Raw genomic sequence first — 114,243 nt, 5'->3', positions numbered from 1 at the left:
ACAGGACTAGGCTATTATAGCAATCTGCACGTATGAACGGCGTGCGCGAGCGAGGAGGTCAGTCAGCAGCGACGCACGCTGCAAAAACATCTGTTGTTGGTTTGAATCCCTCCGGCGGTGCGTGGAGGATGAAGCAGCAGCGCGCAGGGTGCATGCATGGATAGATAGCAGATAGCCTACCGTAGGACATGTATCCTACTTGTTTGATCCAGCAGCGTGCCGTACGTGCAGTAGGCTAATAGATCCAGCATCCATCCATCCCTCATAGAAGCTCTCCTCTCCTCTCGGTCACCGCATCCTCTCCTCCTCTCTCCTCTCAGATGTCTCTCCTCTCATCCAATGGGTTCTTTGCATATGACGTTCGGTTCGTTTCAAGGTTCCAAACCTCTCTCTCTCCCCCTCCTCAGATGGGGGGGGGGGGGGGGGGGGGGGGGCTCAGGGGCAGACATTCAGACAGAGGCAGGCAGGCAGCTGAACTGAACGTCCAGACCACCCAACCCAAATGCTGCCTGCCTGCAGACATGCGATAGGCCTATTATAGGTCAGGTTTTAGCCTTGCTTGGATCAAGACTAGATGTATTTAATTTGATTGAGTCTGACTTTTGCTGTCGTAAGCAAAAGTCAGACTCGATTGAATACCTATGATAGCTCTAGTAGGCTATTACTATTTTTTTTTATCCAGAAGTGCTGTTTTTTTTTTTTTTTAATTTATTTGTTTTTGAAATGGTAAATTTTTAAAACAATAATAATATTTTGTATTAGGATTTTTTTTTAATACTCTGTTTACATTAAATGCCTATAAATGCCAAATAAGCTATATTGAAGAAAACATTTTGTTTTTCTAAATTGTATTGTATTGCTGTGTTGTTGTTGTTGTTGTTGTTTAAATGAATGATTGAATCAATTAGTTCAGTTAAAAGTGGCACCCCTAGTATCTTATCTCCACCAGGCCAGGTTGTCTAACCAGGAGGTATAGAGGTGAGAGGAGGTGCGGTGCAAGGAAACTGCTGGGTCAGGTGGAGTCTACTTTGACAGGCATAGTGCAGCTATGCAAGTTTGTGGCACCCCCCAATGGTCAAAAGTGAAAGGGCTTTTGGAGGTGCATTCTAGCCCTAAGGACCAGGGGGGGATTTTTGAGGCAAAGCCTTTAAAGTGGCCAGATCTGGTATTGCAAGTTTGGGTCGGTTGGGGTCCACTATGCATGAACGAGCAAAAAGGGTATCAAACAATGGGCTCAATTAACTCACGTCGTTTTTTCTTTTCTTTTTTTTGATAGCAGCGCCAGCTTTTATAACAAGCTCACAACATGCGACAGGTGTGACAGGTTGTGAGCTACTTTACTTGTTATGCCAATAAACTCCCCACACACATTTCTGTGTTGTCACTGCTGTTGTACCCTAGCTCACCTACCAGTGAGGAGCCTCCACCGTGAGGATGTGCAGCCTTTGTCCTACGCCTCCAGCCCAACATTCCGTGCTGACATGAAGAAATCTGACCGATATGTCTTGATCACAATAATACTCCAGCGATAATATGTACTGAGCTTTGGACAAAATATGTAGGAGTAGCAAAAAAATCATGTTTTGAAGAAAACACAAAATGGTGGAAACATCTAGCTTGGGGAGTTGCACCATTTTGCAGATAGTTATGAAGATTAAAAATGAAGCCCTTCTGTGATTATTAGGACAGTTTATTATTTATTGGTCTTCGCAGCACTGGTTCATAACAGGTTTTGCTCTTGGAATGGAGGGGAAAAACAACTTGGTACAAAGTACACCAAAACAACTTGGTACAAAGTACACCAAAACAACTTGGTACGAGTACTGTATACACTTCACCCACACACATTATCGCCTCTGTCAGGATGAAACATTGTATGCCCCAAACCGTTACTTTTCAAGAAAAAAAAAAAAAAAAAAAGGAAAGAAAACCTGAGTTCCAATGGATCCAATGTAGTTATTAAAGGTAGGGTAAGTGATTTAATTTAATTCAAATAACAACAAATGTGTCTGTGTTCTGATAGTACTAGTTACAATAGAGTCCATATTTGGACTTCAGCCTTATCCCCTGGGAGGGGAAAAAAAGCAGTTTCAGTTTTGGTGAAGGATAGAGTGGGGCCTTCCTCCAATCATGGTTGAGTGGGGCGGGCCTTATATGCACCAAGGCCCGCCCCTACTTGATCATGATTGGAGGGAGGCCCCCACCTGTCACCTACATGAAAACAAATACATAAGTTACTATTCTACAAGCTACTGTACTATTCTGTGACACAGTTTGTACCACTATAGGTAGTCTCGGGAGTCGGTTCCCAGGCTTTTAGGGTAGCGGCCATGGGGCGGGTGAACTGATCGGTGAACCAATAGGATCCACCGGCTGTTTTCAGCGGCGGACTTGCCCGCCCCTCTAGACCAGTGTCAGCCTGTGTTAGGACAGGCTAGACTATAGGTAAAACGTTGAAATAGAGAGACGCAAGGTTGTTTGACCGACAGAGACGATATTCGACAACTACAACATTTAATAATTGTATCCGTGCACATTCTCAGTATTGAACACATTCTCAGGATTCAAGGTTTGATACCAGTGTTGTCAGTTGGAATTTCACTGTTATTCTTTCCTCTGAGAGTGCAAACATCGTGGGTTATTGTGATACAGACTGACTCATGGCAGTGATGCTGCCATGGGTTTTTCTAGTTCATGATGGCAGTTTTAAACTCTGCCACACAATTCAAATGTCTCTAGACTACATGAACAGGCCTACATTAAATAATACAAACCCACTGGCACAATTGCAACTGAAGACAGTGGCATAATAACCACCCCACAAACAAAGGAATACTTTCATTGTGTTATACGTATAACAACACAGTCTATGCGTATACAAAGCGTCCAGTTAAGACAGTGGTTCTCAACCTTTTCAGGCCGCGACCCCCCGACCTGGGGGTCCTGACTAGGAATGGAACAACATTAACATTTCATGTCACGATCATTGTGACCAAAAGAAATGTAATCAAAATATCCCCAACATCTATTATCCTGGGGCAGAACATTTGCCAAAAAACGATCTACAAGCTCACAATGTGCCGCAGCGCAACGTGTTGTGAGCTTGTACTGTAGATCTGCATCTTTTTGATTTGGTAGAAAGTAAAAAAACAAAGGCTGTATGAATTCAAGTATGTTATTTCCAGATCCGTTTTACCAATTATAGATGGTTTGAGTGATATGCAGCTCGGCAAATAAAAGGTGAAATGATCCCAGTGCATTACGGAGGATAATTTCACGATAAATGTAAATCTCCACGATATGATTATCGGGAGTGTTTTTTTATCACGATAATACCGATTATCGTCCCATCGCTAGTCCTGACCCACAGGTTGAGAACCACTGAGACCGCTTTTAAAAGTGAAATTGACAAACATAAAACTGACACTTCAGAGGATTGATGTGGTCCTTATAGATACAGATACAGTACACTGTGGAGCCACACAGCATTCGGCTCAAATATGTCTGCTAAATGTCTTTAACCACTTAAAGTAGAGGCAAAGTTCACCCCCAAAACTGATTCCTCACCCCATGGAGACTTGAATTCATGGATATTTTGTAGTTATCGTCGCATTCATAAGACAATAATTTGAGGAGACTCTTTGTGTGTCCATCGGTAACAAAGTAGGCCCTTTGTGTCTCCATAGGGAACCGCTGCTGGTCATCAAATTATTGGCTTAGGAATGCAACAAAAACTGAAAATAATATCACAGTGAAGTGAGCGGTGCTATTTATGAGTTAATTTCATTACGCGTCCCGCTGGCCAATCACAGCGCGTCCTGTGAAACTTGGCCAATGGGACCCTGGGCGTACAACAAACTTTGAGACATTTGTGCCAAGATGTAGGCCATATCTAGCCAGATATAGGCCATATCTAGGCCAGATGAAGGCTATATCTAGGCCAGATATAGGCCATATCTAGGCCAGATGAAGGCTATATCTAGGCCAGATATAGGTCATATCTAGGCCAGATGTAGGCCATATCTAGACGCTTCAGTTTACTATGGGGCCCGGACATTTTTTAGGAACCAGACAAAGCCAGATGTTGGAGCTTAGCTCCTTCCAGGAGCACCGCACAAAAATATCCATGAATTCAAGTCTTTGTGGGGTGAGTAATCGATAGAAAAAAGTCATTTTGGGGGGGTGGACTATCCCTTTAAGCCGCAGTTCAGTGGTTCTCAAACTTTTTATGTATTTATTTATTTCCAAGGAGCCCCCATAACTCTAAGTGTTACAGGTTCCATGTGTACCCTCTCAGAGTTACACACACCTTTTTGGAACCCCCTCCACGATGAACCTAAGGGTCTCCCGTTTCCACTTTGAGAACCACTCAACCTGGCCTAGAAGGGTTTAAAACTCCACCAATAATGACACGTCCAGAACAGGGATAATGTGGTTAATAAAAGAACGAAGCTCTGATTAATACAGAAGACCAAAGAAAACACTGGTATTGCCTTTCATGATAAAAACAAAACAAAACAAAACAATAAAATCAAATAATCAATTACGGTAACGCTAAACGTTCAAAAAAGTAAAAACGGAGCCTTTCAGTCCATTCTTCCTTTTTCATATTCCTTTTTTGTTTGATATATCCCAGACATCAAATCAATCAAGGAATGCATTTTGGGTGCAACGGTTATATTATATATATAACGACAAATATTCCACAGCCACGAACAACCTCAGGGTCGTTGAATCCTTGAAAGGCCATAATGCCACTGAATGAATGAATGAATGAATGACTGAATGAATGAATGAATGAATGAATGAATGAATGAATGAATGAATGTAGTCGTGTTTAAAAACACACATTCTTCCACGTTTTACGTTCCCTGGCGGTTCAGCCGTTGCTCTGAGTCACTGTGTCTTCGTCCTTGAAATAAGGGTGTTCTAGAGAGTTGATGGCAGAGATCCTTCTCAAAGGGTCAAACGTCAACATTTCCTGTGGGAAAAAAATGTATTACCGGTAGTTTAGAAGAGGTGTTTTGTTCTCTCTCTCTCTCTATGCTAAAAACCTCCAATAACATTTTTTGAATATTTGTTATTTTTAAGCCTATGACACACGATTAATTTCCCCTAGCGGCCGAGCCTTTCGGGGACAAAGATATCATCATCAATATGAACTTCGAGTTTAACTCATTTACTACCAATGAGATAATGACAGATTTATGTTTTATTTCATTTAATCCAACATTATACTGTAAGTGACGATTCTTGTTTTGACCAGAAACAGATGAAAATATAGCTGCAAGCAGCGATAAAGTGGCCAAGCCAGGAAAAAGTAGGAAAGCAAAAAAGCAGCATGGGAAAAAAAAAACAGGAAAAGCAAGAAACGTGGGAAAAGAAATGTTCTTCTGAGAACAGGTCTCCGGCAGGTCAGGTAGGTTTTTTTTTGGCCTCCTGATTGGATCTGTACGGCGACATGCACAGACATGCACATTAATACGTAAGAAAAACGTAAAAAAGAACCGGGATATGGCGGTTAAATGGTTAAATATTCCCGTAGTAAATGAGTTAATTCTTCCAATGCTTTTCAATGGGAACTGAGTGGTTTGTTGCCTATTGCGGATATCTGAATAAATAAAAATTGAAAAGCATTGTCAGAATCCGCCCTCATACGGTAGGTAGAATTAATCTTTGATGCGATCGTACCTAATGTGTATCATTATTTTATGCTTAAACTATTGAAAAATAGCAGATATACAAGCTCACAGCGCGGCACCGAGTGCCGCGCTGCGAGCTTGTAGATCTGCTATTTTTGAAAAATTGTGAAAATTAGAATTTTGACCCGATTCTATAAGTGTCTTTTGAATCCTTCAAAGGTTTTTTTGAAAAACCTATGTTTCTATGTCATCAATCTGGCCGGCCATCGTCAAAGAAAAGGTCCTTTTCATTTAACTGGAGCTCAGTTAGTCTGTTCTTGAGAGACTACTATGTCAGTGGTTCTCAAACCTTTTCATGTGAAGGACCCCCAAAATGATATTTATTTGGCCACGGACCCCCATCTCAAAATATTTAGTTCCAGGGACCCCCCAGAGGCAAAATTTGAGTTACAAACGTTCGCTTTGAAAATACATATATTCAAAGATTTGCACAGATTTTTCAAAAATAGCAGATCTACAAGCTCGCAGCGCGGCACTCGGTGCCGCGCTGTGAGCTTGTATATCTGCTATTTTTCACTGGTTAAAGCATTCAATAATTCTAGGCCTAAATGGGCTAACCGTTAAACCACTTTCAACCCGATGCCTGATTTGTGGGCGACTGCGCTACCGACTGCGCCACCGTGCCCCAACCCATGCAGTTTCTAATGGTTAATAAATGAACGAATCCTCACCCGCAGTAGTTGAGCCCCCTGTTCGTTTATCTCTGGAACAAAGTCTGTGATTGGTCGAGGGAAATAAGGGGGGAAGTTTTTTCTTTTCAGCGTGACGTCGGTTGGCCACTCCTCTTCTAGGGGTAATCCAATAAGTCTATGAGGACAAAGAACATGTTACATTTACATGGTATATACAGTGAATTACTGTTCATCGCAGACAATTCAACCATTCTTTGTTTTGTTTAGATTTTTCAATTGTGTTTGTCATACTCACTCAAATATCTTTCCCATCTGGTCTACTTCTGATTCTCCACAAAACAACGGTCTGAACACAAGAGATTGTAAATGTTAACAAAATATAATAAAAAACAGTAATATGCCCTAACGGGGCGAGAAGCATCTGAAACATCAGAGCTTATTAACAGAAGCAGGAGTTCGACTATTAATCTGGCTGGTCGAGTCATCATTGTGATGTCAGAACAGGTCAGCTATATCCATATCTGGAGTCCGTGAGGCCAGATGTAGAGGTATTGGCCAGCTCCATATATAGAGACGTCTTGGCCATATATGGAGCGTGACATGAGGCGTCCGTGAGGACAGATGTAGAGGTATTGGCCAGCTCCATATATAGAGACGTCTTGGCCATATATGGAGCGTGACATGAGGCGTCCGTGAGGACAGATGTAGAGGTATTGGCCAGCTCCATATATGGAGATGTCTTGGGGCGTGACGCAAGGACGGACACGTCGGACAGACATGATCTGCAGGTTTTCATACTAAATGCGATGGTGCAGTGATGCTGATACAGTACATGTGGTCCACGAGTACGTGTGTGTGTGTGTGTGTGTGTGTGTGTGTGTGTGTGTGTGTGTGTGTGTGTGTGTGTGTGTGTGTGTGCTGTGTAGAGCAGGGGTCTTCAACAGGGGATCTGGGACCCCTAGGGTCACAAGTTGGGGGTCCTCCAAATCTTTGTGTGATAGAATATTTTGTTTCTCCTTTTTTTATATTGACCACTAGAACCCTAGTGTCCTTATTCTGAGAAGTTTAGCCAAAAATAGCAGATCTACAAGCTCACAACGCCTCGCGCTGCGAGGCGTTGTGAGCTTGTAGATCGGCTATTTTCGGCAAAGAGGTTTGGTGTAGAGAGGAAAAAGAGCACACTAAGTACAGAGTGAAAGGTCAAGTTTACTAAGTATTGACGGTTCAAGTGGTTAAATATCTGAAAACACAAATTGACATGAATCCAAAATACACTGGTGATTGTGCCGTTGAACGATGAAACTATATGTATCTATGGGTTGTGGGGGTCCCTGCTTTATCTCTCTCTCTCTCAACTAAGGGGTCCTTGGCCTGGAAACGTTGAAGACCCCTGGTGTAGAGCACTGTTTCCCAAACAGTGGGTTGGGACCCATTTGTGGTTTTGCCGTTCCTAAACAGTAAGATGGCTGTATAGCCATATATTGAGTAAATGTACTTAGTTACTTCAGTTCACACCACTGGAAACCGAAGCGAGATACTTCTGTGAAAGGGCGGAGCTTCACACTGGACATTGGACACGGCCCTACAGTCCTTGGCAGAGAGGCATTGATTTTCATCATTCAAAATGTGTCTTAACCTAAGTGCCTTTTTGATACACACAGATTGAAAGACCTGCAAAAAAGGGAGTCACAGAGTTGTGGATTGTTCTAGACGGAGGCGAATCGCTGCTCACAGTGCTCAGCTATGCAAAATAAACACAGTGACAGTACAGTACTGTAGGGGTGCCATGGCATTGGTGCGAAGGTTCATTAGTCCGAAGGTTCATTAGTCCGAATTTGTTAAGAATACTATGCCTAACTCTAACCCTAACCCTAACCTCAGTAACCCTAACTAAATTCGGACTAATGAACCTTCGGACTAATGAACCTTCGGACTTGGGTAACACAGCATTAATTCGCTTTTTTCAAACTACAACAACAAGTTACCAGCTCAGCGTTTGTCCTGTGTTTGCTGCCTGTACCAGCACGAGTGAGCACACATCATAGTGGTGTGCTCTGAGCTGCCCAGTCTGTGCGCTGCACATCAAAGAATGGACACATCAGAGATAAATTACATTAATTCGGTGTCGGACCTTGTCGTCGTGCTTTAGGAGGACCGGGCTGTGGACTGTTTGCCCCGTGCAAGGCTCTAATGAGTGAGATACATTCTAGAATTACCCTAATTAAAGTGAAAATCGACTTGACGATTTTCTTATTTTTAAATCGCCCAAAAGAAAAAAATCGGATTTTGATTTAAATCGATTTATCGAACAGCCCTAATGTCAGTAATTTCTTTGTATATTTAGGTTATGTGTCAATTCTGCCATGAGCAACTTCAAAGCCAAAAAGCCAAACAGAAATGTAATTGTCAACGACAAAAACTCAACTGAATCGTTAATCGCAATTATTTGAGAGACAATTAATCTTCATGTAAAATGTCATAATGGTGACAGCCCTCCACATCCTCCTACTGCATGAGCATCACCATCCTCAGATGTGCAGCTTCCCCGCCCACGTTGTGCGACCCTTGTTTACTGACGTCCTTCACAGAGATTGGAATGCAGATGTCATTTAGTCACCGTTCCTATGGAAACACTAGTGTAGCCAGTTGAGCAGTCATTCAATCTGAAGCTACTGCCGTCTGTGCCACAACAACAACCAACACTCCTCTGTAGTCACTTAAATCTTTTTGAGCGGTGGTAAACCGCTCCATAGAGTGGCTGTGCGTGTGTCTGTAGCCTTTTTCCTCAGCGTTTTGCCATAGCAAAACGTGTGTGTGTAGCATAGCCGCTCCATAGAGTGGCTGTGCGTGTGTCTGTAGCCTTTTTCCTCCGCGTTTTGCCATAGCAAAACGTGTGTGTGTAGCATAGCCTGTACATCCTAGACTCAAATCCTAGTCTGAAGACGTTATGCAAGCACGACCACCGCTCACTTCACATTGGGTGTGATTTTTATTATTATTATAATTCTTTTTGCCATCTTGATCCGAAGATTTGTGAAGCCTGGAACCGGAGCCTGCTCAGCATTTTCATACGTGCCACCAGAGCATCATGATCGAGCCGTTCAAAATGTGTCTTTGAGCTTGTAGATCTGATACTTTTGGATTTGAGTTGTGAAATGTGACAGTTTTGGACATACAAGGTTTCCACCTCCACAGATCCACAGATTGACGGCCGGACTACACCAGAAAACGCGCGCGTGTGTGAAAAGCCCCTGGCTACACCAAGGAGGGGGTATATGTGCTGGAGACCAGATAGTTTGTGTACAAAACGCATACGCGTATGAAAAAAATAGAACCGATCCTATTTTTACAGTATGCGTATCCGTGGTTCGCGCTATATCCGTGAGCCTGGTGTAGCCGGCTGAATTGATATACATTGGATCTATCCAAAACGCGCATACGTGCGCACGCCCCGCATACGCACTGACGCGCGCAAAACGGCTTGGTGTAGCCTGGCCGTGATGTGTATTTGTCTGCAGACCCCCAGCATCTGGAAGGCTTTTGTGCCAGAGACCCCCAGAAGAGAAAGGTCTTCATCTTTTCCAGATAAATTATTTAAAGATGGGGTGCTGTGGTTTTTCCCCCCCACAAAACATTATCATAAAGGTATTATGATTATACTAGGAGGAAGATTGTTTCCTCCAAAAGCCACACCCACCTGTTCATGAACACACTGAGTGCCGTTGATTAAACAATGTTTTAATCGCCTAGTGCCACGCTATTTTATTGATTTTTCCAGATTTTGGAGGCTCAGGGTAAAAGTAATCTGAGTAAATGTAATCCTCAGTATTTCCAGATTTTCTTTTTGCGAAAGTATTTTCTTTCACTCAGAACAGAAAAATGACAATGGCGGCCATCATTGCTTTTTTTCTTCTTTTTTTTTTATCACACGATTTTGAAACCCATTTTTCACCCAGTGCCAATTGCCTATGTAATCCTGGGTTCTGCTCTCCCTCTGCCGTGCCTGGGGAGACAACGGACAGACCTCATGCTTCCTTCTATGCATGAGGAGCCCAAGTTGCTTCTTTTCACCTGACAGTGGAGATTTCCCTGGTTTGGACGTAGCGCGTGGAAGGAACACGTTATTCCAACCAGTTCCTTTCCCTTCCATCAGGCGCTCCGGCTGGCCAGGGGGAGGCATTATTGAGACCAGGATTACTGCATGTTTTTGTGAGGGTATCAACCCTAGGAGACAGTGCTTTTGTAACGGCCGGTAGAGAAGGGCTCGTTTTAAACATGAACGTGATCTGGAGTTTGATTAGGAGATAATCTCCTGAGACTGGCCTGTATAGGGGAACCGGGCTTCCTGGTCACGTGATCTCCCGTTGCATTTCGGGAATTGGAGTGTTTCTCTTCAGCCACGGCTGCCTCGTACAGTAAGCAACAGTTTGATATAAAACAATAACCCATGTGTCAAACGCGTCGGCGGCACCGGGAGACACCGTTTTCACCACCCACCTGAAGTTAGCCACACCCACAGCTATGGTAAAAAGGGGAGGGGATGATTTTAGTGTGTCACTAAAGCGGTGTATTTCAATGGGACCTCTTGACTCAGAGGCTTTCATCTTTCAGGAAGAAACCGAAAATGCACAGGGAAGACATATTTGCATATATGAAACCACACCTGCGGGGTTAAGACTACAGAAAAGGTACAAAACTATGGCACCATCTCTTTAAAAATAATATCCCGTATATAAGCTGACAACGCGTCAGTTTTTAAGTGCACTGTGATGCTATATGAACAGGGGCCCCCTGGAACCTCCTTAAAGGACCACTGGGGGTCCCCAGACCTCACTTTGACTACTACTGATGTAGACCAACATGACTCACATGTGTGTGAGGGTTAGAGTGCTTCCTGACATTAAAGATGAAAAAAATAAAATGGCTTTGTTTTCCATTTGCCCAGCTGGCCTGTTAAAAACAGTGGTCCACTGGAGTATGTTTAGTGTTTCACTCTGTGCACTTATTATCGAGAGTGGAAATGACTCAGACAGTCACCTAACGCCTGCCATTGTCTTCTCTGGCAAAGTGTTTAGTTCTGCTTGTTATGGAAATACATGACAGAAATAAAAGAACATATCCTTTTTAAAATGAAGAAAATGTGGCACAGAAGTTAAGCAGAAGTTGCAGCTGCATTATAGACATTAATAAAGACTCTTTTGCGTTAAATAATGTATTCAAGAGTTAATGGGGGATTTATACACCTTAGAACAAATTGTGTGAGTTTGCTGCCATCTACAGGCCTTAGGCTGACATGGGTATGGTTGTGTGAGCAACAGGTATTGTTCTCCAACATGATCTTGGCACAGATGCCAACAGTACAGCTCAATACTTGTACAATGACACACCTAAACCCAACTCACCCAGCGATTATGTATCAACTGCAGCTGTGTGTTGCATCACAGTGTTCCCCAGCTCAGCCTATCCCTTTAGAAGATGTTTAACATTTACATGCCATAACTCGGCATCTACATTAGCACAGAAGTAGCAAAGGTTGGAGTCCCCCCTACTATAATGCTTTTAAACATTTGTAACCCTTTTTTCATGTGATATACAGTATTAAATGTGACATGGTATGATTTAGATCTGCATATTTCAAGGCTTTTTGTTAAATGAATGCCCAACATTACATACAGTACAGTACAAAAGCGACACACAAAAGTAGCATAGCAAAAATAGCAGATCCACAACCTCAGGTCACGTTGTGAGGTTGTACATTTGCATTTCTTAGGTGAAAGTGTTTGTGTCTGTGTGTTTTATAAATATTTAACCAATGAAAAGTATTAAAGTGATCCCTGACTAATACGACAAATATGTCTTAAAACATTATAATTGTCCTCTATAACTACAATGTAAAATTAAAAACACCTTAAATATTTTATTTCTTCTAGAAATAGCTAATCTTTCACTCAGTAGGGGAAATGCCTGTCACAAGTTGATGATGTCATAAATGTCATGTGTCATTTTTATGGCATGCATGTGCAAAAAAACAAAACACAAACACATTTGAAATATTGATTTGATGCTCATATTAACCATAGGAAGTATTAAGTTTGTTTTTATTTTCACATGCATGCCATTAATTCCATAGGGATAGATCACACTTGACATTTATGACATCATCAACTTGCGACGGGCATTTCCCCTATTGAGTGAAAGATTAGCTATTTCTTGAAGAAATAAAATATTTAAGGTGTTTTTAATTTTACATTGTAGTTATAGAGGACAATTATAATGTATTAAGGCATATTTGTCGTATTAGTCAGGGATAACTTTAACAAGAGCTTGTGACTAAAATAATTACAAAACTGTAACCTTATTTTTTGGTCATAAGTAAGTAAGCCTTGCAGAGCCATGAGGCCCATAGGACAGGAGCCTATCTCCTGTTTCTGTGGCGTGATGCAGCTTGATGTACAAGTTTACGTACACCCCCTAGACATGACGCTAGAAAACTTCTATGCGCAATGCCTAAAGACAGGTAGTTTATGCCAGTGGTTCTCAACCTTTTCATGCTGTGACCCCCAAAATAATCATATTTGAACTGGGGACCCCCAACCCTGACGAACACTAAGAATTGTCTTGAGAAAATAGCCGATCTACATGCTCACAACGCCTCACAACGCGAGGCGTTGTGAGCATGTAGATCTGCTTGTAGATCTGCTACAATTTCTGCCTCTAATATTTGACAATTTGGCCAATGTTTAATTTGTCATTTCAGAGGTATTAACAAAATCAATAACCAAAGAAAATGCATAGTTATTTTTTCCAGGACCTTCCAGGACACTTGATCAATTCCAAAACTTTTCCAGTACTGGAAAAATATTTTTCTAATTTCAAAATATTTCCAGGAATTTCATGACCGTGGGAACCCTGTGTAGCCTAAAAGGTTTCCACCCGATAGCTATGGTATTAGTTTCATTTATTTAGATCCTCATAAACATTACCACAAAACATTTCATACTGTAATCCAACATTTCTTCTGGTAGATCGAAAAGCCATCTAGGCTGAAGCTCAAAGCTTGGTTGTGCCTTTCCTTGCTATGTCAATTTAACAGTTTCAGTTAAAACGTTCATAGTGAATGAACACTAATCCATATTTACATTCAAGACTAAATACACTGTTTGTAATAAACAAACACCCGAAAAATAGTCAATATTAACATTCAAGACTTCATACTTGTACACCCAAGCACACAGAAACCTAGATTGTATATACCCAGCGGTGTGCTGTGGACTTTTTAGCTAGTGGAACTCTATTTTAGTGATGTCACGTGCGCGGCCTGCCACTCAGTGCTACTGTAGTTGAAATACTGTCAACACACGTAATGGAAAGCATTTTTTATAATTATATTTCTTAGTTTTTTAGTGACATGGTTAAGCAGCCATATAGGGGGACTGAAGTGTTGACCACGCCGTCAACACATCTTGATGGCGTGCGTGCACGCATGTGCATGTGGGGCGCGCGTGTGTGCGCTCCACACAGTTCCACCGACATCTCGCCCCAGTATATCCCCTTATACACACTATCAAATATACTGTACATACTGTATAACATCGTCGTCGGGTGAAAACCCTGTATGTCCAAAACCGTTTGTTTTGCATTTATCGTTTTAAAAACGATTTAAACTAGTGTGCGAGGTGTTGTGTGCTTGTAGATCTGCTGTTTTCACTACTTTGTGCGACCGCCTTGTATGATGAAGCATGGCTTTACTTTACGAAAGAACGTACACATTTGAAACTTGGAGATACAAGGTTTCCGCTCGACAACGACGATATACTGTATACGAGCACAAACACTGCCACATCATACCATACCCCTCTATCCAGAAATTAACTAGTTATGTGGACATTGTTATTTTGTTCTCTTCACTCACTTGCGTCTGAACATCTCTGCGAAGATGCAGCCGGTGCTCCACATGTCTACAGGCGTGGCGTAGGACGACTGGAGCAGGACCTCTGGAGGCCGGTACCACAGAGTCACCACCTAGTGGACAACACAAGAGTCTGAAAAAAAATCTGTTCTAGTTCTCCCAGTCCTTTGGTTGTGCAAACAAATATAAACAATATATATAAAAAAACATGGATTCTGACAAAGTTAAACCTATTAACTCTTTTACTGCTTCGGACGTTCCCGTTCGCCCCAATTTACAACCCAGCTCGTTGCCAATACGGCTCGTTCTTTTTACCTTGTCTGATGACTGTAAGCTGATGGGGGGTCGCGCCGCCGTGTACAGTAAAAACATCTCCCGTAATGCTGCTCTCAAAAATCCACCGCACGTTAGCAATAATGGAGTCCCAAATCACTACTTGGCTGTTTTCTGTGGATCTGATCTAGAAAATGCATTTCTATGCTCTGAATGTATGGCAAGCGGAGCGGCCCAATTCACATTCATTCTTGCATAAGGCTGCCCTCTGCCGCCAGTTTGGCCAAAGTACACATTTGAGCGTTCATTGTAAAATGAATTAGTTTAGAAAGAATCGATAGATAATTTTCTATAACATCGCAAAGGTAAGCTGCTTTTTGCTGGCACCAGCCTCTGGCAGTAGAACTGTTAAGAGCGAGTTAAAAGCTTCAATCTTCAAGTTTTGTTTCACTGGGGGATGTAAAAAAAACCTGCACCACATGATGTAACTTCCCTTAAACGTAGCACAAATTCTAGCACTTCCGTTAAGACAAGGCACAGCGCAGGGTGTATAGTGTGTGTGTCGTTTCCACATGTACAAATCATTGTTTCCCAACCTGTGGCACGGGGCCTACTGGCAGGGCCGCCGATAGGGGGGGGGCAAAGGGTACTGTTGTCCCCCCTCCCGGAAAGGGGGGCCCTGCGGTGGGGGGGGGGGGGGGGGGGGGGGCACGTTGAACGGGACTCGGGAGCAGTCTAGTTTGTGTAGGAAAGATTTGAGTGACTAAGAACTTTCTCCCAAGGTAAGATTAAGACATCATGCTTTATATAAACCCTATTATATTAAGCCTAAACGGTTCTGCCACCGTGTAAAACGGTTTTAGACAGTTTGTTTTACTTTAAAAATGAATAATTTCCGGGGGCACAGTGGCGCAGTGGTTAGCGCTTCGCCTCACAGCTAAAAGGTCCTGGGTTCGATTCACGCCGGGGGACGCTGTGGGTGCTGGGGGTGTGTTCCTCACTTCCGCGTTATCAGCGCCCACACCCTAGGTGGGGTTGGCGATAGGGCCTTTCTGTGTGGAGTTTGCATGTTCTCCCCGTGTCTCCTAGGGTTGATACCCTCACAAAAACATGCAGTAATCCTGGTCTCAATAATGCCTCATCCCCTGGCCAGCCGGGGCGCCTGATGGAGGGGAAAGGAACTGGTTGGAATAACGTGTTCCTTCCACGTGCTACGTCCATCCCAGGGAAATCCCCCCTATCAGGTGAAATGAAACAACTTGGACAACCCATACATTGAAGGAAGCATGAGGTCAGTCCGTTGTCTCCCCAGGCGTGGCAGAGGGAGAGCAGAGCCCAGGATTACATAGGCAATTGGCACTGGGTGAAAAATGGGTTACAAAATCGTGGGATAAAAATGATAAAGAAAATGAATAATTTCCAGTGAAAAAACTTAATTTTTCGGCCCGTGCGAAAAATTGAGGGGGGGCCACGCGGAGGGGGGGCCCAGGTCTTTGATCTTGACCCCCCCTCCCAAAGATCTGTACGATGGGCCTGCCTACTGGTGGACCCGACCCACAGGTTGAGAACCACTGGAGTATAGAACCCAGTGAACTGATGACTCAGACATTAAAATGACATTGACACTGTAAAGCTCTGGCCTACCACAGGAGTCAGGGCCATGTGGCAGCTGTAGATCCTGGCCAGGCCAAAGTCAGCCAGTTTCACCTGGCCCTGGCTGGTCACCAGGATGTTCTCTGGCTTCAGGTCTCTGTGCATCACACGGTTAGAATGCAGGAAGGCCAGACCACACAGCAACTGGCGCATCAGGTCCTGGCGGAGCGCACGCACACGCACACACACACACGCACACACACACAGACGCACGCACACACACACACACACTAGGGCATTCACCAAATATTCGAATATTCGAATATCAAAGTCACTATTCGACGTTGTTCACCGAAATCGAATATTTGCTTCTTTTTTTTTAAATGTATTGTTTTTTTCTTTAAAAATACTGTATATATAATTATATATGTTTCTTCATGGTTTATAAAGCTTGGCTAGATAGGAAGTCATAAGAACCCTGACAAGCACTTGTAGGTATTACATTTAATGTGACTCGGTTCCACAGATACATATTGTGAAAACAGCAGATCTACATGCTCACAACGCCGTTGTGAGCATGTAAGGTATTTTCACAATGTTCGCCTCTTGCTTACTTAATATTTGACAGTTTGGCCAGTCCTGTTGAATATTTGACTATTCGAATACTTTGAGGTTGAATAATTCGAATAATAAAAATCACTATTCGTGAATGCCCTAACGCACACACACACGGATTAGAGCTAAATAAAATCTCACAACTGAGAAAATGTGTATGACCAAGTCCTATTATGCGATTTGATCCAAGAAAAATAGAAGTAGGCCTATAAATCACTGTTATGTTTAATGATGACACTTGGAGAAATGTGTTGTGAGCCTGATAGTTGCTAACCCAAATTATGGTACCAGGCAACTGGGATGTGTTTGAATGATGTTTGAATGTAAGTCATTGACATGAAAACTGGACTGAAATGTTATGGCCACAGTGTTGAAAATAAATGTGTTCAGGAGGCACCGTTTGAAACTCTTACTCCCTTTATTATTTGTGATGGTTTTATGGTTTTAATTTGCAGTTTTATAATGAAAACATTTTTGTTGGGAAAAGGGGGTACTTGGATTTAAAAATCTGGGAAAGGGGGTACTCAAGCCAAAAAAGATTGAGAAACACTGAGTTAGGGGTTCAGAGTCTTGCTCAAGGACTCTTCCGACACTAACTCTGAGGAGCCCTGGATCGAACTGGGAACCTTCCGTTTCCCGGGCGGGCGCTCTACCTCCTGAGCCACTACCGTCTATAGCCTATCTAAGAGGCGCATTGAGAGCTTGTGAGAAACAGTGAGAATAGCCTATCTAGGCTATTCTCGCTGTTTCTATAGAAAACATGCTGGCTTCAATGGAATCCAAAAGAATGAAATCAGTTGTGGCGACTGAGAACTTTGATCTATGCACACACACAAACATGCTAATTTGAGCAGCTCTTCTGTCTATACAGTTTAGTTATATCAATTAATTCAGGGTTTCCTGCAGGAAGAAAACTACACAATAGGTGTTACTGGAAGGGAGGGGGGTGCACTACACATGCCTGTGGGTATGGTCAAAATGTCATACCTCAATGTATGTATGGCAAATATCTCAATAACGATAACATGGTTCAGCCTCAGAGCAGCCGTGCAAGCTCTCCTGTGAGGGCGAGGGGCTGGCGTCACCACCACGGGAATTACAGGGGGAGAAAAAATACTATTATTTCATTCCATTGGGGTATATTGCTGCTGACCAATTCAGTCTCTGTGAAGTGGTCTCTTACGGAATCCTTGCATTTAGCTGGGGACCGCCTGAAACCCCCTCAAGGACCCCTAACGGACCCCCAGACCCCTCACTGAGGTGAGTTGTTCTTACTTTAACGCGTCCAGGTGCTAGTCCTGACGCCGGGGCCTTGTCCAGGTAGGTCTTCAGGTCTTGGTCCACATGTTCAAAAACTAAAGTGACTTTGGTCTCCTGGTCCGTCCTTCTGATTGCACACACGTCCATGAGCCTGGAGGAGTGGACGAAAGAAAAAACACATGTACAGCACAGCAATGTCTCTCAGACCTTCTACCAACGCCACGGAGCAAGCTGGACTATATTCAGTCTGATTCAGTCGTGATTTGTTTGTGACTTTCTCCTCAGGCCTTCCTTTAAGCCTGTTCAGAGTATGGGATCGCATTGCAGACTCCCCATCTGCAATGCCATCCCATACTCTGAACAGGAGTAAGAGAGAGCTCCGGTCACCAAAGTCAGTGCAACATTCCCCTCCCCTGATTTCTCCATTCTGCATTTAGCGTCGGCCACCAAAGTCAGTGCAACGATCCACTCGTCCTAGACTCTTCTCCTTCCTGGCCCCCTAACTGTGGAATGAACTCGTCATTGCAGTAAGAACTCCAGACTGCCGTAGTCTGAAGACTCACCTCTTCAGACTCCACCTCTAGCCCATGGTCTTACTTGACTACGTTGGGATGGTCTTACTTGACTACGTTGGGATGGTCTTACGTGACTACGTTGGGATGGTCTTACTTGACTACGTTGGGATGGTCTTACTTGACTACGTTGGGATGATGGTCTTACTTGACTACGTTGGGATGTTCTTACGTGACTATGTTGGGATGGTCTTACTTGACTACGTTGGGATGGTCTTACTTGACTACGTTGGGATGGTCTTACTTGACTACGTTGGGATGGTCTTACGTGACTATGTTGGGATGGTCTTACTTGACTACGTTGGGATGGTCTTACTAGACTACGTTGGGATGGTCTTACTTGACTACGTTGGGATGGTCTTACTTGACTACGTTGGGATGGTCTTACTTGACTACGTTGGGATGGTCTTACTTGACTATGTTGGGATGGTCTTATTTGACTACGTTGGGATGGTCTTACTTGACTACGTTGGGATGGTCTTACTTGACTACGTTGGGATGGTCTTACTTGACTACGTTGGGATGATGGTCTTACGTGACTACGCTGGGATGGTCTTATTTGACTACGTTGGGATGGTCTTACTTGACTACGTTGGGATGGTCTTACTTGACTACGTTGGGATGGTCTTACTTGACTACGTTGGGATGGTCTTACTTGACTACGTTGGGATGGTCTTATTTGACTACGTTGGGATGGTCTTACTTGACTACGTTGGGATGATGGTCTTACGTGACTACGCTGGGATGGTCTTACTTGACTACGTTGGGATGGTCTTACTTGATTACGTTGGGATGGTCTTACTTGACTACGCTGGGATGGTCTTACTTGACTACGTTGGGATGGTCTTACTTGACTACGCTGGGATGGTCTTACTTGACTACGTTGGGGTGGTCGAACTGCTCCAGCCTCCTGAGCAGGGCCACCTCTCTGACGGTGGAGATGGGGAGGCCGTCCTGGTCCGTCTGGACGCGGACGCTCTTCAGCGCCACGAACTGGCCGCTCTCCATGTCCCGCGCCTTGTACACCGTCCCGTACGCCCCGCCCCCGATCTCCGCCACCGGCTCGTACTGGAGACCAGCGCTGCTCTGGGCCATGGCCAGACTCATCGCCACACCACTGGGGGAAGAGATGAGGAGGAGAGGGAAACTATGGAGGGGAAATCAGACAGAATCACAATCAGCTTTATTGTCACATCATAGGTTTGAAGAAGTAAGTCAGTGGGTGAAATTTGTTTTTTCCCATCGTATTGTTATGAGATAGAAGAAGAAGGGGTGGAGGGGGGGGGCAAGGGGGGAAAAGGAGATCAAACAAGGAAAAACAAATAACAGAAAGATGCAATTGGAAATTGCAAGTGTGGTTGCCATTGACTCTAATGGGGAGCCAATCAGATCGGGGGAAAAGGATGACATCACGATATCAAGTAATGGTGATGTCTGATTGGGTGAAGAGTAACATCAGATGATCAGAAAAATAGACAAGAACTATAGTCTGTGGTCCTCAGTTAAAATAGTATTATTTTGGGGGTCGCGTCCTGAAACGGTTGAGAACCACTGCTCTATAATACAACAGTCTTGCTTGACCACGTTGGGATGGTGGAACTACTCCAGCCTTCCTTCCTACCGGCAGGGACTCTGACCCTATGTTTTAACAGCGGGCAACAGCCAGCGAGTCAGCGACTCTGGGCGATGTTGTCCAAAAGTGACATTATTTTCATGTTTTTAGACGACGTTTTCCACTATCGCCTGCTATCGCCAGTAGTTGCCGGGTCCCTTTGACAAATAACGCACTTCCGGAAAATACGGAACCGTCACCCGCTGTTAAAGGACAACTCCGCCCTAAATAACATCTAGGCTCATTGTCCTACTTATATTGATCCACAATTACTGTCCATGGGGTCTATTAGGCAGAAAGCCCCTGTTGTCCAGTTTCCCCAGCAGAACCCAGCAGCTCTCATAGCATAGAGTGGAGCCTATAAGCCTATCGCTTTTACACTATTTGCTGTGGTCAATGTGGCGATTTATTTTTTCATGAATGTGTTGTCATTACAAACACATCCATGGCTTGGTTGTCCCACAAAAGCTGCCACACTCGGCTAAACAGATGTTATGCTGTTATGTGTATTGCCAAGTCCCGGAAAAGACACACTGTGATGGGCCAGTGCAGTCACTTTAATTGGCGGTTGTGCCGAATGCTCACCTCAAAACATGATTTATGAGATTGCGGTACTTGTGTGGGACAACCAAGGCATGGATTTGTTTGTAATGACAACTAGTAATACATTCATGAAGAAAAAAAAAGCACTTTTGACAGCAACAAATAGTGTAAAAGCGATAGGACTTTTACACTATAAGCCTATCGCTTTTACACTATTTGTTGCGGTCAAAAGTGTTTTTTTTTCCCTTTATGAATGTGTTATTAGCCTAAGCTCCAACCTATGCTATGAGAGCTGCTGAGTTCTGCTGGGGAAACTGGACAACAGGGGCATTTCTGCCTAATAGACCCCATGGACAGTAATATTGTATCAATATAAGTAGGAAAATGAGACTAGATGTTATTTAGGGCGGAGTTGTCCTTTAAAACGAACTGTAATTGTCACAAAAACAAAAGAAAATCTCCATGAATTCAAGGCTTCATGGGGTGTTTTGTAGTTGAGAGGAAACAAGTAATTTTGTTGGTGTGAACTACTCCTTTAAAATGACTAAGGTATCCAGTAAGATATTCCTGCTATTTGTTGCCCCCCTCCCTCCCTCCCTCCCTTTAGAACTCACATCAAAGCCCTGTTCAAAACCTCTTCAGACTCACATTCCCCTCCTAATTCCTATCGCCCTCGTTTTGCCTTTTAGTTTTCTTTGAACTAGATCTCTTAAGTTAAAGGAGTTGTTCACCCCCAAAATGACTTTTTTTCTATTGATGGAGCGCCAGGTCGCAGTTACTATCAAAAAGCTGTCTGTCTGTCTGTCTGTCTGTCTGTCTGTCTGTCTGTCTGTCTGTCTGTCTGTCTGTCTGTCTGTCTGTCTGTCTGTCTGTCAGTCTGTCCGTCACGTCACACTTTTCTCCTACTCATATCTCCGGCACCTTTGCCCCTATCCATGCCAAACTTTGCACACACGCTCCTTGGCTGCCGAACCACAACCTCCACTCCTCATTTCTCACATGGCCCTCTTCTAGCGCCACCATGAGGCAGATCTTTGCAAAACACATATTTGGACACTGCTCCTACAGATTTTGCCCTAAAATCACGCAAAGCGGTACACAGTATCTCTAAAGTCATGTCATCAACATGGATGTGGATGTGGCATGTGATTGTCTGTTATGCCTTAACTTAAAGGCCTGTCCATACTGTCTCCGACCACCAAACTTTTCGTCCAAGAGTTCCGACTTTCTGATGTGCAGCTTTCTGAACTCTAATTCGGGGTAATGCTTTTCAGAAGATGCGAGTGACGAAATTCCGGTGGTCGGATACAGTATAGACAGGCCTAGGTTACGGCATAAGAGCTGGTACTTAAGACAATCAAAATAGAGCCCCAATCATAGACAGAACCATAACTTCTACATCTACCTCAAGAATAGCCTCGCGTAGCCAGGCTTACTCATCTGCAAAGAGAAAAGCCTGGTGACAATATCAGGCAGAGACTGTTCAACTTCCGCCGTGAGAATATCAACGGAAGACTACAACGCATGACGTAACTTCCATTAAACACAGCACTTCCGCCACTTCCGCTAGAACCAACAGGAAGTCATATTGTGGCCAGGGTGCCTCAAGAAAGACAAGCTAGTGCAGCTTTAGGATGCAGGGCCACATACTGTAAGTGTTTAGAGATGTTACCGATCAATCGGCAATGGATCGGATCGGGCCAATCAAAGCATGATCGGCGATAATCGGTGGTTTAGATCAAAAGGTAAATTCACCGATCCGATCGGATCGGTGCATCTGATCAACCAGCCGTTCAGTATGCCCACTTGAGAACATTTTGGGGTATTGATTTCCACAGTGCTGAAGGAATAATTAGTTACTGCTATGATAATAAATACATAGTAATGCTGGTAAATAACTATAAGGCAAATATATAAATGAATTCATGAGTGAATGAATGAATTAAAGTTAAAACATTAACATTTAAAAAATATAAATAATAACTTGATCAGATCGGTGATTGATCGGGATCGGGTGATCAAACTTTTGTGATCGGTGCTCGGTGATCGGTTCCAAAAAACCTGATCGGACCATCCCTAGTTGTCACATAGGCCTATTAACATTGCCACTAGGGCTGTCACGATTATGACATTTTACATGACGATTAATTGTTGTCACTCAAATAATTGGGATTAACGATTTGATTGTGTTTTGGTCATTGACACACATGTTTTTGGCATGTAGGCTTGTAGGCAGATATGACCTAAATCTGACACATTGATAGTGGAAATATCCAATCTACAAGCTCGTGGCGCGTTTTATTTTAATTTTATGTCCACTATTTTTGAACATTTTAGAAAATATATGAACATTATTCAACAGGGAAACGATTATGACAATTATGACAAAATAATTGTGATTGTGTCAAATAATTGCAATTAGACGATTATTATGTAATAATTGTGACAGACCTAATTGCCACATGAGAGAATTGTATGGCATTATTATGCATCAGTGACAGTGTGCTTTAGCAGTGCCAATAAACATGTAGCTACTTGGTGGCAGGCAGTTATAGTTAAATAGACCCTGTCAACAGATCGATAAAGGCCGGTATTGCAAGCTTGTCGTGCAGAAAAAAGGAAGTTATTAATTATGTATTTTCCACTGAACACCTATTGGACAGTTGCAGCTGCCCTGCCAAGCATATCATACAGCAGTGGTTCTCAAAGCTTTTCGTGTCAAGGACCCCCAAATTGACACTTATTAGCCCGCGGACCCCCATTTCAAAAGATATGACAGGGACTCCCATTAGAGAAGATTTTTACGGCTCTATACTATAGAGCCGTAAAAAAAAAAGCAGTGATTCTCAACCATTTTAATTTCAAGGACCCCCAGTTTGACATGCACTAGGGCTATGGACCCCCATTTAATGGCATTTCTATCTCTGAGACCCCGATTTAGAATCAACAAGAGGTTTGCGCCCGTGATGTCATCACCCCGTTGATGATGTCACTCTGTGTTATTTCAAGGGTTTTCCCATTGGATGACGTCACCCTGTGTTTTTTCAAGGGTTTTCTCATTGGATGACATAAGCGCGGACTCACAGATGGAAGTAGATTTGCCTAATGTATAGTTAGATATAGGACTAATCAATGTTAATTTAACTCAGAGAGTGTACAAATGGAACCAAATAGACCCGTAATAGTTGTTCCTTACTATCATTTAGCTGGGGACCCCCTGGAACTCCCTCAAGGACTCCCTGGGGGTCCCCGGACCCCACTTTGGAAAACCAATGATATACAGTTTAGGCCAATATGAAACGAGGCTAATGGGGCAGGACGTAATGACACCCCCCCCCCCCCCTCTCTCTCTCTCTCTCTCTCTCTCTCTCTCTCTCTCTCTTCTCTCTCTCTCGACACGTGGTGCTCTCTCTCTCTCTCTTCCGTAGCAGTTCTTTGTGTTAATGAATCGGAGCATAAATGAGTAACAACAAGACGACAACATGAGCTCTGCTCTCCTCTCCAACAGTCACTGACGTGGCAGCAGAGAAGAGAGAGTAAAGGAGAAATGTGTCCACTCACTTGTTGCATTGCATGATGTGGCAGCGGACACACACAAAACACACAAACATTGTACTGGCCGATCATAAAACTTAGCAGCAACATTCCCACATTGTTTTTTCTCTCTCCTGCACTTCCACAAGCCTATAATAAACGCTCTGTTGAACAACACAACAGGACAGTGTTAATAAGGTCCCTCTACTCACCACGGCTCTGTGTTGTTTTCGGACACTTCTTTCTACAAGTTCCAACACAATGATTTTGTTGGGTTAAAAATGCACAGCAGTTCACTGTTCAGTTCTGTTGCGTCTTCCTGTTGCTTCAAGCAACTCTCTGTCAGAGGCGGAGCTACAGAACACAGCTCTCTGACCAAAGCATACATAATAACCACAAGTTTATGAATGAGTGAGAAAATACTGTGAGTCTGTTGTTAAGGTTGTATCTGCCTACAAATAACAGAACAAAAAATAATAATTATCAATAGATGTGTTTTTTTATATCTTCTTTTTAATATCTAATATCTTGGGCCAATTTTATATAGTATCAATAAGATTGATTGATTGATTGATTGATTGATTGATTGATTGATTGATTGATTGATTGATTCAGTGATTGGTTGATTGATTCAGTGATTGATTGATTGATTGATTGATTGATTGATTGATTGATCGAATACTTCAGTTTGCAAAAGATATAGTGATACGATTTAGAGATGCTATAGTCCTGAGGGGCTTGTGGTTCTTTGTATTCACATTTAAAGCCATACAACAACATACACTAAATCATCAACATAATAACTACATAATAACCACTTTTACACATTAACTGAGCTATGGGGGGCATCTTTCTCTTTCTCTTGTCCTGCTCAGGAAGCATGGACTGAAGCCAGCTTTGTGGATTTGTTTCTTATACATTATAAGAAACAAACTAGCTTTTAGACGTAGGCCTATAACCGTAGCCTATATTAGACGTCTAATAGCCTGAAAATATATCGAATATCTCGATTCATCGAAGATTGATCGCTAATGTTAGGCTATTTATCATAAAGTGCTAGTTTGTGTCATTCACAAAATCACAACTAAATCCACACATTTGGAATTCAGTCGACTCATATCATGACACATTTATAGCGTTCCATTATGATTCTCATGATCCAATGGAAAACCCTAAAGTGGCAATAATCCTAGTCCTGTAGTGAGACTAGTGATCCTATGCTGGACATTGAAGTGGTCAGTGGTCTTTACTTGGAGATTGGAATGAGGATACAACTCATGCTTAGTCATAGTAGACCAACAGACAGTCTTAAGGGGAGGGGCAAATGTCTAAATAAGGGCAACACTTCCCTTTGCATGCAAATGCAGTAGTTCTGCAAACATTGTTCATGTCAATTCAATTCAAAGCAGCTTTATTGGCATGAGAAAACATACAGTTTACTATACATTGCCAAAGCAAGTGTCAAAACACAATACAAACAATTTAAGAACAAAATGGGAAAAGTATGTACAGCTGGAGGGGGTAGATTACAGCATTATGTAAACAGGGCTACGTTGTATTGTGACATTATATACATTATGTATTATATATACAGGGTAAAACCTTTTCGGAAACAAATAGCAGCAATCTTTTGCAGTCACGTTGGGTGCAATTAGCAGCATTTTCCCCATTTAAATATTGCACAAAAAGCCTCATTTGAAACGTGTTTAAAATCAGCAGCTCTGTGTATGTGCATGTCAAAGACCGCCAAATTACTGGTATTTGGCTTCAGACCCCCATTTTAAAATAGTTTGTGACAGAGACACCCCCATTAAAGATTTGTCAACACTGCTTGTCAAACATTTTTCGAAAATAGCTGATCTACAAGCTCACGACGTGTCACACCACATTGTTGATCAGCTATTTCTTGTGAGACACAGTTCAAATGCTCAGAATGACTTGCAAAACGTCATAGGAAGGAAAAGGAAGATTGCTGTGAATGAGTAACATCCAGCCTTACCAAATAACAACTAAAAGACAACAATAAAATGAAGTCATTTCAGTCCAGAATGAACAGGTTTTATCAAAAACAAAATGTGTGTCCCATGTCCATATATGGTCATTTCAGTCCAGAATGAACAGGTTTCATCAAAAACAAAATGTGTGTCACCTCATGTCCATATATGGTCACTTCAGTCCAGAATGAACAGGTTTTATCTGTCCCGTACGTCCAAAATATGTGTGTAGTGTCCGTCCCGGTCTGATGATTGGATACTTTGAGGATTGGTCAGGCTTCACATGACAAGTCGGCCCTCCAGATAAAAGCATTCATTCATTCATTCAGAATAAAGAATGTATCTATGTGTTCCAGAGTTCATAACTCTGGAACGCATAGAATAAAAAGTTCACCGCTTCACTTCGAACCGAGGTTTGATTTATTTTTATTAAAGGTTTAAAAGGTTATGTTTCTCAACATCTAGTCTGGGGATCACCAGGGGTCCAAATGGACAGGGACAATACAAGGGTCTCTAAAACTCTGAGAATTTGTACACTCTCAGTGATATAAACTTACCGAATTACAAAATCTACATTATGTGATTTGTAGACACAGATTTGGTTCAACATGGTGATCTAGATTTGTGTTTGTAAACCTGTGATGTGACAATAATGGTCTAAACCAGTCTGCATCTTCGGCATTTTATTGTTTTTAATTATGTATCCCTGTCATCTAATTTAAAGGCTTTTAAAAAATAAGTCCTTGCTTGATCGAGCGTGCTTGAAGTTTTCCCTTTCTTCAAACTTACACAGTGTGTGGATTAAAACGACATCCACCTCTGTGACTGTGATTTAAGTTCTGCTTTGCCTGTCGTTTGCAGTGAGTTACCTAATGGGTTTTAAAGAATGTCCTAACATGTTCTAACACGCAATATGGCTCAAAATGTACACAATTCCATCCAAGACTGTTGTAGAACATGTTTGTCAACTCAGATCAAAGAGTCAAAAGGGATTGAGTTATTATTAGAGCTATTGGATCTAGACTGAATGTAACCATGGATTAAATTCATCATGTTAACATACTAGGCCAGGCATAGATTTGTGGGGTTAGATTTGGGGTCTGAGAATCCCCCAATGTTGAGATAAGCTTGATCCATCCTACCCATTAACTAGCCTGGGATCACTTCCAGAAGTGATCCCAGGTTTCTGATCGGTCGGGAGCGGAAACAGCCTATGTCATTTTGTAGTCATCAGATGGACAACACATGGGCTGGATGGAACAACCAAACCGGAATCAGTTTTAACCCAAAACAATTCCCCGCGCTCAAGGACAACATTTTAGGGCCTACCCAAGAAAACCCTTGATTCATATAGTTTTGCTTATTGAAGCGTTGAAAGCCGCTTCCAAGGAGTGGCTTTGTGTGTCCCGTACATGTCCATATGGTCATTCCAGTCCAGAATGAACAGGCTTTGTCTGTCCCGTACATGTCCCGTGCATGCAGAATTGAGGATTGGTCAAGCTTCACATGACAATTTGGCCCTCCAGATAAAATCATTCAGAATTCAGAATTCATGAAAATATAGAACTAAAGCACTAAAGCATAGATCTAGAACACAGCTGAATGTATAGATCTAGTAATGATCTTTTTTCATTTCATGTATTTATTTTGAGGTATTAAAAAGGTCTTAAAAAGACAGTAGGCCTACATTATCTTTACTTTATAGATTTCCAGATCCAATCTTATCTACTCATGTCTTTGTCATCACTTCCAATTGTGCCTCTTTATCCTGGGTCCATGAGTTGCCTCCCCTAAAAATGCATTTTATGTTTATAAAAAAGCTGGAGAGCTCACAATGCGACTGCGTAGCAAGTTGTAGGTCTTAGGTCGGCTATTCTTGAGCTGTGTAAGGAGGAACCAACTGCTCGGCTTTGTCCATTTGTCCAGAGAAAAGCGTTGCCCAGAGTCACATTGGCCAAGCTTTGCTTGACGTTTAATGAGACTAGACTGTACTCTGTCGAGCTGCCAACATCCCCCTAAACATTTTTCGGTCTAAAATACGTCTAATATACGTCTAGATTTGAATGTTTTTTAGACGTCTAAGCTTAGACTAGACGTTGATTATACGTCTAATAGGCGTCTATATATAGACAGTCTATATTTTAGACGTCTAATAGACCGCGTATATATATAGCTGTTATAATAACGTCTAAAAAACCTTCAAATCTATACCTCTATTAGACCGATGTCTAATAGACGACTATTGCTCAGTGGGATGCGTCTTGTGCACTCATAGCCAAATATGGCCTACCTGATCGCCAGCAGAGCGTGCAAGTAGAGTGATCGGTGCTGTCTGTACAGTATGTGGCTGACAGTGAGTATGTTTGACAGTAAGTCTGATGACACTTGTTGGTTGGTGGTGACGTCACAGAGAACGCTGCTCCCTCATTGGCCAAGGGCCCTGCCTTTGTACTGTCAGCCTCATACAGACAGCACCCTTTGTACTGACAGCCACATACAGTACATACAGACAGCACAGATCACATTACTTGCGTGCTCTGCTGGCGCAAGTAATGAACTCATGAATAGGATTTGTTTTTGAGCGGTGCTAACTGCTCCCAAGTCTGACTTTGTATGTATGAGTGTCCATATGAGCACGGAACACCATGTATGGAGATAACCGGGAGGCTCTCTCCATTCTGAGATGTCGCCACTCCGAAATTGACTTCTTATTGTCGGAGTGGCGACACTCCCATAGGGGTTAGGTTTAGGGTTAGAGATAAGGTTAGTGTCGGAATGGAGACATGTCGGAGTGGAGAGATGCACTCAGATAACCAACATCACAGACAGAAGGGCCCACACAAGGAGATATGCACGTGTGTCGTGTTTGATTCAGTACATCCCTCTTCAAGGCTGATTCTGGTTATAACTGAAACGTAAAGAAAATCACAGAACCTCAGGTAACCTCCGGAAGGTTCTGAGTTTATCTTTCGTAGTTGAAAAGAGAAAGCCATGAGCTGGTGGTGGTGGTCTCTTCTTCTGCACCACCGGATGCTTCCCTTTCAGCTGACTCATCTGCATCTTTCAGAGAGTCATTCAGCAGGTCAGAAACATCAGGGATATGACGATCCTGTCCGTTGCTCACTCCCTCTGCCTCCAGCACCTCTCTCTGTTCTCTGTCACCGTGTGTGCCTGTCTCACCCATTCCTACGTGTGTGCCTGTCTCACCCATTCCTATGTGTGTGCCAGTCTCACCCATTCCTACGTGTGTGCCAGTCTCACCCATTGCTATGTGTGTGCCTGTCTCACCCATTCCTATGCGTGTGCCTGTCTCACCCATTCCTATGCGTGTGCCAGTCTCACCCATTCTTATGTGTGTGCCTGTCTCACCCATTCCTATGTGTGTGCCAGAGTAAGTCTCAAACATTCCTACTGAGCTACATTCAACAGATGATTGCTTCTCGGTGACAGTTTGCTCCTCGGGGCATTCATCATCAGGGATGTGGACTTCTTTCCCCTCTGTTGACATTACTGTCTGAGGAAGAAGACCCTCTGTTATCGTCACCGCCAGCGGAAGACCACCGGAGATGGAAGAAGAATCCCCCGGGACCCCTCCTCCTCCTCTGGTGGGCATCCCCACCAGAGCCAAGATGGCGTCCATGTGGCGCACATAGTCCAAGTGTCCTTTCACCACGGAGGACAGATCCACGTTGACCACGCACTTTCCTTCGTCCACGTCGACCGGCTGCAGCCCGGCGACCGACATCCGCTGTGCCGAGCCGCGGTACAGGAACCCCAGGAGCCAGTCGGCGCCGCAGTAGCCGTTCACCATCCTGCCCGCCACCACTCTGGACATCCTCTCCCAGGCCTTCTTGGAGCCCTCGACGGGGGCGCCCAGCAGGACCACGTCCTCCACTATGCCCGCGCCGCCTTGCCCGTCGTTGGCAAGCTCCTGCAGGCAGAAGTAGATGACCCTGGCTCCCAGGCTAAAGCCCACCAGGCTGACGGGGCGCCGGCCCTGGCGCCGGCTCCCCCGGAGGACGTGGGCCAGGTGCTTCCCCGCCTCGGCCGAGCGGGCCAGGCAGACGGACCAGGGGTTGTCGATGATGCCGGCCGCCGCCAGCAGGGAGGCGGGCCACGCCAGCGCCGCCAGCACGCCCGCCAGCACGGTGTACTTGAGCGCCTCCTGGAGCGCCATGCTGGCCAGGCCGTCCAGCAGGGAGCGCAGGGCCGCGCCCAGGTCCCGCAGGAAGCGCGACTCCCACACCAGGCAGTAGCGCTCGCCGCAGCCCTCCCCCAGGCTGCTCCACGGGGCCTGGAAGGAGTCGTGTCCGCTGCAGAGCCAGCCGGTCACCGCTATGGTGAGGTGAAGGTGCTTCCCAGAAGAACAACTCAGGGGCAGGATCTCAAACTCCTCTATGGCTCCCACGCGGTTGTTCATCTTGTAGCCAGTCAGCCCGGCGCCCGCCGCCCCGAACAGGGAGGCCATGGTGGCGACGCCGGCGGCCGAGCCCATGGCGGCGGCGGTGGCGGCCCCTCCCGCGCCCGCCCCCAGCACGGCGGCCGCCCCCGCCGCCACCATGGGCGCCGCCAGCCCGCCCGTCACTCCGATGACGGTGCCGCCCGTCACGGCGGCGAGGCCCACGAGGAGGTAGCGCCGGAAGCGACGTCCTCTCTCCTTCTTCAACCTCCGGGACGACTCCTCCTCGTTCTCCTGCTCTTCCTCCCCCCCGCTGAGGAGCCTCTCCACCAGCGTGTCCTCCAACTCCTCCAGACACCGGGGAGACACCCCTAGCAGACGGCAGACGTGTCGGATCAGGACCCTGGCTCTGGCGTCGTACCGGCCGTCCCGGACGGAGAAAGACGCCAGGTCCTGTACGATGGGCGCACCCCCTCCAGCAGCCAGCAGCGGCTCGGCCTGGAGGATGGAGGGGAAGGCGTCGGAGCCTTCGGAACCCTTGGAGCCCTCGGAGCCCTCAGAGCCCAGGCCCGACAGGAAGGCCCCCATGACGGCCATGACGGAGCCGTCCAGGCCCAGCCAGCTCACCACCAGCCCCTCCAAATGGCGCTCTCGGAACACTCTATCTTCAGGCCCGCCGAACAGGCGAGCCAAGGAAACGGCGCACATGGCGGCGTAGGCGAAGCGCCCCGCTTCCGACAGCTGTCTGCCGAACATCGTGGTTATCTGGCTGCCGGGCTGCGATGCCGTCGACCCCCCTCCTCCTCCTCCTCCTCCTCCTTCCGGGTCTTCTGGAGTGACGTTTCTTCTTTCTGTGTTTGTCTCTTCTTCATCCATGTTGTCGTTGGTTTGTCGCTTCTTCTGCACAGTGTGAACGATGTTTGCAACTTCGTCATGACGCGAAGTCCTCTGCTGCTGCTAAGGAACAGAGCTGTGCTCGAGGCTGTAAACCGAATGTTTACTGATGCCTCGGTTTTTATATTCTGATGTAGGGCGTTGCCTCTTGCCAAAAAGAACCGATCTGTTTGTATAAACGTCATGGCCACGTCACCTGTGATGTTACACGTGTGACGTCATGCGTGTCGTCACACAATACTCATATATCTAGGACCGCTGTGGGCTGTGATAACACTTTTTGTGTACTTTTTGTATAATTGCGCTTGATCATACTATGTTTGGGTCACACAAAAGGATCAAAAGTAGCAGATCCACAAGTTTGATCCACAACCTTGGCAAGCTCGTAGATCTGTGGTTTTTGCTGTTTTTGAATTTGAATCCTGAAAAGTAACAGTTTTGGACATAATGATGTTTCCACCCGACAGAGACGATATTTACTCACTTATTTTATCCAGAAATATTGACAATAGGCAATTAACATTTTAATCATGCATTACTATGGGATGAATTGTGAGTTTGCAGATCTGCTTTTTTCTCCACTAATGGAAATATTTTGGCCGTTACGCAACCTCACACCTATGTCGAGCCGCCAATGATCCGTCCGGTATGCCATGGGCCTATCAGAGGCACCCTGGGGACATGCGTAAATCATATCAGCAGCATTTTTTTAATTAATCAAAAACTAAACAAAAATCACACCCAGTGTGATGTGAGCGGTTAATTGTGGGCTCACTTTAGCGAGCACATGCACTATAGTTGTCCTCAGGACTTTTTTTGGCACCTTGGTTCCAAACTTGTTCAGCTTTACACAGTGACAGTGTATTTTCTTATTACAAATGTTTATACTTTTCAAAGTTTTCATTGAGTTCAATTGACCTTTTCTGTAAACCCAAAAGTCCATTGAGTTATTGGTGCCATGACATCTTCATTAGTCCCTCCCTGTCACACATGTGCATGCTGTACGTGTCTGCGTGTGTGGTACAGCACCGCCCTCTACTGGTACAGAGGAGTATTTGTGGTTGTACAGCTTTAATGTGCAGGAAGGAGGAACACGTCATTTTCTGGTGATATGAAAAGGAAACCAATTTCCTGGATTTTATCAAGATAGTAAGATATGATCAACAGTCTCATCACCAAACAACCCACTGCACCAGCATGGCTGCTTGCTGCTACTTTTGGGCTTGTTTTCATAGACCTGGCCGCTTGTTTCTCTCTCGATCGACGCATCTGGCAACACACCGGTTAGGAGTTCAGAGGAAACGAAAAGGAGTTCAGAGGAAACGAAACTTAAAGTGATAGTGTTTGTTCATCTGAGTTCCAGAAGATCTGCATACAGTCAGACAGGGCCAGGGGGACAGAGAGAGAGAGAGAGAGAGGTGATCATCATCAGACAGAGTAATTGATCAGTCAGTCAGTGAAATGGCGCTGGTCGTGGACCAGGATCACTTGTGTTGTTCTCTGTGCGTGGAGGTGTTGAAGGAGCCTGTGACTCTGCCCTGCGGTCATACTTACTGCTTTGGCTGCATCCAAAGAGCCTGGGACCAGGAGGCCGAGGAGAAGAGGCTGTCCAGCTGTCCTCAATGCAGAGAGACCTTCTGTCCACGACCTGCTCTGAGGGGTTACCAACCACCTGCTGGCTGAGGTAGAGAGATGAATGAATATACTGTTTACTAGCTAAACATGATGAATAATACGTAACATACATGACTAGACTGTTTACTACTAGCTAAACTATATGAATAATACACAACATACATGACTAGTCTGTTTACTACTAGCTAAACTATATGATTAATACTAGCCTTACATTAAGTCGGTCCTGTAGAAGTTTCTGCATTGATGACGTATAGGCTACTATACGTCATCAATGCAGAAACTTCTACAGGAGCGACTTAATAATGTAAGGCTAGATTAATACATAACATACATGACTAGTCTGTTTACTACTAGCTAAACTAGATGAACTAGACCAGGTCAACCTGGTTGTGCCAGACCCCGGTTCTGCCAACCCCCTGTCTGTCATCATCATTTATGACATCATGCCTTTTGTAGGCATGTCATCATCATGTCATCATCATATATACCCTTTATATAGAAAACCCGGACAGACCGACATTTGCTTATGTAGGCCTACCCATTTCATGGGTCTGGCAATAATACATAACAACATGACTTGACTGCTTAGTACTACAGTAGAGTAGGTAAACAAGGAGAGATGAATAATAAATAACATTGATCACTGGTATGATGCAGGATATCTGGCCACTAGGGGCAGGACTATAACAGGGGGACATCTGGGCACCTCGATGTAAAATTTGCTATTTTGTACAAAATGTAAAATAATAATAAGTGTTGTAAGTGCTGTTACAAGCTAAAAACTATAAAAATACTAAAATTGCTAAAATACAATAATTAATGTTCATAAATTCATAAAGCATAAATAATCTCCAAAGTTCATGGTATAAATACATATTTGGGTTCATAATAGATTTCATGTAAGGTTAAAAATGTACAATATTAAGATGTGGTTAAAACATTATGGGATGGAAGAAGGACCTGTCAATTGGCAGCACACTGGGGCCTCTTTGATGTAGGCATGATTGCATGTCATGAGACACAGGTGTTACAAAACAGACAGACCAGACCTGCTCTGCCTAGAGCACAAGCTGAGCTCTGCGTCCTATAGGCTCTATGCATATACGCCATTTTGTTCTACTTCCGGGTGTCTTTCGACTTCCTTCACAGGTGTTACCGATGATACTAATGAAGGGTCTGTTCCATTCTGGTCAAACAGAGTCAGGGTGCTGATATTGTGCATGTTGGCTCACTGGAAACACTCTGCTACACCAGTGGGTCTCAAAGTGTTCTTGAGTGGGTTCCAAATGTCCCCATACAGGTGTGTAACTCTGAGAGTGTACAAATGGAAGCAAATGGACCCGCAAGGGTCCATTTGATTCCATTTGTTGATTCCATTTGTACAGAGTTATGGGGGTCCTTGAAATTAAAGAACCACTGTACAATAAATCAAACAGAGCCTTAATTAGTATCATCAGTAACACCTGTGAAGGAAGTCGAAAGACACCCGGAAGTAAAACAAAATGGCGTATATGCATAGAGCCTATTGCTGTTAGTGTGATGCACCTCTAAAGTTTATTTTAAGTCATAAAAGACGTCTAAAAGCCAAAGAAAGACGGTGAAATAAAGACTAAAGGACTGTATTCAACTCAAGAAGAAGAACCTCCGTTCACAATAGCGGCCACCGAGGTATTTCATATGTTTAGATTTGTCTTTCATGTGGACGCTGTTTATTGGACACTGCGCATCGCGCATTTCTTCTGTATTTTCATTTCATGTACTGTAGTATGTTTGTGATTGCTGTACAAGTTATTGATTGATTGTTTATTTGTGTGAACCTAGTTCTCACGGCATGTTTGGAGGAGAAGAGAGGAGGAGAAATAAAACTGCCCGTTTTCATAAAGAACCGACGCCGACCTGTGTTTGTTGTGAAGGGAGCTACAATTGTCTTAAGTAATGTAAAGTAGGCATACATGATGTGAACATGCACAGTGCATCATCGGACTTCAACGTATTGTTTATGCCCATAAAGGACTGGATATACAGGTTTCGTTGCATTTCCTTTTGTTAAAAGGTGTGGCAGTAGTCATTGCTATATAGAGTGTTTGTTAAGTAACAGTTTTAAATAGCTCTATATTGTCATAGTAATCATTGCTATAGACTACTAGAGTGTTTGTTCAGTATGATTCATTCTTTGATAACATTATATGATCCTGTCTCTATAATTTCTCAGTGTCTTTTCATCATGAACCTACAATGTAGGCATTTTATCCAGAGTGACTTTAAAACAAGGCATAAACACATACTGTACAGTGCATATGAATGCAGACTAGAGGGACAGTGTACCGTAGTGCCTCAGTAAACCAGGATCACAGGTGAACCAGAAGCTTAGCAGACTAAGTACATAGTGAAAGGTCAAGTTTATTAAGTATTGACGGTTCAAGTAGTTAGATATCTGAAAACACCCATTAACATGAATCCGAAATACACTGATGATCGTGCTGTCAAACAATTAAACTATATCGAATCTATGAACAGGTTGTGGGGGTCCCTGCTTAATCTCTCTCTCTCAACTAAGGGGTCTTTGGCCTAAAAACGTTGAAGACCCCTGACCTAGAGGGTCATAATTAGTGTGGTTGCTATTGTATTCCGTTCCGTCCGATAATCTTTTGCCAGCAAAGTGAACCTGTGTTTTGTAAACTTTTTGAGTGATGTTATCCGGGTTGTAAGGCTGGATATCATGGACTCTGTAATGTCCAATCAGACACGATTGGTCATGCTTCACTTAACATCACAATATATAATTTGTTGTTAACCTTTTTCTGATCTCTGAAGATAATGTCTTCAGAATCAGAATCACAATGTGCCATATAAATAGTAAGACGGAATTCGTTTCCCAGTGGACTCCTCATGACTCGCATCACTGCAACCACACTTGCAATTTCTCCAGAAATGCATCTTTGTAGTTCCAGTTGGTTTTGTTGTCATCAGTGAGTCAGCTCTTCCTCCATCTTTGTAGTTCCCAATGGTTTTGTTGTCATCAGTCAGCTCTTCTACCTCCTCTGTTTACTTTACACACACCAACAGGCTAAGGAACAGCTTCTCTTTCCCACACAGGCCATCAGACTCAGCAGGAAACAGTGACTGTTCAACAACAACCCTCAGTACTTTTAACTTTCACTGATATCTGTGCCCTGCTTTTATTGTTTTATTGAGAGGTTTTAGGTTGTTGCTTTTTATTGTTGTGGAGCTTCTGAGGCGTCCCACACACATATGCGTGAAACATCTTCTCCGTATCGTCTGAGAATGGCCACTGGGGGCGCCGTACTAATGCATTGTCAATGGAAGGTTGTTTGTTTTTTTGTCGTTGCCGTGTCTCTAGCTCAACCACAGGCTGTCTTTTGGCCAAGAGACAAGGCAACGACAAAACACCAAACAACCTTCCATTGACAATGCATTAGTACGGCGCTCCCAGTGGCCATTCTCAGACGATACGGAGAAGATGTTTCACGCATATGTGTGAGTCCAGCCTGAGCAAGAGCATGTGAGCGGAGCAGGTGAAAATGCTGCAGGTGTTGTTTGGGCGTGCTCAAACATGTGGTGTGTTTCCCCAACCGGAGTGGCTTAGAGTGGCAGGCTCCGAAGCAGCTCTGACCCATTTTAAAACCTCCATTCAAAATCTCACCACTCCACTCCACTCCACTCACATGCTCTGTTTCGAGTGTATGTTTTTCACATGTCCCTAACCAGTGCCTCTAAGTGACAATAAAATGATTCTGAATCTGATTCTGAATCCACTTGCAGGTTGTGGACAAACTGAAGACTCCAGGCGTTCATCAGTCTTCTGTCTCTGCCGCTCCACTTGACTATCCCGGTCCTGAGGACATAGCCTGTGACCTCTGCCCCGGAAGCAGACGCCACAAAGCCCTGATGTCCTGTCTGGGCTGTCAGGTGTCTTACTGTGACGCTCACCTGCAGGCTCACCGCAATGTCACAGCATGGAAGAACCACAAGCTGGTCCCGCCCACAGCCACACCCATAACCACGCCCACGGCCCCCCGCCCGCACCACAACATGTGCTCCAGTCACAACAAGCCCATGGAGGTGTTCTGTCGCACAGAGCAGCAGTGTATCTGCCTCCTGTGTGCCATGGATGAACACAAGGGCCATGACACCGTGTCAGCGGCCGCAGAGAGGAGCCACAGACAGGTACTTCACCCAAAAAATACTTTGTTTCTGTCCATTAATCAGCCCATGGAGACTTGCATTCATGGATGTTTTTTGTTTTTAGTTTTTACCAAACAACGTCCAACGTTGCGTTTTCTTCTTGCAGAAACAGTTGGGGACGAGTCAGCAAAACCTCCATCACAAGATCCAGGAGAGAAAGAAGGAAGTGAAAGAGCTGAGACAGCTGATGGAGACCTTGAAGGTCTGTTCCCAGGGAGCGTAGCCTTATTTAGACGTTCGCTAGTCCCACATCCTATTAGTCCGACGCTGGTGAATGCTAACCTGGTGAAATGCTAACCTGCCGATGCTGGTGAATGCTAACCTGGTGAATGTTAACCTGGTGAATGCTACTATGCCTAAACCTAAACCTGACCTCAGTAAAACTACGCCTAACCCTAATAACCCTTAATTGGACTAATGGGATGTCGAAATATCAAGATTTCCCTGTTCCGATCAGACTAGATCCTAGTTCCTGATATTATTTATTTATTTACTGTGACTACACACTAGTTCTGATATTTATTATTTATTTATTTAATGCTGCCCCCAATAATGTCGTTGATTGATTGATCGATTGATTGAAGACTTTATTGTCAGTTTGCATAGGAAAAGGTACAGTTTCATGACAGTAAGGTTTACTAGATAAACACCACAAGAAAGCTTTTGGGCTTGTTTCAGTTGGGGTCCTTTTTTGTGCACTTGTGTGTGTGTGCGTGCGTGTCTCAATCAGAGCTCTGCAGAAGCAGCCGTGGAGGACAGTGAGCAGATGTTCTCAGAGATGAAGGCGTGCGTGGACAGGAGACACGTCCAGGTTAAAGACACGATCAGACAGCAGGAGAAGACAGCTGTGTCCCAGGTCCAAGACGTCCTGAGACATCTGGAGGAGCACCTGGCACAGCTGGAGAGGACACACGCTGAGCTGGACCAGCTGTCCAACACTGATGACAACGTCCATTTCATTCAGGTTCTGTCCCACACTGATGACATCATGCATTTCAGGTTTGGGTTTAACCACTTTAAACCCGAATGCATTGGCTATTGGAAAATAAAAGTTCTACAAGCTCACAACATGTGCCATGTGACGCGTTGTGAGCTTGTAGATCTTCTTTTTTCCAAATTAGTTAATTTTATTAAGCGTCCCGCTAGCCAAGCTTGGCCAATGGAACCCTGGCGTACAACAAACTTTGGCCCTGGACATTTTTGAACACGTTTTCCCCTCGGTTTTCAACCAGACAACAAACTTTGAAGCAGGACATTGTAACCGTGCTTCAGTTTACTTAAAGTTGTACCATGTAACTTTTTTTATAAAACAAATCTTAAAATTGTCCTAACTGTTAAATCGCTAAAGTTTTAGAACACCCACTCCGTGAATTTCAGCCTGTAAAGCCTTCTCTATATATGTAAACTGCGATCCTTGCCGGGGACCGGATCTCGCGCCAAAATTGCGTCATCACACTACCGGCCAATCACAGCGAGGGTTATACAACTGCCGGCCAATCACAGCGCATCTTGAAGTGGGGTCGCTATGGCAGCCATATTTGTTGTCGCCCGTTTGTACCATCCCTTCTCTAGGTAATTTCGCCTACCAGGCAGGGTGAAGGAGTCCGTATCTCTGGAATTACTGAACGCACAGGAACAAGGGACCCCTCAAAAGATAGATCTCAGCGAGGTGGAGGCAGACGCGGGGGTCTGAAGGTACGAAAAACGGCCGAAAGACGCGGACGCGACCGCGGTTTGCTATAGGGCTAATGACCACTAGTTGGGCATCTTACACAGTATAGCTTTAAGCCTGGACTTTTTTCTTACACGTTTTCCTATTGGTTTTTGACCGGACAAAGCCAGATGTTGGAGCACAAAAATGTTAGTTTCTGAAGAAACCCAAACCTTGTATGGTTTGTACAAAATATTTTATTATTTTATATTTATATTAATTTAATATATATTAATTTAATGACCCTTGGTTTAAAAAGGTTTGGGAAGCCCTGACATAATGAATATTGATGCTTTTATTAGTAATGATATATGTATATGAATAATAATAATAATAATAATAATGTGTCCTCTCCAGAGTGTCCAGTGTGCGTCCAGCTCCAGTGCTCCTCCAGTCTTACCCAGTGATGTTGAGTCCACTCTGACCTCCTTCACTCAGCTGAGAGAAGACATGTCTGCTCTGAGAGACAAACTGGACCTGGTCCTCAACACACCCTGGACACACACAGGTTACACGCACACACACACACACACACACACACACACACACACACACACACACACGCACACACACGCACACCCTAGACTGGACACACTTTTGAAATGTTTGACACATGAACAGAAGTACAAGGATGCCTCGTACAAAGGCCATAAACACTGACAGTGTAGTCAGACAATCAGAAATTCAAGTACTGATGAGATATCTTCAGTAGTTTCTTCGTTGATTAGAAATGTATGTTCCAAAATAATCCTACATAATAGTGCAGTGAAACGGCTATCCAAGTCTCACTTTCATCACATAAATGAACAAGTGGATCATATATCTAAATGATCTAAATCTACTGTATATCTATGTCTGTCTATCTTTCCTATTGCTCACTCTGGTGCCTCCCACATTGACAAGGTGCTCTAGGTCATTCTTCAGTGTGATGTATTCTTCTTATGACTTCTTTATTGTGTCTCCAGATTCTCCAGCTGATGTTTCACAACCAGAAGATTCTCCAGCTGATGTTTCACAACCAGAAGATTCTCCAGCTGATGTTTCACACCCAGCAGAGCCTCAGACAAGAGAGGAACTCTTACAATGTGAGTCCATGTTCAGGATGAGTATTATCTGACCAACTCTCAGAAACATTTTAATTCATGAATGATATTTTGTCATGTGTTCTCACAGATTCCTGTCCACTCTCATTGGATGCAAACACAATACGAGACCTCTTCCTATCAGAAGAGAACAGGATGGTGATCAGAGGGAAAATCCCCCAAGAGTACCCTGATCATCCAAAGAGATTTACGTGTTACCCTCAGGTGTTGTGTAGAGAGAGTCTGACTGGACATTGTTACTGGGAAGTAGAATGGAATACTGATGCATGGGTTTATATAGCAGTCTCATATGAAGACATCAACAGACGGGAGCGTTTTCAGTCAAGCTTTGGATTCAATTCAAAGTCCTGGTGTTTAAGATGCATAGGTGACGACTGCTGGTTCACACACAACAGCATCGATACTAAAGTGACCAAGCCCACTTGTTCCAGGTCATCTGGTGTCATTAATAATCGTTATGATTACTATGATTCCGCCAATGTTGGGGTGTACCTGGACCACAAGGCAGGTACTCTGTCCGTCTACAGTGTTTGTGACAACACACTGTCCCACCTCCATACAGTTCACACAACCTTCACACAACCTCTTTATGCAGGGATAGGGCTTCATGGTCCCCGTGAAGGATATCATGCAAAGATGTGTAAGATATGGTAGACATGCAACTGATCCTCATATTCAGTTGAAAACCTTGCCAATGTTCCAGGGAAAGAGAAGCTCATAGCATATAGGCACTACTTGTTGGATAAATTGGTAGATTGATAATCCTTTTAGCAGACCTTGTATTGTACTGTAGTGTACTGCCCTGTACCTGACTGTCTCTGCGAACTGTTAATAAAGTATTCAATCAATCAAAAGATGCTAGTTCTTCTTTGTTCGTTTATCTCCACATAATATAAAAACAATAAAAGAAAGAAAGATACCAAATTGGCAAACATCTAAAAGCTCATATTATTACTGCCTTGCGCTACACAGCGTTGTGAGCTTGTAGATTAGCTATTTTCACAATTTTTGCCTCTTAATATTTGGCCAATTTGGTATTAAAGGACAACTTAGTTTTTTTTACAACAAGGGTTCATAATTTTATTTTCTAATAGTCATTAGAGAAAAGATGAGTTACATTTTTTCATTTAGGCCTACTGCTTTCTATCGTTTTAGTGATTTTCCATTTTTGCATGTATGCCACCAGATTGGGGGCATGGATGCAAGTGGCTAAATATGTACGTATTTTTTGCCACAATAAGCCCATTCCCAAGATGCACCGAAATCTTTGATGGGCAGATGTGACTTATGGGGACTGGTGTAAATAGTAACAAAGAAATTGCCTGCTTATTGTGTCTAAAAACCTATATTTAGCCACTTGTATGCATGCCCCCAACCACTGAAATTAAAATACTAAAATCGCTAAAACAATAGAAAGCAGTAAATGAAAACATTTTAGCACTCTTCTTTTCTCTAAGTAGGCCTACAATCTAAAATATGAACCATTGTAAAACAAAAAAAAAGTTGGCCTTTATAGAGGTCCTAAAAGTCATTCAATTGTAACTAAGATTCTAATGATGAGAGAGTTGTTATTTTTCAACTATCTTGATAATATCCATAAAGATGATTTCCTTAACATATTAGCAGAAAAGCACTTGTCCTCCTTCCTGCACTTTGTACCAGGAGAGGGCGGTGTTGTACCAAAGAGCCACAGCATGCAGTTGTGTGCATAACAGTGACAGACAATGATGTCACAAATAATTCAAGGTGGTCTTGTTGCATCCTCTGTACACAAGTTGTACGTTGTACCAGCAAGTATAGGCTAATGGTAATGCAAAAAGAGAAATTACAGCATTTTAAAATAGTACAAATATTATACAAGATAGTTGAAAACTATCAAGTCTCATTATTACCAACAGTCTCATCGCTCACCATTCACCAAACAACCCACTGAACCCAGCTGCCTACAACGGCCGCTTCTGTTGGGCTTGTTTTCATAGACCTGTCCGCTTGTTTCTCTCGCATCTGGCAACACACTGGTTAGGAGTTCAGAGGAAACGAAACTTAAAGGCAGTGTTTGTTCTTCTGAGTTCCAGAAGCTTTGCATACAGACCGATACAGACAGGAGGACAGAGAGAGAGAGAGAGAGAGAGAGAGAGATGTGATTGTTCACAGCACAGTGAGAGACAGAGTTAATCGGTCTTCATTAATCCGTGAAATGGACCAGGATCAGTTGTGTTGTTCTCTGTGCGTGGAGGTGTTGAAGGAACCCGTGACTCTGCCCTGCGGTCACACTTACTGCTTTGGCTGCATCCAAAGAGCCTGGGACCAGGAGGCCGAGGAGAAGAGGCTGTCCAGCTGTCCTCAGTGCAGAGAGACCTTCTGTCCACGACCTGCTCTGAGGACCAACCACCTGCTGGCTGAGGTAGAGAGAAGAATGAATATATACTAGCTAAACATGATGAATTAATTAGCCATAGATCATAACTCTTGTATAGGTCGCTTTACTCGCTTATATTGGGACGTTTTATGATTTATTTCTATGAATGAATATACTGTTTACTACTAGCTAAACATGATGAATAATACATAACATACATGACTAGACTGTTTACTACTAGCTAAACTATATGAATAATACATAACATACATGACTAGTCTGTTTACTACTAGTTAAACTATATGATTAATACATAACATACATGACTAGTCTGTTTACTACTAGCTAAACTAGATGAATAATACATAACAACATGACTTGACTGCTTAGTACTACAGTAGAGTAAATAACATTGATCACTGGTATGATGCAGGATATCTGGCCACTAGGGGCAGGACTATAACAGGGGGACATCTGGGCACCTCGATGTAAAATTGGCTATTTTGTACAAAATGTAAAATAATAATAATTGTCTTAAGTAATGTAAAGTAGGCATACATGATGTGAACATGCACAGTGCATCATCGGACTTCAACGTATTGTTTATGCCCATAAAGGACTGGATATACAGGTTTCGTTGCATTTCCTTTTGTTTGTTTTTGGTGTGGCAGTAGTCATCGCTATAGAGTGTTTGTTCAGTAACAGTTTTAAATAGCTCTATATTGTCATAGTAATCATTGCTATAGACTACTAGAGTGTTTGTTCAGTATAAATCATTATTTGATAACATTATATGATCCTGTCTATAATGTCTCAGTGTCTTTTCATCATGAACCTACAATGTAGGCATTTTATCCAGGGTGACTTTAAAACAAGGCATAAACACATACTGTACAGTGCATATGAATGCAGACTAGAGGGACAGTGTACTGTAGTGCCTCAGTAAACCAGGATCACAGGTGAACCAGAAGCTTAGCAGACTAAGTACATAGTGAAAGGTCAAGTTTATTAAGTATTGACGGTTCAAGTAGTTAGATATCTGAAAACACCCATTAACATGAATCCGAAATACACTGATGATCGTGCTGTCAAACAATTAAACTATATCGAATCTATGAACAGGTTGTGGGGGTCCCTGCTTAATCTCTCTCTCTCAACTAAGGGGTCTTTGGCCTAAAAACGTTGAAGACCCCTGACCTAGAGGGTCATAATTAGTGTGGTTGCTATTGTATTCCGTTCCGTCCGATAATCTTTTGCCAGCAAAGTGAACCTGTGTTTTGTAAACTTTTTGAGTGATGTTATCCGGGTTGTAAGGCTGGATATCATGGACTCTGTAATGTCCAATCAGACACGATTGGTCATGCTTCACTTAACATCACAATATATAATTTGTTGTTAACCTTTTTCTGATCTCTGAAGATAATGTCTTCAGAATCAGAATCACAATGTGCCATATAAATAGTAAGACGGAATTCGTTTCCCAGTGGACTCCTCATGACTCGCATCACTGCAACCACACTTGCAATTTCTCCAGAAATGCATCTTTGTAGTTCCAGTTGGTTTTGTTGTCATCAGTGAGTCAGCTCTTCCTCCATCTTTGTAGTTCCCAATGGTTTTGTTGTCATCAGTGAGTCAGCTCTTCCTCCATCTTTGTAGTTCCCAATGGTTTTGTTGTCATCAGTCAGCTCTTCTACCTCCTCTGTTTACTTTACACACACCAACAGGCTAAGGAACAGCTTCTCTTTCCCACACAGGCCATCAGACTCAGCAGGAAACAGTGACTGTTCAACAACAACCCCTCAGTACTTTTAACTTTCACTGATATCTGTGCCCTGCTTTTATTGTTTTATTGAGAGGTTTTAGGTTGTTGCTTTTTATTGTTGTGGAGCTTCTGAGGCGTCCCACACACATATGCGTGAAACATCTTCTCCGTATCGTCTGAGAATGGCCACTGGGGGCGCCGTACTAATGCATTGTCAATGGAAGGTTGTTTGTTTTTTTGTCGTTGCCGTGTCTCTAGGGCTGAACTCACACATATGCATGAAACATCGTCTGAGAATGGCCACTGGGGGCGCAGTACTAATGCATTGTCAATGCAAGGTTGTTTGGTTTTTTGTCGTTGCCGTGTCTCAAGCTAGCTAGGCTAGCTTGAGACACGGCAACGACAAAACACCAAACAACCTTGCATTGACAATGCATTGGACCTCCCCCTCCCCCCCTCTTTCTGACACGATAGTTGTCGCAAATGTGTGTGGCACGCCTAACTCAACCACAGGCTGTCTTTTGGCCAAGAGACAAGGCAACGACAAAACACCAAACAACCTTCCATTGACAATGCATTAGTACGGCGCCCCCAGTGCCCATTCTCAGACGATACGGAGAAGATGTTTCACGCATATGTGTGAGTCCAGCCTGAGCAAGAGCAGGTGAGCGGAGCAGGTGGAAATGCCGCGGGCGTTGTTTGGGCGTGCTCAAACATGTGGTGTGTTTCCCCAACCGGAGTGGCTTAGAGTGGCAGGCTCCGAAGCAGCTCTGACCCATTTTAAAACCTCCATTCAAAATCTCACCACTCCACTCCACTCCACTCACATGCTCTGTTTCGAGTGTATGTTTTTCACATGTCCCTAACCAGTGCCTCTAATTGACAATAAAATGATTCTGAATCTGATTCTGAATCCACTTGCAGGTTGTGGACAAACTGAAGACTCCAGGCGTTCATCAGTCTTCTGTCTCTGCCGCTCCACTCGACTATGCCGGTCCTGAGGACATAGCCTGTGACCTCTGCCCCGGAAGCAGACGCCACAAAGCCCTGATGTCCTGTCTGGGCTGTCAGGTGTCTTACTGTGACGCTCACCTGCAGGCTCACCGCAATGTCACAGCATGGAAGAACCACAAGCTGGTCCCGCCCACAGCCACACCCACAGCCACGCCCACAACCACGCCCACGGCCCCCCGCCCGCACCTCAACATGTGCTCCAGTCACAACAAGCCCATGGAGGTGTTCTGTCGCACAGAGCAGCAGTGTATCTGCTACCTGTGTGCCATGGATGAACACAAGGGCCATGACACTGTGTCAGCGGCCGCAGAGAGGAGCCACAGACAGGTACTTCACCTGAAAAACTATTTTGTTTCTGTCCATTGTCCATTACTCACCCCATGGACACTTGAATTCATGGATGTTTATTTATTTTATTTTATTTTATTTTTTTAACCAAACAACGTTCATTTGAGTTTTCCTCTTCTTGCAGAAACAGTTGGGGACAAGTCAGCAAAACCTCCACCAGAAGATCCAGGAGAGAAAGAAGGAAGTGAAAGAGCTGAGACAGCTGATGGAGACCCTGGAGGTCTGTTCCCATCAGGCTACACACTAGTTCCTGATATTCTGTAGCCAATACACTATGTACAGTGACAAATATCACCCTTGAAAGTAAACAGTATGAGAACCACTGGTATTGTAATTGTATAACAGACATGAATTCAACTTGCTGGCACATACGGTTGTGATAGAATCGATTCTGGATCCAAACCCACTGCACCACGTGAGCACCTGTGTCTTGCGTGCGTATAAATGATAAATGTATTTTATATTGCACGCATTTTCATCCAGGTGCTTTACATAGATTATTCACCCATTCACACACACATTCATACACCGATGGTGGATTATTCACCCATTCACACACACATTCATACACCGATGGTGGAGGAAACCATGCAAGGCACCAACCTGCTTACCGGGGCCCATGATGGAACAAGTGGCTGCTCTACCTCCTGAGCCACTGCCGCCCCAGATAATGTGTTTGTTTGATTGATTGATTGAAGACTTTATTAGAAGTTTGCATAGGAAAAGGTACATGACAGTACAATTCACTGGTACAAAGTCAACTAAAAGGATAAACACCACAAAAAAGCTTTTGGGGCTTGTTTAAATTGGGGTCCTTTTTTTGTGCGCGTGTGTGTGTGTGCGTGTTAATCAGAGCTCTGCAGAAGCAGCCGTGGAGGACAGTGAGCAGATGTTCTCAGAGATGAAGGCGTGCGTGGACAGGAGACACGTCCAGGTTAAAGACACGATCAGACAGCAGGAGAAGACAGCTGTGTCCCAGGTCCAAGACGTCCTGAGACATCTGGATGAGCACCTGGCACAGCTGGAGAGGACACATGCTGAGCTGGACACGCTGTCCAACACTGATGACAACGTCCATTTCATTCAGGTTCTGTCCCACACTGATGATAACGTCCATTTCAGGGACTCCCTTTTTGCAAGTCTTTCTGTCCGAGTGTATCAAAAAAGCACCTCAGTTAAGGCAAGGAAGCTTGTGATTGGCTTTGGCTGCGTGGAGGTGCCGAAAGTCAGAGGAATGAAGATTTACTTTACTACAAAACTTTGTTGTTGAGTTCTTTTTCGTGAAAAACATTTTTTTTCTTTTTTTTTACACAAAACTTGTATGAGGGTCCCTGGCACAACATATTTTTAATGGGGGTTCTGTGACCTAATACATACATTAACCCTTGTTTTGAAAAGGTTTGAGGAGCACTGATATAATGAATATTGATGCTTTTATTATTAATGCTAATAATAATGAGTTTTCTGCAGAGTGTCCAGTGTGCGTCCAGCTCCAGTGCTCCTCCAGTCTTACCCAGTGATGTTGAGTCCACTCTGACCTCCTTCACTCAGCTGAGAGAAGACATGTCTGCTCTGAGAGACAACCTGGACCTGGTCCTCAACACACCCTGGACACACACAGGTTATACACGCACGCACACACACACACACACACACACACACACACACACACACACACACACACAGAGGTTACACACACTCACACATAACGCGATTCGAGTGCTATTATATTATGTTACTCCTGCACCCTAATTAGCCTAATGATTCAAATTGAATATCCAAATGTGAGCTACTTAACCGCTACTTAACTACTTAACCGAAAGTCAAATCGATTAGGCATATCATGACGGCTCATCCGCACTGCCCGCGATGCGACGCAACGTGAGCGATGAAATCTCATTAAAATACATTTGTTTCAATATGCGGACAGTATTTCGCGGGACATCGCGTTGCTCGCTCGCTTGCGTGCAGTGCAGATGAGGTGTGACACCTCTTGTTGATTTGCTGCACTGATACACCTAAATGATTCTGGGTTATAGGTTTGGGCTGTATAGTTACCTTGTCATGATGTTACTCCAAGTATTGATGAGATATCTTCAGTCGTTTCTCTGTTGATTAGAAATGTATGGCGAAAAGAGAACAACTAGGTGTTCAGTGGAGGTACAAGTTGAGTTAAAAACGTACAGTTCAACGGGACTAAAACCTGAAAGAAGAAGAGAGATCTGAGCACTCAAAAAATAAAGGAGACCAGTGGAGACCAGTGGGTCGACACATGTTGACTTTCTAAAATTTTTGTAATGAATAAAGTACCTTGATTTCACGCTTGCCCTCTCCTCCTTTACTGTACTTTCGGAGTGCTCGGATCGCTCCTCTTCTTTCAAGTGATTAGAAAAGTATGTTCCAAAATAATCTTACATTATAGTAGACTTACATTGCACAGTGAAACAGCTCTCCAAGTCTCTCTTTCATCACCTAAAGGAACACAAAGTGGATCATATATCTAAATGATATCTATATCTATGCCTGTATATATCTTTCCCATTACTCACTCTGATGCCTCCCACATTGACAAGGTGCTCTAGGTTAGTCTTCAGTGTTGTTCTGACTTCTTTCTTGTGTCTCCAGAGTCTCCAGCTGATGCTTCACAGCCAGAAGATTCTCCAGCAGATGTTTCTCACCCAGCAGACCCTCAGACCAGAGAGGAACTCTTACAATGTGAGTCCATGTTCAGGATGAGTATTATCTGACCAACTCTCAGAAACTGATGCGATTGAGTTTAATTCATGATATGTTGTCATGTGTTCTCACAGATTCCTGTCCACTCTCACTGGATGCGAACACAATACAAGACAACCTCTCCCTGTCAGAGGAGAACAGGAAGGTGACCAGACGGAAAACACAGCACCCTGATCATCCAAAGAGATTTTTATTTTACCGTCAGGTGTTGTCTAGAGAGAGTCTGACTGAACGGTGTTACTGGGAAGTAGAATGGAATGAGCGTGAATGGGTTTATATAGCAGTCTCTTATGAAGACATCAACAGACAGGAGCGCTTTCAGTCAAGCTTTGGATTCAATTCAAAGTCCTGGTGTTTAAGATGCTTAGGTGACGACTGCTGGTTCACACATGACAGCATTGATACTAAAGTGACCAAGCCTTCTACTAGTTCCACCAGAGTTAAGACTACAGGTATGTATAGGCTTCCCCATAGTTTCACCAGGGTGGGGGTGTACCTGGACCACAAGGCAGGTACTCTGTCCTTCTACAGTGTTCGTGACAACACAGTGACCCTCCTCCATACAGCTCAAACCACCTTCACACAACCTCTCTATGCAGGGATAGGCCTTCATGGGCCCAGTGATCATGGAACAATTGGTGATATTAATCATACTGTAGTTCATACAGCAGAGGTGTGTAGGATATGGTAGACATGTCTAAAGACCCATGATCCTCATATTGAGTTGAAAACCTTTGTTCCAGAGAAAGTGAAGCTCATTGCATATATGAACTACTCGTTGAATAAATGGATAGATTGGTAATCATTTTAGCATTATATTGTACTGAACTGTTAATAAAGTATTCAATCAATCAATCAAAAGATGCTAGTTATGCTTGTTATTTTCACATATAAAACAAAGAACTTTACCAAATTGGCAAACTAAAAATAGACGATCTACAAGCTCATATTGTTGCAAGGGCGTCGTGAGCTTGTAGAACAGCTATTTCTACTTAAACGTTATTGTAACTTTAGAAATGTGCAGACATACATGTATACACTTACACTGTATCTTGGTTTGTTTACTGTTGAGTGAGAAAACAATGTTGCACATTAAGCTAATCTTAATTTTTTGGGGACCCCCAAAAAAACATTTTGGGACCCCCAGTTTGGCCACCACTGCTGTGTAGGCTGTTATTCAATGCTGTGTAGGATGTAAGGAATCACAACTTTAGAAGACTGTTTCTGTCTGTAGGATTTTAATTAAGTTTATAATGATTAGAGAGTTGTCATCTCCCACTATCTTGATAATATCCATAAAGTTGATTTCCTTTTCATATCAGCAGAAAATGACTTGTCCGCACATTAAAGCTGTATAACCACAAATACTCCTCTGTACCAGTAGAGGGCGGTGCTGTACCACAGCCACAGCAAGCCGTTGTGCTCATTAACAGTGACAGATGAATGAGGATGTCACCAATAATTCAAGGTTCAAGGTGGTCTCTATTGTTAATGGTGCATTTATATAGCGCTTTACAGAGATTGTGCATTACATTCACCCATTCACGCACACATTCATACACCGGTGGCAGAGGAAACCATGCAAGGCACCAACCAGCTCACCGGGAGCAATGTGGGGTTATTGTTACATCTTGTGTACACAAGACCACCTCAGACGTTTTACCAGCATATGTAGACTAATAGTAATGCAAAAAGATAAATGGCAGCATTTAAAAGACAAATACGCAAGACACAAAGTCAAGAACATAAAAGGCTAATGCTTGGGATTACGGATTAGTCTCTCAAGGGTGATTGCTGGGAAGAAATTAAAATAAATACAGATACAGATATGTACAGTTTTTACATTTATTCCAGGCAGAGGAATTAACACAAAGAAAATAAATCCTTCAAACTTTGAAAATAGTTGGAAGTACTTCTAATCTAAGATATATTTTAGTCAACATCGTCAAGGATCTTCATAAGTGGGGTCAGGGGACCGCCAGGGGTCCGTGGAGGGCTCCAGGGGATCCACTGCAAAAGTAGTTAACATACCAGTAGCATCACAATCTGTTTAAACACATTCATTTATACATCAGCTATTCAAAAACAGCAGGAGAATCTTAAGATCTAATTTAGCATTTTTTATATCAATTTGGGGGTTCTTGACAGGAAAGAGTTTGAGAAACCACACTATACCAGGTCACCGAAATGCCAGGAATTACAGTATACTGTTTAAAGCCTGCAGTAGTACTGTAATGACCCCTAGCATTCCTCCTATACAGCTTTCCCCCACCTCATACCTACAATTACAGTTGCCTACAACTGTAATCCTACCAGTGATTAAAGTCAATCATTTAATAAGCTATTCTCAATAATCAACAACTTTTTTAAAGTGATATAGGCTACTGTATAGCGGTGACTGAGAGAACAGGCTGAAAAACAAATCCAAGTGACAGCTGTGTAAGTGAACATGTGAGTGAGTAAGTATACACGTCTGCAACTGGTCAACCCCTGCTTTAGCTGTTTAAAGCCAGTGATGACCCCTAGCTTTCCTCCTATGCTTCCCCTCATTCCCTCATATTCCCAGGCCAGTTGAAATTATCTTCAACCTTCAAACCACAACAACCCTCGAAGGAGCCCCCAAAGTCCCAGGGGGCTCTGAGGATGATTAATGGCACACAGACGCCGACGGTTTTCATGCAAAAATGAAAAATCATAATAATATGGCCCCCTTTTTTGTAATGCCTTGACTATTTTAATGCCACCAATCCCTCCCACCTCCCCTGCACCTTTCTTTTGGATACCCTTGCCTTTAAGGACCAATCCTGGCATGTACTGTATGTATACAGAGGTGTGTGTGTGTGTGTGTGTGTGTGTGTGTGTGTGTGTGTGTGTGTGTGTGTGTGTGTGTGTGTGTGTGTGTGTGCGTGGTGCCCCCAGGCCATCCCCCTTCATGGTGTGATCATTAACCATTTTTCTTAGACCTTGATACAGCTTCATTCCTAATCCTGTCACTCCAACCCCTGTATCCAAGACACTTTGTGGAATGGGGTTTGCTTGCCAGTCTCCTTCCACGGCTTCATTGATTGATTCATTGATTGTATGAATAGGCTACTTAACAGTTTGCAAAAGGTAAAGAGGTACAATAATGTTAAAAGGATAACACAATTGTGGTCCTATGTATTCAACTCATCAAGACATACTGTATAAAGACATACAATACTATGCCAGTAAGACGCCCTAACCCCTAAGGGCGAAAAGCGGATGGAATTAACACGGGACGGATTTCATTTGCAAGTGTGATTCGAGTTGCGGATGGTTGTTTAAGTTGGACAAAATATTTTCCCAAATACGGATATGACTGACATCATAGATGTTATATAGACCACATGTCTATATAACATCACACACAATTATGTCCAAGCTAACGACTTAATATTGATGACATCAGGGATCTCCATATATGGGCAGGTCAGCTATAGACATTGAGGCATTTGTAAATGAATTCTGTCTTGTCCATCTATGGTCATTGTCAAATATGGGTCAACAATGTGATGTCACAACAGGTCAGCTATAGACTTTGAGGCGTTACCTACAGTACACCTACTTGCGACGGTCAGGATCCACCGGCTTTGATAGTAAATGTTCCCTACGGCTACGGTCGCAACAAGAGATCATCAATACTGCCTTTAAAGCCAAAGTGCTGATTTATCACCGATTTAAAAGTTTTTCAACTGATTAACCAAATGAAATATCAGCATATAAGTGATATTACACTAATTGATTATCTGTTCTTAATTCAAAAATAAGTTTGTGTGTCCAAAAACGTAGTTGGCTTTGTAGGGCAGCATACTATAGAAGCAGTAAATGACCCCTGGGAGTCCCGGACCCTACTTTGAGAACCACTAACGTTGATGAGGATTCCTCCTCTGGCTAAAGGACAAACATACAACCATGGTTCACCTCCTGGAAGAAGATCTGAGGAGCATTTTAACAGCAAATTCATGTCACATAGAGCTGGAGTCTTCAACAGGGCGTCCTCAGAGTTACTACAGGGGGGCCTCCAAATCTTTGTGTGATAGAAACCTTTTTTCTATTTTTTGATATTAACCAGTTGAACCCTACTGTCCATATTCTGAAAACTGAAGCCGGAAATAGCAGATCTACATGTTCACAATGCCTCGCAGTGCGAGGCATTGTGAGCATGTAGATCGGCTATTTTCGGCAAAGAGGTTTGGTGTAGAGGGGAAAAGGAGCAGACTAAGTAGAGTGAAAGGTACATTGTTTTTAAGTAGGCCTATTGACGGTTCAAGTGGTTAAATATCTGAAAACACAAATTGACATGATTCCAAAATACAATGATGATTGTGCTGTCAAAAGATGAAACTATATGGAATCTATTAACAGGTGGTGGGGGTCCCTGCTTCATCTCTCTCTCAACTAAGGGGTCCTTGGACTGAAAACGTTGAAGACCCTTGACATAGAGCTTTTTAAGAATTCCTCATTTGCCCTTTATAATTGAGATGTCTACCTGGACTCTCTGGCTGCTTCCTCTCTCAGATACACACGCGTGCGCGCGCACACACACACACACACACACACAGTTCTAGACGGCTGGCCCCTTTTGTGCCACTGCACACCGTAAAAAGCTGTGTAATACATCATACATCATATTAGGTTCAAAAGCCTATATTTGTGGAGGAAAACATAATTGGTCTTGCAGCAGGTGCAGCAATCATTGTAGCAGAGGGGGATTTTCAACGTTTTTCAGGCCAAGGACCCCTTAGCTGAGAGAGAGATATGAAGCAGGGACCCCTTAGCTGAGAGAGAGATATGAAGCAGGGACCCCTTAGCTGAGAGAGATATGAAGCAGGGACCCTGCCGAGAGAGAGATATGAAGCAGGGACCCATTAGCTGAGAGAGAGATGAAGCAGGGACCCCTTAGCTGAGAGAGATATGAAGCAGGGACCCCTTAGCTGAGAGAGAGATATGAAGCAGGGACCCCTTAGCTGAGAGAGATATGAAGCAGGGACCCCTTAGCTGAGAGAGAGATATGAAGCAGGGACCCCTTAGCTGAGAGAGAGATATGAAGCAGGGACCCCTTAGCTGAGAGAGAGATGAAGCAGTCAGGGACCCCCACAATATGGATTCATGTTAAATGTGTGTTTTCAGACATTTAATCACTTAAACCCTCAATAATTGACCTTTGGCTTGGTAGTTGATACTTGGTCTGCTCTTTTTTCCCTGTACAAACCAAACCTCTTTGCCGAAAAAATAGCAAGATCCTTTGTCTGGGTGGGATGTGACCTTAGACATGATCTAAATGTCTCAATAGAAGAGTAAGGAGACAAAATACAACCACCCCAAATGTAAAGTTATATTGTATTAGCCTATACTCTACCATACATATTGTATAAGTTATATTGTATTAACATAGCCTACTCTACCATACAGATTGTATAAGTTATATTGTATTAACATAGCCTACTCTACCATACATATTGTATAAGTTATATTGAATTAACATAGCCTATACTACCATACAGATTGTATAAGTTATATTGTATTAACATAGTAGCCTATACTTTACCATACAGATTGTATAAATTATATTGTATTAACATAGCCTATACTCTACCATACAGATTGTATAAGTTATATTGTATTAACATAGCCTATACTCTACCATACAGATTGGACAAAATTACATTTGCCACTTTGGCTATTCAAAAATAGCACATCTGCAATTTTTTGGAAAATCATGATAATATGCAAATCTTTGAATACATAAAAACTGTGATTTATTTTGTTGTCTTTCTTTCTTTCTTTCTTTCTTTCTTTCTTTCTTTCTTTCCTCTTTTCTTTTTTTAAGCAACATTTTTAACTCAAAATCAAATCATTTGTGTTTGGAGGTCCCTGGCACAAAATAGACTTTTAAACGGAGGAGGGTCCACGGCCAAATCATTTTTTAAGGGGTCCTTGACATGACAAAGTTCGAGAACCACTGCTCTGCTGAGTTGAATAAAATATCTTTCTTGTAATCAGCGGATTGATTTCAGCACGTGGCCTCGACGTCACATGAGAATCAGCACCGTGGACAGCGACCCACTCTCTCTCCAATGCGCAGCTTCCTCTTTTAGCGTGGAGTGTCTGTGGAAGTGGAGCCCTGCTGGTTCCGTGGGTGAAGACCACATGAATGGACGATCAAAAACACACACACACACACACACACAAACAAGTGTTGTTTTTTTCTTTGTCACTCGGCTGGTAATGATGATGATGCCTCATGGACTCATCGGGGGACGTCATGTAATCTGGAGTGAGATATGATCGCGAGGATCTGACTGAAACTGGATATCTAATCTGAAATGCCATTTTTATTTTTATTGTTATTGATTTTACCGAAGGCCACGCTGTTGTGGTGGCGATATGTTGTTGGTGGTGATTTCTACACGACCGTCTGTTCTTTCTGTAACGGTTCGAAGAAGGGACAGTTTTAACCTGATAGTCTATTAGCTATTGTCCGTCTCATTTTCGGTCATTTCAGGGGGGGATGTTTTCTTTCTTTCTGCTCCTGCATCTTCGTTGTTCCTGGGATGATGGTGGTGCTGATGCTGTGCCGAGATGATGGCAAAAGAGAGGCAGACTCGGTCGATCGCCATGAGACGTGTATTAATAACGTGTATTATTATTGTTATTCCTCCACCACACACCTGCCTGTGATTGTCGTCTGTTGTTCTCTAACATGCTGCTAGACAGCGGGATTGCTCGAGGGTTCTGTGGAGGAGGAGGAGAAGGAGGGGGAGAGGTTGTGGGGGCGAAACCTACTCTGTATTTACGAGCCCAAAAACACCACAGCGAAGAAGCAGCGGAGACTGGATGGGATTCAGCCGGGATGTGATGCTGTGATGCTGGGCAACATCAACATGACTGAGATGTTAGTCTGCTACAATACCCACAGAAACATCCTTTAATGTAGCCTCGATCGTTTCAATTCCCCCATAGATAGATAGATAGATAGATAGATAGATAGGCCTAGATATATGGGACACTGTAGTGGGATAGACTGATTTAAGTTATTTTAATACGTGGTTTATTGATTGAATTTTTTTTAATAGCAGACCAGACCCTCACAAAGCCTTGTCTCTCTTTTTAAAAAAAAAGAGCATCCACTCTGCCTTTGAACCCAAGAAAGAAGAACAGGCTACAAAGAATTGTTGCAAAGGGGGTTTTATTTTAATTCTAATTTATTTAAATTCTGCAAAGCCTATGCACGGGTTTCAACCTGCAGGTGTAGAAGCATTCAGGGTCTTAATAATAAAAGTGTGGACATGGCATAGTTGGTGATTCATTCTAATTTCTACTAGAAGACCCATTGTGACTTTCATGTCCGCTGGCTGTAGTACGATCAGCCTCCATTGAAAAGCCCTGGAAGGAACCGCCTCTCGTCCGCGGAAGGAGCCTCCCCCATTGGCTGGAGGAAGCTGCACATGCTATAACAACAAGACATGGAGGCAGCCATAGGCTATGAGAATAACATGCCTTTTCCTTTTTTCCTTTTTTACGCCTTGCTTGCTTCTGACCGACATCTGTGTTCAGCAGCGACCTCTGCTGGACAAGTGCTTTATAGTATTATAGACATGTTGGATGTTCTGTTGTTTGTATAGGCTTGCCTTGTACAACTCTTACTTGAACCAAACTGCATTGATGGCAAAGTAATAACAACAACAACAATAAAAAGCACAATAACAACAACAACAACAATAGAAGATGCATTAAAATCCTGCTGTTTCTTAAAAGACTATCGAAGGCTATAGTTTCTCGTTTTGGGGCCTCGGTGCGGCAAAGTTATCCCGAGAATGTTCAAGTACCGCATCCGTATGTTTCTAAACGAACTCAAAGTGTTGGTGTTCATGCGGTCTGGAGGGTCCAGCAGCGGGAGCCCCACGGGACCACCAGACCCGGACAGAAGAGCCAGGAGCAGAGCCTCCAGGATGGTACGTGGCCTGGGGGCCTGCGGCGGGGCCCTGGGCGACTGCGGCGGGGCCCTGGGGCCCTGTGGCGGGGCCCTGGGCGACTGCGGCGGCCCCTGGCCCCCGCTGGACTGCTCGGGGGGCCGGGGGGACGACGAGGAGGAGTACTACGGCTCCGCGGAGGTGCGGCCGCGGAGCCTGGCCTTCCAGGACCCCTGTAAGGTCCCCCCCGCGGCGGGCGGCGGCCTGGACACCGCCGGCTCCCTGCCCAGCCTGACGGAGAGCGGCATCGGCTCGCCTCAGTGCCGCATCTGCTTCCAAGGCCTCGAACAGGTGAACACTTCAATTAACCTGCAATTAACCACTTTTGTCATTTTTTGGAACAACATATTTTGAGAAGGGGGTCCGCGGCCAGCTTATACTTAAGCTATTGAAAAATAGCAGATATACAAGCTCATCGCGGCACTCGTGCCGCACTGTAAGCTTGTAGATCTGCTATTTTTTTTATTTTTTTTTAATCGTGATTTGTTTTGCAAATATTTGAATATATCTTTTTAAAAGCGAACATTTGTAACTCAAATATTTGCTTCTGGAGCAGTGCTAACCGCTCCTACATCTGGCTCTGTGTGTCCATGATCATTGATGATCACAGTGTCTCTCCATTGTATCAAACGCTGATGTCATGTCCCTATCCGTCCCTTTCCTGATTGGGCAACCATGACTTAAACCCTCAATACTTTGTAAAAACGTGACCTTTGGCCTGGTACTTGGTCTTCTCTTTTTTTCACCCTCTACACCAAACCTCTTCACCGAAAATAGCTGATCTACAAGCTCAAGCGTTGTGAGCTTGTAGATCGGCTATATACATTGCTATAACCTTCCCCCCCACAATAGTGATGCGGGGGTTCAAGTGGTTAATGTAAAAATAAAAAATACAAACGTTTTTTATTAAGTCACATGCGTGTTTACAACCAAGAAGTATAAATCTGCAAGTGTTAAAGGACAACTTTGTTTTTTTACAACAAGGGTTCATATTTTAGATTGTAATTAGAGAAAAGAAAAAGTGGGTGTTAAAATGTTTTCATTTGCTTCGTTCTATTGTTTTATCGCGTTTACCGTGCTAAAATGTGGGGCATGCGTACGCATGGGGGCATGCGTACAAGTGGCTAAATGTGTCTTTTTAGACACAATAAGCCAGCAGTTTATTTATCGCTATTTACAGTAACACTTCTAGCCCCCATAAGTCACATCCAACCATGAAAGGTTGCGTTGTGTCTTGGGAATGGGCTTATTCTGTGTAAAATTACATATTTAGCCACTTGTACGCATGCCCCCAACCACTGAAATAAGAATCTCTAAAACAATAGAAACACTCATCTTTTATATTCTTTAATTACAAATTACAATCTAAAATATGAACTCTTATTGTAAAAAACTAAAGTTGTCCTTTAAGTCCGTAAATCTGTAAAAACTAGCATCAGAGTACGATCACGCCAAAAGTTTAATTTTAACCTCAAGGGCGGATTCTGCCAAAGCTTTTAATAGGGAACGGAGCATATTTTGTTTTTGCAGAAATCCGCCGAGGGCCACAAAACGCTCCACCCACATAGGCAGAATTAAACTTTGGTGTGGCCGAGCCCTCAAACTCATTTGTTTCCCCCAGTCAGTCATAGAACAGCAGCATGCTGAATGCATGTCAGATCATCATGTGGAACCAAATGGAAAATGTCATGAGATATGCAATCAGAGATACAGTATACATCCTATACCAGCCTGCAGGGTCTAACAGAATATCCATGCTGACAGCACAAGGCTGCACTAGATGATTCTTATGTTATGGCTCATGAAACTGACATGAGTATGAAATACATCACACCTAGTGTGAAGTGAGCAGTGCTATTTATGAGTTAATTTCATCAAGCGTCCCGCTAGCCAATCATAGCGTGTCCTGCGAAGCTTGGCCAAAGACTTTGGCTCCGGAAATCTTTCAAGAAAAACAAATGTGTGAAACAATTAAGTCCTATCGGGACGACTGAAGGATGAAGGTATGCTGTCAGGAAGTTATGTCAACTGTTAAAGGTCTTGTTGGCCATGGAGTTTGCATGTTCTTCCTGTGTCTCCTATGCTAGGTTCACAACTTCACTCACAAAAAACATGCAGTAATCCTGGTCTCTGTATATACTGCCTCCCCCTGGCCAGCCGGGGCACCTGCAGGGGAAAAGAACTGGTTGGAATAACTTGTTCCTTCCACGCGCTACGTCCAACCGGGGGAAACTCCCCCCCTGTCAGGTGAAAAAAATAAGTTGTGTTGGCCATTGGTTCTCAAAGTGGGGCTGGGGTCCTTGGAGGGGGTCCCCAGCTTAACATAGCACAATCTTTTGAACCACTTTAACCATCATTTACAGTACTGTATACGCTGGATATTAAGATAGCAATAACTCACTTCGTACTTTGTACATCTGCTATTTTTTGAAAAATGTTTGAAAATGTTTAAATGTATATATATGTATATGTATATATATATATATATATATATATATATATATATATATATATATTACAAAAATCTTTGGCGCAAAACATTTTCAGATGGGGGTCCATATGTCAATTTGGGGGTCTCCGGCATGAAGTGTAGACTATATTAGCCTAGTTAAAACAGAAAGTGCACCCCACACTTTTATTGCCACTAATTGCAATTAAAACATTCAGAGCAATGATAACAGATCTGCAATAGCTCACAACACATCACGTTGCAATGCAATGATTTGATTAGATTTTTATATACAAGTCTAATCACAATATAGCTTAAACCCAGGATAATAACACATTAATTAAAGCGTAAATGAATTAAACACTTGTTTCCAATGTGGTCCTACAGCATAACTAAAAAGAAATAGTCCAATAAATGACATAGCACCAATAATTTATATAGCTCCAATAAATTACATATAGCATCAATAAATTACATAGCACCAATACATTACATAGCACCAGCACCAACACATTACACAGCACCAATACATTTTAGTACACACATCAAAGGAATTTACCAAAATACAAAATCACTGTAGGCCAGCTATTTTCGTATGAATACAGTATATATATTGTAGTTCTTCAGCTCAATCAGCTGGACTGAGATCTGTCACATAATACTGACTCACTGTCGTGTTCATGGAACAGAGAACATATCCATTATCATAATTCCAAGTCCTGCTGTATGAAAGAAAGCTATTTGCAGGTGGATGCACTGCCAACCATGATAATAACATGTATTTATAGGATATGTTTTGCAGTGGTATTCAGTCGCCCATGGCATTCAAAACGCTACGTTCCAGGGTGTACCAGTGTGTGTGGTATAAATGATACTGAAAACACATCCCACACATCATCACACAAGTGTGATAATGTGGGGATTGTAATGGAGGTTTATATAGCCTAGATGTGGGTTTATTTTAAAAGCTTTTGGCCTTCCATTAGAGTGGAACTGACTGACATTCACCTGGTAGCAATATTTTCCCATTCCACTAATAGTTTTTGCTTCTGAGCGCAATATACTGTAACTGCAGGGCTTTGTGTGTGCATGCGTGGGTGGGTGTGTAAGAAATGGAACTCGTTCAGGTACTAGTGGATGTCTTTTGGGTGGTGGAGCAGCATACTTCATGTATGCAAATGTACATACTGTTTACTTGCGCCAGCAGAGCGCGCAAGTATTGTAGGTAGGTACTGTAGGTATGTACTACTACTATATAGGTAAGTAGGTAGCCGTGTGTGTGTGTTTTATGCCCATATATGGAGATCCCCGATGTCATCACTATTAACTCATTCTGTGCCTATCCCGAACATGTTCGGCTTTATTTCAATCCAATACAATTTTTTTTTTATTAATTGACTTACCCTGAGCTGCTTGTTGAGTCGTGGGTGGTCCTGGCTCGTCCTACGCTAGCCAGCTAGCCATTTTACATGGTCCGACGATATATTCCATTAAAAATGGTTTAAAATACATTTTTGAGCCCCCCAATGTTCACTGAATGTTCAGCGCCGCTTCCGGAACGTAGTCCAGTGTGCCTATCCCGAACATGTTCGGCTTTTTTAATGAAATGAATAAAATGATCCGAGGACTTCTGAAGCCTGGGCCTAAATTTTCAATCCAGTGTTCGAAATCCGGCCGCCCCCCGGCCGGCCGTTAGCCGCGAACGTTGCCGCGAATCGCCGCCGAATCCAATGAAAAACCACATCTTTGGAGGCCCATATCTCTGGATTGTGTTTTTAGGGATGTGGCGCGAGGTTTATTTACGGCGAAATTGCCTAAAAATGATCTTTTAAATGACAAAATGCTAATAGCTATTCTGTAGCCATTTTCATCCGGGACCTTTCCATGACGTGCACGAACGTGAGCACGCGCGTCACTGCAACGTGAGTCCCCGGATGCTAATACGCTCGCCTATGGGACACACCCTGGCATTCTTTGGCGCCCTCTAGGGGCTGGCACTAAAACGGTTAAGCCAATCAGAGATCAGCATTTCTGGCAATGTCATCATTAACAGCCAATGGGGGACCAGCATTCCTGGTGATGCCAGTGGCGATGTCAGCAGATTTTGGTAGACCTTTATAAGAGCATTCCTGGTAATGTCATCATTAACAGCCATGAGGTGGCCCAAGTGGCCATGTATGGCCTACTTGTGTTGTGTGCTAGGCGCAAGTTGGCACCTCAACAGAGTATTTGTTTACTGAGTCGTACTTTGGTACTTTAAATACATTTTGATACCAATACATCTGTACTTTCACTCAAGTACATTATGAATTCCAGACTTTTACTTGTAACAGAGTATTTCTATATTGTAGTATTGATTACTTAAGTAAACATTTTTGTGCTTTTCCCACCCCTGGATTTTTACCAACCCAAGTTCTTTCTTCCAGCAGCAATGTAATAATAATAATGCTTCTTATGCCCCGCAGGGGGAGTTGTTGAGCCCGTGTCGCTGTGCAGGCTCAGTGCGCTGCACTCACCAGCCTTGCCTTATCCGCTGGATCAGTGAGAGAGGCTCATGGAGCTGTGAGCTCTGCTACTTCAAGTACCATGTCCTGGCCATCAGCACCAAAAACCCACTTCAGGTAAGTAAACACACCAAACACTGACCATCAGCACCATGGGGGAGTCGCAAGGGGGGAAATGTGGGACTGAGTTACTAGGGCCCACGGTGGAGAGGCCTATACTTTGGCTATTGAAAAATAGCCAATTAAAAGTCGTGAAAATGGGTGCAAATCTTTGAATATATGTATTTTTTAAGCGAACATTTATAACTAAATATTTTGAGATGGGGGTCCGTGGCCAAATACATAATTATAATTTTGCGGGTCCTTCACATGAAAAAACCTTAGAAGGATTTGAAATATTAATAAGACATTTGTTCACAATGTTCACGATTTTTCAAAAATAGCAGATCTACAAGCTCACAAGTGTGCTTGTATATCTGCTATATTTCAATAGTTGAAGCACAAAATAACGTGTAATAATGCGTTCCCAGTCTAAATGGGTTAAACCCCCCCTCCCTATGAAGAACATTCATGGGGGGCCCGCAGTGAATCCTTGTACCCAGGGCCCAGAATTTGGTCTAACACCCCTGAGCACCAAAAACTCAGGTATACATACACCAAACACTGACTATCAACACCAAGCATGTTGTCTGTGAAAATAGACGGTCTACAAGCTCTCAATGTGTCTGCGAAACCTCATATGTCCAAGATTTTTCAGGGTTCACATAAAAAAAACAGCAAAAGCTCAAAAGGGGTCGCGTCGCGCCGCATTTCAAGGTTGCAGATCTACTACTTTTGCTACCAAATGAATACGCCAAAAGTTCGAATATGGAGATAAGAGGTTTCTGCCCGACAGCGACGCAAATGTGATGTGATGACATTCACAAAGCTGCCTTTACAGTATTCATCATAGCACTTAGAAAATACATCTTTGGAAATGTCTGGTGTAAACAAAATTCCAAAAGTCATGAAATCTTTATGAGTGTCAACAACAATAAATTTAGCCGGTGGGAAAGGCAGCTTATCGTACTCTTCTGGGATGACTGTAAAACACCCTACTAAAAGCTGCGGCAACAACAGGCTTTAGATGAGGCTCTTAAAGCCACGATCAGTGTGGAAGCACTTGAAGATGTGAGGCACGGTGAGCAATGTGATTACCTTGCAACTTCTGCTGCTGCCTCCGGGCATGAAGCCAGGATGCACTGAACCAGTGCTGGCCTGCATTCAGCTGCAGTTGCATCATCTGCAGCTGCATGCGTTGCACACACACACACACAGCCTGTTCGATAAGTTCTTCTCACAGTCTCCACTGAGACTGATTTTAGTCATTTGGGATTCCGTAGAAGCCATGCATGTCTTCTGTGGAAGCATGTTGCACAGCGGAAATAGCCGATCTACAAGCTTGCAATGTGTCTGCAACGCATTGAGAGCTTGTAGATAGTTAATAGGTTATTAGTTTAAGCTCAAGCAACATTTTAAGTGGGTATTTCATATGAAGCCTCAGTCTTTGATTTCACATGTACTGTAAGTAGAACAGCAGGAAATATTACTAAAACATCATCATTTTACATATTGTGTTAATTGTTAATTTACGTCCCAGACATAACTCTAACGGCGCTGAGACGGCTCGAGCGGACTTCACAGCGTTCGGCACGGCGACTTTCTCACCTGAGCTCGCTCGGCAGTGCCTCTCGTGGCTCAACCCTGCTTCAGATGGCGCGCCTCTGTCGTTTTAACAGTTTTTGCCTAACTACTTCCTAACTTAATACAAGGGACTGTACTAGTCTGTTCTCACCAAGCGGGCTGAGTGGTCAGCCTCACTGGTGCCGACTCACCAGGCTTGTACCGAGCATTCCGCAGGAAAAAAAAGAAGTGTCCGACACATGATGCAATAGAGCAGGGTTCCCCAATAGGCGGCCCATGGGCCATTTGCGGCCCGCGGGGGGCTACTGTCAGGCCCCCACCAACCGCAGTAATAATGGTAGTATAAGAGCAGCAACAACACTAGTATATCGTCATTGTCGGGTGGAAACTGTGTATGTCCAAAACCATTCGTTTTGTATTTATCATCTAAAAAATGTACTAAACTAGTGAAAACAGCCGATCGATCTACAAGCACACAATGCCTCGCATCGCGAGGCGTTGTGTGCTTGTAGATGTACTGTTTTCACTAGTCCTGTGCAACAGTCTTGTATGATGAAGCAGGGCTTTGCTTTACCAAAAAACGTACACATTTGAAACTTGGAGATACGAGGTTTCTGCCTGACAGTGACGATATCTGAACTGTTGCTGGAGTAGCAGAAACGCCACCGTCGCCCCCTGCAATGTTGTGGCCCTCTGCTTGGTATCCTAAACATAATTCGGACCTTGGGGAAAACTATTTGGGGAACCCTGCAATAGAGTGATGATGTGTTCTGTGTGTGTGTGTGTGTGTGTGTGTGTGTGTGTGTGTGTGTGTGTGTGTGTGTGTGTGTGTGTGTGTGTGTGTGTGTGTGTGAGTGTGTGTGCGTGTGCGCGTGCGCGTGCGTGTGCATGTGTGTGTGTTCCGTGTCCAGTGGCAGGCCATCTCTCTGACGGTCATAGAGAAGGTGCAGATAGCAGCCATCATCCTGGGCTCTCTGTTCCTCATGGCCAGCATCTCCTGGCTGGTGTGGTCCTCGTTCAGCCCCTCGGCCAAGTGGCAGCGACAGGACCTGCTCTTCCAGATCTGCTACGGCATGTACGGATTCATGGACATAGTGTGTATAGGTAAGACTTAACCCCAAACCTTAGCCTAGACCAGGGGTCTTCAACGTTTTCACTCCAAGGACCCCTTAGTCAAGAGAGAGATGAAGCAGGGACCCCCACAACCCATAGATACATATAGTTTCATCATTTGACGGCACAGTTATCAGTGTACCATAAAAAACATTCTAAAACGGCTAGTTCCATTCCTTGATTCTGATTGGCTGGTTGCCGTGGTATATGAGACTATAACCCACACCTTTAATTAGTTTATATCAAAGCCAGGTGCGTTATTTATTTCCACTGTGCTGTGAGGCTGAACTAGAGAAGCGAGCGTTTGATTTTCTCTCAAATCCTGCCGTGCGGGTGCTTCTAAGCACCGCCCGCATGCATAGGACAGTGACTGAATGGCTCCGGGCGGGGCTTGTAAAGGCAAAAACCGCCTCTATTCTCCAGGCACATACTCGGCTGTTAGTCGGGAACACTCGGCTAACGCCTCGTGTTTCCCAACGCCTCTCAGCCGGTGTATACTACCCCGGTAACCACTCGCCTCTTGTGGCTTATTGCTTTAATACATCACAAGTCAATTTGTTACTCACAAACGGACCGTTCCTTAACTGAACATTCTGACTCATGTTCAAGACAGAGATGGATAAATCCAACATGTCACACCACATCATACCAACGTTCCACTGCTTGTATAACCTGTACCTGTGTGAGCGTTTGACAAATAGAACCATGGTGAGATCTTTAATCCAGCCAGATCAGAGTCAGACAGCTGCCTGTTTGTGACGCAATGATTGAGAGACAATATTTGCAGTTGGATCTTGTATGTACTTTTCAGTGGAAGTGAGTGTTCCTGACATCTGTGCTAAACAGAAAATGATGTTAGTGCAGGGGTCTTCAACAGGGGGTGCGGGACTGCGGGCTGCGGGTCCCCCAGGGGGTCCTCAGAGTTGTTTGTTTTTACATTTACCACTTGTATAGCATCTCTATTCCGAGGACAACTATAAGATAATGCCTTGCAGAAGTTGTAGAATGTCTACTTTTGTCAAAGAGGTTTGATGTAGATACAGTAGAGCGGGGAAAAAGCAGACCAAGTACAGAGTGAACATATTGACAGTTTAAGTGGTTAAATGTCTGAAAATCCACTTCAACATACTGTACACTGATGATAGTGCTGTCAAACAAGTCTATGAAGCTATTTATGAATCTATGGAAAAGTTGAATCTGCAACACAATTTTATACAATATGTACTGGGGGTCCCTGCCTCATCTCTCTCTCAGCTAAGGGGTCCCTGCTACATGTCTCTCACAGCTAAGGGGTCCCTGCTTCATGTCTCTCTCAGCTAAGGGGTCCCTGCTTCATCTCTCTCAGCTAAGGGGTCCCTGCTTCATCTCTCTCAGCTAAGGGGTCCCTGCTTCATGTCTCTCTCAGCTAAGGGGTCCCTGCTTCATCTCTCTCTCTCTCAGTTAAGGGGTCCCTGCTTCATGTCTCGCTCAGCCAAGGGGTCCCTGCTTCCTCTCTCTCTCAGCTAAGGGGTCCCTGCTTCATGTCTCTCTCAGCTAAGGGGTCCCTTGGCCTGAAAAACATTGAAGACCCCTGTGTGTTGTATATTCATTTGTCATGTGTAGACTAGTGTACTAGTGTACACTAGTGTACTAGTGTACCAAAAAGTTCAATATATTTACATGGTCACGTGGCGGGCGCCCCCCCCCTGCAGTAACTCTGAGGAGCCCCTAGGAGTCCCGGACCCTGTGTTGAAGACCCCTACACAGCATGTTGTGCATGCCCAGAATAGGGACTCTGGGGTTCAAGCTTGGACCATGATGCCACACCCATCTCTAAGTTCACAAGTTCACCAGCTGTATCTCATCACATTTACACCTCCCAATGCCATCACAAACAAACAGCTGCGACTGAAACCATCTCAGACGCACAAATCAGATCTGACTGACAACCTCCCTGAATAAACTGCTAAACTTCATGGCTCTATTTGTTCCATGAGAACGTATAACGTGTCTACAGTGTTGCACAGACTGTGAATATGAATTCATAAGTACTGTCTAGACAAGGGTCTTCAAGGTTGTTCAGGCCAACTTGGCCAAGGACCCAGAGAAAGAGAGAGAGAGAGAGAGAGAGAGAGAGAGAGATGAAGCAGGGACCTCCACTACATATTGCATAAAATGGTATACTTGTATTTTTTCATATAGCCTTATACACTTGGTTGACAGCACTATAGCATCATTATTGTTGGATTCATAATGTGTACTAATGTGCATTCTGAACCAATTCATTTTCAGTGAGTGGAAACAGCACTCTGAACTGGTTCAATATTAGGCAGGAAAAAAAAGAACTGAACCGGTTCAACCCGGGGAAAACTGACCCGATCTGGCAGGGTCTTTGGCCCAAACTGTGTCCGATGCTATATTATGCTCATTTTTCGCTATTACTTTGAGACTAGCAGACACTTGACAGAGGGCAGCAGCGTACCTCGCCCGCCTCTCCGAGAGGCGAGCCATCAGTGGAGCGTTGCGTGCGTGCGTCATGCAGTAAAGTTATATTTTGAGCTCAGTCCCCAGCTCAACAATCACAGTGACATCCACAACAAACACTAACCTGTCCAGTCGATCACGGTCCATCTTCAAGTTACTGTCCTGGTGGCTAGTCCACAGCTCATATCACAAAACGTTCCTCCTCCGCAAGGTATGGCAGCTGCCATACCTTGCCATTGACGCCTCTGGAGTCTGGTCTCCGCTGTCTTGCGTCCGTCGGGGCGTTCTGCTCTGTGTGTGTGTTGTAGATAGATAGACAGAACATTTTCGCCGACTTTATTTCGCCCATCCCCGCAGATCTTCTTTAATGTCCAGAACCATGCTCCATATAAATGACGTTCCAACCTTTTGTTGGCATTTCACCTCGCTAAAAAACTTCCATGATTTTCAACGATAATAATATGAATTTGGGAGCGTAATTACAATGCATGTCTCATTAAAAACAATATATATTTTATAGTTGAAGGGCAAATACGGTACACAATATATTTTTCAAATTTCGGGTCCTCTCGGATCCTTACAGGTAAATGCATTTTGGAATGGCCCGAACGGACCCGTGGCAATTAGACCCTACCCTACCCTGACCCGAGGGACAAGTCAACATTTTAGATCCAAATCGTCTCGGTTCCCGGTTCGGGTCTTGGGTAATCGGGGAAGACCCGTGCTACAATCTAGTGTGAAGCATGACCAAATGCTTCACAAGAATACAAAAAGCAGGTTCACTTTGCTGGCAAAAATTATCTCGGACACAATAAAGTAGTGTGTTGCCTATAGCAGTGTTTCTCAACCACTGTGCCTGGGGACCTTTTGTGTGCCCCTGAGAAGGGTCAAGTGTGCCCCTTGAATCTGCTTGAAAGCCAGTATTGTATTTACCATTTTAAAAACGATTTAAACTAGTGAAAACAGCCGATCTACAAGCACATACATGCTTGTAGATCTGCTGTACTTTGCCAAGAAACGTACACATTTTTGAAACTTGGAGATACAAGGTTTCTTCCCGACAGTGGCGATATTTACACCCTGTTATGTTGTTGTGCCCATGGATTCTTGGGACAAGAAAAGTGTGCCCATGCAGAAAAAAGGTTGAGAAACACTGGCCTATAGCAACCACACTAACAAAAAAAGGAATCACAGAGTCTTTGTGTTATCAGGGAATTGTGTGACTGACAACGAATGGGTAATAACAGACAGTACTGTATGTGTCCGTCTGTCTGAACCCCAGGCCTGATCATCCACGAGGGCTCCTCCGTCTACCGGATCTTCAAGCGCTGGCAGGCCGTCAACCAGCAGTGGAAGGTCCTCAACTACGAGAAGGCTAAAGACTTGGGCGACGCCCTCAGCTCCAACTTCAACAAGGGCGGAGCCTCCGGTGGCGGCGGCGCGGGGGGAGGAGGGGCCCGCTCCTCCTCCGGCGGCGGTCGGAACCCGTCGTCGTCGAACGGTAGGGACAGAGGAGGAGGAGGAGGGGGAAGGGGAGCGGCCAGCGAGCGCGTCAGAAGGACTCTCCTCAGCCACCACTGTGGCTACACCCTGCTGCACATCCTTAGCCAGTTCAGAGCCAACGGGACGCACCTCGCGGCCAGCGCCAACCAGGAGGTGGTCATGAGGGTCACCACCGTATGAGGGCTGCTGATGATGGGAGACAGGAGGAGGAAGTGAGGGGGGGGCTCGGGTATACTGGACTGGTCCGTTTACAGGACTTGTGGCTCTCAACCTGTGTAACGGGAGCCCCCAGGGTGGTCACCCCACATGTTTTGTTTTGTTTTTTTGTTTTTTTGGAGGGGGGTGTCCCAGATGACAATGTAAGGACTTTTGAGAGCGTTTTAATACTTCAAAAAGATGTGTGTGTGGGGGGGGAGGGAGAAAGAAAAAGTAATCAACAAACTATACTATAAAAAACTGTTGAAATAATTGGCTAAATTGTCAACTAATAATATAAGAAAGAGGCAATAAATAATAATGAAATAGCCGAGCTATTTTCACAATATTATTCAAAAAATGTTCAAACTTTTTCGTGCTGCTTTTTCCAAAGTCAACACCGCGCCGAGACACGTTCTGACCTCGTACGGTGGTACAGATGGACTAAAGTAAAATAAATTGGGTTGAATTGGTGGTTTAAATGTTTCCACATGTTGCTGGGGGACCCCCTGGAAGCCCCTCAAGGACCCCTGGGGGGAAATAAAGCACGGTTCATACGCCGACCGACGTCCAAACTTCTCTTGGGAAAGGAACGTGATAGGATACGTATCACCTACAAATCCACGTCATTCCAAGCTTCGGGAACAGCGGGCGCTCCCAGACTTTTCGATGCACCTCCTCCAGATGTCCTGACTTTGTCCGAACTGCAGTTCGGGAAGCCTTTCCGAAACCTTTTCGAACTTTTCTGCGATTTTCCGACGTCGGATGAAGTATGTCGTCGCTGTCGGGTAGAAACCTCTTTGTACCCATATTTTAACATCCCCACAGTGGGATTTTTTTTTTTTATGAATGCCCTACTTGATCAGAACCTTTCATGGCCATAGACTAATGTGTGGAACCTGCATTTCCAAGGTGCGGAATAAAAACTATGTTGATAAAGCCGCCCCATATTTGCATACTGGGCATTGATTGGTTCCTCACTACATTGGAGGGAGTGAAATCCAATCACAACTGAGCGGTGGCAGGCCAAATCTGCAGAGGGCAATTTTTTATTCTTGCAGTGACAGAATCGTCAGGTTTCCAGGCTAACCACAGCATCAAACAGAAGATTCAAAAGTAGCAGATCCTTGTAGATCTACGATTTTGAATTTGAATCCTGAAAATTATCCTTTTTTTGTGGACACAATGAGGTTTCCGCCCGACAGAGACGATACTATTGGCCTTAAGGGAACAATAACAGGAGAGTATTATGGACGCAGAATATGTCCTATTTCTGAAATGTGAAGAAAGAGACAGAGGAGGCTCCTTTCTATCTCAGTTAAAATAATAATAAGCTTATTATCAAAGACTCTGAAAAAAGAAAAAAGTAATAAGCTAAAATTTGACAAAGGATACAGCATTGATTCTTATCAAACGGCTGTATGAAAACCTCTTTTTCTTTTTGCCAATATGACATTTATCAAACCTTTTTTGGGTTTTGTAAAGAAGAAAAATGTTTTTCCATGTTTGTGTTCATATCATATTATGTGGGGGGGAAATTACAATAAATGTTGTTGTTGAAGCTGCTCTTTCTCATCCCACTGACCTATTAACAATGGCTGCTCGCTCTCCAATAACAATGGCTGCTCGCTCTCCCTTGTAATTCACTCTGTCAAAACACAACCATTATCTCCCAGATCTGAGCGACAGCAATGCACCGGACATTAAACCTTGCATCTTGTACCTCTAGTTTTTAAATTTGTACGTTCTTCCGTAAAGTAAAGCCCTGCTTCATCACACAAGACTGTCGCACAAAACTAGTGAAAATAGCAGTTCTACAAGCACACAACGCCTCGCACCTGCTATTTTCACTATTCTAAATAATTTCCAAAATGATAAATACAAAACGCATGGTTTTTGACATACAAGATTTCCAGCCGACAACGACGATACAGGTCATATTATGATGAGTCTGACACATCTACATAGTTAGAAACCGAAGTAGGCCTATATTTTGTTATGTTGTCTGTATGTGTCAGAGGAAACTGTTATTATTATTTATTTTTTCACTTGCTTTAGCCAATAATTCTCAAACATTTTCATGTGAAGGACGGTCGGACCCCTGAATTGATACTGGAAAAAAAGTGCCCAAATATTTGAAAATGCACTTTTCGATTATTCGGTTCATCGAAAAGTATAATCGCTAAGAAAATGATTGATACTCGCAGCCTCTATTTTATTTATTATTTATACATTGTTTTATTTTATTTCAGGACGCAAGATGGACATTGCTTCCGTACTATGGTTCAAATTCTGGTTTCCACTCTGAGCTTTAGACCTAGGTTAAGTCTGCACATTGACATACTACACATTATTTCATTAATATTATTATTTGTATATTTCTATTTTTGGGGGGGGGGGGGGGTTGGGTATACATACATTAATGTTAATAATCGACTGTTGGGAGTGTCTGTGGGACATGTTTATAGTGCTCATCCTCATAATGGCAACACATGAATGTTTCCAGGGTTTTGTATTTGAACTTGAATTTTTGTACCTCTCTAAAGAACTGTTTCATCTTACAAAGTAACATCACCGCGATAAATACGAAACATGATGGATTATTGTGTTTCATATGAGGTGTGTGTGAAAAAAGACTGAATTCGATTCAAGTGGGTGGCCAAAGTATTAATCTAATAAAGTTTACTAAGAGAAATACAAGGTGTCACCAACTTAATCAGCCAGGACAAACTATGAACGAATGAATGAATGTATAGCAGACAAGACATCTGCTACAGGTACATTCCTGATGCATATCGTGTTACGAGAAATGTTACTTTCAAAACTTGAACTCTTTTCTTAAGTTTTTGTTTTACTTGGCTTCCTTGCAGACAAAGACCACGGTCCAGATTGACGAGAGAAAATGCTGTCCAGTTTACCCATAATCTGCTGTTATCACTTGTTACACTTAAAAATATAAAATAACAAGTGTGAACCCATAGTCATATTCATAGCTATGTAGGTATTTGGCATATAAAAGTAGGTACCGTATGACATATTTGTATCGCACAGCCCCAGAAAGTATAAGTGTTAAATTGAACGGTTATTAAATGAATTAATGGTTAATGGATGATTTACTTTTTGGGCAAGTGAGCATGACCTTTGGGCAAGTAGAACATGACCCTCTAGCATTCTGCCTCATGCAAGATCTCACTATTTCCATAGACGACACCCTGGTGATTTCAGTTCCAACTGTTAAGAACCTTGGTGTGGTCCTGGACAGCCAGCTCTCCTCACAGGCCTCCCGGCATGTGCACTTAATCCTCTCCAACTGATCCAAATTTCCGCAGCACGATTGGTCTTCAACCAGACGAAATTCTCACGTCTCCCCTCTTCTCCGCTCCCTCCATTGGTTCCCGGTTGCTGCCCGCACAGAGTACAAAATGCTGGCCTTCAAAGTAGCCAAAGGTATGGCACCTCCATACCTCCAAAACCTGATCAACCCCTACAACCCCACCTGTTCACTCAGATCAGCTGACACAGGGAGGCTGACAGAACCTTCGCTAAAAATACCAGGACAACGATCCACTCGTCCGAGACTCCTCGCCGTCCTATTTCTATGCATTCAAGGTAATTCGTATTACCTTTTATTGATGTTGATGTATGCTTATTGTAAATCGCTCTCTGGATTGAGAGCGTCTGCTAAATACCTAAATTGTAAATTATAAATTGTACAAGCTCACAACACCTCGCAGTGTGGGGCGTTGTGAGGCGGTTGAGTACCACTGGTCTAGTATTGTTCCATATTGAAAGCAGTGGTTTTCAAATGCTTTCATATCAAGATCCCCAAGCCTGAGGAAGGTCCCATGACCGAAACGTTCCACTACAAGCCAACAAGCACTTTCCGGTGCTTGTTACCACACTGAACTAAGCATAATCAAGTCAATACTGCAGAATTTGGCGTAGCTACGGCATGGATTTCTACACAGAGAGGGCAATTCTTTCCACGTTAAGATGCTGCATTCAAGTTCAAGATAGTTTGAACAAGGCAATTTTCTTGAATGCTGCCTTCAGGTATGGCATGGAAAAGGGGCATTTGCATTTCTTTCACCATAGTAAAACTGCATTCATGGTCTGGAGAGGGCACTTTTTACAGACGGATAGAAGAGCAGGGGCCCAAGTCCCCTTTGAAGCTTTGATGTCTATGTGTGCACATGCCTGGAGCCCGATCTAAAAAGAGTTTGTGGCAGCTAGGGTCCCCCTGATAAGATTTGTATTGTTGAAGTCAAGAATTTCTAAACATACATTTAAAAAATAAACGATGTACAAGCTCACAGCGTGTGAGCTTCCCTGGCACAAAATCCTTTTTTTGATGGGGGTCTGCAACTCTGCGTACAAATACAAATTCATTTGGGGGTCCTTTGCCATGAATGAGAACCACTGGTTTAAACAACATTAGGAAGCAAGCCCAAAATAAGTAACTAAACATTAGAAACAAACCCCCAAACAACCCACAAAAATATGCAATTAAATATTAAACCACTTTACAGAAAAACAAGCCCAAAAAAATAATAAATAGACCTGGCAACGCTGGAATAGTCGCTGCTGTGCTTGTTTTACGCTTTACCACCGCAGAATCTGGCAACCCAGTGGCCCAGGAACGTCACATGTTGTTGATTGACGTAATATACATGCGACCCGGCTGTAGTTCCTTCTTGGATGTTTACAACGTGGTTTAACCGTTTTTGGAACTTTAATAAGTGGAGCTGCTTGTTATTAACTTATCTTTACAACACATAACATTTAATACATTTAACGCAACAAGATACAAGATGGCGACTAGCACATCGATGCCACAGAAGCGTTTCTACAGACAAAGAGCTCATTCTAACCCCATGGCAGACCACACGTTTGACTAGTGAGTGGTGTTATTCACACATCTGAGATCTCCATTCAGAAACATTGCCATTCAGAAGATTGACTTCCATTTTTCTAAATGGAGGTGTCACCTAAACCTAACCTTAACCCTAACCTAACTTTTTTCTTTTTTTGTTCTATCATTTTTTTTTTTTTACTGCATAGTACTGTGTTCTATTCGTCTGTCATTCAATGTTATATGAGATACTTAAATGGTTTCCTGTGGAAATAAGCTTTATTCTTTTCATGGATCTCCTTTTAGTAGACCTTGTACCAGTGAACTGTACCGTCATGAAACTGTACCTTTTCCTATGCAAACTTCTAATAAAATCTTCAATCAATTCTCAATCAAAACCCTAACCTCAGTGGGGGTATTTCTGAATGGGGATGTTAAGTGGGTTTTTTCTTTTCTGAATGGAGGTCTGCGCCCGGTTGACTAGTGAGTGATTATTGATACCCTATGGTTGCCTAGTGGATGATGTTATTGATACCCTGTAGTTGACTAGTAGTAGGAACACTGATGATGATATTATTGCTTTTTAAACCAGTGGGACTCAAACTTTTTTCATGTCAAAACATTTTCAATATTTTCAAAAATAGCAGGTGTACAAACTTGTAGATCTGCTATTTTTGAATAGCCACCAGCATACAAATGGATCATGTTTAAAATGGTGGTGATGTTAACTACTATTGCTGTGAATCCCTGAAGTGTGTCCAGAGACTGATATTTCATTATTATGACATCAGTCCAGTGAGTCCTGACAGTATGGAACTTTAAGATCATTTTACTAACTAATATTTATTTATTTCTTCAGTACAGTCTGTCCAGACAATATGGACTGAACTAATATTCATTTATTTCATTGGTCCAGTGTGCCCAGACAGTAACTTGAAGATCATTTACTAGCTAAAGTAAAGATTGTTATTAACTAGTATTTATTTATTCATTTCTTCAGTCCAGTGAGTCCAGACAGCATGGAAAAGTAAGATAATTTTACTAACTACAGGGTTCCCACGGTCATGACATTCCTGGAAATATTTTGAAATTATATTTTTCCAGTACTGGAAACGTTTTGGAATTGATCAAGGGTCCTGGAAGGTCCTGGAAAAAATAGCTATGCATTGGTTATTGATTTTGTTAATACTTTTTGTTAATGACAAATTAAACATTGGCCAAATTGTCAAATATTAGAGGCAGAAATTGTGAAAATAGCAGATCTACATGCTCACAACGCCTCGCGTTGCGAGGCGTTGTGAGCATGTAGATTGGCTATTTTCACAATAAAACCGTGTTATACAAAATTCCTCTACTCTTAGTGCTTGTCAGGGTGCCGGGGTCCCCAGTTAAAACACAATTATTTCGGGGGTCACGGCCTGAAAAGGTTGAGAACCACTGGCATACACTACCTGTCTTTTGGTCATAGGAGTAAGCGACTCGTTATTGAGCTGAACTATTGTTATATAGTCCTGGAAATCGGGTTAAATATTCTGGAAAAGCTTTGGAAAGGGTTTGGAAATTAATTGGTAAAGATGTGTGGGAACCCTGCTAATATTTCTTAATTTCATCAGTCCAGTGAGTCCAGACAGTATGGAACATTAAGATAATTTTACTAACTAATATTTCTTTATTTCATCAGTCCAGTGAGTCCAGACAGCATGGACTGGTCAGGTCTGTACCCAGAGGTCTTCCAGCGGCAGCGGGACAAACCTCCAGGGTCACCAACAGCTCAGGTGGAGTTCGCAGACATCGGATGTGGATACGGAGGACTTTTAGGTAGGTAGATGTGGATACGGAGGACTTTTAGGTAGGTAGATGTGGATACGGAGGACTTTTAGGTAGGTAGACGTGGATACGGAGGGCTTTTAGGTAGGTGAAGCTAATGGCACGTCCATGGATTTCATGAAGTCGCTACCACTGATTTCAGGGGCCCATATCAAGACGCGAACCTTTGACTAAATAATTATACTTTCCCTATTATTGTTATTATAATTATAAATTAAATAAGCTGGCTGCCATCAGTCAGTTTTAGTTTCACCCGACGCGGAGATGTCAAGTGCCCTCCCAACTCGTTAACCTTGCAGCTGTAAACAACTTTACAGCTGTAGACGGCCAGAAAGCATGCTAAGTTCTATGTACTAGTAGCTACATTTCTGGTGTGAAATATATATAGTATAGACCAGGGGTCTGCAACCTTTTTGAAATGAAGTGCAGTGTTTTCATTTTCCTAGATAGTCAGTGTGCCATGTCAACAATCAACATACATTTTAATGACATCCCATAAAAAATCCGGACATATTTTGATTGTCAGGACATTGTTATAACGATCATCAGAGAAATAACCCACCTATCTCCTTGGGTCCCCGTCTCCCTCCCCAAAGTTCAGAATTTTAATGAATGTAGAATTATGTGCAGGATGTAATTTGCTGCAAATTAGGTGACTTATATTAATTGACCACGTTTAAAACAACATTTGATTTAAAAATAAAAATCCTCTCTCAAACTTCTGCCAGTGTGCCAGTGATTACCCTCCCCTGTGCTAATGTTGGCACCCGAGACTGATGATGATAGGTTATTGGTTTACCTATGGCCATAGATGACTATTTCTGTGCATTTGATGTATTACCTCATGTTTATCTTGCTTACTGTAAATCACTCTGGATTAAGAGCGTCTGCCAAATGCCTAAATTGTAAATTGATTGTATGTTATGTTTTCTTGTGTACCGTGTCTACTCCCCCCTGGTGGCGTCACAGTGGAACTGTCTCCACTGTTCCCAGAGCAGCTGATGTTGGGTCTGGAGATCCGGGTCAAGGTGTCAGATTATGTCCAGGACCGCATCCGCTCCCTGAGGAACTCCCAGCCGGGGGCCTACCAGAACATAGCCTGCCTCCGCAGCAACGCCATGAAGTACCTGCCCAACTTCTTCTCTAAGGGACAGGTAGGCTTTCACTCTCACCGCAGTAGCTAGGTGGGTTCAGGTTGGTAGGTAGGTAGGTAGGTAGGTGTAGGTGGTAGGTAGTTAGGTAGGTTGGTTGGTTGGTTTAGGTAGGCAGGTAGGTTTAGGTAGGTAGGTACTAGGTAGGTACTTTGTTCATGAAGTACTTGCCCAACTTCTTCTCTAAGGCAGTGGTTCTCAACCTGTGGGTTGGGACCCCCAGGGGGGTCCCCTTAAATTATTACATTTATTTTGGGGGTTTCCCAGGTGATTAACTTAATGTACAACATTGCTTTCTCACTCAACAGTAATCAAACCAACATGATGTTTAAGTGTATAGCACATTTCTAAAGTGACAATTTAAGCACTTTTTAACTCATTCTGTGCCAATCACGTGTATACACGTGATATATTAGCGCATCCCACAGTGCCAATCACGTATATACACGTGATTCAAAAAAAAAAAAAAAAAAAAAATGTAAAAATTTTTTTTGAATTTTTTTTTTTTGGACCCCATCAAAACTAGTGAACATGATTTCAATCGCGATTTTGCATGTTTAACCCCCATACAACCCCCATACAACTCAGGTAGCAGACCTCCAAGCTCACAACAGTGTAAAACATAATGGCTATTATCTCAAGAATGCCTGAACGGATTTCCAATCGGATTTTTTTGTTTGAAAGCTGTGAACAAACTGCACAAACCCACAACAATGCAATCCAGGATTGCATTGGATTTTTTAGAGCTCATTCTTCTCTGTTTTTTTCCCATGCATGAGGTGTGCAAGGTTTAATCATGGCTAAGTTGACGAAAATAAGGCTTTTAAAATGCTTGGTAGCCAATAGCTAACTTCAAGCTAACTTCATCCTCTTCCTGTACATGCACAAAGGAAAGTGTTTAGGCAAGTCATGGCTGCAGGGCTTCTGCATATACCAGCATATCTCTATGGGATTGTCTGTGGCACACTGGGCCCCCTCTAGTGGTGAAAGGGTGGCATTAAATGAGTTAATACCTCTGAAATGACAATTTAAACATTGGCCAAATTGTCAAATATTAGAGTCAGAAATTGTGAAAATACCCGATCTACATGCTCACAACGCCTCGCATTACACTCACGACTGTAATAATACGTTTTATTTTCCCCGAAGGGATATTTGTCTTCACAAGTCTGTTTAGAAAACAACAACAAAAACAACACCTACTGTAACAGGGACAAAACTCCTGCTAAAACCATACCTTTTCCCACTTCAAGGTTCTGTATCTTCACCCAGATGGCATGAGGTGGAAGTAGCGATACAGGGGATTATCAGTGTCTTTTGTTGTTGAAAGTGGCAAGCGTGTGATGGCCTTATTGTTTATATCAGAAAGTATTTGTGTGGGAGGACCGATTATTGATTGATGGATGGATTGATTGATTATCATCCCACAAAGGATAATCAGTCGAATTACAGAAATGTAATTGACAAAAACAACAAAAACTCAATTAAATCGTTAATCGCAATTATTTGAGTGACAATTAATCGTCAACTTAAATTTGTAATCGTGACAGCCCTATAGCAGAGCTCACTGTTCACCTCACCGGTCAGACACTGGCCAGTGTCCAAAGCTCACACTGAACTAGGATGATGATGAAATGACCCTCTGGTCAAATAGAAAGCACAAGATGGAGAGTGGGACAAACGCAGGAGAAACGTATCTGGTCTGTTTCTGTGTGTGTGTGTGTGTGTGTGTGTGTGTGTGTGTGTGTGTGTGTGTGTGTGTGTGTGTGTGTGTGTGTGTGTGTGTGTGTGTGTGTGTGTGTGTGTGTGTGTGTGTGTGTGTGTGTGTGTGTGTGTGTGTGTGTGTGTGTGTGTAAAGCAAACATTTTTACTCAAACCGTTGCTTCTGTGGGTCCCTGACAAAAATATGTACATATGGGGGTCCCCTGCAAAATACATATCAGTGTGGAGGTCCTTGACATGAAAATGTCTGATATAATGGAGAAACACTGATACGGTATAATAGACCTCATGTCTGTGAGATGGAAACGTAATTGTAATAGTTTTGTAAATAGGAAGTCAAGAAAATATTATTGGTCTTTGCATTTAATTTACTGTAAGTTGCCCTCAAAGCAGCATTGACAAAAGGGCCCTCAGAGCATCATTTTAGCAGTGCTCTTTGTATATCATTTAACCTACCCTTTGAACAGCATTGAGTAACTGCCTTCAGAACAACATCATTTTAATGTTGCCTTTTACATTTCATTTCAAATTATTTGTATCTCCTAAAGAAGTTGACAGTCAGACCGAATGAAGACCAGAAAGATAACGGAAATGATAATTACAGAAATCTAGAGGTTTGGTTCAACATATTGATTTCCACGACGAAACTCAGAAGGTTTTTGGTTCAACATATTGATTTCCACGACGAAACTCAGAAGGTTTTTGCAATACTGGTAAAATTTGAAGATATGCATTTAGGACTTAGTGCAAAATCTAACAGCAGCTATAAGACAACTTTTCCAGAAGCTATCCCAATTTATAAATATCAATCTATCATTTACCATGGAAGAAATAAAGCAGGGTCTTCAAGAAGGACCCAATGTCCATTAACATGGGCACTCACAATAGAGGATGACATTTGACAGGAATTCCCGTAGGTCCCGTGTGTCCCGTGGGATTCCCGCAGGACAGGAGTCAAATTTGTATTAATGCCAGGATCGGGACGGGACAGGAATGAAAATCAACAGGAGTGGGCAGGAGCGGGAATCATCCCAGACCAGTTCATCAAATCGCAGAAATAAATTGCACAGGAAAGTGAGGTCTTTGAACTGCGAACATTATAAAATTATACGTTATATAATAATAAACATGATATCAAATATAATATGGATCAAAATAGAAAAACATCTGCACGATTTTATTATTATTAATTTTTTTTTTCGGGAGCGGGATGTGAACAGGAGTGATTTTGACCAGGAGCGGGATGGGACCAGGAGACATTGTACAGGAGTGGGACAGGACGGGATTTATTTTTTTACTCTGGCCCAGGATTGGGATGGGACAGGATTTTTTCTGCGGGAGTGGGACGGGACAGGACTGAAAATCCACTCCCGTGTCATCCTCTCTCACAATTCATAAAGTACAAGGTCTAACTGTAAACCGCATTGTAGTATCTATGAAAGACTCACGCTTTAATGCCGGACAAGCCTATGTTGCTTTTAGTAGAGTAAGAAGTCTAACTGGATTACACGTAATTGACTTTGACCCAAACAAGTTTAAAGTGGACAAACATGTTAAAGAAGAGATGAAAAGATTACGTCAATCACATATGTTAAAGGATTTACAAGAAAACGTACAGAAAAGATGACTTGATATAAGGCGCATGTTTGCTCCTCGTTAGAGGCGCAGTCTTGTTTAAATCATTTTTAAAATGATAAAATACAAAACTAACGTTTTGGGACATACAAGGTTTCCACCCCGACAACAACGATGTGCTCCTTGGCCTGGAGAGTGGGGACGACGCTCCATCAACGTTTTCTCAGACATGAGAACTAAGACTTTTTTTTTCTCCTTGTGATGTTATCAGGTAGTAATAAAGCCTTGGACTGGAGCTCCTCTGTGGAAAATATGTGGGGGGGAATTGGGAAAAGATGTTAAAAGTGATGTATGGAGGCAGCTAGTGCGGTTTTAATTCAAAGGCACATTGTCTGCTTTAAAGTTGAAAGCGTTACGACTGGAATGAAGGCCAGTTATCGTTATCGGCCTTAATATGTTGTTGGTTTATGGAGCGTGATGGCCACTGGCCAGGCTCCATTTCTGATGACACAGCATATATGTACTGTGTGCAGGGGTGTCGCACCATCTGGGCCCTGGGTACAAGGATTCACTGCGGGCCCCCCATGAATGTTCCTCATAGGGGGAGGGAATGCATTATTACACATTATTCTTTGCTTTAGCTATTGAAAAATAGCAGATATACAAGCTCACAGCCGCGCTGCGAGCTTGTAGATCTGCTATTTTAGAAAAATCGTGAACATTTGAATACGGTATTTTAATATTTCAATTCCTTCTTAAGGTTTTTTGAAAACCTACGTTCCTATGTCAGTGGTGCTCAAACCTTTTCATGTGAAGAACCACAAAATGATATTTATTTGGCCACGGACCACCCATTTCAAAATATTCAGTTCCAGGGACCCCCCAGATGCAAGATTTTAGTTAAAAATGTTCACTTAAAAAATACATATATTCAAAGACTTGCACACATTTTCACGACTTTTCAAAAATAGCAGATCTACAAGCTCGCAGCGTGGCGCTGTGAGCTTGTATATCTGCTATCTTTCAATAGCTAAAGTATAAAATAATTCCAGGCCCCTCCACCTTGGGCCCTAGTAACTCAGTCCCACTTTTCCCCTCCTTGTGACGCCCCTGACTGTGTGTATGTGACTCTGTCTGGCAGAGATGTTCACCTTTCATCAGCAGTTATTATCTGACATGTCCTGGAACACATGAGGAGGATGGACTGTAACTGTTCCTCTTTATGTCTTCAGCAGTCTGTCGGGCAGAAACCTCTTATCTCCATATTTGAACTTTGCGTGTTTCTTTGTGTGAATCGAATGAGAATGAGCAGGGAACGTTTTCAGGCCAAGGACCCCTTAGTCGAGAGAGAGATGAAGTTTCATCGTTTGACAGCACAATCATCAGTGTATTTTGGGTTCATGTACATTTGTGTTTTCAGATATTTAACCACTTGAACCGTCAATAATTAATGAACTTGACCTTTCACTCTGTACTTAGTCTGCTCTTTTCCCCCTCTACAACCAAAGCTCTTTGCAAAAAATAGCCGATCTGCAAGCTTGTAGATCTGCTATTTTTGGCTAAAGTTCTCAAATGAAAATATGGACGCAAGGGTTCAAGTGGTTAATATAGAAATGGAGGAAAAAAGCTTCTATCACACAAAGATTTGGAGGACTCCCTGTAGTAACTCTGAGGACCCCTTGGGGGCCCGGACCCCCTGTTGAAGACCCCTGAGTTAGAATCAAAAGTAGCAGATCCACTAGCTCAAAAATGCGGTGAGAAAGCGGCGCATTTTGAGCTGGCTGCTAATTAAAGTTTTACCATGTAACTTTTTTTATAAAACAAATCTTAAAATTGTCCTAACTGTTAAATCGCTAAAGTTTTAGAACCCCCACTCCGTTAATTTTAGCTTCTAAAGCCTTCTCTTTATATGTTTTCTATGAGCCGTGAGGGGGGGAGAATTTCGCGGCAAAATGACGTCATCTGCATCATCTGTATACGTTGTGTATACGTTGGCCAATCATATCGCGGATCATAAACACATGGTACACTACCGGCAATCACAGGTGCATCTTGCTGACTTCTCAGGAAGTAGCTTGCCTCAACATAACAATAACATATACTCGGGTGAAGGAGTCCGTTTCTCCGGAATGACTAAACGCACAGGAACCAGGGACCCCTCTAAACGTCCGAAAGACGCGGACGCGACCGCGGTTTGCTATACAGCTCTGACCACTAGTTGAGCAACACAGTATAGCTTTAAGATATTAGATCGAAATGTGTACATTTTGAATGCCACATTTAGCTACTATGACCCTGAACTTCACATGAAAACTGCAAGCATAGCTGCCCGCCTGCATAGTGCTGGGACAGACAACCAGCTCAGCTGATTTCTTTGTTTGATGAGACCGTTCCATATTGCTCAATATCACCACGGGTAGATGGCTATTTCAACAAATCAGATTGCTTCGTCGGAACTACCTTTTGTTTGTATATCGTTTTTTTACATTATAATGTTTAGAGACTTTAGACTGATGATATGTTCTTGGTTTACCTATGATCCTAGATTACCGAGGCACTAAACACTGTCTCTATGCATTTGACCGCTTGTTTAACTTGCTATGTAAACCACCCTGGTTTAACCCATTTAGAACGGGTACACATTATTGTGTATTATTATTTTATGCTTTAACTATTGAAAAATAGCAGATATACAAGAGCTTGTAGATCTGCTATTTTTGAAAAATCGTGAAAATTAGAATTTTGACCCGATTCTATAAGTGTCTAAGATTTTTTGAAAAACCTGTTTCTATGTCAGCAATCTGGCCAGCCATCTTCAAAGAAAAGGTCATTTTCACTTAAATGGAGCTCAGTTAGTCTGTTCTTGAGAGACTGCTATGTCAGTGGTTCTCAAACCTTTTCATGTGAAGGACCCCCAAAATGATATGTATTTGGCCACGGACCCCCATCTCAAAATATTTAGTTCGAGGGACCCCCCAGAAGCAAAATTTGAGTTACAAACATTCGCTTTGAAAATACATATATTCAAAGATTTGCACACATTTTCACGACTTTTTCAAAAATAGCAGATCTACAAGCTTGCAGCGCGGCACTCGGTGCCGCGCTGTGAGCTTGTATATCTGCTATTTTCACTGGTTAAACCATTCAATAATGCTACCTAAATGGGTTTAAGAGAGTCTGCTGAATGCCTAAGGCTGCACTCACACTGGAACGCACTAAGTTGTGTGAGAGTTGTGTGGGGGAGGCGGGGGGCAGAGACAGCACAATGCATTCCGGATGGAAGTCTAGTGGTTTGAAGTCTAGTGCGTGTTGTGTGCTTGTTGGATGGTGCTCTGTGCAACCACAGGACTCTCACTAGACTTCAAACCACCAGACTTCCATCCGCAATGCATTGTGCTGTCTCTGCCCCCCGCCTCCCCCACACAACTCTCACACAACTTAGTGCCTGACTGTCTGTGGGAAGCCTCTGTTGTAAATTGTTTGTGCTTCATGTTAAAGGATTAGATTGAACTCCACACAGACACAGATCAGACACGAACCACAAGGAACGCTGACCAAAGCAAACAATCGAAATGTAACTAGGCCTGTCACTATTATAACATGTAATCGTCTAATCGCAATTATTTGACATAATCGCAATAATTTCGTCATATAATCGTTTCCATGAAAAGGAAAAGGTTTATATATTTTCAAACATTTTCAAAAAATATTGGAAAAAGCAGATCTACAAGCTCACAACACGTTGTGATGCGACGGGTTGTGAGCTTGTAGATCGTCTATTTCCACTATCAATGTTCTTTTTTTAAGTATAAAGTTGTCAAATATGTCAGTAATTTCTTTGTATATTTAGGTTATGTGTCATATCTGCCATATGCGACTTCAAAACCTACAAGCCAAACAGAAATGTACTTGGTCAATGACAAAAACACAATTCAATCGTTAATCGCAATTATTTGAGTGACAATTAATAATCATGTAAAATGTCATAATCGTGACAGCCCTAAATGTAAAATTTTGAGGGATGCATTTTAGGATCTTTCCCCAAGATGATTAACACCAGCTTATAACTAATTGAAGCTCAGGTTCTATCAATATCTAAATATTGAAACGTACGATTTATAAACGGTCTGGTGTGTGGCTGTGTGCAGTGCACACACATAAGCCAGACATTCAAATGAGCCCAGAAAGTGTGGAATGCCACCATTCAGTAATGGATGGCTTATCCTAGACTGACTCCTGGCTTTTAATTCATTCTGGAGTCAGACATGAGCCAAGAGCTGCTTAATATAGCCAGGATTTGTTAACAACAATGGGGGTTATTGAACACATGCCAGACACATCAGCTGAGTTAATAGGACCATGCATGCACTACAGTATTTATTTATCCTTTCCAATTAGCTTCTGATGCGTAAAAAAAAAAGAAAGTATGACTTGTTGAAACGTGCATTAGACTTCACACACTGTGAGCTTACAGTGCCCGGGTTAAATGAGGCAAACATAAAATCATAACTTTACCTCAAATACCTTCCTGTATTTTCTGGAGTATTGCACGCACGCACGCACGCACATGCACGCACGCACGCACGCACGCACGCACGCACGCACGCACGCACGCACACACACACACAGACACACACACACACACAGATAGCGCCGCCCATGGCTGCTGTGGTGACTACGTGTTGCGTTCTGTCGGTGTTGTTTGGTGTTTGTCTGTTATTTGTTTTTGTTTATGTTATATGTGAAAAAATGATTTGAATGCAAAAATGTTAGCCTGGAGCCAGCCTGTTCGCTCCGTTCCACATTTTATGCGGGGAGACAATACAAAATGTGGAACGGAGCGAACAGGCTGGCTCCAGGCTATGAAAATGTAGTATGCCAAAGCAAATTCCTATGTGTATTACACAATGGTTAATAAAGTAATGAATCTGAACACTGTACATACATACTTAGCATACATTAGAGTTAAGGTCTTTGCACACAGGCCCGTGTGCGTTTTTTTCCGTTTGCTGCGTGATTATGGTCTGTCGTCTATGTCACTCAACAGCAGTTCTCAAAGTGGGGTCTGGGGGTCCTTGAGAGGGGTTACCAGGGGGTCCCCAGCAAAATGTGTTCATACAGCCATGGTCATGATGACAATCATTTTAAGCACTTTATCCATTCATACGTTGACTAATTAAAAATAACAGATGTACAAGCTGGTAAATCTATGTTTGAATTTCTTAATAAAGGTTATTTTTTTACATACTGTAAATCTGGCCATCAATGTTTTTTATTATTATTTTGGAAGCCTTCAAAATCCTCTAAGTGCTGCAATAGACCATTCGCATATAAAATCCATCACACCTCTTTTAAAAATGTCTAAGAGACATCAAGCAGTCTTTAAAACTCAAATGAAATAAACGCATCAGTGTTTTGTTTCTGTTTTTTTCATTTCATTTCAACCTTTATTTAATTCTCGGAAACACACTGAGGGCTGATACCTTTTTTTTCCAGCAGTGCCGAGATTACAACCAATATAGCCAGTATAATCCTCCAAGAAGTCCCTTTTTCTTTTCTTCCGAGGTACTCTTTTTTTTTTTTAAACCTAAAAATAGCACAAATTAAAGTTGACATTTTTAATTTGTATATTTTCCCACCTGATGGAGTGGAAACCAAACCAAAAGCCCCCCTGAGGCTCTGGCAAGTCCCCAGTGATTATCCTCCATATTATTATTCTGTCTTAACATGACATTATTTATTTAAACTAATAAAAACCTTACTAGCTGCCAGACTAATATCGGTCGAGACCGCCGGCTGTTCTGGCAGCGCACTCGTTGCTGTCGGCCAGCAAACCTCTTATCTCCAAAACACAAACCTTTTTTTGTGTTTTTATCATAAATTAACGACTACGCCGTACTACAGCGTCACATAAAAGTAGCAGAAGTAGCGGATCTACAAGCTCCAGACCAGAGCTCCGTCTCACGCAGCGTTTTGAGCTTGTAGATCTGCTTCTTTTTCTTTTTTTGAGCGGTGCAAACCGCTCCTATAAGTGGCTGTGCGTGTGTCCGTAGCCTTTTTCCTCAGCGTTTTGCCATAGTAAAATGTGTGTGCGTAGCATCATGTTTGTCTAGTGATGTCATATGTCGTATGTCTGTAGCCTTTTTCCTCAGCGTTTTGCCATAGCAAAATGTGTGTGAGTAGCATCATGTTTGTCTAGTTATGTCATATGTCGTATGTCTGTAGCCTTATTCCTCAGCGTTTTGCCATAGCAAAACGTGTGTGTGTAGCATAGCCTGTACATCCTAGACTCAAATCCTAGTCTGAAGATGTTATGCAAGCACGACCACCTCTCACTTCACATTGGGTGTGATTTTTATTTCTTTTTTTGTCAGTGAATACATCAACTTCAGTGGTTCTCAGTCAAGGACCCCACAACATTGATATGAATTTGGCCGTGGAATAAAATAAATAAATAATAATTGTGCTGGGGACTTCCAGAAGCAAAGATTTGAGTTAAAAATGTTTGCCTTTAAAAAAATACATGCTGTGGGGGGGCCTCCTCTGGCCTAGTGGTCCAGGCGCATACCACTTATAGGCTCTGTGCAGCCTGCAGCCGACGTGAGTTTGAATCCCGCTCCCGACGATCTTTGCTGCGTGTCTCTCCCCATTTCTCTCTCTCTCTCCCTGTTTCCTGTTTTCTATCTTCACTATCCCCTATACATAAAGGCAGGAAAGGGCCCAAAAAAGATCTAAAAAAAACCATACTGTGTATATACAGTATATTCAAAGGTGTGTGCACATTTTCACTATTTTTGGAATAGCAAAAGTATAAAATATAGTTAAAGTGGTTAAAATGCTGTCACTATGTTAACTAATTTAGCTGCATGGAAACCTCCTGGTAATGACGAGTAGTTGTGACTAAACAATAACTACTAATTAGATCCATTTGGAACTCAATTCTTTTTTTCTCTTCTGGTTTTTCATTTCATTTCAACCTTTATTTAATTCTCGGAAACACACTTGAGGGCTGATGCCCTTTTTTCCCCCAGCGGTGCCGAGATTACAACAAATTTACACATTTTACAAAACAACAACAATGTGCAAAAGAAAATAAGAATGCGAAATGCGTAAATGAATAAAACAACACGATCAAGAGAGAATCCCATCGCATGAATTATCAACGTCAATTAAAACGGGTACAGTTTAGATTGACCAAAGTTGATATGTCTAATTTAAAGCGACTTAGGGTAACAAGCGAACTATACTTAAGTGAAGCCTGTAAGGTTTAGTTTAGTACATACAAGGTTTCTGTCCTCCTGTCAGAGGTGATATAGTATAATATAATATACGTCATGTCAGACAGCAGTGCCATGGGGAACTTTAGGGAAGGGGGAAAAATATGGAGGGAAATTCCACTTTTACGATCCAGACGATGTCTTAATAACTGACTAGTGCATATAATGAGAGCTGCAAAATACTGATGACTTTTAAGACATTATGAAACTTAACAATGCTGGACAGTAGCTAAAGTACATTTACTTACAGCACTGCGGCATAATGTATTTATGAATAAGATAATTATTTTGTCAAATCCTTTTCAGGAAATTAAATATTTTTTTCAAGAACAACACAACACTGCCTCGTCAAAGTTTGTACGGTGACTGTATACATTGTCAGATACTTGAATGTGTCATTATTATTATCATCACTTTACCCAGGCAAATACCGCTCAAGTTGGAAGTCCTTGATTAGAATGACGAAGTCAAATGGGGTAAAATAAACTAAGTTCAAAGTGGGAGGTTTGACTGACAGTTTAAGGATCCAATGGAGTTACTGTAGGAGGTTTAGTCTTTTTACTACTTTTCATTGGTTTAATATTTGTAAAGCCCACACACAGACGTAAAGGGTGTTCAAAAGTTGAAAAATAGAGATCTCAACGGCAACAACGCTAGTTTATGGGTCACCAATAGACTAGTTTGCAAATCCCGCCCCATTCTGCCCTGTTACTATGATGGGACATTTTCCCTGGGCAGATTGTTTTTATAGTGGCAGTGAATGGGATTTTTTTATGTTTTCATAGCCTCATTACAGCTATATAAAGTACCAAAGGAAAAACATCTAGGTGATATTAATAAAAAGGGAAGACAAAGGTACTGTAGTTACATTGCAAAACAGGGGGTTTCCCCGAAAATATATGTTTTAATGTGTTTAATCCCAGTGGGACAGAATCACTATTGCAGATTCTTTTATAGTGGAAGTGGATGGGATTTTTTTTTTGTTCATAGCCTCATTACAGCTATATAAAGTACCAAAAAAAACACATCTACGTGATATTAATAAAAAGGGAAGAAAAGGGTACAGTAATTACATAGCAAAACAGTAGTTTCCCCCCGAAAATATATGTTTTAATTAGTTTAATCCTCTGGATCAGAGAGAGAATAGAAATAGCAATAGAAAGCGCATTGAATCTTGGGTAGGAAGAGGAGAACTATAATCTGTTCTCCTCACATACACGTAATTCTGCCCATTTAAAATATATGTACCCAATCGTAACTAGTTAGACCATTGATAAGGTCCATGTGAACTAGTTTGTTGAAGCTTATTCATTATGATGAGCGAGATCGCCCCCTACTGCCGCGGCCGTACCAGGCGATTGCCGTGCTCCGCACTGCGGACAGTTTTTGAAAGGCTGAAGCAACATTCTCCACTGCACAAACTCCACCCCCGATAGCAAAAAGTGAATGTTTTTTCTGGTTGGCCAGTCAGGGAGTCTCAGGGACCAATCAGAAGGCTGACAAAAGGTCTATTACTTCCAAGTTCCGGGGTAACCAGCAGCTCACCTAGACACGTTGATGACATCACCAGACCAAATTTCCGCATGTACCTTTTTTAGGGGAAAAAAAGGAAAAAACCTTATAGTGGGAGTTAACCCATTAAGACTGGGAACGCATTATTTTATTCTTTATCTATTAAAAAATCACACCCAATGTGAAGTGAGCGGTGGTCGTGCTTGCATAACGTCATCAGATTAGGATATAGGTCTAGGATGTAATTGGTGATGTAATACAGGCTACACACACACACATTGCTATGGCAAAACGCTGAGGAAAAAGTGGCTACAGACACACGTCCAGCCACTCTATGGAGCGGTTTACCACCGCTCAAAAATAGCAGATATAAAGCTTGTAGATCTGCTATTTTTGAAAAATCTTGAATCTTTCAATATTTTGACCCGATTCTATACGTAAGTGTCTTCTAAATCCTTCCAAGGTTTTTGAAAAACTCATGTTTCTATGTCAGTGGTGCTCAAACCTTTTCATGTCAAGGATGTTTGCTTTAAAAATACATATATTCAAAAATGTGCACACATTTTCTGGGACTGCCCTATGGTTCGAACTGCCGTTGGTCCGAACAGGATAAGATTCACCAGGTTAGCATTCACCAGTGTTAGTTTTACTGAGGTTAGAGTTAGGGTTAAGGTTAGGTTTAGGTGGTTATAGGCTACCAGTATCTTTCCCACATTCAATAGACTTACATGATGTTGAATTTAACCTTTTGCATAATTGTGGGCTGATTTATCTATCAGTCATGTACTCCTCAAGATGACAAAACCTACCAGTCAAGTTCTCCTAAAAATGACGTAATCTATCTGTCAAGTTCTCCTCAAAATGACGTAATCTATCAAAGGCAGGGCCCTTAACCAATGAGGTGCAGCCAAAGGGTAGATCTTTGTGCCCATACATGGTGTTACATACGAGCCCACACTATTTCTTAGGAACAGTATTTCTAGTTGATGATAATGCTTCACGTGATATCACAATATCTCATTAACAGTAAGACTCCCTAAAGGCGAGAAGCGACCTCTCCCTTTAGGGCATATGGGGGCGTGCACATGACTTACATGATGTGTAATTTAACTTTTTGAACATCTTCATGCTTCACATGACATCATAATATCTCTGTGATGTGAATTTTTTTGTGTCACGTTTTGGGCTTGTGTCGGCTGGGTGCCACCTGGGACAGTGACCACAACCCTGTTCCAGGTCTTGAGTGGTGTTCGGCCGGTGCCGGTTTGAAGTGCAGGGTGTGGGGTTGGTCAGACTTTGCTGGACATGGAGATAGGATGCGACAGAAACGGAGGCGCAAGTCATTCTGTCCTATAACCAAGCTGGGGGCCACTGTGCCAACTAGGGGGGGGGGGGAGAAAGATTGAGGGGAGAGAGAAAAGGAGAGAAAGAGAGAGGAAAAAGAGGAAAAGAAACATACAGCTATTTAAAGCTATTCTGTAGCCATTTCTGTTTAATGTCTGTACGATTTAGTCACCTTTGGTGTTTTGGATGTGCGACAGACGGGATTCGAACCGCCGGCCCTTTTTTGCCCTATACTTCCTGAAATTGATGCATCAACTATAAATCAATTGATCTGACAGAAACTGCAATGCTATCCTACATCAGCAGGTTTATCTATGTTTTAAAACTGTACAATTGGCTATTGGCTACTGTTTTAATAGAACTCAGAATTATACCATTGGTGTTCAACCAGCACATTCATCAATTATTTGGGGTTTGAACCATATACTGTCATATCTAATATTTGATTCATTGCAAACAGACCACTAGGGGGCGAACCCAACTTGTTTGCGATGGTTTTTGAAAACCTTATACCCATACCTAGCACCATACCAAAAATCAAAAACTTTGCACCAAGTGCACAAACTTTACCAGTTCCCCCCCAGCTACTCCAGCACTCGGATTGAGTACTTTGTCCAGCACTGATGAAAATGGTGGACAAAGGTGACAGCAACTTAAAGATTCCCTTATATAATAACGTACACATTTATTGACAGGAGCGAACAGATGTGTTTTGTTTGTTTTTTCTACTCCCAAGGTCAGATAACGTTGAAACTGACATGTTTTTACACCTTATCATTTTTACCTTTTTTTTTGCTGTGTTTGTCTGTGTTTCAGGCAGCTCCGTAAGATGTACTTCCTCTCTGTGTGTGTGTGTGTGTGTGTGTGTGTGTGTGTGTGTGTGTGTGTGTGTGTGTGTGTGTGTGTGTGTGTGTGTGTGTGTGTGTGTGTGTGTGTGTGTGTGTGTGTGTGTGTGTGTGTGTGTGTGTGTGTGTGTGTGTGTGTGTGTGTGTGTGTTTCAGCTCAGTAAGATGTACTTCCTGTGTGTGTTTCAGCTCAGTAAGATGTTCTTCCTGTTCCCGGACCCTCACTTTAAGAAGACAAAGCACAAGTGGAGGATCATCAGTCCAACACTGTTGGCAGAGTACGCCTACACTCTGAGGATAGGGGTGAGTACAGCAACTTTGATGATGGAGCGGGACACTCGGGGCCCTCCCACCCTGGACACAATGTCCGCTGTGGGCTGCATAACTGAAGTGGCGGAAGTGCTGCGGTTAAGGGAAGTTACGTCATGCAGTGAAGATCTGTTTACATCCGCCAGCGAAACAAAGCTAAATAGATTGTAGCTCTTAACTCTTAATTGTGACCGAAGGTCACAGTTTACCATGAGAAATGTCACAGCTTGTCTGCGTGTAGTTAGTCTCGCAAGGCCAGACTGTTGCCTCCGCGATTTGCAAAATGCTCCCAGCTTACAGTCTGGCAAACCGGAATAGAAACGATGAGTGCGAGATAAAGCGGAAGTGAAGCCTCCTCGTCACTTCCGTTTCCGTCTCACATCGCACACGTTTATCATTATATAAATAAAAATCATATAAACATGTTTAGCTTGCTGCTTAGCAGAAATTACACGGTAATGCCCGTTTCCATTACTCACCGTTCGGGAGCTGCTGTTCCAGACTCTATATAGCATTCAGAGATTGTGGAATAGTTGTCTGGCTATGCGAGACTAGCGTGTAGTAGACGTGAAGCCGTCTGTGTACACATTTTTACAGTCTATGGGTTGGTTCCCTTGACACATCACTGTGACATCACAGGTGATATCACAGGTGACATCACCTATGTAAAAGTCCATATATGGGTATTCCCCAGAATCCGTTTTATGCCCAAATATGAAGATCCCTGATGTCATCTATATCACTGGCCAGATGGCCCATCTAACCCTAACCCTAACCCTAACCTGTGTCCATTTATGCCCATATATGGAGATATCTGTATCTAGTGTGCAAGTCTTTGAATATAATGACCGATTCTATAAATGTCTCCTAAGTCCTAACAGGTTTCTGAAAAACCCATGTTTCTATGATTGTGGTGCTCAAACTTATTCATGCCAAGGACCCCCAACATGATATGTATTTGACCACGGACCCCCATCTCAGAATATTTAGTTCCAGGGACCCCCCAGAAGCAAAATAAAAAATGTTTGCTTTAAAAATATATATTCAAAGATTTGCACAGATTTCCACGACTTTTCAAAAATAGTTCTGTGCTGCGAGCTTGTATATCTGCAATATTTCGAAAGCTAAAGTATAAAATAATTCCAGTTCTTAATGGGTTAACCACATTAACCATATTATTTTACACTTTTGCTATTCAGAAATAGCAGATATACAAGCTCTGCTTATCATACGCAGCAACCTTTTCAGGCCCCCCACCACACCCTAGTAAGCATTTAGAATTGTGAGAGCTGAGACATTAGAAGCTAATCGTCTGGGGGACTCCCCAAACTCATTTGGGGCCCCCCTGGGGGTCCTGACCCACAGTTTGAGAAGCACTGGTCATCCTATCCTCAGTGGGAAGGGTCAACTTTAACACGCAGTGAAGTGGAAGTCTGTGCCATTGTTGAATTTTCCAAGAAATCCATATTCTTGTAAGGCTATCTTGTCTGCACTCCAAAGCAAACAGCAGTGACACGCAGGTGATTAGCCTCTGTGTCGGCTCTGGGTTATTTATACTTTTTTTTTCTTTTTTTTCTTTTTTTACTTTCTTTCTTTTTTTTTTTCTTTGGGGGAACACTGCCCAAGTAATTTGAGCAATTTCAGTCAAACTTGATTGAGGAGGATTTTATATACTCTGTGTGCGTGCATGTGTGTATATACGCACGCGCGCACACACACACACACACACACACACGCACACACACACATTTTTTCTTTGCCATCTGTAGTGGGAGTCAGAATTGCCAAGTCTAAAGTATAGATGCTTAGGGCTTGCGTCCTAAATCTTGTTTAAACCTAAGCTTGTAGATCTGCTATTTTCAATGAAGATCTTATACCCCGCCTTTTGAAAATACCTTCGAAGTCCCAGATGCCTCCGTCTCCATATACTTCCATGTAATTCATAGTGCACTGATCATGTCATGTCCATGCCTAGATCATGCACCACGTGTGTGCACATTGCTCACAGCTTTCAAACAAAAAAATCCGAATGGAAATCCGTTCAGGCATTCATGAACTAGCATCCTTTTCTTAAAATGTAAACAAACATGGCTGCCATGTGTGAAAGATGGGGTTGCTATGGGGGTTAAACATGCAATTTCGCGATTGCTATCATGCCAACTACATTTTTTGGGGTCCAATTCTTAACTGGTGTGTTCTGATTGGTTGCAGGGCTTGGTGTACACCAACACAGATGTGGAGGAGGTCCACATCTGGATAGTGAAGCACTTCACTGAACATCCACTGTTCACACGAGTTCCAGACGAACAACTGGTATGATAAGAACCACAAGGTTTTATTATCTCATTCTCAGGTCTGTTGTTGCAAGAGATTTGGGATAATAAAGGTATCTATCTATCTATCTATCTATCTTCATAGGCTGATGGAAAAATTAGATCAAGGTGCTTTTTGCTGAGAAAACTAAATCAGAGGAAAGGGGAAAGTTCTGTATGAAGCTGAAATGCCTCTGCATTGTTTTTGAGGGACTTATACTACTTTGACTTACACTTAAAGGAGGCGTTCAGACCAAAATATGCCTGGTTTGGTGGATTTCCCTCATTGCTGACCCTGTTCTGAGATCTGCCAACCACTCCCCACAGCTAAAACGGGCTATTCGTCATCTCCCAAAAGCGCTTATTTCGGCCGCTCCAAAGTTGTTTAGTTTTTTAATGTATCGTCTATTTACGGTTCAATAGAGGCACAGACTCGCTGTTAGTACATCAGCAGCAGTAAACACATGAGAACGGGCCAGAGACGGCTTCCTAGCCCAGGCGAGATTCTCGCCTTCTCGCGAGACATCCGGGCCGGCTGGGCTCCTATGCTTGGAAGAAGTGAGTCTCCACTGCCCTGTTCGCAATGGATTACTAGTACTGGATAACAGCGAGCCTGTGCCTCTATTGGAACCGTAAATAGACGATTCATTAAAAAAATTATAACTTTGGAGCGTCCGAAATTTGGGAGATGACGAAGAGCCCGTTTTAGCTGTGGGGAGAGGTCGGCAGATCTCAGAACAGGGGCAGCAATGAGGGAAATCCACCAAACAAGGTTGGAAGGTTTATGAAAAAATGCACATTCAGGCAGGGTCATGTTTTGGTCAGAACGCCTCCTTTAATACCTCCTCAAACAAGTGCACCTGGTTAGACACGTTGATAATTCACTTGAGCATTGTACGAATTGCAATCAAAATAACCTTTACCAAATATTTGACACGAACAGTCTTCTCTATAAACCAGACCATATGCTCTGAATTCAGAACATCTGGGGGAATGTACAGTACGTGTGTCCGTTTTGGTAATCCAGTCCATCATGAACATGCTTAACCCATTTAGGCCTAGAATTATTGAATGCTTTAACCAGTGAAAAATAGCAGGCGCTGCGAGCTTGTAGATCTGCTATTTTTGAAAAAGTTGTGAAAATGTGTGCAAATCTTTGAATATATGTATTTTCAAAGCGAACGTTTGTAACTAAACTTTTGCTTCTGGGTGGTCCCTGGAACTAAATATTTTGAGATGGGGGTCCGTGGCCTTTTGGGGGTCCTTCAAATGAAAAGGTTTGAGAACCACTGACATAGTAGTCTCTCGAGAACAGACTAACTGAGCTCATTTAAGTGAAAAGGACCTTTTCTTTGACGATGGCTATAGCCAGATTGCTGACATAGAAACATCACGATTTTTCAAAAATAGCAGATCTACAAGCTCACAGCGCGGCTGTGAGCTTGTATATCTGCTATTTTTCAATAGTTAAAGCAGAAAATAATGATACACAATATAGTGTACCCGTTCTGAATGGGTTTATAATGCTAGTGGAAGTGAATCATTTCGACGCGTGCTGGTTGTTTCTGACAGGTCGGAGACGTCATCGTCAGTCGTCTGGGTACCTGCACGGAGGAGGGCAAGAAGGTGCAGAGGAACGGCGGGAAGAACTTCCTCGCCGTGTTCCGGAGGGTAGAAGATCCTAACTAGAGACCTTTGCGGTTTAGAAGTGGTGTTCTGATTTAATAAAACCTCCGCCCCGGGAGGATCATAGGTGGATAAGTGCTTCTCAAAACATTGTCATGTGAAGGACCCCAGAAACGATAAGAATTTGGCTGCGGACCCTCCCAATCTGAGAGGATTTTGTGCCGGGGGAGGTGGCCAACCCGGGGCCAAGATTTGTGTTGGGGCCAAGATTTGTGTTGTTAATTTATTTTATTGTTTAATGGTTATATTTCTCCAAAAATAGCTAAATAATCATAAAGTATAAAATAGCTTTAAAGTCATCGTGAGGTTACATGAACTCATTTTGCCGGTGGACCCCCTGGAACCCCTTAAAAGACACCATGGAGGGTCCCCAGACCCCACTTTGAGAATCACTGTACATAGATGACCAAAACACTTGAACTTCATTGACGATTTTTCTTTTTTAAATATCTGGCGTATTAATCCTTTTTATTTTAGTACAAACATTATAACAAAAGGAGTAAATATACTGAATAAAGAGGAGTAAGTGTGATGATTGGAGCCTTTTTATTTTAATAGCAGTATGTAAAGCACAGGAAAATAAATATAGTGTTTGTTTTGTTTGTTGGGACATTGTCTGAATTGTTATCTGTGTGATCTCTGATGAAAAGGCAAATCATATTTCCAACAGCATGAAAGAAGCTTAACAACCTATGTACAGTATATGTTTGACTATATATAAATGTAACTTATTTTGAAGTGTGGCAGATGGCAGGGAACGGGGATGGTGCGGGTTTGGAGGTGTGGCTGACTAGGGCCTTGTTTATGTTCCATCGTAGCCTACCAAAATAGCTGGGAGTTTGGCTATTTTTGGCGCGCAATGTTATCGTTATCTCAACATGTCACGCTTTGAGCTTGTAGATCGGCGAATGTTCCTACCACCCGAATGTGGTGTAGAAGGAAAAAAGTGGTCAACATAGGTCAAGGACCCCTTAGCTGAGAGACAGATGAACCCGGACCCCCTGTTGAAGACCCCTGGATTAGAGCATTGCTTCTCGAAGTGGGTGCCGTGATGCCAGTGCAGGGGTGTCTCAGAAATCGGCTAATTGTTTGATGAATGTTCCCCCCACAATAGGGATGATGGGGTTTTAAGTGTTTAAACACCAAGTCTAAAAGTTATTTTCAATCTGTCCTAATATGTTTTCCTCGCATTAACTGTATCAGGGAGAAAGATTAACATATTTGACATGTATGTAAGGTGCTGTAAATCAACGATGTAATTCAGGGGTGCCGTGGATGAAAAGGTTATGTACAAGGATGCCCTGAGACGAAACAGTTTTGAGAACCACCAGATTAGAGGATTTAAGTGGTTCAGAACAAGACGGCACATGCAGCCTCGGTAATGGAAATGCACGTGTGCTGGAGCAGCCTGTGCTATAAATGCAGCGCATTCATTAAATATATAAATACTATAAATGCAATGCATTCATGCGGTCATTAACTGGTGAATCTAGAGAGATAGCTAAATTAATGCATACCGTATGTTTATATCATCATGAGGACTTTGCCCGATGGTGTCCTTAAAAAGCTTAACCAGGGGTCATCTCCATGCTAGCTTTAAGTGGCTTGTGAACATTTTTGTCAAAATGATTTTTTTTACACAGACATACTAAATGAGTGGACAATAATATACCAGAAACTAGGGCATTAACGAAAAAGTCGACTGAGTCGACTTCATTACACAAGTCGACTCCCACCAGAGAAAGTCAAAAGTCGAAGTAAAAAAAAAATCCTTTGTATTTTTTCTATCATTACTTTTGCTGTGCTTTGATGTGTGCATCTGTACAGCATTCAAACAGTAGGATTGCTTATTGTCAAGAACGGAATGATCCAATATTACAGTGCTACATTACATTTGGTATAACATGGTTCTATTGTGAAAATAGCAGATCTACATGCTCACAACGCCTCGCAGCATGTAGATCAGCTATTCTCACAATTTCTGCCTCTATATATTTGACAATTTGGACAATGTTTAATTTGTCATTTTAGAGGTATTAAAAAGTCCTTAAATTGTCACTTTAGAAATGTGAAGATACCCTCTATACACTTAAACTTTATGTTGGTTGGTTTACAGTTGCAAAAAACAGAAAACAATGTTGCACATTAAGTTAATCTTCTGGGGACCCCCCAAAATAATTGGGGGGTCGTGTGTCGACTTCAACTCAACTTTTTACTGAGTCGACTTGCAAAAATCACAAGTCGTTAATGCCCCACCAGAAACACAAAGAGCTAGCCCTGAGTGACCATAACTGGTCCATTTCAGGGTTGTCAACATTGGACTGTCAGAATCCAGGAGATTTATTTTTGGGGCGTGCGCGGAACTCCCCAACCGGGGTCTGGGGGGTCCTCTCCCCAAAACGTATTAATAGATATATTGTCCTGTGTTCTGTTGAATTGTGTGCATGTTTGATGCATTTATCAGGCTTGCTTTACTAGCATGTGTACAATTTCAGCCTAATATGCCAAATGTAGGTGTACAGATCTGATGACAGAAGCAAAGTAAGACATCTTTAATAATGATGTCTCATTTGTAAGTCATTACTTAAGTGAATATCTATATGATCTTGCATGCATTGCCCCCACCCCTAAAGCGGGTCCTACCCCAGAACATTTTTAACACAGTAGATTTAATCTCCTGTGTTCTGGTGAATTTTGTGCATGTTTGATACTTTTATCAGGCTTGCTTTATAGCATGGGTACAATTTCAGCCTTAAAATGCCAAATGTTGGTGTACAGATTTGATGACTGAAGCAAAAGGACATCTTTAATAATGACTGACTCATATTTAAGTCATTACTTAAGTGAATATCTGTATGCTCTTTCTTGCATGCATTGCCCCCACCTCTAAAGGGCCATTTATAGTTACGTATGGTTGATTTTGTGTACGTTTTGGGTGAGGAACTACGTACGGTAACTGCGTCGCCATTCATACTAGACATGCACGTTATTTATGTGCCGACCCGCTCTCCGCTCCAATTCTGCTCCCGTTTGCGTCCGCGCGCCACATGAAGGTGGTTCTCACACGTGTAAAAAACGAAGCATTTAGCCAAAATATGTAGAACCACAGATTTCTGACCCGCCGTGATGTTTGATACAGTAAAAAATACGTCTGGACTGGGTCTGCTGTCTGTCTGCAACATTATCGCGGTAAATGCAACTCCGCGAGGGTACAAATTTAACCACATGGATGCGGACCCGGAGTAGGCTAATTATAACAAAACACACGTACACACCCGCTCATATATTGAACATAATTCCCAAGTAATAAATGAGCCGCATCATCATCTCTTCTTGTGACTTGTGTGCCTCGCTGTCTGTGCTCAGCTGATGACTGTTGATGCGTGATGAGTAGAGTCGAGGCGTCCTCTTCAAGTGGTTGTGTAACAACCTTTTTTCCGTTTCTTGATAAAATATATTTATTATTGGGACACACAGTTTGAGAACCGCTGTTAGAGCAGAGTTAAAGTCATTTTCATCACTACTGCACCTATGTTTTATAACGGTGGCCGTGGGTACTTCTTGCTACGGATACATCTAGTGTACGTTCAGTCCGTCAAGTTGGTTGCTGTCCGTAAGCGTCCGTATACGGATCTAAATCATCCGGAGTACGGAGGCTCGGGAGTCAGACCGGACAAACCGGACGAAATTTATCTCACCCTCCGTTTCTTGTGTATTCCTGCGGTCCTTATGTATTACTATGCATGGTACTTAAAGCGGGGGGTCTGGGGGTCCTCCCCCTGAACATTTTTAACATAGTAGATGTCATTTCCTGTGTTCTGGTGAATTTTGGGATTTTGATACAAAATCCAGGAGAAATCCAGGAGATTTGCCAATCCAGGAGATTCCCAGGAGGGGGGTTCAAAATCCAGGAGACTCCTGGGAAATCCAGGAGAGTTGACAGGCCTGGTCCATTTAGTTGTATTTGAACACTCAGAGTTAAGGGGGTCCAAATAAAACATTTGGGAACCACTAGTACTAGTAGGACTCCATTTGGGAATCACTAGTACTAGCAGGACTCCTAATGTGCCATAGTGTCATAGTAAATCAGTGTCATACCTGTACATATTCTAAAGAAAACCTTTTGCCACAGACACATGAAAAAATGGTGCATTTACAGTATGTAGCACCTTTGTCCAAGTCGCTTTACATAGATTGTGCAGTACAATTCAATTAAAAAAACACTATGGTTTCGTCATTATTTCTGCCACATATCGTGTTCCGTTAGCCATTGAGGCGCAATTGGTGGGAAAAAAATCTGGGAGTGGTGTTAGCTGGAGTATTGGTTGAGCTTCACATAACAGTTAGCACGCTGCAGCGTATAGTCACGAGCGAGCCCACACTGTTTCGTAGGAACAGTATGTCTAGTCGTAAATTGTGATTCTCAACCATTTTAATTTCAAACTCCCTCAAGGACCCCTGGGGGTCCCCGGATCGCACTTTGAGAACCTGTAGACTACAGGGTGTGGTGCTCAGAGGATTGGACACATTTTACACATGTGGTATTACTGTAGAAAGCACGCATTTTTGGGTCAGCTCTGATATACATCTGTCCTGGAATTGATTTTCCATCAGCAGCCAACTGTGACTGAGATCACGCAGCTCTTCCTATAACTGAGACCCGAATGCTTTTCTGTGAATGAACGAACGAACGAACGCTCCGTCGGTCTTGGCTCCCTGTCAACAATCATTCCAAAGTACATGTCAGATGTCACACTGTCACATCTCTTCTTCCATGGAAAGTCTTTCCCCCCTGGCTGCTTTCCATCTGAACATGTTTGCCAGGGACCATCAGAAGAGAAGATTTATGTTAAAAGAAAATGCAATCCATTATCATCAACGTAAAGGAGTAGCCGAAACAGGGCATTTTGTCTGATGCTGCGGTAAATGAAAAGATTCTAAGACAATTCACCTTGTTGTGAGTGCAGACTGTTTCTATTGTTCACCGAGTCTGATGGAAAAAAACTCTCTAGTACAGTGCAAATCATTGATTGATTGAATATTTTATTAGACAACAATGGAGAACAGTACAAGTATTGTCAATGGATGAATTCCAAATTGTATAAAAGTATTCTGAGACACCCCTCTGCACAGTGGCGTCAGTTCAGAAAAAGCTAAGGTATGGCAACATGACTTCGCGCGCGTGCAAGACACCAGTCATGTTGCCATACCTTAAGAAGTACATTCTATTTCCACCCGTTTCTACGGTTTCTTTGGCTGGATATGGCAGCCTGGAATGGTTGTTTAGCTAAACTTGGCATGTTAGTAAACGTGCCACAATACCTTGTTAAAGTGACCATTTTGTTAAATGTTGTAGTTATTTTACAGTAATTTAACAACATAATACAGATAGACAAAGAGACATTCATATTTAAAGGTAACTTATTTTCCCCCCTGGACCCAGGGAATGACTCAGGGAATGGCAGCTGCATACCCCTGCCATACCCAATTGACGCCCCTGCCTCTGCACCACTTCGACCAACCAACTCTGAGTCTGACTGACAGTACGAGGCAGTATCAAGGTCATGGTCACCATCTTGACCAATAATGCTTCAAGCATCCTAAGACTCTTCCCCCTCCTTCCGGCTCCCTAGCTGTAGCCTGATAAAACATCCCAGTGGTGAATTCACAGGGATGGTTTACCAGGCGTACCCAAGCTCTGTCTGGACTGAAGACTTTCCCAACGTTTTGTCTGTGTTTTTAGTACTGTAGAGATGCTAGTTATTTAGACAGACATACTGTTTGCTTGTCCACAGATGCCATGAAATGTTATTTAGACAGATGCTATTTGATGTTTACCTGGAATCCTAGTCTGCCTATTTGCTTGACCATTTACCCTGGCCTGTGGTTAGTTGAGTAGAGTTCATATCATATACATATAGAGTATATCGTCGGGCAGAAACCTTGTATCTCCAAGTTTCAAATTTGTGAGTTTTTTTCTTAAAGTAAAGCTCTGCTTCATCATACAAGACTGTCATCATACAAGATTTGAGCTTGAACTGACCCCCCACCCTGACAAGTACATGGAAATGTAGGGATTTACATTTACAGTTTGACTCGGTTCCACAGATATTTTCAGAATATAACTACAAGAACTACAAGCTCACACCCAAAAATACACATACATACATACATAGTACAAACATACATACATACATACAGTACAGACACACATACATACATGCATACATACAGACACACACACACACACATACAGACAGACAGACACATACAGAACGTACACATCTCATCACCTCAGTGTATTTGCTCTGTCTCTCCACAGTGTTTGCTCAACGCTTTGTGTTTACAGTGAACAGACCTTTGACACATGACCTTCCTCCCTGATCCATCCTCTACACTCCCTCCTGGCTCCCACACTGTGGAACCTGCTGCAGTTAGAACTGCAGACTCACTCCCTACAGCCTCACCTCTGCAGACTCAGTTTACAGTTTAGGCATTTAGCAGACGCTTTTAATCCAAAGCGACTTACAATAAGCAGATAATACATCACTATAATAAACAAGATAATATGTCAGCACATCAACAACAATATAACAAATGCATATGAATATCAATCTAAAAAACAATATAATCAGTAAAGAAAAAGTCAGCTGACTCATATGGCGTATGTGATGTTAGATGTAGTCCTTTTTCCAGGTATAGCTATCTCTCGTAAACCGACTAACTTGCCATTGACAGTGCATTGTTGTACTGTCTTGCACGCTTCACAAATTTCTGATCAAGGAAAAATAAGATCTTGTGGAAGATTTGGTGGGATTGAGCCTGGTTTGTGATCCCTGATACCCATATATGGAGATCCATTTATATGGAGAACACTGACGGCATCAGTAGGACCAAGTCCATGAGTGTCAGTATGATGTAAAACGGATATGTGCCCATATATGGAGATCTCTCTATTATCTCAGTCCTCTTTTATGGGCATATTGGTTGGATCGTCGGTTCTAAAATGTTGTTTTGTACAACTGTACATCATGCAAGTACAGTAACGGCAGGGCTATCCGTGTGCGAAAGTTGGAGTCTGTACTGTACACACACTCTATAGCAATGATTACTGTCACAATATAGAGCTATTTAACACTGTTACTGAACAAACACTCTATAGCAATGATTACTATCACAATATAGAGCTATTTAACACTGTTACTGTACAAACACACTATAGCAAAATGTCACAATATAGAGCTATTTAACACTGTTACTAAACAAATACTCTATAAAAATGATCACTATCACGATATGGAGCTATTTAACACTTATGTTTACCCAAGACAATCTCTTTTCCAATGAGCAGGTTATGCACAGTTTCCATTCTTTGTGTGAATGGGTGCTATACAGAAATGCACCGAAATGCACACTTTTAAACTATACATTGAATGAGGAGCCACTCTTCAATTAAACATTGCCATGTGCTATACAATGGTATCCACCAAACATTACATCATAGTGCAAAACGTAGCGTATTAATGTTTAAACTAGTTGATTTGAGGCCAAGCAAGGTGAGTGTTGTCTGATTGTTGCCAATAGTGACATTACACACCCTCTGTGTTAAATCCATGTGTAACTCCAGAGAGTTTACAAATGGATACAAACTCATTTAGATTAGATTAAGTTAACACTAAAGGGAAGGACATGGTTCTTAGTTGTGTGCTTCCTATCAAAAAGCACGTTGTTGTCCTGAGATTAGAATGTTAATGACTTTAAAGGGGAGGAGAGCCCCCCACCTCTCCCCCAACTTGTTAACACTTATGTTGCTATGATTTTTTCTCTTCAATGTCCCACGTTGCCATGGTTACCATAGACTTCCATGTAATTGCGCAATTGTGTAAAAAGTGCACGCCCATGCCTAGATGATGCACCACGTGTGTGCACACTGTTCACAGCTTTCAAACAAAAAAATCTGCTTGGAAATCCGTTCAGGCATTCATGATTTATTAGCCATTATGTTTTCTTCAGATGTAAACAAACATGGCTGCCATGTTTGAAAGAATGGGTTGGTATGGGGGTTAAACATGCAATTTCGCGATCACGATCATGCCTAATACATTTCTGGAGGTCCAAAAAAAATGTTTGAAAAAAAAAATTGAAAAAAAAAAAAAAGGTTTTCAAAAACGGCCCAAACTCGGGAAACTTGGGGTTGGCACAGCGGTAGTACCTTTTCAAACTCGGGAAACTCGGGGTTGGCACCAGAGGCAAGAGGCAGCTCTTTTGTAAATGGTGCATTTATATAGCGCCTTTTATCCAAAGCGCTTAGATTGTGCATTACATTCAACCATTCACACAGACATTCATACACCGATGGCAGAGGAAACCTTAAGGCACCAACTTGGGCAACTAGGGCAAGGGTCTTCAACAGGGGGTCCGGGACCCCTAGGGGGTCCTCAGAGTTACTACAGGGGGTCCTCCAAATCTTTGTGTGATGGAACGTTTTTTTCTCCTTTTTTATATTAACCTAGCGTCCATATTCAGAGAATATCGGCAAAAAGGTTTGGTGTTGAGGGGGAAAAGAGCAGGCGTACAGAGTGAAAGGTCAAGTGTATTAAGTATTGACCGTTCAAGTGGTTAATATCTGAAAACACAAATTGACAGGAATCCAAAATACACTGATGATTGTGCTGTCAAACGATGAAACGATATGGGATCTATGGTGTGGGTCCCACTTCATCTCTCTCTCGACTAAGGGGTCTTTGGCCTGAAAACGTTGAAGGGTTAGGGTTAGGGTTAGCTAACCCTAACCCTAACCCTAACCCCTGAACAGTGTTGTTTTTGACAGCAAATTTTGATTTAGTTTTAGTCATAATTTAGTCACCTGAAAAGTATTAGTTTTAGTCTAATTTTAGTCGACTAAATATCATAAGATTTTATGGCGACAGATTTAGTCAACTAAAATGTATTTTGGCAGGCCTTGATGCCATTGTAATGACTGATTTTGCATTTGACTGCGTGCTGAAAATAAGCTTGTAGATCTGCTATTTTCAGCCTGCAACACCTGAGGGCAACCAAACATAAAATGACTCTCTTCTACACTAGTCCCTTCCTAACGTTTTAGGCTAGTTTTTATTTTGTTGACAAAATTGTCAATATATTTAGTCTTAGTTTTAGTCTTGACAGCTTAGTTTTTATTTTGTTTTTATGTAGTTTTCGTCAGTGAAAAAAACGCAGTCGACAAACATTTCTCATCATAGTTTTAGTCGACGAAATCAACACTGCCCCTGAACTAGGGGTTCAGAGTGTTGCTCAAGGACACTTCAACACTAACTCCTGGGGAGCCAGGTAACTGCAACGCTCGCACCAAAACACACTCACTTTTTCCCCCCGGAAGTTGTCTTTTTTTTCGCCACTGTGTGGTGTTCCTGCAAACGTATTCCCAGCTGGGGAAAAAAATCTGTTCTACTTCTCCTGCTCCTTCAGTTGCGCTCGTAAAAAATAATATACAAACAAAACATGGATTCTGACAAAGTTACACCTATTAACTCATCTAGTGCCATTCGCGAGATGTCTCGCGAAATGTACTCGAGTATCTGTAGTGCCATTCACGGGATATCTCGGGAAAAGTAATAGATTACTGTAACGGCGAGTACATTACCGAGAAGAATCGCCGGCGGTCCGGAGACGAAATCCGTCGCTGATTTCGCATCATCACGGCTCCACGAGCACAAAATAGTCCATAACATCCATAACATTGAGGTGGACGGGGGATCTCATCTTTAATGTCCATTATCCGTTAATGTCTGGGGCTCTGAATGAGTTAAGAACTAGTTGAGAGCTACTAGTGGAGGAGCCAATCAATCAGTTTCTGTTGGCCGTAATTTTGGAATGTTAATTCTTGGAGACATACATATTCTCATTCTTGGGGTTCTCAAAATGCCAAAAAAACATGTCTCCAATTTTTCTTTTTGGGTTTAGCATGTGTAATTAGCAAAATTAGCCAATTAAGTGCCAAAAACAGGAAATGGCAATAACTTTGCTTCTAGTTAACTTATAAAGGTGATCTAAGAGTCTAAGTCCATGTTTATGAGGTCCAGGAATTCATCTGTTACCATTGTGAAGTCATACAACCATTCCTAATTAGCATAATTATCATAAATTATACAAAAACGAGGTGAAAATAAGCAAATTGCTTGATTTTTCACATTTAGCTGACTTGGAGAGATGATCTGAGACTCTTATTGACTAATTGAGTATGTTTACATGTCTAGAAAGTCCTATCCTGCCTTAAGTAAATCATGCAACCTTTTGTCAAAGTATAATCGTATACATGATTTATTAATTCGTCTGAAAGTAGGAAAATACCTGTTTTTCTGTTTGTATACCCATAGATTAAGTCATGCAACTGTGCTTCAGCTGTGAGGAATCACAGCTGATCAAGCTAATCAAAGTTATTGAAAACACCTGAATGATGCTGCTTGGACACTCCATCAGTGACTAACCAAGGATAAGGTGTTTCTGGTCTGCATTAAACGTAGTAAAATTGTAGAAATGAACAATTGATCTGAATTACGGACTGGATAAAGAAAAGATTTCTCACTGTTGTTACCACTGCAATACAGGCCACTTTTCATCTAAATACAGGTAATCTACAAAATTGTACTTTACAATTTTACTAGGAAATCATTTTCTGTTTGGGTGTGTGTATTTCTTTAGTCCTATAAGGTGTCATAGACTGAAACATTGATGATAATGTTATTATGTTACATATATTAGTAGGCTATTCCCTTTTTTGCAAGTGTGTGGAATCCTTTTTTTCCACAGTATGTGCATGTGTGGAAGACAGAGTAAATCCTCCATCACTGAACAATCCCATACCATGAAAACAATCTCTGATTTCAACGTCATATGAAAGGTCAGTGCTCTCAATATAGTACATAACTGCTTTTTTGCTTACTTTAGTAGCTAGGGAGAAACAAGAGTACTTAATATATCAAACAATTGTCAACAATCCATTTTATGAACCAATGCAGCTCTAGCTAACTTGCAAATACTCATTGCATAGTTGGAAAGCATACGGTAATTTTAAGATGGAGCAGCTGACTCCTTAGTAACTACACATTGCTTAGTTTGTGCATGATATGATTAAGGAATTATTGATAAGAATTACACATTGCACTCATCCCAGTGTGACATTTTTTTGTATTGCAGATGTGATGCCATGATTGCCATCATAAAGAGCAATAGGTCTTGTATCAAGATGGCACAGCACTTCTCATCTAAATACAGGCAAGCTATTTCACAATTTTACTAGGAAAACAAAAATCTGTTTGGGTGTGTGCATGTGTTCCCATTTTTTAGTCTCAATGAAGGTGTCATAGACTGAAACGTTGATGATAATGTTATTATTACATATATAAGAATTCCCTTTCTTGTAAGTTAACATGTGTGGAATCCTTTTTTTTCTCACAGTATGTGCATGTGTGGAAGACAGAGTAAAACCTCCATCACTGAACAATCCCATACCGTGAAAACAAGCTCTGATTTCAACGTCATATGAAAGGTCAGTGCTCTCAATATAGTACATACAGTAACTTCTTATTTGCTTACTTTAGTAGCTAGGGAGAAACAAGAGTACTTAATATATCAAACATTTGTCAACAATCCATTTTATGAACCAATGCAGCTCTAGCTAACTTGCAAATACTCATTTCATAGTTGTAAAGCACCAGGTAATTTTAAGATGGAGCAGCTGACTCCTTAGTAACTCACTATATTGCTTAGTTTGTGCATGACATGATTAAGGAATTATTGATAAGAATTACACATTGCACTCATCCCAGTGTGACATTTTTTGTGTTGCAGATTTTATGCCATCATAAAGAGCAATAGGTCTTGCATCAAGATGGCACAGAGCCTATCCAATACAAAAGAAATACATGACACAGATTTTTTACTATGTATCCGGTGTCAGAGCAAAGATGAGGATGGTCTGGTGAAAGAACCATCATTGGAAGCATATTCCAAATTTCTTCATTTTGTCCACGAGAGAGGACAGTATGCTGATGCTGAATACCCACAGATCAGCAATCGACTACAACCTTACAGTGCAGAACATCTGCAACAAAAGAAAGCTTCATGGCACAGGAATTGCTATGGATCCACATGCAATACTGAACACCTGAAGCGTGCAAAGGCTCGCCATGATAAAGCGTGTAAAGAAGGTAAGAGTCAGCTTCTTCAGAAAAAGGTTGGACGGCCATCCATTACACCCGCAGCTAAATTGACTCCATCCACCTCCTCCATTGAGACCCGCTACACTCGTTCAGCAGCAGCTGTGGCCAGTGCAGACCGGTGCTTCTTTTGTCAGACAGAGACAAAACACCCTCTTCATGAGGTTTCCTCATTCAGTGCAGGCAAACAGCTGAGAGAAGCCGTCGAAGCAAGCAACAACCAGCAGTGGAAAGTTCAGCTGAATGCTGCTATAACTTCTGACGATGCACGTGCAATTGATGTCAAGTATCACCTCCAGTGCTGGGTGGAGAATGTTCAAAGAGGTAAAAAGATATCTGATGAAACCAAAGAACTTCCAAAGCAAGAAGCTAATGCTGGCATTGTAGCCTCAGACATTGAGTTCATCAGCCTAGTTCACTCTAGACTCCAGGCCAGAGACATCCTTTCCATGACAGAACTCCAGTCAGTCTACTCCAGTATCCTTGAATCTAATGGTGTGCACAATGTACATCCATCGATACAAGCTATCAAGGACAAAATCACCTCTCACATTGACGATGTCCAATTCACAAAGGCAAAACGTCGCAATGAGCCTGAACGTGTATGTTTATCCAGACGTTGTGGTGACGCTGTGGACGATGCATTGAAAAAGACGTTTGAAAATAATATTCAGCAACTTTTTGATAGTGCCTCATTTTTGCGAGATGCAATTGCTGAACAGACAAAACACCCTTGGAAATTTGATGGAAAACTGAATACTGATGATGCTGAAAGCCATGTCCCTAAAATAGTCTATACCTTTATTCGCTGGGTAGTGGAAGGACCAACTACAAACATCAAACCAGAGACAGTGCGCTCAGCTGGTGTCCACAGAGATGTTCTCGGTTTAAGCCAGAACCTTATATACTGTTTCAAGTCAAAGCAACAAGTCATGTACAAGCCAAAATCCCAAGATGCACCATTCAGACATCACCTAGAATGCCCACAGCAGCTAGCTGTCGGCATAACTGTTCACCAGTCCACAAGAAGTAAGAAGCTTATTGAATTCCTTCATGGCTTTGGCCTGTCTGTTGATTATAATCGAATCCTGAGGCTCGAGACACAGCTGGCTAACTCAGTCATAGAACTGACCAGAAAAGAGGGAGTATACTTGCCTGCAACCATGACAAAGGGGAAGTTTATATATTTTGCTGTGGATAACAGCGATTTCAATGAAGATACTCCCGATGGTAAAAGGACTCTCCATGCTACCGCTACTGCTCTCTACCAACAGAAACAAAAGCCCACAGACACACCCAGGACACTAAAGCTAAATGAGCAGAAAGCAAGAGACCGCTCCCTGAAGAACATGACTACTCCAGATTTTGTCCCATGCTATGCACCCAAGACACAAGCTACCATTGGCAACATCTTTGCTGACTTTAAACCTGGGGCAGGCCTTGAACGAATCAAACCCTATTATGCCCAAGATATGGTCTGGCTACTTTCACGCTTCAGCATGCGCACAATTGAAAATGAGGATGTCCAGGTCATGGACACCATGCCAACAGATGACCTGCCAACCTCTTCAGGTTCCCAGCAAGACATACTTGAGGGTTTAGCAGTTAGACCACAGCCCACTGGGAAAGAACAAGTTCCAGTTATGGACACTAGTTCTGGAAATGACCAGCTGCCTTCTGAAAAAGTCCAAGCCACAGGAGTCCAACCTCCACAACACCAAGCAGCTGACAGCGAGGTTAAGCATCACCATATCCCTACCTGGTCAGCATATAACTCACTTGTTGCATCCGAGAAACCTTTGACAGAGGTCTCTGCCTTGCCTTTAATTGCAGCGCCAGCTCATGAATGGCAAACACTGATAACAGTGTTGAAGCAGACACAACACATCAACTGCATGGTCATGGGCCCCGACAGGAAGACTGTGATAACACTGGACATGGCCCTATATGAACGTGCAAAGCAACTAGAGATGACCAGGGATGACTGCAAGGGTAAGTGGGTGCTGAGGCTGGGTGAAATGCACACAGTGATGACAGCACTGAGGGCTGCTGGCAACACCATTGAAGATAGTGGGCTTGATGAAGCCTGGAATGAGGCGGATATATATGGCCCCACTACAACAAGACAGATCCTAGAAGCTAAGCACATGAAGAGGGCCCTAGAAGCACACATGACAACAGTTCAAGCCCTGTTTGACCTTTATGTGGAAGAATTATTCAAAGAGTATCCAAACCTGGAGGGTCCATGTGCAGAGTCGGCACAGCTGGTTGACAAAAGCTGTATTGAACACATCCATCAAGAGGTGTTAAAGGAGCAGCAGGCCATGCTAGCTACCCTAGAGTCCAACAAAGTCCTGGAGGCTATGTCAGAGTTTGACAAGAAAAAGGAAGCTAACAATCCCCTCTTCAAGTTTGTGCGGCGCTACATGAAGATGGTGTTACTGATATACACTTTCATTCGTGCTACCCGTGATGGCCTCTGGGAACTTCATCTTTCTTCCCTCGATGAGCTATGCAAATACTTCTTTGCTCATGACAAGCAGAAGTATGCCCGGTTGGTTCCAGTCTACCTTGCAGAAATGAAGGCCCTGCAGACCACAGATCCAGAAATATACCAAGAATTTATGAATGGGCAGTTCACTGTCAATAAAAATCAGATACCATTCTGCGCCATTGGGGTGGATCATGCACTTGAACACATCAATCGCATCATGAAGGTCACTGGAGGCCTTGTGGGCATTACTCAGAATGCTAGTGCTAGGGATAGGTTCTTCCTGACAGCACCAGAGCTGAGTAGACTTGCAGAAGAAGCATGCCAGATGGCTGGCACACAAACAGCTACAAGAAAGGAGCACCATGACTTGTCCATGGCTGTCTGGACAAGGCAGGAAAAGAATGTCCTTCGATTGAAGCATGTGATCAAATCATCTTTGAATCCTCTAGCATATGATGGAAAAGACCTACCCAATATCATCACAAAAGTTGTGATGCCACCCCACGTGGAAAAAGATGTATGCAGCCAAGACGAAATTGGCCAGCAGAACTATGTTGCTTTTGTGAAAGCACGCATTAACAAAAATGAAGTCAGTGTCTGGGCCAGAATGAAAAAGGTTCAACTGAAGATGTGGAAGAGTGCAGGAAAAGTTGTGAAACACAAGCTCGCTGACCAGGTGGTGGAATTGAAGGATGACAGGTCACTGTTTGCTCGAATGCTGATTGTTGCTCGATCACGGTCAGAGATCAACCTTAAAGAAGCCATTGGCCAGCATGAGTTCACTGCCAAACCACGTGCCCTCTTCACAGTGACTGGTGAGCTTCGGCCCTGCACAGACAAGAGCAAGCTCATGACCATTCTCGAGGAACTGCAGAATGAGAAGAGGACTGGTGATGTTGGTGTTGATCAGCAACCACAGAGTGCTGCCACTGACAGTTGTCCCCTGCCGGCTAAAAGTGTAACTGTCATAGATGGAATGGCATTGGTACAGGCAATGGGAAAGCCATCATGGATCAAGACATGTTCCCAGTGGGCTGACCACTTCATAGCCCTACTGGACAGGAAGACCAAAGAACATAGTGAGACCCATGTAGTATTTGACCGCTATGATATTGCATCTTCACTGAAGGAGGCCACACGTAAGCAACGCCAGGGTGGCAAGCCCCCTACCACTTATCATGTGGAAGACAACACACCAATAGGGAAGGTGTCAGAAAAACAGTTATTGTCAAGTATCCACACCAAAGATGAGCTGACTGTCTATCTTGCTAAGAAAGCCCTCCAACACTTCCAGGGGAAACCCAACATTTTCATTATCACGTCAAGGCAAGATGTCCACTCAAACTCTATTGATGTAAAACATCTCCACAGCTCACAGGAAGAGGCTGACACAAGGATAATCCTGCACAGCCTGGATGCTGTCCAAAGAGGGGCAACACAGCTCTACATTGAGTCCCCGGACACTGATGTCTTTGTTCTTGCAATCCGACGGTACCATCAGCTGTGCAAGGACACCTATTTCATCACCGGTGTGGGGAACAAAAAACGTATCATCTCACTGGAGCCAGTAGTGCAGGCACTGGGTAAAACGAGGACTTCAGCCTTACCAGGCTTCCATGCCTTCTCTGGAGCTGACCAGACAGGCCATTTCGCTGGCAAGGGAAAGTTAACCTGTTGGCAAGCCCTACAACGGTGTCCTGTGGATGTGGTATCTGCATTTGCAACTCTGGGTACTACAACAAAGCTCAGCTCTGACACGGAAAAAAAGATTGAAGCATTTGTTTGCCAGCTGTACGAGCCTGGTACAAATCTTGTGGATGTTGGTGAGCTCAGGTGGAGGTTATTCACAAAGAAACAATTAGAAGCCGAGAAGCTGCCACCTACACAAGGAGCATTACATCAAGCCATTGCCCGTGCCCATTACCAGGCAATGGTATGGTATCAGGACCACGTACCTAACCCACAGATGCCACCAGCAACTGAATATGGATGGGAGGCTGAGGGAGATCAACTGGTGCCAGTCACAACACGGGATCCCCCAGCTCCAGCCACCATTACCCAACTGATCAAATGTGGCTGCAAGAAATCCCAGTGCATGTCACATTGTTCTTGTCGCTCTCAAAATTTGAACTGCTCTGAGATGTGCATGTGTGGGGCAGATGAAGAGGTGTGTTGTAATGTAAACAAGGCACATCTGTTGGGGATTGACGATGACGAAGACGAAGATGGAGACCCTTCTATTTAAATATGTTTTCAAAACTTGAAACTCTGTTCTCTGTAAATATTAGTATAAATAATCTGATAATTCTTTGACCATTTCTCATATTGTTCTTTATTTTATATGAGTGATATATAAAGAAATATAGCTAATTCTGGTTTCGGTGTGATTATTACATAATTATTACGCAGACTAAAGGTTGCATGATTTATTTATAGGATGATAATAATTCCTGGACTTGTAAACATACATCTTATAGTCTGTGAGAAGCTTTCAAAGTTGACTAAAACAAAAAATGCAGCAATTTGCTTATTTTCACCTCATTTTTGCATAACTTATGCTAATTATGCTAATTAGGAAAGGTCGTATGACCTCACAATGGTAACAGATGAATTTCTGGACCTCACAAACATGGACTTAGACTCTTAGATCACCTTTATAAGTTAACTAGAAGCAAAGTTATTGCCATTTCCTGTTTTTGGCACTTAATTGGCTAATTTTGCTAATTACACATGCTAAACCCAAAAAGAAAAATTGGAGACATGTTTTTTTGGCATTTTGAGAACCCCAAGAATGAGAATATGTATGTCTCCAAGAATTAACATTCCAAAAGTACGGAAATTGATAGGCTCCTCTACTATACAATCAATTTCTGTTATAATCATATATATGGGTATAGGATCTCCATACGCGTTTTGAGCTTGTAGGTCGGCAATTTTTGCTATTTTGACTGTATCTATATGCAATGTGGTGTGAGTGAGTGTGGATATATATAGCGGCGATTTCCAGCATCAAAGTTGCCCACGCCTGATATAGACATACACTCATACAGGCCTTTAATAGTCTTAAAACATGTTAACTCATTCAACATATTGTAGTTTTAAAGTATTAATTCACCACAGCTTTACGTATATGAGGTAATAGTCAATCACCCCCCCCCCCCACCACCATCATCAGTGTGACACCTTTACTCTTTAATAAATCATAAACATTTGTGTTTAAGGGGGGGGGGGGGGGGGGCAGGAATCACATGCGGTCGATTATTTCATAAGACGTCTGAAGGCCAAGGTCAAGCGCCAAATAAAAATGATTAAATATATAAATATAGACTCGTTGCAAGTTATTTAAAATGTGTTAATAATACGAGGAGAGGAGAGGAGAGGAGAGGAGAGGAGGGTCTTTCTTGGAACAGACTCCATTTAAACTGTACGAAAAAAAATCCTTGGTCTTAATAACTCTTTGGTTCCATTCTAAAACTGTAAGCCTCTTCAGTCTTGCAACATAGTGAAGAGTTTAAGGATAAGGCATGGATGAAAATGTGACATGTCAGAGAGCAGAGATATGTGTGCACTAAATTCAAGGACACTCCTAATATGACACCCATCAGCCAGCCAGACAGACAGACAGACAGACAGACAGACAGACAGACTGTAACCATGAACTTTAGCACACTAGTCTGGGTCCCTCTGGGAATGACATCACCCCACCCACACCCCCCATGGCACAGAGCCAACAATATATCATAGGGAAAGCCCCCTCGGGCACGCCACCCCCACCCCACCCCCCCCCCGTCGCAGGGTCTCCAGCTGTGCCACATCAGTCCACATCACCACAAAGACATCCATTCTTTCCTCTGGATTTGATTATGATTTCTACCTAATCAAGTATTAATCTCTCTCTCTCTCTCTCTCTCTCTCTCTCTCTCTCTCTCTCTCTCTCTCTCTCTCCCCTTCTCTTTCAGGCAGAGCTATAGATTAATTAAAACGTCATGGGAGTGTTTTATTGGTCATGCGTGGTCTTAAAAAAACCTGAATGTGTTGACGGAAAAGAAGTCTAACTCAGTCATCAGTTCAGGTGGGTGTAAGTTAAACGTATAGGTGTGTGTGTGTGTGTGTGTGTGTGTGGAAAAAACGTACGCTCCCTTTAAGCTGAAGCCGTATTTTCTTTATCAGAAGATAAGTTTGAAAACTAACCGTGAGCAAAAACAAGAAATTACTAGAGCAGGTACTGTATGTACGTTCAAAGTTCTCCTGTGAGAACTTCTGATCAGCTGATCACGAAAGAAAGGTGGGAGTGAATTATGATATGTTGCATAACATAAGTTTAAAGAAAAGTGGGGGTGAATTGTGATATGTTGCATAACATATGTTTAAAAAACAAACAACGGAAGACAGCGGCTGATTGTGTTCATCTCACAGGTCAAAGGTCATCTTTCAAACTTGAAGTCAGTCAAGTGCATCTTGAACCATATTCTCTCCTTCATACATGGATTTTAATATTCATAATTCACTTTACATTCGTGAAAATCTCAAAGTGCTGCAAAAACAAAACAAAAGGACAACAGTACCAGTAATACATCCCGACGAGTAGTCACCCCAGAGTGTGGGCAAGTAGATCCAAACAGTTCCACGTACACTCAAGAGATTATTGATTGATTGATTGATTGATTGATTGATGTTTTGGTTGACATATAATACATGAACGTCTTCCAAAAGGATATAAAAGCTCAAGAGCTTATCACTTCCATGGTGGTCCATTGGGTGTACAATTGAAAAGGAAACCCGCACACTCTGCTCCAAATGAATATT

The 114,243-nt window shown here is 42.7% G+C and overlaps 6 protein-coding genes across 8 annotated transcripts; 4 read left to right on the top strand and 2 right to left on the bottom strand.

Moving 5' to 3' along the window:
• Positions 1 to 1,683: 1,683 nt before the first annotated feature.
• On the bottom strand, positions 1,684 to 24,569 carry cdk4 (cyclin dependent kinase 4). Its single transcript, XM_080727648.1, has 8 exons — positions 24,458 to 24,569; positions 19,431 to 19,703; positions 18,000 to 18,135; positions 16,161 to 16,328; positions 14,247 to 14,356; positions 6,630 to 6,680; positions 6,374 to 6,509; positions 1,684 to 4,981 (listed from the first exon to the last, which is right to left on the bottom strand). The coding sequence occupies exons 2-8, from the start codon at positions 19,661 to 19,663 to the stop codon at positions 4,880 to 4,882; spliced, it is 936 nt and encodes a 311-aa protein (XP_080583774.1). The 5' UTR covers positions 19,664 to 19,703; positions 24,458 to 24,569; the 3' UTR covers positions 1,684 to 4,879.
• Positions 24,570 to 29,164: 4,595 nt separating this feature from the next.
• On the bottom strand, positions 29,165 to 31,394 carry LOC308286928 (transmembrane and coiled-coil domain-containing protein 4-like; the record flags this gene model as incomplete). Its single annotated transcript, XM_080728050.1, has 2 exons — positions 29,165 to 29,299; positions 29,652 to 31,394. 2 exons carry the CDS (start codon positions 31,392 to 31,394, stop codon positions 29,165 to 29,167), a joined length of 1,878 nt encoding a protein of 625 aa, XP_080584176.1.
• A 1,525-nt stretch (positions 31,395 to 32,919) lies between these two features.
• Positions 32,920 to 41,017, top strand: LOC308286568 (tripartite motif-containing protein 16-like). 2 transcript variants are annotated; one of them, XM_080727643.1, is made up of 7 exons: positions 32,920 to 33,216; positions 36,954 to 37,358; positions 37,483 to 37,578; positions 38,107 to 38,340; positions 39,445 to 39,595; positions 40,083 to 40,172; positions 40,261 to 41,017. In XM_080727643.1, exons 2-7 carry the CDS (start codon positions 37,080 to 37,082, stop codon positions 40,842 to 40,844), a joined length of 1,434 nt encoding a protein of 477 aa, XP_080583769.1. In that variant the 5' UTR covers positions 32,920 to 33,216; positions 36,954 to 37,079; the 3' UTR covers positions 40,845 to 41,017. The 2 variants fall into 2 exon arrangements, with proteins under 2 accessions (XP_080583769.1, XP_080583768.1); XM_080727642.1 differs by having other exon boundaries at positions 40,053 to 40,172.
• Positions 41,018 to 42,300: 1,283 nt separating this feature from the next.
• LOC308286566 (tripartite motif-containing protein 16-like) lies at positions 42,301 to 49,243 on the top strand. Its single transcript, XM_080727640.1, has 7 exons — positions 42,301 to 42,594; positions 45,236 to 45,652; positions 45,798 to 45,893; positions 46,527 to 46,760; positions 47,144 to 47,294; positions 48,299 to 48,388; positions 48,484 to 49,243. Exons 1-7 carry the CDS (start codon positions 42,388 to 42,390, stop codon positions 49,098 to 49,100), a joined length of 1,812 nt encoding a protein of 603 aa, XP_080583766.1. The 5' UTR covers positions 42,301 to 42,387; the 3' UTR covers positions 49,101 to 49,243.
• A 7,004-nt stretch (positions 49,244 to 56,247) lies between these two features.
• Positions 56,248 to 68,298, top strand: LOC308286576 (E3 ubiquitin-protein ligase MARCHF9-like; the record flags this gene model as incomplete). Its single annotated transcript, XM_080727651.1, has 4 exons — positions 56,248 to 56,694; positions 61,318 to 61,473; positions 63,951 to 64,143; positions 67,898 to 68,298. The coding sequence occupies 4 exons, from the start codon at positions 56,248 to 56,250 to the stop codon at positions 68,296 to 68,298; spliced, it is 1,197 nt and encodes a 398-aa protein (XP_080583777.1).
• Positions 68,299 to 73,005: 4,707 nt separating this feature from the next.
• Positions 73,006 to 95,250, top strand: mettl1 (methyltransferase 1, tRNA methylguanosine). Of its 2 annotated transcripts, XM_080728514.1 has the most exons (7): positions 73,006 to 73,210; positions 74,166 to 74,192; positions 74,847 to 74,983; positions 75,962 to 76,146; positions 90,608 to 90,721; positions 92,939 to 93,040; positions 94,612 to 95,250. In XM_080728514.1, the coding sequence occupies exons 1-7, from the start codon at positions 73,125 to 73,127 to the stop codon at positions 94,726 to 94,728; spliced, it is 768 nt and encodes a 255-aa protein (XP_080584640.1). In that variant the 5' UTR covers positions 73,006 to 73,124; the 3' UTR covers positions 94,729 to 95,250. The 2 variants fall into 2 exon arrangements, with proteins under 2 accessions (XP_080584640.1, XP_080584641.1); XM_080728515.1 differs by lacking the exon at positions 74,166 to 74,192.
• Positions 95,251 to 114,243: the final 18,993 nt, after the last annotated feature.

Source organism: Nannobrachium achirus (assembly GCF_963921795.1).
Source record: "Nannobrachium achirus genome assembly, chromosome: 6".
Classification (NCBI taxonomy): Eukaryota; Metazoa; Chordata; class Actinopteri; order Myctophiformes; family Myctophidae; genus Nannobrachium; species Nannobrachium achirus.
The sequence above is the reverse complement of the archived record's forward strand: the minus strand, read 5'-3'. Positions and strand labels throughout refer to the sequence as shown.

What these genes read in the sequence shown, in the direction of transcription:
- cdk4 (XM_080727648.1), bottom strand. Translation starts at nt 19,663, where the DNA reads ATGAGTCTGGCCATGGCCCAGAGCAGCGCTGGTCTCCAGTACGAGCCG. An exon ending in ACATGGCCCTGACTCCTGTG is followed by an intron (nt 14,357 to 16,160) that starts GTAGGCCAGAGC and finishes GTTGTCCACTAG; the next exon opens with GTGGTGACTCTGTGGTACCG. An exon ending in CAGATGGGAAAGATATTTGA is followed by an intron (nt 6,510 to 6,629) that starts GTGAGTATGACA and finishes TTGTCCTCATAG; the next exon opens with ACTTATTGGATTACCCCTAG.
- LOC308286568 (XM_080727642.1), top strand. Translation starts at nt 37,080, where the DNA reads ATGTCCTGTCTGGGCTGTCAGGTGTCTTACTGTGACGCTCACCTGCAG. An exon ending in AGCTGATGGAGACCTTGAAG is followed by an intron (nt 37,579 to 38,106) that starts GTCTGTTCCCAG and finishes TGTCTCAATCAG; the next exon opens with AGCTCTGCAGAAGCAGCCGT. An exon ending in ACAACGTCCATTTCATTCAG is followed by an intron (nt 38,341 to 39,444) that starts GTTCTGTCCCAC and finishes TGTCCTCTCCAG; the next exon opens with AGTGTCCAGTGTGCGTCCAG.
- LOC308286566 (XM_080727640.1), top strand. Translation starts at nt 42,388, where the DNA reads ATGGACCAGGATCAGTTGTGTTGTTCTCTGTGCGTGGAGGTGTTGAAG. An exon ending in ACAACGTCCATTTCATTCAG is followed by an intron (nt 46,761 to 47,143) that starts GTTCTGTCCCAC and finishes AGTTTTCTGCAG; the next exon opens with AGTGTCCAGTGTGCGTCCAG. An exon ending in CACACCCTGGACACACACAG is followed by an intron (nt 47,295 to 48,298) that starts GTTATACACGCA and finishes TTGTGTCTCCAG; the next exon opens with AGTCTCCAGCTGATGCTTCA.
- mettl1 (XM_080728514.1), top strand. Translation starts at nt 73,125, where the DNA reads ATGGCGACTAGCACATCGATGCCACAGAAGCGTTTCTACAGACAAAGA. An exon ending in GCAGACCACACGTTTGACTA is followed by an intron (nt 73,211 to 74,165) that starts GTGAGTGGTGTT and finishes TCATTTCTTCAG; the next exon opens with TCCAGTGAGTCCAGACAGCA. An exon ending in TGGATACGGAGGACTTTTAG is followed by an intron (nt 74,984 to 75,961) that starts GTAGGTAGATGT and finishes GTGGCGTCACAG; the next exon opens with TGGAACTGTCTCCACTGTTC.